This window comes from Gorilla gorilla, chromosome 1 (assembly GCF_029281585.2).
Source record: "Gorilla gorilla gorilla isolate KB3781 chromosome 1, NHGRI_mGorGor1-v2.1_pri, whole genome shotgun sequence".
NCBI lineage: Eukaryota > Metazoa > Chordata > Mammalia > Primates > Hominidae > Gorilla > Gorilla gorilla.
The window spans coordinates 192,827,413-192,971,591 of record NC_073224.2 but is presented as its reverse complement, the minus strand read 5'-3'; the positions used below and the strand labels follow the sequence as shown (position 1 = coordinate 192,971,591).

At 40.8% G+C, this 144,179-nt stretch overlaps 2 protein-coding genes and 1 pseudogene across 3 annotated transcripts; 2 read left to right on the top strand and 1 right to left on the bottom strand.

Annotated features, from left to right (window-relative positions):
- The first annotated feature begins 14,552 nt into the window (after positions 1-14,552).
- CYP4X1 (cytochrome P450 family 4 subfamily X member 1) lies at positions 14,553-41,772 on the top strand. 2 transcript variants are annotated; one of them, XM_019018040.4, is made up of 12 exons: positions 14,553-14,948; positions 20,956-21,097; positions 22,402-22,446; positions 24,205-24,332; positions 26,769-26,896; positions 26,980-27,134; positions 29,637-29,743; positions 30,319-30,509; positions 37,447-37,580; positions 39,582-39,646; positions 40,439-40,521; positions 41,017-41,772. In XM_019018040.4, the coding sequence occupies exons 1-12, from the start codon at positions 14,772-14,774 to the stop codon at positions 41,189-41,191; spliced, it is 1,530 nt and encodes a 509-aa protein (XP_018873585.3). In that variant the 5' UTR covers positions 14,553-14,771; the 3' UTR covers positions 41,192-41,772. The 2 variants fall into 2 exon arrangements, 1 of the variants encoding a protein (XP_018873585.3); XR_002004030.4 differs by having other exon boundaries at positions 14,599-14,948; positions 39,556-39,646; positions 41,017-41,147.
- Positions 41,773-58,296: 16,524 nt separating this feature from the next.
- CYP4Z1 (cytochrome P450 family 4 subfamily Z member 1) lies at positions 58,297-112,526 on the top strand. The gene is made up of 12 exons (XM_031015466.3): positions 58,297-58,733; positions 59,691-59,832; positions 72,845-72,889; positions 74,557-74,684; positions 76,842-76,966; positions 77,046-77,200; positions 86,794-86,897; positions 91,268-91,458; positions 98,277-98,410; positions 109,736-109,800; positions 110,857-110,939; positions 111,974-112,526. Exons 1-12 carry the CDS (start codon positions 58,557-58,559, stop codon positions 112,140-112,142), a joined length of 1,518 nt encoding a protein of 505 aa, XP_030871326.3. The 5' UTR covers positions 58,297-58,556; the 3' UTR covers positions 112,143-112,526.
- LOC101140682 (tubulin alpha-1C chain-like) lies at positions 67,279-68,626 on the bottom strand (annotated as a pseudogene).
- Positions 112,527-144,179: the final 31,653 nt, after the last annotated feature.

The following is a 144,179-nucleotide window of genomic DNA, read 5'->3' as shown; positions in this document are numbered from 1 at the left end:
TGGTACCATTCCTTCTGAAACTATTCCAATCAATAGAGAAAGAGGGAATCCTCCCTAACTCATTTTATGAGGCCAGCATCATCCTGATACCAAAGCCTGGCAGAGACACAACAAAAAAAGAGAATTTTAGACCAATATCCCTGATGAACATCGATGTAAAAATCCTCAATAAAATACTAGCAAACCGAATCCAGCAGCACATCAAAAAGCTTATCCACCGTGATCAAGTGGGCTTCAATCCTGGTATGCAAGGCTGGTTCAACATACGCAAATCAATAAATGTAATCCAGCATATAAACGGAACCAACAACAAAAACCACATGATTATCTCAATAAATGCAGAAAAGGCCTTTGACAAAATTCAACAACCTTCATGCTAAAAACTCTCAATAAATTAGGTATGGATGAGACATATCTCAAAATAATAAGAGCTATCTATGACAAACCCACAGCCAATATCATACTGAATGGGCAAAAACTGGAAGCACTCCCTTTGAAAACTGGCACGAGACAGGGATGCCCTCTCTCACCACTCCTATTCAACATAGTGTTGGAAGTTCTGGCCAGGGCAATCAGGCAGGAGAAGGAAATAAAGGGCATTCAATTAGGAAAAGAGAAAGTCAAATTGTCCCTGTTTGCAGATGACATGATTGTATATCTAGACAACCCCATTGTCTCAGCCCAAAATCTCCTTAAGCTGATAGGCAACTTCAGCAAAGTCTCAGGATACAAAATCAATGTGCAAAAATCACAAGCATTCTTATACACCAATAACAGACAAACAGAGAGCCAAATCATCAGTGATCTCCCATTCACAATTGCTTCAAAGAGAATGAAATACCTAGGAATCCAACTTACAAGGGATGTGAAGGACCTCTTCAAGGAGAAATACAAACCACTGCTCAATGAAATAAAAGAGGATACAAACAAATGGAATAACATTCCATGCTCACGGGTAGGAAGAATCAATATTGTGAAAATGGCTGTACTGCCCATGGTAATTTATAGATTCAATGCCATCCCCATCAAGCTACCAATGACTTTCTTCACAGAATTAGAAAAACTACTTTAAAGTTCATAGAGAACCAAAAAACAGCCCACATTGCCAAGACAACCCTAAGCCAAAAGAACAAAGCTGGAGGCATCATGCTATCTGACTTCAAGCTATACTACAAGGCTACAGTAACCAAAACAGCATGGTACTGGTACCAAAACAGAGATATAGACTAATGGAACAGAACAGAGCCCTCAGAAATAATACCACACATCTACAACCATCTGATCTTTGACAAACCTGACAAAAACAAGAAATGGGGAAAGGATTCCCTATTTAATAAATGGTGCTGGGAAAACTGGCTAGCCATATGTAGAAAGCTGAAACTGGATCTCTTCCTTACACTTTATACAAAAATTAATTCAAGATGGATTAAAGACTTAAATGTTAGACCTAAAACCATAAAAACCCTAGAAGAAAACCTAGGCAATACCGTTCAGGACATAGGCATGGGCAAGGACTTTATGACTAAAACACCAAAAGCAATGGCAACAAAAGCCAAAATTGACAAATGTGATCTAATTAAACTAAAGAGTTTCTGCACAGCAAAAGAAACTACCATCAGACTGAACAGGCCACCTACAGAATGGGAGAAAATTTTTACAATCTACCCATCTGGCAAATGGCTAATATCCAGAATCTACAAAGAACTTAAATAAATTTACAAGAAAAAATCAAACAACCCCATCAAAAAGTGGGCAAAGGATATGAACAGACACTTCTCAAAAGAAGACATTTATGCAGCCAAAAGACACATGAAAAGATGCTCATCATCACTGGCCATCGGATAAATGCAAATCAAAACCACAATGAGATACCATCTCACACCAGTTAGAATGGCGATCATTAAAAAGTCAGGAAACAACAGGTGCTGGAGAGGATGTGGAGAAATAGGAACACTTTTACACTGTTGGTGGGACTGTAAACTAGTTCAATCATTGTGGAAGACAGTGTGGCGATTCCTCAAGGATCTAGAACTAAAAATACCATTTGACCCAGCCATCCCATTACTGGGTATATACCCAAAGGATTATAAATCATGCTGCTATAAAGACACATGCACATGTATGCTTATTGTGGCACTATTCACAATAGCAAAGACTTGGAACCAACACAAATGTCCAACAATGATAGACTGGATTAAGAAAATGTGGCACATATACACCATTGAATACTAAGCAGCCATAAAAAAGATGAGTTCATGTCCTTTGTAGGGACATGGATGAAGCTGGAAACCAGTATTCTCAGCAAACTATCACAAGGACAGAAAACCAAACACTGTATGTTCTCGCTTATAGGTGGGAATTGAACAATGAGAACACTTGGACACAGGGTGGGGAACATCGCACACCAGGGCCTGTCGTGGGGTGAGGGGAGTGCGGAGGGATAGTATTAGGAGAAATACCTAAGGTAAATGACGAGTTAATGGGTGCAGCACACCAACATGGCACATGTATACGTATGTAACAAACCTGCACGTTGTGCACGTGTACACTAGAACTTAAAGTATAATAATAAAAAAAAATCTATCGATATTCAAAAAAAAAAAAAACCAGACTGAAAAAAAAAAAGGTCTGGCATAGATGTGAAGTAATACACATGCCAGTCCCTTTGCAACAGCTCCCAAGAGCCCACTGATCCAGGGACCAGGGTTTTTTAGCTTATTTGTCCTTATTTGTGAAATGAGGCTTATACTGCCCTGTATTTCACAGAGTGGTCTGGAGGACTGAAAGGTAAAAGATATGTAAAAGTGACATATTAGGTAAGCTCTTATAGTTTCCACTTCCTGGTACTTGGGAGTGAGTTTTTAAAAAATTACAAGTATAAGAGTCAGTTTGCCCAAAGTCCCATTGTCTCTAACAAAAAATAAAGTCCTTTACTTAGTCTTCCTAATTATTTCTATACATTTAAACATTTTTTTTCCTACGTTTTGTTGTTGTTGTTTTTCTGTATCAGCACATAAATAAATAGTTACCAGCTTTCAGCTTCACTCTAGGGGAAAGGTCACCATACCGTTTTCTCAATGGTAGGCTGTTGTGGCTGGTTCATTCCGAGTTTGTTGGTGGTGGTGTTTGCTTTTAAAGTGAAAGCAAGTTTATTGGGAAGGTAAAGGAATAAAGAATGGCTACTCAATAGGCAAAGCAGCCCCAAGAGCTGCTGGTTGCCATAAATTTTGGCAAACTTATGACTCACTATATATGTCTGCATAATGTCAAAAAGTGGTAGGGGAGAGGTCTTAGGATGCATTGGAGGCACAGTGTGATACAGAAGACAGACTTTGGGAGCCACATGTGACCAAGGTCAAGTTATTTCGTTTCTCAGGCTTCAACTTGCTCATTTGTAAAGTGGAAATAGTGAGGCCTACTTGGGACAACAGAGATAGCACATGTAAGATTCCTGGCACATAGTAAGAGTTCAGTGTTATTTGATATTATTATTATTCCAGATAAGAGTCTAACTTGGCAGAAGCTGATGTGTCAGTTACACCATAAGTTACATTACTTATGTGATGTTCAAACAATATTATTATTTTTGAAATACACCCAAGTTGGACAAATATGAGAATTGCTTAAGGCATTTTTGACTTACTATTGAGTAAGTTAATTGTTTAACTTATTATCCAAAATAGCAATTTATTTAATTTGATGTTAAGCAAATAAACTCTTTCATCAGATGGGGAAGATGAAGTTTAAATGACTTTAGTTGACCTCAATATACTCTTTTTTTTTTTTTTTTTTTTGAGATGGAGTCTTGCTCTGTCACCCAGGGTGGAATGCAGTGGCACGATCTCAGTTCACTGCAATCTATGCCTCCTGGGTTCAAGCAATTCTCCTGCCTCAGCCTCCCAAGTAGCTGGGATTACAGGTACCCACCACCATGTCTGGCTAATTTTTTTATTTTTAGTAGAGATAGGGTTTCGCCAAGTTGGCCAGGCTGGTCTCAAACTCCTGACCTCAGGTGATCTGCCCACCTCGGCCTCCGAAAGTGCTGGGATTACAGGTGTGAGCCACCCCACCTGGCCCTCAATGTACTTTTAAATTTAATAATTTTGAGTCGGCCCATTTATATTTAATAAGGAAAACAGATACTGGATATTGACATTGTAAAATTAAATAATATTAGTAGTATTCAAAACTGTCTATGACTGGAGATTTTTAATGGGATTTTATACAATTTGCATTTTGTGTTATACTGTGTTGTGGTTTAAAGTACTACAAAATGTGAAACTCTACATCTGCCCCAACCTTTTCTTCCTCCTACCTTCAAGGCCAGTGACTGCACTAGGAATCCCAACCTCACTTACTAGGAATTGGGGGTGAGGTTGGGGTAGGAAATAGAGAGAGGAGGACAAACCTTAACCTTCTTTCACTCTCAAATCCCTGAGATCCCCATCCAGAAACATTCCAACTCTCCTTTCACAGTCAAACTCTTCAAAGTGGTTGACACTTCTCCATACCTCCTTACTGCCCTCCTAATTGCTTCTCAACCCACTTTATTTTGATTTCTGTTTCTATCATTTCAACATCTCTTCCCAAGTTTACAACTGACTTCCATGATATGAATTCCAATAAACACATTTTAAACTTTGTTTTGTAACTCATCATTCATCTTTCATTTCAAGTGTCTCAGCCTCTTTCTTTGTATCTCACACTGGATGATCCTGGTTTCCTTCACACCTCTCTGCTTGCCTCTTTTCCATCTCCTCTGGAGGTTCTCACATCTCCACCAAACATTTTAAAAACTGGGTGGAGAAGTATGAGCCTTCAGAGGAGATGAAACAGAGTAACACTTTTGGATACATTTAAGATTTCACTGCCCTGTCCTTCAAAGGAACTGGAAACACCAGCACAGGTGGTATAGCCCACAGGTCACATGGAGAAAGGAAAAGTGACCTTGGAATTCTCAGTCTGGAGAGAAGGAGGTTAGGGGTAGCCTTTTTGTTTTTTGGTTTTTCTTTTGGACTTCATTTCCCTATCTGTAAGATAGGACTAGATCCAGATAACCCATATGGGTCTGTGCAGTTATAGCATGAATCCGTTTTACCATAACACTGCTTTCCATATCTATCTGTCCTCTCCACCAGATTGTGTGTTGGCCTACCTTTGATACAGTTTTGTATCCTGGTATTTCCCAGCATTGGCAGAGGGACAGTGCAGAACAGTGAGAGTAGGAACTGGTTCTATGCTTCCTTACTGAAACTTTCCATTGTCTTACCTCCAGGATGTTGACTGGAGAAAATGATGGAACCATGTGCTAGTGGCCTTTTGCGTGGAACTTACTATGTAAATTCTACTGGTTCCTAAGTCTTTTAACAGCTTGCTTGTCAATGCCCCCAGCAATAACCATAGCAGCTGTTCCGAATCCCTGCCCCTGCCATGGCAGAAGACGCCTCAGGATTCTCTAAAAAAAAACTCAGGTTATCCAGCATTAGAGATACAATCTGCCTGTTTCCTCCTCCCATTCTTTCTCTTATGCTTATGTGCTTGTCTTCCCAGTTTAACCCCTTCAAAACCAAAACTACTGTGTTAATTAGGGACAGAATGAAGTGATCACTTCCCAACCTTGATGCGTCCATAAAAATATCTAGGACTACTCAGGAGGCTGAGGTGGGAGGATCACTTGAGCCCAAGAGGTTGAGGCTTCAATAAACTCTGGAGCACCACTGTACTCCAGCCTGGGTGACACAACAAGACTGTCTAAAAAAATGGCTAGGACTGGCTATCTATGAAGTTTCTGTACCTCGCCCCTTCTGGCTCATCCATTCTATTCAATGCCCCATTCATCCCCTTCAGCCTCCCCGGCCATGTGTTTTCTCTCTTACTGCCCCTCTCTTAGAATCTTCTATCCTTCCTATTAGTGCCACCTCCGTGAGGAAAAACCAACAGGCTCCCTGTCTTGAGAATAACCATCATTTTACTTTACTCATCTTCTGTTTATCTACTTTCCCACCCTCTAGCTTCTACTTATTCTCTTAATAGAAAAAATTCTTGACCTGGGATATCTCCATTTCTTCATTGTCCACTTGCTTTGTAGGTCATTGCTCTACATTTCTCACCCTGCTGTTTCTTAAAACTCCCTGACCCCTGGTATGTCTCCTTAGTTCAAATGAAATAAATGTTGATAAAACATTTATTGTGTGCCCAGCTCAAAGACGGGCTCCAGGCAGAATTCAAGAAATTAAAAAAAAAAAGTTTAAACCATCATGGTGTTTTAAAGCCTAATTAGGAAGATAAGCTGAATATGCAAAGAGATACAGAAGGAAGCTGTACAGGATTTTTTTTAATTCTTTTTTTTTTTAATTTTTTTTTTTTTGAGATGGAGTCTTGCTCTGTTGCCCAGGCTGCAGTGCAGTGGCGCTATCTCGGCTCCCCACAAGCTCCACCTCCCAGGTTCACGCCATTCTCCTGTCTCAGCCTCCCAAGTAGCTGGGACTACAGGGGCCTGCCACCACACCCGGTTGATTTTTTGTATTTTTAGTAGAGACAGGGTTTCACCATGTCAGCCAGGATGGTCTCAATCTCTTGACCTCGTGATCTGCCTGCCTCAGCCTCCCAAAGTGCTGGAATTACAGGCGTGAGCCTCTGGCCACATAGTATGTGTATATATTTATGGGGTACATGAGATGTTTTGACACAAGGCATGCAATGCATAATAATCACATCAGATAAATTGGATTTATTATTTGTGTTACAAATAATCCAATTATACCCTTTTGTTATTTTTTAAAGTACAATTAAATTGTTATTGACTACAATCACCCTGTTATGCTATTAAATACTAGGTCTTATTCATTCTTCCTATTTTTTTGTTCCTCCACACCCCCAACTGGTAATTATCCTTCTATTCTCTATCTCCATGAGTTCCATTGTTTTGATTGTTGGATCCCACAAGTGAGAATATGTGATGTTTGTCTTTCTGTGCCTGATTTATTTCACTTAACATAATGACCTCCAGTTCTATCCATATTGTTGCAAATGACAGGATCTCATTCTTTTTTATGGCTGAATAGTACTCCATTGTGTATTTACACCACATTTTCTTTATCCATTCATCTGTTGATGGACACTTAGGTTGCTTCCAAATTCTGGCTATTGCAAACAGTGCTGCAACAAACATGGGAGTGCAGATATCTCTTTGATATACTGATTTCCTTTCTTTGTGGTATATATCCTGCAGTGGGATTGCTGGATCATATGGTAGCTCTATTTTTAGTTTTTTGAGGAATCTCCAAACCATTCTCCTAGAATTTCTGATTGTGGAATGAATGACAAATGAAAACAGGGATGAAATATCAAATGAGAGGCATAAAAACCAAGGCTTTAATTGTTCATAAAATAGATTCCTGTAGGCTGGTGGTTAAAGAAATATTTGAGAAACAAATTTTTTTTGAGGAACACTTTGACAAGAGCAAAAGACACATACGGCAGGGGGTGGAGATGGGGGTGGGATTGGGGAAGATAGATTCTTCTTGCCTTTTCTATCTCAGTGAAGAGAAACTATGAAAGGAAAATATGCTGGGCCCCCAAATCACTAAGCTAAAGGGAAAATTCAAGCTGTGAACTGTTTAGGGCAAACCTGCCTCCCATTCTATTCAATGTCGTCCCTCTGCTCAGTGAGATAAATGCGTATCTAATTGCCCCCTTTGGAGAGGCTAATCAGAAACTCAAAAGAATGCAACCATTTGTTTCTCACCTACCTGTGACCTAGAAGCCCCCTCCCTCTGGCAAGTTGTCCCACCTTTCCAGACTGAACCAATGTTCATTTTTAGATACGTTGATTGATGTCTCTCTCATGTCTCACTAAAATGTATAAAACCAAGCTGTGCTCTGACAACCTTGGGCACATGTCATCAGTGCCTCCTGAGGCTGTGTCATGGGTGCGCATCCTCAACCTTGGCAAAATAAACTTTCTAAATTAACTGAGAGCTGTCTCAAATTTTGGGGGTTCACATAACATAGGGATTGTCCTAGACTTTCCTACTATGCCTACATCCAGTCACCAACTCCCATCAAAAACACACCCCAATATCTCCCCCATTCATTCTTGCTTGCCTGTACCACTGTTCCTGGACCAAACTGAGGATCAGGCTGCTTATTCTTGTGACCCAACAATGAGATGAAGATGAACTGGGGAGGAAGAGAGTTTTTATTTCTGTAACTGGTTACAGGGAGAAGGCCTAGGAAATATCACCAGACAAACTCAAAATTACAAAGATTTTTCAGAGCTTATGTACCTTCTATAAAACTCTTGGTGGGCTTTTGTTACGTTCCAGCCTTTGTTTAAGAGTACTGGCTCTATCAGTTTTTAATATGTAACTTAACCATTCAGTCAGTACTGAAACAGTTGTTACAGAAGCCTATGTTAGTGAGACCTGACCTGCCACAATCTCCACTGTCAATTTCTGCATGATTTCTATCATGCTTGTATATTTAGTCATCATGAGAATTTTAGTGAGATGGGGTGTAGTGATCTTTCTGGCTACATCCTGATGAGAGGGAGTCACCATTATGGGGCACCGAATGCAGCGCTGGAGTGGAAGAGGTTGACCTGTTCCCAGTAGTATTCTCTGTTTCAGGGGCTTAGAGGCAACACCTGCTGAAACATAACAATATGTAACAGCAACACATATAAATAGGTTGCTGCTGTTTTCTTCTGAAGTTTAAGTTGTCTAGTCTTCAGTTTGCAGGGCTTTAATAAAGCATGGTTTAGGTTTCAGTGAGTTCCAATTAGGAAAAACGGGGAAAAAGGAAAAAAATTGAAAACATTATCTTGGAGACTTGTAGCCAGAAAAATCATAATTCAATCCAAACTGTAGAAAATACAAGCCGCTGACCATTGAAAACAGCACCATCCCAGTGGCTCCTGGCTGCCTCACCAAATGTGTTCCCAGACCAAACCGAGGGTCAGGCTGCTTATTCTTGCAGCCCAATAATGAGATGCAGATGAACTGGGGAGGAAGAGAGTTTTTATTTCTGTAACTGGTTACAGGAAGAAAGCCTGGGGAATATCACCAAACTCAAAATTTCAAAGTTTTTTCAGAGATTATATACCTTCTAAGCTATATGTCTATGTGTAAGTGTGCATTCATCTAAAGACATATGTGATTAACTTCTTTTAATCTATAACTAAGAGCTGAGTCCTGAAGACCTTCCTCTGGAGCCTCAGTAAATTTACTTAATCTAAATGGGCCCAGGTGCTGGGGTGATTACCCTTATCTTGTCTCCTGCTAAATCATGGAGGTTTGTGGAGTTCCTTCAGACCCCCAGTAAACTTGTTTGTGGAGGTCTGGGGAGTTTCTTCAGATTCCCAATAAAACTTGTTTAATCCTAAATGGGTCCTGATAAGAATTCCTTCATTATCTTTTCATGCTTCAAAGCCCAGGAAAGGCCTAGGCAAAACTCTTGCTGGACTTTTGTTACATTCCAGCCTTTGTATAAGGGCGCTGGCTCTATCAGTTTCTAATATTTAACTTAACCATTCAGCCAATGCTGAAACAGTTGTTATGGAGGCCTGTGTTAGTGAGACCTGGCCTGCCACACCACTGCAACACCCCAGTCCGGGCCACCATCATATCTTATCTGAATATTGCAATAGCGTCAGAACTGATCTCCCTAGTTCTAGTCTTACCACTACCTTCCCCATCCCAATTTATTCTCATAAATGTTAAGGTCTCAGGACCTAGAGTTAGACTGTCTGACACCATTTTTTACTCTCTGATGTCCTCGGACAAGTTGCATAATCTGTGTCTCAGTTTTCATACAGGTATGGAATAATGGTAACATCTACCTTGATTATTATGAGGAAGAAATAACTGAGTACATATAAATCACTTTAGAATTGTACTTGGCACTTAGTGAGGATACAAAAACTATTTAGCTGTCCTTATTATATTTCAAGTAGCTTTCAGAATAATCTACTACTTAACTATGTCATTTTCCACCTTAAATCCTTTCAGTGGATTCCCATGGCCTTAAGTAAAGCCTGAATTTCTTAACTGGGCCTACCAAGCTCTCCTGGTCTGACTTTCACCCTATAGGTGGTCTTAGCACCCATCCTTCTCTCTGAGACTTGAAGCTCTAGCCATGCTAAAGAGCTCCCACAATCCAGTTAGCTCAGGCCATTTTATGCTCTGTTCATGCACTTTTCCACCATGTAGAATGCCCTTTCCTACTTTGTCCACATAGAAGACACATTCTGACATTTTAAGACACAGCTCCACTACACCCTAAGCCATATGAAGGCAGGGCCATGTTGATTTTGTTCAAGGCCACATCTCCAGTGCTCAGGGCGATACATGGCACATGATCAGTTCTCAATAAATATTCACTCAGTAAGTGAATGAATGGATAAAAGCATCTCCTCAGCTACAAAAGTTTTTTCACATTTTCTCCTCACCTGCATCCCCCCTAGCCTGGACAGATTTCATTACTGGCTCCTTTGTCTGGCAAGGATATCAGCATCACTTTCCGTGATAGCTACCTTAAAAGTACTTAAGCGACCCTTGTCTCCCCAGTGCATTGAGCTCCCAGCATGTGCCCAGCACAGGGGCCTGGGACACAGTAAATGTTCAACCCATGTTTACTAACTGAGCACATGGCAAATCAGAGAGCAGTGAATCTCTGGAATCCCACATTGGTGGGCTGCAATGCTATCCTGGGATACAGCTCCACAAACTTCCAGACTTTTATCCCCATGGTTCCATGTTCTTAAAATTCATTTATTATTAAGTAATAATATACTTCCACATTTTAATGGATCAAAGATATAGATTGCCATACTGAATTATTATAATTTCGGTCAAAGGTTAGTTACCTTGCACTGCCCCGTTTGTAGACAAATGTATGGTGTTCTTTGGGCTGTGTGTAGGATTGAAGCAGCTCCTCATTGGCCTTCATTTCTTGTCTCTTGTGTCTGAGATGGAAGGAGCCATCAGATGAGCATTGGGAGAGGCACGGGCCTCCTTCTGGGAGTCTCATGGGGCTTATTTCCATCTAAAGGCACCACTATCCAGGTTGATGGGATTTTTTTTGGTATCTCCAATTCCCTGTACTGTAGCCAAGAAAATTCAATTCAGTAGATATTTGTGCAGGAATGCCAAAAAAAAAAAAAAAAAAAAAATGGAAGGAGGCACTGCTCTGTTTTTGGCCTCCAGAATCATATTTTTGAGTTGTAGCAAGTATCAAAAGCCAGTCTTTGGCCAGAATAAATAATTTTCTAAATTCCTTTCTCTCCCATTAGCCTGCCCTGTTGGAGTAGATTACAGAACTTTATTCTCCACCAGGGATAGCAAAAACACAAGCAATAACATAAGGATATTTTCTACCACATGAAATGGAGGTTGTGGGGAAAACCCACCTCTTGCAGCCTGGCGGACTGAGGCAAAAAGTGGCAGAGGTCAGGTGGTCAAGAGAGTATCTAATTATCCCCCTCTAGGCTAAAATCCTGGGATTGGGGTTTAGATAGAGTGAAGGGAAAGTTGAGAGCACAGGGGATTTTACCTTGCATCTTTTTTTGGAGAAACCAGAGTGAAAATGGCAGTGAAGCAGAGAAGGCCTGAACTTCAGGCCTCTTCAACACCTTCAAGCCTCTCTTAGGCTCCTAAATATAGTGCAAAAAGTTCCAGAGTTCCTTTGTTACCCATGAAATCACATGGAACGGTGCTGGACAGGGGCAACTGGCCCTGGAGCAGAGGAGTAACTGCATGGAACTGTCCAAGCCTCAGAGGGAGTCACACCACCAGCAAGAACCTGGGTGGGAGTAGGTGAGCCAAGGGGTTCCCAGGCTCTGACCCTGCCAAAAGAACTCACTAGAAGGTCACCAACCACACATACTATTCCTCAGTCTCACAAAGAACCCAGGGACCAGACCAGGCAAGATATCACAAAGCTGAAACCAGCTCTGGGGCAGAGCATGGATCTGAGGTCTTCAGCCCTACCACCATGCGATCATATGAGGGCCATCATACAACCATCATGATTTGGGGAAGGAATAGGGCATAGAGGAATCATATGAAAAGCTGAAATGCCATGAGTTACCCAGAAGAAGCTGTGTAAGCCAGAGGATTCTGAGACCCTGTCAAATAACAACATCTAGTTGAGGGTTGGAGTTAGGTAGGAGGTAGGGAAGTCTGGGAAAGAAGGAGCTGAAACACTTGCTGTGTGTGGCTTAATGGAACATGCAAGGGGCCAGGACGAACTTGGTCCAGATGAAGTCACCACCCCTGGGGCCTGTCTTTTTTTTTTTTTTTTTTTGAGACGGAGTCTCACTCTGTCACCAGGCTGGAGTGCAGTGGCGCGATCTCGGCTCACTGCAATCTTTGCCTCTCGGGTTCAAGCGATTCTCCTGCCTCAGCCTCCTGAGTAGCTGGGATTACAGGCGCGTGCCACCACGCCCAGCTAATTTTAGTACTGTTAGTAGAGACGGGGTTTCACCATCTTGGCCAGGATGGTCTTGATCCCTTGACCTCGTGATCCGCCTGCCTCGGCCTCCCAAATTGCTGGGATTACAGGTGTGAGCCACCGCGCCCGGCCCCCTGGAGCCTGTCTTAATCACTTACCGCTCCAGAGAGTGGAGCGTAGGCTTAAGGAATTGGGGGCGGAGGGGCGGGGAAGGTGGGGGAGGGACAGTGATAGGGAGAACAGGGAATTGTAGCAGAAATTGGGTTTATTGTTCAGAGCTGTCAATGAACACTTAACATATGCCTGTCTTAGCCTAAATCAATGAATAAATGAATGAATAAATAAATGAATGAAATGTGGGCAATGCCTATAAAGATTGCTGGGACAGGGAGGTGGGGGGAGACACCAGCTTGGGAAGTCAGGCCTGTTAGATCCTAGTTCACCACCTGATACGTTACAAATACTAAAACCATCACTTTCAAATTATTTTTACTACATTTTTCTGTTATCTGTACTCAAGTTTATTTATGTTTCTGGCATCTAGAGTCAGCCCTTTGTGGGGAAAAGCAAGAGAGACCAGATTGTTACTGTGTCTGTGTAGAAAGAAGTAGACATAGGAGACTCCATTTTGTTCTGTACTAAGAAAAATTCTTCTGCCTTGAGATTCTGTTAATCTATAACCTTACCCCCAACCCCGTGCTCTCTGAAACATGTGCTGTGTCAACTCAGAGTTAAATGGATTAAGGGCGGTGCAAGATGTGCTTTGTTAAACAGATGCTTGAAGGCAGCACGCTCCTTAAGAGTCATCACCACTCCCTAATCTCAAGTACCCAGGGACACAAAAACTGCGGAAGACCGCAGGGACCTCTGCCTAGGAAAGCCAGGTATTGTCCAAGGTTTCTCCCCATGTGATAGTCTGAAATATGGCCTCGTGGGAAGGGAAAGACCTGACCATCCCCCAGCCCGACACCCGTAAAGGGTCTGTGCTGAGGAGGATTAGTATAAGAGGAAGGCATGCCTCTTGCAGTTGAGACAAGAGGAAGGCATCTGTCTCCTGCCTGTCCCTGGGCAATGGAATGTCTCGGTATAAAACCCGATTGTATGCTCCATCTACTGAGATAGGGAAAAAACCGCCTTAGGGCTGGAGGTGGGACCTGCGGGCAGCAATACTGCATTGTAAAGCATTGAGATGTTTATGTGTATGCATATCTAAAAGCACAGCACTTAATCCTTTACATTGTCTATGATGCAAAGACCTTTGTTCACGTGTTTGTTGCTGACCCTCTCCCCACAATTGTCTTGTGACCCGGACACATCCCCCTCTTTGAGAAACACCCACGAATGATCAATAAATACTAAGGGAACTCAGAGGCTGGCGGGATCCTCCATATGCTGAACGCTGGCCCCCCGGGTCCCCTTATTTCTTTCTCTATACTTTGTCTCTGTGTCTTTTTCTTTCCTAAGTCTCTCGTTCCACCTTACGAGAAACACCCACAGGTGTGGAGGGGCAACCCACCCCTACATCCTTCATGGGCAAGAGACCCAAGCAGCCACACGAGGCTCTGAACCCAGAAGGGCATATGCTCGGTTTAATGCTCTGTCATCTTAGAATTGTTAATAAAGTTTTTATCCCACATTTTCATTTTGCACTGAGATTCATAAATTATGTAACAGGCCCTGACTGTACCTGTATAGTGGAATTACTATATGATGGTACGCTACTGTGCATATCTTCCCGGTTCAGTGTTCAGTGACCTTGTATCGGCAGCTTGAACTAGCTCATGGTACACGCTAGGAATCAGGGTGGGAATCAGTTGTAAACCATTTACCGGAACACCACTAGGCAGGCCACAGGATAAAGGAATAATGATGGTACACCTCCCCCTACCTCTACCACCTGGGAATTTTGGTAGAATGTCAGAATGGAAAAGAAAATCTCTTGCATAGCCATTTATAATTTGTGATAAGGAAGAAAAACAATGACCTCAGCTTTAGCATTATTTTACAATATAAATTCAGATCCCGTGACTGAAAACTGTTGGACTTAAAAGAGGACGCTCCAGGAGCGCAAAAGCAGTTGGGCCGAACGAAGCGTGCGCGCTTTGGTAACCGGCTAGAAATCCCGCACGCGCGCCTGCCTCCTCTCCCCAGGCCTGAGCTGCCCCTCCCACTGCCTTTCCTTCTTCCCGCGACTCAGAAGCTTCGCGAAGGCCCAGAGAGGCGGTGGGCTGCGCGACCCTACGCCAGCTCCGGGCGGGAGAAAGCCCACCCTCTCCCGCGCCCCAGGAAACCGCCGGCGTTCGGCGCTGCGCAGAGCCATGGAATTCTCCTGGCTGGAGACGCGCTGGGCGCGGCCCTTTTACCTGGCGTTTGTGTTCTGCCTGGCCCTGGGGCTGCTGCAGGCCATTAAGCTGTACCTGCGGAGGCAGCGGCTGCTGCGGGACCTGCGCCCCTTCCCAGCGCCCCCCACCCACTGGTTCCTTGGGCACCAGAAGGTAGATGGGAGGGAGGAGGGAGGAGGGAGGAGGAAGGGGCGGAGGAGGATGCGGCAGAGGAGCCCAGCCGGCAGAGAGACGCCGCTTTCTTCCATCACTGGGGACCCTCCGGCTTGCACTGGCCTTTCCAGCCCGGCCTGTGGCTCTCAGCATCATTTTTCCTTGCTCTGGAGAATTGCTTTCCCGCAGCCCCACAGGGAAAGGTCACTAAAGAGGAAGCTTTGGGGGCTGGGAGAGAGCTATTTAAAGAACCTGAATATGGAAAAAGAAAGCGAGCTGTAACTCAAGTCTGTCTCTCATTGCTTCACCAAGCCTTCCACATGTGTTGCTTTAAAAATAGCATGTTATTCTAAATAACTTATTAGTTGCAGAAAATATGCAGAATCTATCCCAATCGTTGGCACCCTTAGTCCATTTTAACAAGAGAAAATTTTCTTTTCCTAAGATTCTTGTGAAGTAAGGAGCAGCCCCAGCCAGCCACTCGAGAAATACTGATGGATGGAAATTTGTAAAGGGACACTGTTAGCTTCTGGTCTCTCCCGTTTTTTAAATCCACTCCCACCCCTAATTAAGGTTTTTATTCATTCAACCGACTCTGAGTGGCAATTGTGTGATAGGTACTAAGATTACAAAGAGAAGCTAAGTCCCTCCCCTGCACCACCCAAGTCAGGTGCAGACTTAGGCCACAGAGAGAAAATGAAAATTTAAGGCAATGGGTGCTTTACTAGAGGCCTAGAGACAAGGGAATATCTGTCGGAGGAAAGTATACATCTCCGCCTAGAGAAGAAAGGAAAGTCTGTGAAGGGCTGAGCAGAGTCTTAAAGGATGGTTGGGTGGTGTGGGGAAGGCATTCCAGCAGAGCTACTACACGATCCTTTGGTTTCCCCACTTTCTAGTCTTTCTTATATAAAGCAACCACTTTCAACTCTTTTATCGGTTTCTTCTGGTATTTAAATACTTACTTGTAAAATAGTATTACCATATTGCATCTATTAATTTAATAAGTTTAGACATCTGCTGTGGTTTAGATATGGTTTGTTCGTCCCCACCAAGCCTCATGTTGAAATTTGATTCCCAATGTTGGAGGTGGGATCTGATGGGAGATCTTTGGGTCATTGGGATGGATCCCTCATGAATGTCTTGGTGCAGCTGTCTCCTTCATAAGTTCTCACTCTCTTAGTCCCTCTTCAACCCCCAGAACTGATTGTTGAAAAGAGCCTGCCACCTCCTCCCCTCTCTCTTCCTGTCTCCCACCATGTGGTCTCTGCACACAGCTGCTCCTGTTCACTTCCACTATGAGTGGAAGCAGTCTGAGATCCTCCTCAGATGCAGATGCCAATGCCATGCTTCTTGTACAGCCTGCAGAATTGTAACCCAAATAATCCTCTTTGTGAATGACCCAGCCTCAGGTATTCCTTTACAGCAACACAAATGTACTAAGACAACATCCACCTATGAACTTCTTTATGACAGGCAATCACTTACACTTCATCTTCCACTGTCCCAGTAACTATATAGTATTGTATTTTTTAAAGAGAAAAACTTCTATTTGTATTATTTTTATTATGCAAATGTTATTTACTGCTGATCTAAATGGTCCTCTTTCATTTTATTTCTTTTCTCATAGAACTTTTCCCCACCCCCACAGTATTGTTAACTTCTTCCTTTTCTAATCTGCTTCATTTTTCAATATCTGTCACTGTTTTTTTCCAAATGCTCTAATAGATCTGTCAAACACATCTAAATAATATTTCCAAATATGCAAACATGCCAAATCTGTTCATTTTTCTGGAGATATTTTTGCCACAGACCTCTCGTCCTGTTCCAGTCTGGACTGGTTGTTCTTTAAGCTTGGTATGCAGATGTTGTTCTAGGACTCCCCATTGATGCTATCCTGTGTTATGTATCTCTACTGTCTCATGAATACTATGTCGTCTGTTGTTTCAATTGAATTGTTTTGGCATCCTTGTCAAAAATCAATTGACCATAAATGTCAAGGTCTATTGCTGAGTCTTCAATTCTAATCCATTGATCTATATGTCTATCCTAACTCATGGACACAGAGAGTAGAAGGATGGTTACCAAAGGCTGGGAAGGATAGAGGGGAGCTGGGGGAGGAGGTAGGGATGGTTAATGGGTACAAAAAAAAATAGAAAGAATGAATAACACCTACTATTTGATAGCACAGCAGGGTGGCTATAGTCAATAATAACTGTACATTTTTAAATAAAGAGTGTAATAGGATTGTTTGCAACTCAATGGATAAATGCTTGAGGGGATGGGTACCCCATTCTTCATGATGTGCCTATTTCACATTGCATGCCTGTATCAAAAACATCTCATTTACTCCATAAATATATACACCTACTATGTATCCACAAAAATTAAAAATTATAAATAAATAAATTATATATCTATCCTTATGCTAGTACCACACTGCCTTACTGTTGCTTTGTAGTAAGCTTTGAAATCAGGAAGTATGAGTCCCCCGCACTTTGTTATTTTCCAAGATTATTTTGGCTGTTTGGAATCCTTGAGTTTCTATACAAATTTTAGACGCAGCCTATCAATTTCTACAAGGAAACCAGCTAGGGTTCTGCTTGGGATTGCACTGAATCTGTAGATCAGTTTGGGGATTATTGCCATCTTAAGAATATTAGGTCTTCTGATCCATGAACACAGAAAGCCTTTCCGTTTAGTTAGGTCATCTTTAATTTTTTTTGTTTTTTTTTTTTTGTTTTTTGAGACAGAGTCCTGCTGTGTCGCCCAGTCTGGAGTGCAGTGACGCAATCTCGGCTCACTGCAACCTCCGCCTCTTGGATTCAAGCGATTCTCCTGCCTCAGCCTCCCAAGCAGCTGGGACTACAGGCACACGCCACCACACCAACTAATTTTTTGTATTTTCAGTAGAGACGGGGTTTCACCATATTGGCCAGGCGGGTCTCGAACTCCTGACCTCGTGATCCACCCGCCTCAGCCTCCCAAAGTGCTGGGATTACAGGCGTGAGCCACCACTCCCGGCTTTCTTTAATTTTTTTTAACGATGTTTTTGTATTTTTCAAAGTATACATTTTGCATTTCTTTTGTTAAATTTATTTCTGTTTTGTTCTTTTTAATTTCATTTCAGACTATTTATTGCATTCATAGTGTTTTAGAGTCCACATTCACTCTTGACTGTCACTAAGTTTTTTTTTTCTGTGTTTGAGAGGTTTCTATCAGAATTTTGCAGATCAGAGATGACGGACATGTCAAACTGTCTAATATTACCAACCCTCCCCATTTATCAGATCAGGATCCTTTTGGTGATTCACCATGCAGGAAGTCACAAGGAAATCTAGTATCTAAGGCTCAAAATGTGATACTGTTTTACATAGGCAGTAACATTTTATTGCTACATAATAACTACATATTTATGGAGTACCTGTGATATTTTGATATGTGCATACAATGTACAGTGATCAAATCAGGGTGTTTATGGTATTCATCACTTCTAACATTTATTATTTATTTGTGTTTGGAATATTTCAAGTCTCTTCAAGCTCTTCAGAAATATTCAATAAATTATTGTTAACAGTGCTATTGAACACTGGAACTTATTCCTTCTATCTAAAGACAGTAACACTTTAAGTATAGTCATAAGGTTACAGAAGGATAAAGTGTGTATAGGGAAAATTCCCTACAAGGTGAGAAATTTCATTCCTTACTCTTAGTAATACAGGTCTTCAAACATGCCAAGGATATTCCTCCCTTGGAGCTTTGAACATGCGCGTCTGTGGTTATATTGCTCTCCCTGCAAATTATTCCTAAAAGAGGCTTGCCCTGACCATTCAGACTAAAATAGCACCTCTAGTACTCTCTATCTCCAACCCCATTATTATTATCTTGGCCCTTATCACTCTCTGACACTGTACTGTATACTCTTTTGCTTGTTCGTTTATTATCCACCACTAACTACAGTAGAAAATCTGTGAGAGGTAGGGTCTTTGTTTGCCAGTATAAACCTAGTGCATGGTACAGTTCCTGGTGCATAATAGGTGCTCAATAAATCTTTTGTTGAATGCATAAATATGTTAGGTGCTGAGAAAATTTATTTATTCAAAGATCAATTTACTGCATAGAATAGGCCAGGTGGTTTGACATTTATTCAATAGCCAACATATGGGACCTAGGACGTACATATGCAAGTGTGTGTGTGTATGTGTGTGTGCATCTGCATGTGTACTTGGATGTACTGCAGAGAACATCTATGTAGCTAAGTAGTATAAAGCACTTGGGCTCCAGAGTTAAACTGGAGTTCGAATCCTCATTAGTGATTGCCAGCTGTACACACTTGGGCAGATCATTTAACCTAGTCTGTAGGGCTCAATTTCCTCATCTCTAAAGTAGGGATTGTAATTATATCTACTTCATAGGGTTCTTGATGTAAATATTAAATAACATAGAACATGGAAAGCATTTAGCAGCACCCAGTTCATAGCAGTGCTTGATAAATGTTAGCTGTTGCTATTTGGGGGCACTATGCATTTTCTAAACATTTCTGAACAATGTTTACTAAATATATGTAGTACCCGTTTTCAAGTGTATTTAGATGCTTCTCTGGGGATGAAGAAATATAAATTAAATATAGTACAGTATTCACATCAGTTTTCTGTCCTTTTTGTCTAGTCAGGAGTTACAAAAAGTATAATGAAATACTTTCATGTGGCTGGGGTGTTTATGAAAATTTTTTACCTAAACAAACAATTGTCATATTAGTTTATAATATTCATGAGGGCAAAGGCCTTGTCTTCCTTATATTTCTCTGTATCTCTACCACCTGGTACGTGTGATAGACAATAAATACTTGTGTGTTTATTGTTTGTAAATGAATAAATGAAAAAATATTCACATTGTTGAAAACCACTACTCTGGATAGTCAGTGGGTGCTTATCACTGGCTTGATTATGGCAACATTAGCAAAAAAGAGTGCAGTATTTTAGAAACTAGGTTTCAAGACTCAGCTTTTCAGTGGCCTTGAACTATCCAGAGAACACTCTATGGGTTAAAATTGCTGAATGATAACAGAGAAAAATGGGAGCCAGAGTTGTCCACCTCTCCAGAGGATGAGAGCAAACAATCCTGCAGCAGATACCGTGTGATTGGTCACACGAGGAAAAATCTGGCAGCCTTAAGATTACTTTTCAGCTGGGGACTCCCACCATCATGCTCAAGTGTGTAGATGGGCACACCAAAACACACACATGCAGGTGCCCTCCACTTTACACAAGAAGCAAATGTAAATGAATCTTGTTTTCAGTGATTTAGAGAAACAATTTAAGTGAGCCATTACTCATCTGCTTCTAAAAGCAAAAACTCCTTCTCTGGTAGTAGTATTTGCACTCTCATTTGTAAATGTTGGAAGCTGAAAATTTTGTATTTGAGTTTGCTTTAAGATTCACACATCTGTGTAAATGGACCTTCTGTTGTTGGGAGAATTTGGATTTTCTTTATGGATAGACTTGGCAATTTTTTAGAGAGAAGCATTTACTGCTAAGTCATGAGAAATAATCACTGGTGCATAATTAGAGAGAGGAACAGGAAGAAGAAATGATGAGCTGGATGTAGGGTCATGCCCCATTTAGTAACTGTTAGTTTCCCACTTAGGAAATACTTCTTTTTAGCTTCCAGATCCCACTCCAATCTGAGTGTGTGATGTTGGCAAGTGAGGCAGAGAGTGTGACTCGGCTCACCCTCTATTGGGACAAGAGTTCACAGTAAATGTCATTCAACAGTGACTTGGTCTGGGGGTACAGGATATATTAATATTGAGAAGATAAATACACTAACTTTGTTTAGAGAATTATCCCCCAAGCTTAGAAGTCCCAAAGAAAACATGTTACGTCACTTCCAGAAAAGTCTCAGGCTCCTCTGCTTGTGTGACCTTATCAGGTCCTGAACTCAGCTTGTGTCTATAAGAGGGGACAGGTCCAGCTTGGCTGGCTAATTACTTTTACTTTTTTCACTGCAGTTTATTCAGGATGATAACATGGAGAAGCTTGAGGAAATTATTGAAAAATACCCTCGTGCCTTCCCTTTCTGGATTGGGCCCTTTCAGGCATTTTTCTATATCTATGACCCAGACTATGCAAAGACACTTCTGAGCAGAACAGGTAAGAAGAGGGGGAAAGCTCTGGGACCTATACCTCCTAGAAGTGAAATGCATAAAACCCATAGGCAAGATTCCAAAGCAAAGATTGGTTTGGGGCCTTTAAGAGACACAGGAGCAAGTATGGAGAGGTGACAGGTTTCCTACCAATACTGAAGGGGATTCCCATATCCTCCCCAGTCCCTTGTCTTGTTCAGGTATGCATGGGCACGTTGAAGTCAGTATAACTTAAAGCCTAGCTGGCATTACCAGACTTGCCAGGCAAGGCTTCCCTTGGCCTCTGTGGGTTTTATAACTTCAGTGTCAGCAACACTTCCCACTCCTACCCCTGGTCTCGAGCATAAGTCTCAAGAGGGTGGGAAATCAGCAGTAACTCTACCTCTGCTGGTTCAGTATGCAAGCCTGAATGCTAGATCATTAATTTACCCATCAAACCTCTTGATAGTGATCCAAATTTTAGCTTTCCTCTCCACATATTTCTCAACTGTGTCCCCTTTTCAGGTATGAGTCATCTACTTCCCCACCCAATCCTTTTTTAAGGCTTTCATTGTGGATTATTTCATAGCATAATACTAAAATGTCCAGTTTTTGCCCTGTCAACTTTGTAAAATGAAGGTTTTTATATTCCAGTCTTCCCTGTGCATTGTATCCACCACTCCTAATAAAACCTAATGAAAGAAAGAGCCTTGCCCTGACTATCTCCATGTTTCCAGTCCGCCTGCTCTGATTTGTGTCATGAGACTTATGCTCAAGACCAGGGGTGGGAGTGGGAAGTGTTGCTGACACTGAAGTCATAAAACCCACAGAGGCCAAGGGAAGCCTTGCCTGGCAAGTCTGGTAATGCCAGCTAGTCATGTTCACCTGTTAAGGACAAGAACAGTAGAACACCTCCACTTTGGGGTTCACAAAAACACCAAGAGGCATCGACACCTCAATACATGGTGTCTACTGGCCTCTGCTCTGATCGTTAATTTGCCTTCTGTAAAGGATATGTGTTGTCCCAACTACAGTTATGGAAACTTTGCAACCTTCAGGCAAACTCTGTTCTTGTTGGAGGAAGTGTAAACAAGGGAATAATCAGGGTTTCTGTACTTGTCTGCCTCATAGGGCTTGCTGTTCTCTGAAACTGAGCCAAGACTAACACAAGTCTTTCCCCAGGCTGCCAAAGGCAGCAGGAAGTAAGCCCTGGGCTCTCTTTTGCTCACTTTTTGTGGTTGGTGCAGAAATGCAGAAAACCGTCACCAACTTGAACTGATAATGAATGCTCCCTCTAATGATGTCTTTTGTTTCCTCTGCTTGACTCTGCAGATCCCAAGTCCCAGTACCTGCAGAAATTCTCACCTCCACTTCTTGGTATGTATGTGCAAATGAGAGGTATAACCCACTCTCATTCAAAGTCCCCTTTCCATAGTAGAGCATGCCAAAGAAACTGAAATCTGAATTCAAAAGCACAAAGAGTGCAAGGTAGAGCTATACTGAACGTTATCTATGGGAAAGATTGAAGGGGAGCTCTAAGGTCAACACACCACCACTTCCCAGAAAGCTTCTTCATCCGTTTCTCTCCCACAAAGTCTTATTCTCAAGGCAGCAGATATGTGAATCTGTCCCCTCTCTCTTTAAAACTGCAGCCTTGGCCAGGCACAGTGATTCATGCATGTAATCCCAGCACTTTGGGAGGCCAAGGTGGGAGGATCACTTGAGGTCAAGATTTCAAGACCAGCTGGGCCAACATGGTGAAATCCCATCTCTACTAAAAATACAAAAATTAGCCAGGCGTGGTAGCATGTGCCTGTAGTCCCACTACTTGGGAGGCTGAGACATGAGAATCGCTTGAACCCAGGAGGTAGAGGTTGCAGTGAGCTCAGATTGTGCCACTGCACTCCAGACTAGGTGACAGAGCAAAACTCTCTCCGCAGCCCCCAACAACAACAAAAAAACTACCCAAACTGCAGTCTCACCATCCCTATTCTTGTTTTCTTTATCCTTCTCTCGTTTTCTTGGATGTTTTCCTTTCTTTTTGGAGTTCCTTTATTTCCACGTGCAAGTCAGTAAAATTTTGCTCTAGAGTTTGGCAATATTCTGTCAGCAGATAAACTAAGCTCTTTGATTACATAATTGGTATTTATGTTAAACAAGACATGAATGAAAGAAAAGAATATAGGCTTGTATTAGGAACCATTTAAATTTGAATCTTGCCCTCTCCTGCATTGACTAGTTAAATATGATCTTGGGGAAGTCATTTAATCTCTCCCTATCTCAGTTTCCTCATCTTTGACAATAAGGATGAGACTCACATTGCTGGGCTTTTATGAGGATTAAATGAAATACATATTTTTAGCACTACATGTAATGGCCACCATTGTATGAGTGACAGATCATGCATCATGAGCCTGGAATGTTGTAAGCATTCAATGAATGGTATCAATTATGTATTAATAAACTTTAAAGTCCTTTTAAAGCCAAATGCTAATGACCAGTCTGGCAATAGAAGATTGTGAAGCATTAGCCTTGGTAAGTATTTCCACATAGTATCATTCATAGACCTGGGCTCAAGGAGGAAATATCAGGGGACAGAGTGGACACTCTTGTCTATTTCCTTGTGAATTTATGTTCATCATATAGTTTATGGATTGGTTTGGAGTGGAAAGGAATTCACTTGCTCTGTTACTAGTGTGAGCTAGGGAGTAGGTTGGCTACCTTATATATTCACTTTCAGTTAACCTCCACAGCAACACAGGGAAAAAGGTATTTAGTATCATAGTTCATTATTGAGAAAACTAAACCTCAGGAAGGTTGAGTCACTTATTCAGTTACTACATAGGTAGTAACTGGTGATTTCAGGATTAGCGTGCTCATCTTATAAGGCTTTGAAATTTATTAGACTTTGAAACTGTTTCTCACAATATTAAATACATCCATCCCAGAGGTAAGCTTCTAAATTCACCTTCATCTATTAAATTGCATTGCATGTTAATACGAGTACTACTTTGATACTCCACTGTTTCATGACTGCCTGTGGGTCATGGTTACTCCACGCTGCCTGTGTTCCTCATCTGTCCTTCATCTCATCTAATTAAATGACATAAGGTTTTCTGCCTTTTATTTCTCAAGGAAAAGGACTAGCGGCTCTAGACGGACCCAAGTGGTTCCAGCATCGTCGCCTACTAACTCCTGGATTCCATTTTAACATCCTGAAAGCATACATTGAGGTGATGGCTCATTCTGTGAAAATGATGCTGGTAAGTAAAGGGGGAAAGTGCTCTGTGCATTGCAAAATGCTCCCAGCAATGGACAGTATTAGATATGTGTTTTGTGGGCCATGAAAATAAAAAATCAATTTCTAAAAATTTAACCAATGTACAAGTACTTATTGAACAATAGGTGTCTGTAAAAAATTTGTTATGTTCTTTGAGTGATAATATTAATAAAAAGATCTGGTCCTCTGTCTTAGATATATTTTGAGATTTTATGGCAGCAAACCAAGTACCAAATGGTGATAGTTAGATAGTAAGTGCTGCAGATGTGTTTCATGGAGGGCAGGTCTGTACAAACCTACCCCAAAGTCTGAGGAAACTGAGAGGCTGAAGAAAAAGGCTGACAGTTTCTTAAAAAGAAACATTCAATAGAGGCTTTCAAACAAAAACCATGGTTGTTTCACACAGTTGTGAGACAAGATGGTGGATCCCTGTGCCATTACCCTCCAGACCCAGGAATTATAGACCATGGGGAGGGGTATACATGCTTCAGAGGAAATTATTAATAGTAAGAACTTGCCCTAAGGGCAAGATTTATGGTAAGTACATGCTCTTACACAAGGAACAATAGATAAACTGGAAATCTCAGAGCATTCCTGGAACTAGAGTTAATTGGAAGTCAAGATGGCAGATTAGCTTCCAGTATGGAGTTGTGTTAACTTCCACAAGGTGACAGGTAAGGATGGCAGGAGCAGCTATAACAGCTTCAGATTCAGAGGAAACTCAAATTTGCCATGAAATATAAGCTGGACTTGAATATGTAGGTAATATGGATGAGAGTATTCGAGGCAGAGTGAGGGAGCATGAACAAAGGTTTGGAGATTGGCATGGACTTGCCCAGTGGCTATAAAGGACCAAGCAAAAGAGAATGTCTGTATTAAAGTTGCAGATGTGAATTTCCTCTTGTAGATAGTGGAGGATCATTAGGCCCTGACCTACACCTTTCTAAGGGGCCGAAGAACATTCCTGTGAGCGGTCTCTGATTTATAAACGATTCTATTCCAAAACTCTATTTGTACAATGGCTTTAATTTTTAAATCATATTTATTTTGAAATAAGACAAGTAATTCACTAATACACTTTCATCATAGACACCTCAAACACCACAAACAAAGACAAAGTTTTCCTCTCACTTCATGTGCAAACCCACCCTGTTCCCATACAAACCTCTGTTACCAGCTCAATGACTGGGTTCTCAGCCAAACTCACAGAAGCAGTTTGAACCCGAAGTCAGCCAGGATTGTGGTAAAAACATCAGTGTGAGTTCTCAAGGCAGAGACCCAGAGACTGTGCAGTGCAAGCTAGTGAGAGAGAAGAGCATCCTTTTGTGACTCTAGTGCTGTTCAGGTGCAGCACAGTTTCAGATCCTCCAGTGACTGCACTGGAGTTGCACTGGAGTTTTCTCTCTATTTCTCGGAGCGCTTCCTCCCCTCCTCATTTCTCAGCCACATATTTCTCCGGGATTTTTCTCACACTTCCTTCTTCTGCTGCATCATTCCAGAGTTTCTCAAGCTTGGAAGCCTCCCTCCTGTTCTCATTTCTTCTACATTCACCATTTGTTCTTAGTAAAACTTACATAATTGAGAAAAAGGCTCTTTGAATAAACAATTTGCACTTAGGGAAAAGTTTTTAAAATTCTCTTTGCCTTTGTGGTTGCCAAGTCTCTGAAATTTTAAAAGTTCAGGTTGACCGATAGGTCTTAAGCTAGGGGCTAGGTGCTTAAGACCTATCGGTCGACCTGAACTTTTAAAATTTCAATTTATTTTAATTTTTACACAAAGTATGCTTATTATACAAATACATTTTCAACCAGGGACCTTGTGACAGTTTTAAAATGTCAGGCAAAGCATTTCAAGCAGTATAAGTAGGTCTCTTTGTGGGGAAGTTAAGCCAGGTCAGGCTTTGCTGGGGGCAGCTCCCTGCAGCAGCTCCTCTCCACACTTGCTCTGTTTCTCACTTTTGAATCCAAATGTTTTTGAAAATGTTCTGAGTTTATTTTAAATGTGGCTATGGTGGTTGAAAGCAGTGGCAGGGCACCTAGCAAGTTTGGAATTGAAGTTGGAGGAAGCCCTGGGGTAAACCCCTTGTAATTATGGGTCTTGTGTCAATGATTGCTTTAATGGAACTCTGGTCTGTTTGAAAGCAGAGTTATGGTAATAATTGAAAAGCCACAGATCTTTAACTCAGCCATTTACCATATATGCATTTTTCTCCATGCTCCTTCTCACTCCGCTGGGTGTATTTTTCCCTTCCTCGTGCCCTGTGTAAGCACATGGCTTATTTACTCATGTGATCTTTGGTTCCTGCTGGGTCAGGGTTGTCTCCATTAGATCATAAAAACAGGGCCAGGCAGGAGCCTTCAAATGAAGGCAATTTGGTCATGGTGGTGGTGATGATGTTGGTCTTGACCTCCTGTGCCAGGATAAGTGGGAGAAGATTTGCAGCACTCAGGACACAAGCGTGGAGGTCTATGAGCACATCAACTCGATGTCTCTGGATATAATCATGAAATGCGCTTTCAGCAAGGAGACCAACTGCCAGACAAACAGGTCAGTGGTGGGAGAGCAAAAAAGATATTTCTTCACATTTTCTAAGTTGTTTATTAACACATTATCCCAACTTTCTCTTCTAGCACCCATGATCCTTATGCAAAAGCCATATTTGAACTCAGCAAAATCATATTTCACCGCTTGTACAGTTTGTTGTATCACAGTGACATAATTTTCAAACTCAGCCCTCAGGGCTACCGCTTCCAGAAGTTAAGCCGAGTGTTGAATCAGTACACAGGTATTTGTTGGGTTTGGGTTGCCCACGTCCCTACGCTGCCATGATTGTACTGTGTCTGTCTAGAGGGATAAACCTTAATATGACAAGAGAAAGAATCTTTGTTATTAATGGAGCTTTTATATAGACACTGCTCCAAAGAAATTTCACTTGAGTCCTTTATAAGACTTTGCTTCAACCATAGCAGTAAGTATTATCAGAATTTATATATATATATATATACTATTTTTATTATGGACAATTATTATTAATACAAATATAAGTAGGCATTTAAGAGTTCCAGACATACATGGAATATGGCTTTTTGCACAGCGATTGCAGTAATAATAATGACAAGCTAAAAACATTCATGCAACATAGGAATGGAGAGTGGAACAGAGTAAACATGGACATGCACCCGAAAGAATCTTGATTCAAAAACAGTTTTAGCAAGCATAAACACAAAAGTTGAAATAGATTAAGCTTTTTAAGCAATTCAACATTACTTGTCATGAATGCCATAATGGAGAATACTTATCAAGCAGTGAATTAATCCTTCATCAACTTCACCACTTACTAGCAGTTACTAGTAAGTTACTTACTGCTTTGTTTCAGTGTCATCTATAAAATGGAGATTAAAAAAGAACCTATCTCATAGATTTGTTGTTACGATGAGTGGGTTAATATATGTAAAGCATTTAGGACAGTGCCTGGCACTGAATAGATGTTAAATATAAAGTATAGTTATGTCAAATGTCTTTGCTTCCAGGAATTTTGCAAGACACACCAACATATGCACATTTACACATACATATATGCATACATGCACATAGATATTATAAAGAGGACACTCAGAGAAGCAGGTTATAAACAATTTAAGGCATAAATGGGCATTATAAATAGCAGCAGTTCCCAAGTCTTTCTGCATCATTGCACACACAGAAAATGTTAATGTTTTTGTGCTTATTTGGAGTAAACAGGAATGGATTTGGGGGAAGCTATACAGAACTTTGTAAAAAAAATCTTTACTTTTTAAATATTATACAATTATGATGAAAAAGCAAAATGCAAAGTGTTAGGGAAAGTATTAAATGTTAAATTTATTCAAAACTTAAAACCTTTTCAATTTTTTTTTTTTTTTTTTTTTTGAGATGGAGTCCCTCTTTATCACTCAGGCTGGAGCGCAGTGGTGCGATCTCAGCTCACTACAACCTCCACCTCCCAGGTTCAGGCAATTCTCCTACCTCAGCCTTCTGAGTAGCTGGGATTACAGGCATTGCCACCACACCTGGCTAATTTTTTTAAATTGTTTATTTTTATTTAGTCAAATATATCAATATTTTATTTTATTGCATCTGGATTTTTAGTAATCACAAAAAGCCATTCTCTATTCCAGGGTTTCTCAACCCTCAGCACTAATGGCTTCTTGGATTAGATAAGTCCTTGTTGTCAAGATGTGTGCATTGTAGGATGTTTAGCTACATCCCTGACATCTACCCGCTCGATGTAGTAGAGCTCTGATAGTTATAGCAACCATAAATAACTCCAGACATTATTGAATGTTCCTAGGGCCAAAGTTGCCCCCAGTTGAGAACCACTGCCCTGTACCCAGGTTGTAGAGAAAATTATTTATGTTTTCTTGTGGTACTTGTATAATTTCATTCTTTTCGTACTTAAATCAGAGATCTAAACTCCATTTAGAATTTATTCCTATATATGGTGTGAGGTATTGATCTAATTTTTCCAAATGTTTATCCAGTTGTCCCATCACCATTATTTAAAAGTTTATCTTTTCAAGTGATTTGAGATAACCATCACATTCTAAATGGATACATGTACTGGTATCTGTTTTGGATGAGAGTATATTTGGATGTTCTCGTGTATTCCATTGATCTATCTACCAATGTACTAGAATCACACTGTTTTAATTAAGGAGATTTTGTGGCTTTTTTCAACATGAATAGACCTTATTTTTAGAAAAGTTTTAGGTTTGCAGAAAAATTCAGCAGAAAGTACAGAGAGTTCTCATACTACCCATGTAACAAACCTGTACATGTACCCCTGTATCTAAAATAAAAGTTGAAATTTTTTAAATAGTAAATAAATATTACCTCTGTTCCATATTTTTGTTTTGTTTTTTTCTCTCAGCTCCTTCAATTATAAATATATTGGCATTTCTTTGCCTGTCTTCTATTTCATTCCATTTTATTTAATAACTTTTCTGCGAAGATAAAATATTAGACTGAGGAAGAAAAGAATAATTGGTCACTTGCATCTAAACTTGAAATCATCTTAATTTTATTGCCCACATACTGATGGAAACTATGTTTTTTATTTGTGTTGTTTATCTTTGGAGCTTTAATCAAAAGTCCCTTTGATGAGAAAATAAACCATCTGTGAAAATTAGATCTATTTAAACATCTGGAAATCAGGCAAGATTTGAAGCTATTCATTAACCATGGCTTGCTTTATAATTTATTTGACTTTGCTGTCACTTTGGTAATTGGAAACTATTTTTCTACCCAGATACAATAATCCAGGAAAGAAAGAAATCCCTCCAGGCTGGGATAAAGCAGGATAACACTCCGAAGAGGAAGTACCAGGATTTTCTGGATATTGTCCTTTCTGCCAAGGTAAATCTTCTAAATTTCTAAGCCTGCTCAAGTGACCAGTTAATTATGTAAGTAGGTGGGTAAGTGGGAATGGGATGGGGAGACAAGAATAAAACCGATTGACTAAATTTAACTGTACTTTGAATTGATGCGTAGCTTCATGCAATTGGAGACAAAGAGAGAATTCTGCAACTCTGTCGCTAGAGGAGGATTAGTAAAGACTAAACGAATGATTTGACAAGATTTGAGGATTGTCATATGGATACATGGATTTTAGGGCATCATGAAAAAATGGTCACATGGATAAATGTAAAAATTGTGATGATAAGGTCCTGGGAAATCTGGGAGTTTGAAGAGAATTTCTAGGGCCTGTTGATCAAGGGCCCCTTGTGCAAGGCCTGCTTTTCTTATCTAACCTTGGTTTTCCTTTATGCTTTAGGCAGAATATGGTTTATACCACATATTTGTTGAACTGAATTAAAATTTAAACCCCTATTTAAAACTCTGATTTTTCCTCTGAAATTATTATTGTGGTCGTATCTCCAAACATTTGTAAACTGGCATTTTATTTAAAATATTTGTATTGTACTTTCTAGGATGAAAGTGGTAGCAGCTTCTCAGATATTGATGTACACTCTGAAGTGAGCACGTTCTTGTTGGCAGGACACGACACCTTGGCAGCAAGCATCTCCTGGATCCTTTACTGCCTGGCTCTGAACCCTGAGCATCAAGAGAGATGCCGGGAGGAGGTCAGGGGCATCCTGGGGGATGGGTCTTCTATCACTTGGTAAGATCTGCACCCCTAAATTTTCCTCCTAGTTTTCCCCCTGAGATTTTGCTTTATTTTTTATGCTGGTACCTTAGTGACCCTAGTGCCTCAGGATATGTGCAGGTGAAACAGAAGAAATAGGCTACTTTTCTGTTCTTTCTAAAGAGAGCTCCAAATTATTCTCTTGTCTTTCAGGAAAAAAAAAAAGTTTATTTATCCATAAATTGTCCGTCATTGGTTTTCTAATCAATGGTGTGTGAAATGTCTTATTTCTTTATTTCACCTTGGCTCTGATGCATTGGAAATGAGGACTTGATCCCTGTGCTGGCACTTAGAACTTAAACAATAGGGTCCAAGTGGAGCTCCTCTTCTGAGAGAGCTGAATGATTAGCTGCATTATTTAAGGCTCATTTTAGACATCTCCCAGCCGCTTGTCACCAATTTTATTCCTCAGGATTGATTTTAGACTTCAGACATAATATTCGATGATATATACTATAGTTAAGTTTAGCAAATATGGACTGAGGACATTTTAAATACTGAGACCTTTTTTATGACTACAATTTATTGTGGGCCCTGTCTTCGATGAGCTAATGGTCTAATACAGGAGACAGGAGACAGACCTCCAAATTGCAGTGTAGCATAATGAGAGCAATGATAGAGATATGTGCTGGCTAACACGAAGACATAGAAGACAGGTATCTACCCTGGCATGGGAGCTCAAGGAGACTTCCTTGACATTTACGCTGACTGCAGGATAAGTAGGAGTTAGCCAGGTGGAAACTGTCATCTCTGTCTTGCTAGACTTTAAGCATATATTGCTGTTAATAAAGCCCAGGTTATGCTGTTTGCAAAGATAAAATGTGTTCCTGACATAATCTGGTCAAACGGACAGAAAGACAGAAATGCTGAGGACAACTCAGCAGCATAACCAGATAAAAAACACCATATTTCATTATGCAAAAGTCAACTCAATTGAAACATTTGTAAAACCAAATTTGACATTATAAAAGTATATTAGAGATCTCATTTTATAAGGAAATAGAAGCCCTTTCCTACCATAAACTAAAGAGTTAATCTATATAGCACAAAATACAATGTTGAGTAATCATTTTTAATTTATTTTTTACCTGACAAAAATTGTGCATATACATGTTATATACATATATATGTATGTGTGTATATATATATGATGTACAACATGATATTTTGATATATGTATACATTGTGGAATGACTAAATCTATCAATGGACATGTTCATTAACTCATACTTATCATTTTTTTGTGGTAAGGACATTTAAAATCTACCCTCTTAGCAATTTTCAAGTATACAAATTGTTATTAACTCCAATCACATATTGTACAATGCATCTCCTAAACTTATGCCTCCTGTCTGACTGAAATTTTGTATCCTTTGACTAACATCCCTGTAATCCCCCATTCTCCCACAGCCCCTGGTAACCACTGTTCTACTCTCTGCTTCTATGAGTTTAATGTTTTAGATTTCCACATGTGAGATCATGTGGGATTTGTCTTTCTGTGCCTGGCTTATTTCACTTAGCATAATGTCATCCAAATTCATCTCTGTTGTCATAAATGACAAGATATTTGTCTTTTCTATGGCTAATTGTTAGTCCATTGTTTATATATATACCACGTTTTCTTTATCCATTTATCCAGTGATGGACACTTAAGTTGATTTCTATATCTGGGCTATTGTGAATAATGCTGCAATGAACATGGGAATGTAGATGTCTCTTCAACACACTGATTTCATTTCGTTTGGTTGTATATCCAGAAGTGGAATTGCTGCATCATATGGTAGTTCTATTTTTAATTTTTTGAGGAAACTCCGTACCATTTTCCATATGGCTGTACTAATTTACATTCCAACCAAAAGTGTATAAGGGTTCTGTTTTCTCCACATCCTCACCAACATTTGTCTTTTTGGTAATAACCATTCTAATGAGCATGAGGTGATGTCTCATTATGGTTTTAATTTACGTTTCCCTGATGATTAGTGATGTTGAGCATTGTTTTAAATACCTGCTGGCCATTCATGTCTTCTTTGTAGGAATGTTATTTTAGGTTTTTCTCATTTTTAAGTCTAGTTATTTGTTTTCTTGCTTTTGAATTGTGTGAGTTCCTCATATATTTTGAATATTAACCCCTTATCAGATGTATCATTTGCAGACATGTTCTCCCATCCTTTAAGTTGTCTCTTCACTATGTTGATTGTTTCCTTTGTTGTGCAGAAGCTTTTTCGTTTGCTGCAAAACCATTTATCTATTTTTTCTTCTGTTGACTATACTTCCAGAGTTGTATCCAAAAAATCATTGCCAAGAATAATATCAAGAAGCTTTTCTCTATGTTTTTTTCTAGTAGTTTTATAGTTTCAGGTCATATGTTTAAATCTTTAATGCATTTTGAGTTGATTTTTGTATATGGAGTGAGATAAAGGTCCACTTTTATTCTTCTACTAGTGCATATCCAGTTTTCTCAACACCATTTATTGAAGATACTGTCCTTTCACCACTGTATGTTCTTGGAACCTTTGTAGATCAGTTGACAATAAATGTGTGGGTATATTTCTGAACTCTTTATCCTGTTTTATTAGTTTATATGTCTCTTTTTTTAGAAGCTCTATGCTGCTTTGGTGACTAGAGCTCTGTAGTCAATTTCAGATCAGGTAGTATGATGCCTCCAGCTTTGCTCTTTTTGCTCAAAATTGCTTTGGCTATTTGAGTTTTTTTATTCCATACAAATTTTAGGGCTTTTTTTTTCAATTACTGTGAATACTGCCATTGGAATTTTGATGGAGATTGCATTGAATCTTTGGGTAGTATGGATATTTTAACAGTATTAATGCTTCCAATTAATGAACACTGGGTATTTTTCAATTGTGTTTTCTTCCATTTCTTTCACCAGTGTTTTTTTCTTAATTTAATTGTTTTATTTCCATAGGGTTTGGGTAACAGGTGGTGTTTGGTTACGAGTAAGTTCTTTAGTGGTGATTTGTGAGATTTTGATGCACCCATCACCTAAGCAGTATACACTGTACCCAATTTGTAGTCTTGTATCCCTCACCTCCCTCCCACCATTTCCCCCAAGTCCCCAAAGTCCATTGTATCATTCTTATGCCTTTGCATCCTCATAGCTTAGCTCCCACTTATGAGTGAGAACATTTAATGTTTGGTTCTCCATTTCTGAGTTACTTCATTTAGAATATTGGTCTCCAATTCCATCCAGGTTGCTGTGAATGCCTTTATTTTGTTCCTTTTCATGGCTGAGTAGTATTCCATGGTATATACATCCCACAATTTCTTTATCCATTCTTGATTGATGGGCATTTGGACTGGTTCCATGTTTTTACAATTGCGAATTGTGCTGCTACAAACATGCAGTGCAAGTGTCTTTTTCATATAATGACTTCTCTTCCTCTGGGTAGATACCCTGTAGTGGGATTGCTGGATCAAATGGTAGTTCTACTTTTAGTTCTTTAAGGAATCGCCACACTGTTTTCCATAGTGGTTGTACTAGTTTACATTCCCACCAACAGTGTAGAAGTGTTCCCTGTTCACTGTATCCACACCAACATCTATTATTTGATTTTTTGATTATGGCCATTCTTGCAGGAGTAAGGTGGTATTGCACTGTGGTTTTGATTTGCATTTCCCTGATCATTAGTGATGTTGAGCATTTTTTCATATATTTGTTGGCCATTTGTACATCTTCTTTTGAGAATTGTCTATTCATGTCCTTTGTCCATTTTTTGATGGGATTATTTGTTTTCTTCTTGCTAATTTGAGTTCCCTGTAGATTCCGGATATTAGACCTTTGTTGGATGTATAGGTTATGAAGATTTTCTCCCACTCTTTGGGTTGTCTGTTTACTCTGCTGATTATTTCTTTTGCTGTGCAGAAACTTTTTAGTTTAATTAAGTCCCACCTATTTATCTTTTTGTTGTTGTTGTTTTTTGGGGTTGTTTTGTTTTGGCTTGGTTTTGCATCTGCTTTTGGGTTCTTGGTCATGAAGTCTTTGCCTAAGCCAATATCTAGAAGGGTTTTTCTGATGTTCTAGAATTTTTATGGTTCAGGTCTTAGATTTAAGTCCCTGATCCATCTTGAGTTGATTTTTGTATAAGGTGAGAGATGAGGATCCAGCTTCATGCTTCTACATGTGGCTTGCCAATTATCCCAGCACAATTTGTTGAATAGGGTTAATATTTAAAGCTTTATATATTTAGGTGTTCCTATTTTGGGTACATATTTATTTACAACTATCATATCCTCCTGATGGATTGACCCCTTTCTCATTATATAATGGTCTTCTTGTCTCTTTTTACAGTTTTTGTCTTAAAGCCTAATTTGTCTGATAAAAGTTCAGCTACCTTTGCTATCTTTTGGTTTCTATTTGCATGGACTATTTTTTTCCAACCCTTCACATTCACTCTATGTGTGTTCTTAAAAATGAAATGAGACGCTGTAGGGGCATATGCTTGGGTCTTGTTTTATTCATTCATTCAGCCACCCTTTTGATTAGAGAATTTAATTCATTTGTATTTAAGGTAATTATTGACAGACAAGGACTTACTACTGCCATTTTGTTCATTGTTTTCTGGTTGTTTTATAGATCTTTTGTTCCTTTCTTCCTCTCTTACTCTTTTCCTTTGTGATTAGGTGCTTTTCTCTAGTGGTGTACTTTGATTTTTACTTTTTATCTTTTGTTGCTCTACTATAGGTTTTTGCTTTGTGGTTACCATGAGGGTTACATAAAGCGTAGTTATAAAAGGCTATTTTAAACTGATAACAGCTTAACTTTCAACACTTAAAAAAACTATACACTTTTACTCTACCAACTGCCCTCCATTTTATGTCTTTGATGTCATAATTTACCTAGTTTTGGAGATGTGTCCCCTTATTGTGTATCCCTTAACAAATTATTGTAGCAACAGTTATTTTTAATAGTTTTGGCTTTTAACTTTATACTAGAGATAGAATTAATTAACATACCACCACTACATTATTAGGGTATTCTAAATTGACTATGTATTTACCTTTATCAGTGAGATTTTTGTTTTCAATTTTCATGTTGTTAATTAGTATTCTTTCATTTCAACTTGGAGAATTCACATTAGCATTTTTTGTAAGATGGGTCTAGTAGTGGTGAACACCCTCAACTTTTGTTTATCTGGAGATGTCTTTACCTCTGCTTCATTTTGAAATATAACTTTTGTTCCATGATTGAAATGGACAAAATTGTTTTTTTAATTATGCAAAGTGCCAGGGTAAGCAGAATTACTCTTTTTTTTTTTTTCTGAGACCGAGTTTCACTCTTGTTGCTCAGGCTGGAGTGCAGTGGCGCAATCTCTCAGCTTACCACAACCTCTGCCTCCCGGGTTCAAGCGATTCTTCTGCCTCAGCCTTCCTGAGTAGCTGGGATTACAGGCATGCGCCACCATGCTCGGCTAATTTTGCATTTTTATTAGAGACGGGGTTTCTCCATGTTGGTCAGGCTGGTCTTGAACACCCGACCTCAGATGATCCGCCCACATAGGCCTCCCAAAGTGCTGGGATTACAGGTGTGAGCCACTGCGCCTGGCCAGAATTAGTCTTATTTATCCTGAGCTTGAGGAAGAAAGAATTCAAAATTAAAATTTCACATTACCTAATGGCCAAAGCCTGCATTCAAAATAAGTAATCAGAAAAACATATAAAAACACAATAAGGTAAACAGACTAAATATATGCAGTCATTTTATGGAACCAATCTGACTAGATTGGATGCAGCCTAGGTAGGATGCAAATTAAAAAAAAAACTTTATTCTTCTTCCACTTATAAACTTTAAACCTGCTTTGTGGAGCAAGTTATTTTTATCTCTGGGGAAAGATCCTGAGTAAGTCTCATAGAGTTCTCATTCATTTAAATCACAAGAACAATCTTATGTCAGTAATTAAACTATCTGGCCCAGTGTAATACTGAAACTTTCAAATACTTATCCACTTGAGCTCTTCTTTCCATCCCAGCTTGGTACTTCTTTGGTCCTAGAAGCCAGCAGTGGGCAAGGGGTTTATCATCGACTTATTCTTACTGGCTAGCTCCCCAATACCCAGTAGCTGCTGTTTCTGGCCCCTCCAGGAATGGTTTTAGGAGGAAAGGGGATAAGGAGTAAAGGGCTGGTACTACTGTGATCATGCCAAAGGGCTTGGTGGATATTCCATGCTTCCCTTGCTCTCAAGAGGAAACTCCCTTTCTTGGAGACTCTCTCACTAGAACTTTCCAGTAGTGATTCAGGGGACAAGAGAATAATTGTCCTTAGGCAGAATCTTTTTCAAGCTGGTCCCAGAGCTTTCCCTCTTGCCAGTTAATTGGTTTAAGGACACAGTTGCACATCCTTGCCTTGCCTCTGCTGCTGTCCTCTGCCTTTCTGTCTGTTCTGAGTTATAGCCTTTCACATCAGTCCTGTACTCCCCAAACTCCAAGGAGCACAAGTCAGATCACCTAAGTGATCCTCTTGAAGCCTCTTGTTTAAGATGGGGGAAGCACCCTTCCTTTTCCATGGCACTCTGGCGTTCCAACAACACTTTAAATAATTTTTTCTCTCAAAATTCTTAAGCCTCTCCTCTTTAATCCTTCGCCATTTTTATGTATTATTACTTTATATGATGAGCTAAGAGTTACAAAACTGGTTTTTAGAAATCTCCTTAGCAAATGTTTTACTGGTAGTTTAGCAGCTCACTTTATAATAAGGATATATGATATATTTCTTTGGTTCCTCTGCCTCTGGGACCTCAGCTCATCCTGAGGCAGAGAGTCCCATTTTAACATTCTGTTACATAAACCAGTGGCAAAATGGCTTTAACCTGAGGGTAATAATTACCAGGAACAAACAGAAAACAGAAAAAAAGTAAACTGGTTATGATATCTGAGTCCCTTCCCTCCCTCATCTTCACAGGGACCAGCTGGGTGAGATGTCGTACACCACAATGTGCATCAAGGAGACGTGCCGATTGATTCCTGCAGTCCCGTCCATTTCCAGAGATCTCAGCAAGCCACTTACCTTCCCAGATGGATGCACATTGCCTGCAGGTCTTTACATTCTTTTCCTAAGCAGTTCTTAGAGGCTGTGGGATCCTGGAGACCACAGTGACAAAGATTAGTGAGTCTCTTAGCACTTGGAGAAGTCAAAAGATAATGCTAACATGTGACTTAGGTTTAATCACCTATGAGGAGCTCAGAGGATAATGCTTTGGTCAGACATGAATTTCAATGACTTTCCCAAAGGCACATAGCCAGTTGCAGCAAAGCTAAGCCCAGAATCCATGTCTCTGGAATCTCAGCCCAGGGTCTCTTCCATTGTGGGACATCATTTCTAAGATAATCTTTGTTTGGCTGAGTTTGAGACCGAGCTGAAACTTCATGGAAAATAGCACCAGTATCTTTATCTGAAAGACCAAGGGGGATCTTTGGCCTCATCATCATAATATCACCCTTATAAATATACAACATTTAATAGTTAATATAGAGCCTTCAGACCCATTATCTCATTTTTCCCCTTGGAATCCAATGTTAACAGACGCTTATACAATGATTTACAGTTCACTGAACACTTTTAAATACTTTCGATGTGGCCCAAAATCCAGAGGCAGCCCCATTGTGTAGATGACATTAACTGATGTGAGCAGAGCTAGAACTCATGCAGAGACCCTGAGTCTAGAGCATAGAGCTCTTTGGAACAACACAGGTTTCTGAGCAGGGCTTATAGGAAGCAGAGGGGTCATGTGAGACATATCTGATTCAATGTTCTATTAATTCATGTCTTAGGAAGCAAGCCAACAGGATTGCTTTTGGCAAACACCTACAGCCTGTTACTGTAACTTTGCTGACAGACCCAGAATTAATTTCTGGGAGCTAGAATTATTTCTGGAAACCAAATAACCCTCAAATTCTCTCTCCTTTGTTTTGTACTCTGTTTCTCCCCAAACCACATGGATATTTGCCAAAATTCTCCACTTTCCATATGTGAACAGCACCAGTGGAAATTTGTCATGGGATCTGCATGATAGAATCACAGTTCTGTGTGTGTGTGCGTGTGTGTGTGTGTGTGTGTGTGTGTGTGTGTGTGTGTTTTCCTCTCGAGACAGAGTCTTGCTATGTAGCCCATGCTGGAGTACAGTGGCGTAATCTCGGCTCACTGCAACCTCTGCCTCCCAGGTTTAAGCAGTTCTCCTGCTTCAGCCTCCCGATTAGCTGGGATTACAGGTGCACACCACGCCTGGCAAATTTTTGTATTTTTATTAGAGATGGCGTTTCACCATGTTGGCCAGGCTGGTCTCAAGCTCCTGATCTCAAGACCAGCCCTCCTCAGCCTCCCAAAGTGCTGGGACTACAGGTGTGAGCCACTGCGCCCAGCCAGTTCTGTGCTTTTATACCCAAATTTTCTCCAGGAGTGCTTAATAGTCCATTAATAGGTATTTAGGCCAGGCACAGTGGCTGACGCATATAATCCCATTATTTTGTGAGGCCAAGGTGGGAAGACTGCTTGAAGTTAGGAGTCTGAGACTAGCCTGGGCAACATAGGGAGACCCTGTCTTTACAAAAAAAAAAAAAAAAAAAGAGATAGCCAGGCATGGTGTTGCATGCTTGTATTCCTGCCTACTTGGGGGACTGAGGCAGGTGGATCACTTGAGCTCAGAAGTTCAAGGTTACTGTGAGCAATGTTCACGCCACTGCTCTCCAGCCTGATTGACAGGCCAGACCCTGACTCTAAACAAAAACAAAAAACAAATATTTAAGTAATTTCCAAGCATAGCAGAAAATATAAGCATGGTTTATCACTTTGATATGACACCAATAGCTACTTAAGATAGAATCATGAATTAAGTAAATTGTTGTGTGGAAAGCTAAGGTGCCAACCCAAGCCACATCTTCTTAGGTGCTCCTCACTGGTGTCATCAGCTACAGCAGGCAGAGCATTGCCAGGAGCTAGCTCTTCCCTTCAAGAACAAAAGTCTTGTTTAAGAGCAGTATAACAGTAGCCCACAACTTGCTCTTTCTCCTGCAGTCTCTTTGATTTCCCTCCTTTCTCAGGGATCACCGTGGTTCTTAGTATTTGGGGTCTTCACCACAACCCTGCTGTCTGGAAAAACCCAAAGGTACGATTCTCTCTTGTACATAAATACTTCCAAGAACTAATGCTGTGCAAGTCACTTTTTGGTAGCTAAGCACAGAAGTGGCTATATAATTAAGGGAAATGACACAAATTTAACAAAAATAAACATAAAAGCCAAAAGAAACGTAAAACTATTCTGTGTTCTTGAAACACTCCTGATGCGTATCAGTGATTTCTTTCATATAAGCCACTAAGGTTTAAGATCTATTACTTGTAACAGGAAGCTGGAGTATATGTCTCTGTAATAATTGGCCACATCATCATTTTGACTTGATTTCTAAGTGGATGCACAACCATTTCTAAGTGGATGTATCTCCATAGTGAAAATAATACCACTTGCCATAGTATTTTTGTTTGCCTCAGTATCAGACAAATCAGCTGTGAAGCTGCAAGGTCTGCAGGTCTGAAGGTACACTGCCCAGTGTAGTAGCCACGTGCCACATACGGCTACTGAGCACATGAAATGTGGCCAGTTGGAATTGAGTTGTGCTGTAAGTTTAAAATACATGCTGGATTTTGAAGACATAGTACCCTAAAAAAATGTGAAACATTTCCTTTTAGTAATTATTTATATTGATTACAGGTTGGAATGGTAATTTTTGGTTAAATAAACTCTATTAAGATTAACTTCACCTTTTAAAAATGTGACCACCAGAACATTTTAAATTACACATGTAGATCACATTATATTTCTATTGATCGGTGCTAGGTGGTAGGTGAAGAAATGTGTTCATGTTGTTTGGGGGATGGTGTTGGGGTTGTCCTCTCATTTCAGGTCTTCGACCCCTTAAGGTTCTCTCAGGAGAATTCTGATCAGAGACACCCCTATGCCTACTTACCATTCTCAGCTGGATCAAGGTGAGAACAATTTGAAGTTGCTGAAAGTACCCAAAGATGTTTACTTAAGAGTAGTTTATTCCTTTCAGCTCCTCGGCTCTATACATTCTTCCAGGGAACCGTAGATCTTGGTGCCTATTTGAGCCCCAAAGGATCAGTTAGTTTTACAAAGGACAATCCTATTCTCTGTCACATCCCTTTTGGCCATGCCTCAAAAGCAGTCCCACAATGTAAGCTACTGCTCATAGGCTCAATGCAGTCCACCTTCAAAGCAAGAGAAATAATTTCATGAGTAACTCCAACTGCCACCTTGTTATAGGGAAGGCATCATGTTGGAGCCTCCCAGCTCAAATTCTCACAGTGAACAATTTAAGTCTAAAGTTCAAAAGTTTCAATGGCATTTGGTGGAAAAATATCACTTTACTGTGTACTTCAGACTTCTTGTACTAGTATTTTACTATAGTCAGAAGAAACATCATTTTTTCAAGTATCACTTTCTTTCCCTCTTGTCTTCAGGAACTGCATTGGGCAGGAGTTTGCCATGATTGAGTTAAAGGTAACCATTGCCTTGATTCTGCTCCACTTCAGAGTGACTCCAGACCCCACCAGGCCTCTTACTTTCCCCAACCATTTTATCCTCAAGCCCAAGAATGGGATGTATTTGCACCTGAAGAAACTCTCTGAATGTTAGATCTCAGGGTACAATGATTAAACGTACTTTGTTTTTAAGTTAAATTTACAGCTAATGATCCAAGCAGATAGAAAGGGATCAATGTATGGTGGGAGGATTGGAGGTTGGTGGGATAGGGGTCTCTGTGAAGCTACACATGATCCAAAATCATTTCTAGGTACACAGTGTGTCAGCTAGATCTGTTTCTATATAACTTTGGGAGACTTTCAGATCTTTTCTGTTAAACTTTCACTACTATTAATGCTGTATACACCAATAGACTTTCATATATTTTCTTTTGTTTTTAAAATAGTTTTCAGAATTATGCAAGTAATAAGTGCATGTATGCTCACTGTCAAAAATTCCCAACACTAGAAAATCATGTAGAATAAAAATTTTAAATCTCACTTCACTTAGCCTACATTCCATGCCCTGACCAATCCTACTGCTTTTCCTAAAAACAGAATAATTTGGTGTGCATTCTTTCAGACTTTTTCCTATACATTTTATATGTAGAAATATAGCAATGTATTTGTATAGATGTGATCATTCCTATATTGTTATTGATTTTTTCACTTAATAAAAATTCGCCTTATTCCTTATCATGGCTTTATGGTATTCTGTAATATGAATGTACTATAATTTATTTAACTATTTTCCTTATTGGGCATTTAAGTTATTTCTAGTTTTAAAAACATGCTTGTCAATGGCAACAAAAGCCAAAATTGACAAATGGGATCTAATTAAACTAAGGAGCTTCTGCACAGCAAAAGAAACTACCATCAGAGTGAACAGGCAGCCTACAGAATGGGAGAAAATTTTTGCAACCTATTCATCTGACAAAGGGCTAATATCCAGAATCTACAATGAACTCAAACAAATTTACAAGAAAAAAACAACCCCATCAAAAATTGGGTGAAGGATATGAACAGACACTTCTCAAAAGAAGACATTTACACAGCCAAAAGACACATGAAAAAATGCCTATCGTCACTGGCCATCAGAGAAATGCAAATCAAAACCACAATGAGATACCATCTCACACCAGTTAGAATGGCGATCATTAAAAAGTCAGGAAACAACAGGTGCTGGAGAGGATGTGGAGAAATAGGAACACTTTTACACTGTTGGTGGCAGGAGAATCACTTGAACCTGGGAGGGGGAGGTTGCAGTGAGCCTAGATGGCGCCACTGCACTCCAGCCTGAGCGACAGAGCGAGACTCCATCTCAAAAAAAAAAAAAAAAAAGGACACCAAACTTCTCAATCTTAATGTTGTCATCTATGTGGTATCTTCCATAATCTCTCCCAGACAGAGTCATCTTTTGCTGATATGATCTCACAGTATTTTTTGTTTATACCATTATAATCTCATTAATTGCAGCAACACAAATGACAAAAGACAACTGATTTCTCCCCTTGGATGATCTAATTTGCTTTCACTCTTCCATCATCACTTATAACATGATGATTCTCAAATTCATCTACCTAAAATCTATATATAAAAAAATCCCTCCCTTGAATTCCAGATCCTTGGAGACAAACACCCACATCTAAAACCAAATTTGTTTAACACTGGACCGGTCGTCCTGTATGACTTTCCATTTTGTCACTATTTTGTCAGCTGGCATACCAATATCCACCCAGTTAAACAATATTTCCTTGTTTTTTTCTGGTACAAACCCAAATAAATTACAAACATCAATAAAAGTAAAATTCTAAAATAACTCACTTTCTCTATATATCTCCTTCTTGCTGGAAAAATGGGTTAGGTTAGTTCTTTTAAAAGCATGCATGATAAATTGTACTGAATACAATATTCAGGTCTGGACATACTAGGTATAATTTTCTGTGTCTCTGGGGTCTTACCTATTTGGGGTCAAAATAAACAAGTTCATTAAGCTTATTAATATTCAATTTCATTATCTTCTTTAACAATTATGTTCCCTGATAGTTTCATTGCCAATAATTTATTTGTCAGGTTGCCAGGTGCTTCTAAACTTCTCTGTATTTTTTCATATCCAATTTTACTTTAAATATTTTTATGAAAAGTCTGTTAAATTTCCTAATAATTATTATATTATTGTTTTTTCACTGACATTTTGTGAATTGAAAACCCTTAAAAATATGAAATCATTTTTTCCAAATATGTACCACAGACAATTTTGTTAAATAAATAAGACAGAAACAGGGCATTATCAAGAGATAAATATTCAATATACCTTATATTTCTGTCACACATTTTTATACCAACTGTGCCAAAAATTGTATATCATATAAATGATAACAAGTTCACAAAGGCATTCGTTTATCCCTTAACTCTCAAATTAGAAACTTTCATAGGTAGGAAGTAGGGGAAGCATATATTCCCTTTGAAAGGTGCAAGAAAATGTCATTGGCATTCACCATGGTACTCTTCAAGCTTAAAAAATGGGCTGCAAAACATTTACAAACATAGCCTATTTATTGGGTACCTTTATGTTTACATAAATATTGAAGATATCTCACATACCTCTTTCAATCAAATTATCTCACTGACATTTATTGACCACTTTCTATGGGGAAAAAAAATTGTGTTTGCCCTAGAAATCTTCTTTGGAACTCAGTTCTTGAATAAAAATGTTCCCCTAAATAAATAAACAAATAAATAAATAAATAAAAAATAAAATAAGAACTGCTTGTTGGCCATTTATGTTTATCTTTGTTTTGTTCTCTGTGATTTGTCTCTACACTGTTTATGCTTGTTTTTCTGTGGAATTGTCTAGTTCTTTTTTTTTTTAATTTTATTATTATACTTTAAGTTTTAGGGTGCATGTGCACAATGTGCAGGTTTGTTACATATGTATACATGTGCCATGTTGGTGTGCAGCACCCATTAACTCATCATTTAGCATTAGGTATATCTCCTAATGCTATCCCTCCCCCATCTCCCACCCCACAACAGTCCCCAGTGTGTGATGTTCCCCTTCCTGTGTCCATGTGTTCTCATTGTTCAATTCCCACCTATGAGTGAGAACATGCGATGTTTGGTTTTTTGTCCTTGTAATAGTTTGCCGAGAATGATGGTTTCCAGCTTCATCCATGTCCCTACAAAGGACATGAACTCATCATTTTTTATGGCTGCATAGTATTCCATGGTGTATATGTGCCACATTTTCTTAATCCAGTCTATCATTGTTGGACATTTGGGTTGGTTCCAAGTCTTTGCTATTGTGAATAGTGCCATAATAAACATACGTGTGCATGTGTCTTTATAGCAGCATGATTTATAATCCTTTGGGTATATACCCAGTAATGGGATGGCTGTGTCAAATGGTATTTCTAGTTCTAGATCCCTGAGGAATCGCCACACTGACTTCCACAATGGTTGAACTATTTCCCATTTACACTCCCACCAACAGTGTAAAAGTATTCCTATTTCTCCACATCCTCTCCAGCACCTGTTGTTTCCTGACTTTTTAATGATTGCCATTCTAACTGGTGTGAGATAGTATCTCATTGTGGTTTTGATTTGCATTTCTCTGATGGCCAGTGATGATGAGCATTTTTTCATGTGTTTTTTGGCTGCATAAATGTCTTCTTTTGAGAAGTCTCTCCTCATATCCTTCGCCCACTTTTTGATGGGGTTGTTTTTTTTTTCTTGTAAATTTGTTTGAGTTCATTGTAGATTCTGGATATTAGCCCTTTGTCAGATGAGTAGGTTGCAAAAACTTTCTCCCATTCTGTAGGTTGCCTGTTCACTCTGATGGTAGTTTCTTTCGCTGTGCAGAAGCTCTTTAGTTTAATTAGATCCCATTTGTCAATTTTGGCTTTTGTTGCCATTGCTTTTGGTGTTTTAGACATGAAGTCCTTGCCCATGCCTATGTCCTGAATGGTATTGCCTAGGTTTTCTTCTAGGGTTTTTATGGTTTTAGGTCTAACATGTAAGTCTTTAATCCATCTTGAATTAATTTTTGTATAAGGTGTAAGGAAGGGATCCAGTTTCAGCTTTCTACATATGGCTAGCCAGTTTTCCCAGCACCATTTATTAAATAGGGAATTGTTTCCCCATTTCTTGTTTTTGTCAGGTTTGTCAAAGATCAGATAGTTGTAGATATGCGGCATTATTTCTGAGGGCTCTGTTCTGTTCCATTGGTCTATATCTCTGTTTTGGTACCAGTACCATGCTGTTTTGGTTACTGTAGGCTTGTAGTATAGTTTGAAGTCAGGTAGCGTGATGCCTCCAGCTTTGTTCTTTTCGCTTAGGATTGACTTGGCGATGCGGGCTCTTTTTTGGTTCCATATGAACTTTAAAGTAGTTTTTTCCAATTCTGTGAAGAAAGTCATTGGTAGCTTGATGGGGATGGCATTGAATCAATAAATTACCTTGGGCAGTATGGCCATTTTCACGATATTGATTCTTCCTACCCATGAGCATGGAATGTTCTTCCATTTGTTTGTATCCTCTTTTATTTCATTGAGCAGTGGTTTGTAGTTCTCCTTGAAGAGGTCCTTCACATCCCTTGTAAGTTGGATTCCTAGGTATTTCATCCTCTTTGAAGCAATTGTGAATGGGAGATCACTGATGATTTGGCTCTCTGTTTGTCTGTTATTGGTGTATAAGAATGCTTGTGATTTTTGCACATTGATTTTGTATCCTGAGACTTTGCTGAAGTTGCCTATCAGCTTAAGGAGATTTTGGGCTGAGACAATGGGGTTTTCTAGATATACAATCATGTCATCTGCAAACAGGCAATTTGACTTTCTCTTTTCCTAATTGAATGCCCTTTATTTCCTTCTCCTGCCTGATTGCCCTGGCCAGAACTTCCAACACTATGTTGAATAGGAGTGGTGAGAAAGGGCATCCCTGTCTTGTGCCAGTTTTCAAAGGGAATGCTTCCAGTTTTTGTCCATTCTGTAGGATATGGGCTGTGGGTTTGTCATAGATAGCTCTTACTATTTTGAGATACAGCCCATCAATACCTAATTTATTGAGAGTTTTTAGCATGAAGGTTGTTGAATTTTGTCAAAGGCCTTTTCTGCATCTATTGAGATAATCATGTGGTTTTTGTCTTTGGTTCTGTTTATATGCTGGATTATGTTTATTGATTTTCGTATGTTGAACCAGCCTTTCATCCCAGGGATGAAGCCCACTTGATCATGGTGGATAAGCTTTTTGATGTGCTGCTGGATTTGGTTTGCCAGTATTTTACTGAGAATTTTTGTATCAATGTTCATCAAGGATATTGGTCTAAAATTCTCTTTTTTTTGTTGTGTCTCTGCCAGGCTTTGATATCAGGATGATGCTGGCCTCATAAAATGAGTTAGGGAGGATTCCCTCTTTTTCTGTCGATTGGAATGATTTCAGAAGGAATGATACCAGCTCCTCCTTGTACCTCTGGTAGAATTCGGCTGTGAATCCATCTGGTCCTGGACTTTTTTTGGTTGGTAAGCTATTAATTATTGCCTCAATTTCAGAGCCTGTTATTGGTCTATTCAGAGATTCAACTTCTTCCTGGTTTATTCTTGGGAGGGTGTATGTGTCGAGGAATTTATCCATTTCTTCTAGATTTTCTAGTTTATTTGTGTAGAGGTGTTTATAGTATTCTCTGATGGTAGTTTGTATTTCTGTGGGATCGGTGGTGATATCCCCTTTATCATTTTTTATTGTGTCTATTTGATTCTTCTCTCTTTTCTTCTTTATTAGTCTTGCTAGCGGTCTATCAATTTTGTTGATCTTTTCAAAAAGCCAGCTCCTGGATTCATTGATTTTTTGAAGGATTTTTTATGTCTCTATTTCCTTCAGTTCTGCTCTGATCTTAGTTATTTCTTGCCTTCTGCTAGCTTTTGAATGTGTTTGCTCTTGCTTCTCTAGTTCTTTTAATTGTGGTATTAGGGTGTCAATTTTAGATCTTTCCTGCTTTCTCTTGTGGGCGTTTATTGCTATAAATTTCCCTCTACACACTGCTTTGAATGTGTCCCATAGATTCTGGTATGTTGTGTCTTTGTTCTCGTTGGTTTCAAAAAACATCTTTATTTCTGCCTTCATTTCATTATGTACCAGGTAGTCATTCAGGAGCAGGTTGTTCAGTTTCCATGTAGTTGAGTGGTTTTGAGTGAGTTTCTTGGTCCTGAGTTCTAGTTTGATTGCACTGTGGTCTGAGAGACAGTTTGTTATAATTTCTGTTCTTTTACATTTGCTGAGGAGTGCTTTACTTCCAACTATGTGGTCAATTTTGGAATAGGTGTGGTGTGGTGCTGAATAGAATGTATATTCTATTGATTTGGGGTGGAGAGTTCTGTAGATGTCTATTAGGTCCGCTTGGTGCAGAACTGAGTTCAATTCCTGGATATCCTTGTTAACTTTCTGTCTCATTGATCTGTCTAATGTCGACAGTGGGGTGTTAAATTCTCCCATTATTATTGTGTGGGAGTCTAAGTCTCTTTGTAAGTCTCTAAGGACTTGCTTTATGAATCTGGGTGCTCCTGTATTGGGTGCATATATATTTCAGATAGTTAGCTCTTCTTGTTGAATTGATCCCTGTACCATTATGTAATTGCCTTCTTTGTCTCTTTTGATTTTTGTTGGTTTAAAGTCTGTTTTATCAGAGACTAGGATTGCAACCCCTGCCTTTTTTTGTTTTCCATTTGCTTGGTAGATCTTCCTCCATCCAATTATTTTGAGCCTATGTGTGTCTCTGCACATGAGATGGGTCTCCTGAATACAGCACAGTGATGGGTCTTGACTCTTTATCCAATTTGCCAGTCTGTGTCTTTTAATTGGAGCATTTAGCCCATTTACATTTAAGGTTAATATTTTTATGTGTGAATTTGATCCTGTCATTATGATGTTAGCTGTTTATTTTGCTCATTAGTTGATGCAGTTTCTTCCTAGCCTCGATGGTCTTTACAATTTGGCATGTTTTTGCAGTGGCTGGTACCGGTTGTTCCTTTCCATGTTTAGTGCTTCCTTCAGGAGCTCTTTTAGGGCAGGCCTGGTGGTGACAAAATCTCTCAGCATTTGCTTGTCTGTAAAGTATTTTATTTCTCCTTCACTTATGAAGCTTAGTTTGGCTGGATATGAAATTCTGGGTTGAAAATTCTTTTCTTTAAGAATGTTGAATATTGGGCCCCACTCTCTTCTGGCTTGTAGAGTTTCTGCCGAGGGATCAGCTGTTAGTCTGATATATATATATATGTGTGTGTGTGTGTGTGTGTGTGTGTATATATATATGTGTGTGTGTGTATATATATGTGTGTGTATATATATATATGTGTGTATATATATATATTCTGCTTCAATATTACTGTCTTCTCTTTTGGAGACTTCAACTACATGTATGTCAGATTATTTGATATTGTCCCACAGGATCCTAGGACTTGGTTAATGTTTTTTTTTTTAGCTTTTTTCATTTTGTTTTTTAGATTGCATATCTTCCAATTATATGTCTTTAAAGTCACTGAATTTTTCTTTTGCTCATCCAGTGAGTTTCTAAGTTTCAGATATTGGACTTTTCATTACTATACTTCTAAGTTCTAGACTTTTCATTTGATTTTTTCTTGTAGTTTCTATTTAACTGCTGAGATTTCCTGTCTATTCACTCATTAAGATGATATTTTCCTTTAAGTCTTTTTAAAAATCATTTGTAAATATTTATAATCACTGAAAATCTTTGTCTGCTTAGCCTTATGCTTGGACCAGCTCGGATTGGTTTATAGTAACAACTTTATTTTTCTTGACTATGGGTCATTTTTTCCTATTTCTTTGTATGGCTAGTGGGTTTTAATTGAATACTGGACATGGTGAATAATATAGAGACTTTGGATTCTAGTTTTCTGAAGAGTGTTAATTCTTATCTTAGAAGGCAGTTCAACTACTGGTTGATCACCATGAACTTGTGCAACTTTGGTTTTACATTTTGCTTGTGCAAATTCTTTTTTAAAAAAACTATTTATCAAAAAAAAACTTTACTTGGTTCTGAATCAAATTAACTTACTGGGTGAGATCACATATCTGTGCCATCAAAAGCTTTTCATCTCCTGAATCAGGGCATCATATTTTCTCTCTATGAAATAAATTAGGTCAAAGCGTTTCATTTCCTCCAAATATTTTGGCTTCTACTACAAAGTTGTTTTCACAGTTGAATAAAATTATGTGAATTTGCAGATAATTATTTTTATTATAATTATAATTTTTCACTTTTAAAATGGTGTCCTTGCTCCAATAAAGACCTTCAGGCTGAGGTAGTTTGCTGGTATGATTCCAGGCTCAGAAACATTTTCTAGTTCCCCTACACTCTGGCTAAGCTGAGTGTTGCACTTAGGACATCCTCGATCACCACCTCACTTTGTGAGTGTTTTTCAATTAGTTCTTAGAATTGTACTTTATAAATTTGAGGTGCTAAGTATCCCCTGCATGGCATGCTTTCCTGCTTTTACTGCTTATTCAGTGCCATCCCAAAGGACCTACGGGCAATCCTTGACCCTAACACAATCCTAATTCTGTTTCCAGAGCACTGGAATATGGACTCACATTTCTTCTCTCTCCTTTTCTTTCTCTCTTTCATACATCACACCTGTACACGCATGTATATTCCTGACTACTACCAATATTTTTGCCCTCTGCCGGAACCACATAAATGGTTCCAGTATGTAGTGCTCTTTCTTGTCCCTACTCTACTCAGACCTATGTAGAGTCCTTTCTGTAGTAATAGACTAGCACTCTTTACCTCCACAACCCTGGCAGGGACAGGCAGAGACAGGGGCTTATGAATATTACTTAACTATTTTTTGGTAGCAATATCATTATTTATCTTTCATGACAAGTAGATTCACTGTGGTGTTCTGGTTCTTTATTTTTGCACTTATTTATTTGAATACAGGTATACATCTTAATAGTATTGTATTTGCCCAACTTATAAAAGCCAGTGAAGGATAAAGGCTAATATAATACAATATAAATTAAATAATGAGAAATATTTACAAATTAATCTAAATTTTAAATAGAACAATTTGCAAGTATACATTTTTGAAACATTGCCTGAGATTCATAAGAACAAAGTAATCAAAGATACTAGCATATTTTGGCCAATAAATTTTATTAACAATTTTATACTTACATAATATTTTTATATGTCCCAATGCCTTCATAATTAATTCTGAGACATTTTTGCCTAAACCCTGAGGTTAACATTTTACATAAAGCAAAATAAGTTGCAGCTATAGAAGGTTACCATATAAATAGCCAGATAGTTAAATGAGAAACAAACAGTTCATTTTGTGTTCTGTGGTTGAATATATAATCAAGGTGAAATGAAACACAAAGTTACTTTCTTTGTATCCTGAAGTCACTTAGAGCCTATCCAAATTTGGAAGATAGTTTTATAAAATCTAAATGGGAGATCAGCCATTCATTTCCAGTTGGACCCATGTGAAAACAATAATTTGCAGTAGGCTGGCCAATAATTTCCTAACTCTGCCCATGTAATCTCCTGGAATTTGGCTATGTAAATATCATGTCTGGTTTTGGCATACCTGCTGTACTTCTCAATTTTCATGTCTAAACATCACTTGCTTGCATGTAGGAAAACCCAAAAGGCTTTCTCATACTGTGTATGAGAAGAACCTGATGAAAGAACATTTAATTTCCCTAATTTAGGTAGCAAAGAAAGCTGGGCTGTTTCCTGAGCATCCCCTGGATGGAGGCTGATGGTCCCCTATGGGGCACTTTGTTTTAAGCAAGCATTTATCTGATCATGCACCTCCAGCCTGACTGTGAGTTTTAGAAAATTCTGCTCCCACCCTTTTCTCCTGTCCCCAAGACTTTTACTTGCTCTTTATGTGAAGTCCAGGGCACTCTGCAAACATAAATATGATATCACTCTTTTCTCCTTGAAAATTTATTTCATGAATCAATATTAAGTATGGCCAAGTTATGCTTGCATCATGTATTGGGAAATATCCTAGTTTTGTCTTGTATTCATTTAATAGATTTATTTATCTGATAAGCAGAAATTCATTTACATTTTTAAATATTTGTTAGACAAATTCACTTCATTTGTATGATCCCTTTCCAATGTTTGCTCAAAACTTCTTGTAAAATACTTTTCATATACTTTTTAAAAAATTAATAGATTATTGAATGTAAATGGGCTAAATGTCCCACTTAAAAGGCAGAGTGGCAAGCTGGATAAAAGAGCAAGACCCAATGGTATGCTGTCTTCAAAACACCCATCTCAAACATAACGAGATAGGTTCAAAATAAAGGGATGGAGGAAAATCTACCGAGCAAATGGAAATTAAAATAAAAGCAGGGACTGCAATCCTAATTTCAGACAAAACAGACTTTAAACTAACAAAGATCAAAAAAGATAAAGAAGGGTGTTACATCAAGGTAAAGGGTTCTATTCAACAAGAAGACCTAGCTATCCTAAATATATATTCATCTAATACAGGAGCACCTGGATTCATAAAGCAAGTTCTTAGAGACTACAAAGAGACTTAGACTCACACACAATAATAGTGGCAGACTTCAACACTCCACTGTCAGTATTAGACAGATTATCAATGCAGAAAATTCACAAAAATATTCAGAACCTGAACTCAACAGGACTAAATAGATCTGATAGACCTCTACAGGACTCTCTATCCCAAAACAGCAGAATATATATTCTTCTCATTGCCACATGACACATACTTTTAAATCAGCCACATAAGAGAACATAAAACAATTCTCAGCAAATGCAAAAGAACCAAAATCATACCAAACACACTGTCAGAGCACAGTGCAATAAAAATAGAAGTCAAGATTAAAGCAATCATTCAAAACCATATAATTACATAGAAATTAAACAACATGCTCCTGAATGACTTCTGAGTAAACAATGAAGTTAAGGAAGAAATCAAGAAGTTCTTGGAAACTAATAAGAACAAAGGTAGAACATACCAGAATCTCTGGGACAGAGCTAACAGTGTTAAGAGGGAAGTTCATAGCATTAAATGCCCATATCAAAAAGGTAAAAAGATCTCAAATTACCAATCTAACACCACAACTGAAAGAATGACAGAAGGAAGAGCAAATCAACTCCAAAGCCAGCAGAAGACAAGAAATAACCAAAATCAGAGCTGAGCTGAAAGAAATCGAAACACAGAAAACTATTCAATGTTTGCTTTCTGAAAAACATAATAAGATATATAGGGCATTAGCCACACTAATAGAGAAGAAAAGAGAGAAGATCCAAATAGACACAATTAGAAATAACAAAGAGGATGCTACCACTGACCCCACAGAAATAAAAATAACCATCAGAAACTACGATGAACACCTCTATGCACACAAACTAGAAAATCTAGAAGAGCAGAATAAATTTCTGGACACATACACCTTCCCTAGACTGAACCAGGAAGAAATCAAATCCCTAAACCGACCAATAATGAGCTTCAAAACTGAATCAGTAGTAAATAGTCTACCATCCCAAAGAAGCCCAGAACCAGATTAATTCATAGCCATATTCTACCAGATGTACAAAGAAGAACTGGTAGCATTCCTACTGAAACTATTCCAAATAATTGAGGAGGAGGGACTCTGCTCTAGCTCATTCTATAAGACCAGCATCATCCTGATACCAAAACCTGGCAGAGACACAACAAAAAAAGAAAACTTCAGACCGATATTCTTGATGAACATTGATGCAAAAATCTTCAACAAAATACTTGCAAACCAATTTCAGCAGCACATCAAAAATCTAATCCATGATGCTCAAGTAGGCTTCATGCCTAGGGTGCAAGGTTTGTTCAACATACACAAATCAATAAATGCGGATCATCACATAAGCAGAACTAAGTATAAAAGTCACTTGATTATCTCAACAGATGCAGAAAAGGATTTTGATAAAATTGGACATCACTTCATGTTAAAAACTCTAAATAAACTATGTCTTGAGCAACATTCCTCAAAATAATAAGAGCCATCTATGACAAACCCATATTAGCATCATAATGAATGGGGAAAAGATGGAAGCATTCCCCTTGAAAACCAGCACAAGACAAGGATGCCCTCTCTCACCACTCCTATTCAACACAGTATTGGAAGTCCTGGCCAAAGCAATCAGGCAAGAGGAAGACATAGTTTGAAGATGACAGATAGCAGGCAGAACTAGCTTGCAGCTCCCACTTGGACAGAACAGTGTGTGAAGACTCACATCATGAACTTTTACTCCAAGAACCACTGCAGGAACATACTGGGAAAGCTAAGAGAATCTACAGACCTTTGAAGTAACTGGATTACTGCTGCAGGCTCCCTGAGAAGCCAAAAACTGTGATTCTGCTTCCTTTCTCAATGAGGAGGTTCCTGGTCTGGAGCAAGTTCTCAGCCCTGGTCACTGGCTGCCTGGAAATAGACTCATTGCAGCTGGGGAGGGCACAATAGGAGTGAGACTGGCCTTTAGGTCTCCAGGCTGTGTGGGAGCAGGGTGAGCCCTCTGACTACCGGCTTTCCCCCACTTCCCTGGTGACCTGTATGACTTACCAGAGACAGCCATAATACCCCTGGGAATATAGCTCCATTGGACTGGGAACTACACCCCCATCCCCCACAACAGCTGCAGCAAGCCCCGCCCAAGGAAAGGCTGAGCTTAAACATGCCTACCCTGACCCCACCTGGTGGTCTTTCTCTACCCACCCTGGTAGCCAAAGACAAAGGTCATAATCACTTGGGAGCACTATGGCCCTGCCCACCACCTGAGAAACCTGAATACATAACCAGGTGTCTCTACGGCAAGTTTGCATCCTTCCTATAGGACCACAGCTGATGCACTCTTGAAAGTTCCATTTCCTGGCTGGAGGCCAACCAACACAAAACCAGTGCACTAAACAAAAACAAAACCAAGGACCCTCACAGAGTCCACCTCACCCCTCTGCTACCTCCACTGGAGCAGGCACTGGTATCCATGGCTAAGAGACCTGAAGGTGGATCACATCATAAGACTCTTTACAGACACTACCCAGTAGCAGCCTAGAGCCTCATAGCTCTGCTGGGTGGCTAGACCAAGAAGAGCAAAAATAATCACTACAGTTTGTCTCTCAGGAAGCCCCACTCCTAGGGGAAGGGGGAGAACATCACATCAAGGGAGCACCCCTTGGGACAAAAGAATCTGAACAGCAGCCGTTGAATCCCAGACCTTCCCTCTGACATAGTCTATCAAAATAAGAAGGAACCAGAAAAAAACAATTCTGGTAATATGACAAAACAAGGTTTTTTCACACCCCCAAGAGATCATATCAGCTTACCAGCAAAGGATCCAAACTAAGACAAAATCTCTGAATTGCCAGAAAAAGTATTCAGAAGGTCGATTATTAAGCTAATCAAGGAGGCACCAGAGAAAGGTGAAGTCCAACTTAAAGAAATCAAAAACATGATACAGGATATGAAAGGAAAATTCTTCAGTGAAATAGATTGCACAAATAAAAAACAATCACAACTTCTGGAAACTGAACACACACTTAGAGAAAATGCAAAATACACTGGAACGTCTCAGCAATAAAATCAAACAAGCAGAAGCAAGGCCTTAACAGCTCAAAGACAAGTCTTTCAAATTAACCCTATCCATCAAAGACAAAGAAAAATAATTTTTAAAAATAAAGACTCCAAAAATTTGGGACTACGTTATATGTCCAAAACTAAGAATAATTGGTGTTCCCAAGGAAAAAGAGAAATCTAAAACTTGGAAAACATATTTGAGGGAATAATCAAGAAAAATTTCCCTGGCCTTGCTAGAGATCTAGACATCCAATAAAAGAAGCTCAAAGAACACCTGGGAAATCCATCACAAAAAGTTCATCACCTAGGCACATAGCCATCAGGTTATCTGAAGTCAAGATGAAGGAAAGAATCTTAAGAACTGTGAGGCAAAAGTGTCAGGTAACCTGTCAAGGAAAACCTATCAGATTAACAGCAGATTTCTCAGCAGAAACCCTGCAAGCTAGAAGGGATTTGGGTCCTTTTTTTTTTTTTTTTTTTGAGATACAGTCTCACTCTGTTGCCCACACTGGAGTGCAGTGGTGTGATCCCAGCTCACTGCAACCACTGCCTCCCGGGTTCAAGTGATTCTCCTGCCTCAGCCTCCTGAGTAGCTGGGACTACAGGGCACACCACCACGCCTGGCTAATTTTTCTATTTTTAGTTGAGATGGGGTTTCACCATGTTGGCCAGAATAGTCTCGATCTCCTGACCTCGTGATCCACCCACCTCAGCTTCCCAAAGTGCTGGGATTACAGACGTGAGCCACAGTGCCCAGCCTAGGGTCCTATTTTTAGCCTCCTTAAACAAAACAATGGTCAGCAAAGAATTTTGTATCCAGTGAAACTAACCTTCATCAGTGAAGGAAAGATAGTCTTTTCCAGACAAACAAATGCTGAGAGAATTCACTACTACCAAGCCAGCACTAAAAGAACTGCTCAAAGCTCTAAATCTTGAAACAAATTCTCAAAATACACAAAAATAGAACCTCCTTAAAGCATAAATCTCACAGGATCTACATAACAAAAACTCAATTAAAAAAAAAAAACAAGGTTATTCAGGCAACAAATAGCATGATGAGTAGACTAGTACCTCACATATCAATACTAATATTGAGTGTAAATGGCCCAAATGCTCTACTTAAAAGAAACAGAACAGCAGAATGGATAAGAAATTACCAGCCAAATTTCTGCTGTCTTCAGGAGACTCACCTAACACATAAAGACTGACATGAACTTAAGGTAAGTGGAAAAAGATATTCTATGCAAATGGACACCAAAAGTGAGCAGGAGTAGCTGTTCTTATACCAGACATAACAACTTTAAAGCAACAGCAGTTTAAAAAGACAAAAAGGGACATTATATAATGATAAAAGGATTAGTCCAACAGAAAAATACTGCAATTCTAAATATATATGCACCTAACACTGAAACGCCCAAATTTATAAAACAATTACTATGCGATAAACAACAACACAATAATAGTGGGGGACTTTAATACTCCATGGACAGCACTAGACCGGTCATCAAGACAGAAAATCAACACAGAAACAATGGACCTAAACTATACCCTACAACAAATGGACTTAACAGATATTAACGAACATTCTACCCAACAATTGCAGAATATACATTCTATTCATCTGTACATAGAACATTCTCCAAGATAAACCATATGATAGGCCACAAAACAAGTCTCAGTAAATTTAAGAAAATCAAAATTATATCAAGTACTCTCTCAAACCACAATGGAAAAAAAATTGGAAATCAACTCCAAAAGAAACCCTCAAAATCATGAAAATACATGGAAAATAAATAACCTACTCCTGAATAATTTTGGGGTCAACAATGAAATCAAGATGGAAATTTAAAAATTCTTTAAACTGAACAATAATAGTGACACAACCTATCAAAAACCCTAAGATACAGCAAAAGCAGTGCTAGGAGGAAAGTTTATAGCATTAAATGCCTATATCAAAAAGTCTGAAAGAGCAAAAATAGACAATCTAAGGTCACACCTCACAGAACTGGAGAAAGAACAATCAAAACTCAAACCCAGCAGAAGAAAAGAAATAACAAAGATCAGGGCAGAACTAAATGAAATTGAAACAAAAAAAATACAAAAAATAAATGAAATGAAAAACCTGGTTCTTTGAAGAGATAAATAAAATTGATGAACCATTACTGAGATTAACGAAGTAAACAAGAGAGAAGATCCAAATAAGCTCAATTAGAAATGAAACAGGAGCTATTACAAACAGATACCAGAGAAATACAAAAGATTATTCAAGACTTCCATGAATGCCTTTACATGCATAAACTAGAAAACCTAGAGGAGATGGATAAATTCCTGAAAATATACCACCCTCCTAGGTTAAACCAGGAAGATATAGAATCGCCGAACAGACCAATAACAAGCAGTGAGATTGAAATTGTAATTTTTTTTAATACCAACAAAAAAAAGTCCAGGACCAGATGGATTTACAGTTGAATTCTATCACACATTCAAAGAAGAAGTGGTATCAATTCTATAGACACTATTCCACAAGATAGAGAAAGAGAGCATCCTCCCTAAATCACTCTGTGAAGCCAGTATCATCCTAATACCGAAACCAGGGAATGACATAACAAAAAAAGAAAACTACAGACCAACATCTTTGATGAACATAGATGCAAAAATCCTCAATCAAATACTAGTGAACTGAATCCAACAGCATATCAAAAAGATAATCCACCATAATCAAGTGGGATGCAGGGATGATTTAACATACCCAAGTCAATAAATGTGATACACCACATAAACAGAATTAAAAACAAAACCACATGATCATCTCAATAGCTGCAGAAAAAGCATTTAACAAAATCCAGCATCCCTTTATGATTAAAACTCTCATCAACAAAATTGGCATACCTTAAGGTAATAAAAGCCACATACAATAAACCCACAGCCAACATTATACTGAAAGGGGAAAAGTAGAAAGCATTCTCCTTGAGAACTGGAACAAGAGAAGGATGCCCACTTTCACCACTTCTATTCAACATAGTGCTGGAAGTCCTAGCCAGAGCAGTCACACAAAAGGAAGAAATAAAGGGCATTCAAATTGGTAAAAAGGAGGTCAAACTGTCACTGTTTGCTGATGATATGATCGTATACCTAGAAAACCCTAAAGACTCATCCAAAAAGCTCCTACAGGATGCAAAATTAATATACACAAATAAGTAGCTCTGCTGTACACCAGCAGCAACCAAGCTGAGAATCAAATCAAGAACTCAACCCCTTTCAAAATAGAAAAAAAAAAAAAACTTAGGTATATACCTAAGATTTTGGGTGACGATAATGTGTCATTGTAGGTTCATTAAATGTAACAAGTGTTATACTCTGGTGGAGGATTTTGATAATCAGGGAAGCTGGAAGGGAGGGGTGATATATGGGAACTCCCTGAACTTTCTGCTTAATTTTTCTGTGAACCTGAAACTTCTCTAGAAAGATAAATTCTATCAGAAACATAAACAAAAAAGAACAGAGAATGAGAGTGGGGGAGATTTTTTACAAGAATGTATAAAGGTGCTACAAAGGATGACTAGATGGGAACTTTTAGATTCTGGAAGGGGACAGCAGTGCAGCAAAGCTTTCATATGGGTGTGAGCTGTCATGCACATGGCTCCTATCTGAAAATCTAGTTCTTCTAGAATCCAGGTCTGCTGGCCAACATCTCAGCAGTTTTCACCCTGCAGACTTAATTAGGCTTCCTCTTCCTTATGTCCCCTCCCTGAATATGGCATTTTGAAAGCCCAGTGTTGCCCAGGGGGCATCTCCTTTGTGTTTATGAGAGACCTGCATTCTCCCTGGCTCAGTTCTCTCAGGCTCTCCAGAGCTCAGGACCTCTGAGAAGAATGGAGCCCTCCTGGCTTCAGGAACTCATGGCTCACCCCTTCTTGCTGCTGATCCTCCTCTGCATGTCTCTGCTGCTGTTTCAGGTAATCAGGTTGTACCAGAGGAGGAGATGGATGATCAGAGCCCTGCACCTGTTTCCTGCACCCCCTGCCCACTGGTTCTATGGCCACAAGGAGGTAAGAGGAGAAAATTAGTTGGGGAGGTTAAGGGACAGAAAGATGAGGTATTAAAAAAAAAAAACAGCACAGACTGGTGGGGCATTATGTACTATGCAAAATGCTTTCACACCAATCTCATTGTGATTTTTACAAAAATTCTATCATATGGGGAGGAAAGATATTGTTATTCCTGTTTTACAGATAAGAAAACTGAAGCCTAAAATAGAAATGCAACTTTCCTATGCTACCCACCTCATAAATGACAGAAATGAAACTTGAACCCTGGTCTTCTGATTCAAGGCCAAGGTCTTTACTATTCTCAGGACTCTGGGTGTTCTAGAGAGAAATAGACCAATCCAATTGTTAACAGGAACTATACAAAGATGCTACAGCTTCTAATGAAGCTGGAAATAGGAAAACATTTAGCAAATTAGAAAGGAAAGTTGAAAGATGAGCAGCAACCAAAAGGAGTAAAAGGCATGTGAGACTTCGCTGCTTTGGAGGCAGATAAAGCATGAGTGGGTATATCCAGAGCAAAGATGAGGTAGGGAATCAGTGGTTACTAACGGTTTACCTTGTGCCAGGAATTTTATGTTTATAATTTCACTTAATTTTCATGGCAGCTTTGTAAAATATATTTGGTCTTCCTATTATACACGTGAGGAAATCATGGCCCTGATGACCTAGATAATGAATAAGTGTCAGATTGGGATTTGAACTTAAATCTCCAAAGTTGACGCTGGAGTGAGAAGATCAATCGCTCAGCAACAGGTCCTGAGCACTTGCCCTGGGCCAGGAAGATTCTGTGGAGGTGCTGGAGTCACATGGAGAAGAAAACTTGCCTTCAGCAGATGTGAACCTGTCTGATGGGGTGGTGTCCACAGACCCTCAACTTAGCACATGGTCCATCTGAGGGAAAGGGGTCCTCCTGGGGTGACAACCTTTACTAACCAGTCATGACTTATCTTATGACAGTTTTACCCTGTAAAGGAGTTTGAGGTGTATCATAAGCTGATGGAAAAATACCCATGTGCTGTTCCCTTGTGGGTTGGACCCTTTACGATGTTCTTCAGTGTCCATGACCCAGACTATGCGAAGATTCTCCTGAAAAGACAAGGTAAAAACCAAGAGGGGCTCGCAGTACAGAGCAGCAACAAAGAGGGTCTCAGGGTGTCTGTGGCACTAGGAAAGGACAGGTTGAAGCATTTTTAAGGGAAATCCATCATTTGATATGTTGAAGGGAAGATTCCATGTCCTCCTCGACATCATAGTCAGGACTCTATTGAGGGCTGTTGTAGAGGATTCTCTGATCCATTTCCAAGCAATCTTCTCTCCCTACATCGCAAATTTTTTCTGATGCTTCCATCACATTTACTTACCTCAGACCCCCAGGACTACCACTTACCACCACTGTGAACATACAGTGGGTTGGACATGCAGAGGCGGTTTGCTTACAATTGGCTTAACGCCAGTGCTGCACAGAGATGAGTGTTCCCCATAGATGCTTTGCCCACTAATGATGCCTGTCCTCTGGGAATGGCCAGTGCCAGGTGGAGGCTCTGGCAAGTGGACACCAGTTCTCCATCAGGTCCCTAGTGTGGGAATTCCGTGGAATTGCAGAGCTGCTTCTTGGCCGTGGCAAGATGTGTGTAGGATTCCCCCACTGGGCTTTCCTCAACTGCCTGTTGGCATATAAGGCTGGCCTTCGCCTCACTCTCCCAGCTACCTACATGAGTCACTCAGTTATAAAATGCCTCCGTACCACTCTTGGTGCTTCTGCAAAATTTCAAGCAGCCTGTGGCTCTCTCATTTCACAGGGCACTCTGCCAGAATCACCATCTCAGCTTTCTTCCTGGTAATGGTGCAAGAAATGTCTGGGTATCCAGTTTCAAACTTTACTCTGCTCCCCTTTATGCTCTGCTCTCACCTTTGGACCTTTGCCCAAAAGGGATGAAAGAGGAAAGTGATTGTTTCTCCTTTGGAGTTATTTTCTCTTCTTTATCTACAAATTCTCTCTTCAGTGTGTTCACTCCCTCGAGGAGGGAGCCTTCGTTTCTGGCTGTTTTTCTTTTTTTGTGGTTGGTTGTAAGGGCATCTGGGCAGGCCATACAGGGAAAGCCATCCTTCCTGTTCATATTTTCTTCGGTCCCCATTGTCTTCAACTCACAACCTTAGCTCCTTCCCAGAGAAGCCAAGAATTTCTCTCCCTCTCTTGCTTTTGTTCTCTTACTGTTTTGTTTTCTTTTCCTGTGGTTTGTATTCCCTGCTGGTGCCTAAAATTGTCTCCTCCTCAGAGAAAAGGATAATTTTATGCCTTGAAGTATGATAACTGTACAGTTACATGAGAAAAGAGCAGAATAATATACAGAGTATGGGATGTTAAGTTATTTATCTGCCACACATCAGTACTTCTTTTTGAGTCCCACTGCAGAAGCACAGTGGCCAAAAAAGGAGAGCTGAGAATCCTGCTCTTATTATTTCTGGCCAGACCCACCCAAATCATCTTATCCCCAGCTTTTTATTTTGAAAAGTTTCAACCCTACAAGAGAAATTTTGAACACCCATTGTACCCTTCTCTAGTGTCATTAATTGATATCATATTCCCATATGTGCTTTTCTTTTAGTTACATTCATTTTATTGTGGTAAAATATACATAACCTAAAAATTTACCATTTTAAATCACTTTTAAATATACAGTTTAATGGCATTAAATGCATTTACATTGTTGTGCAACTATCACCGCCATCCATCTTCAGAACTTTTTCATCTTCCCAAACTGAAACTCTGTACACATTAAACTCTAACTCCCCATTTTCCCCTCCCCCCAGCCTCAGGCAACAACCATTCTACTTTCTGTCTTTTTAAATTTCCCTATTCTAGGTACCTCCATAAGTAGAACCATACAATATTGTCCTTTTGTAACTGGCTTATTTCATGTAGCATAATGTCCTCAAGGTTCATCCATGTTGTAGCATTTATCAAAACGTCCTTTCTTTTTAAGGCTGAATTTCCATTGTATGTATGTACCATATTTTGTTTATCCATTCCTCTGACAATGGACACTTGGATAACTTCTATCAGTTGGCTTTTGTGAACAATGCTGTCATGAACATGCATGTACAAATATCTGTTTGGGTCCTTTCAATTATTTCAAGTTGATACCAAAAAGTGGAATTACTGAGTCACATGATAATTCTATATATAATTTTTTGAAGAACTGTGATAGCATTTTCCACAGTGGCTGCACCATTTCACATACCCACCAGCAATGCACAAGGGTTCCAATTTCTTCACATTCTCACCAACATTTGTTATTTTCTGGGGATTTAAAAAATAATAATAATAGCTACCCCAGCTGGGTGCAATGGCTCACACCTGTAATCCCAGCACTTTGGGAGGCCAAGGCAGGCAGATCACTTGAGCCCTGGAGTTTAAGACCTGAGCAACATGACAAAATCCCATCTCTATTTTAAAAAAAAATAGACCAGATGCAGTGGCTCAAGCTTATAATCCTAGCACTTTGGGAGGCCAAGTCAGGCAGATTACTTGAGGTCAGGAGTTCAAGACCAGCCTGGCCAACATGGCAAACCCCGTCTCTACTAAAAAAAATACAAAAATTAGCCAGGCGTGGTGACACACGCCTGTAGTCCCAACTACTTGGGAGGCTGAGGCAGGAGAATTGCTTGAACCTGAGAGGCGGAGGTTGCAATGAGCTGAGATAGTACCACTGCACTCCAGCCTGGGTGACAGAGCAAGACTTTGTCTCAAGAAAAAATAATAATAAAAAATACGTTGTATTATTTAAACTAATACTAATAATAGCTATCCTAATGGATGTGAAATGGTATCTTACGGTGGTTTTTATTTGCATTTCTCTAATGATTAATTATGTTGAACATCTTTTCATATGCTTACTGGCCACTTATATATCAACTTCGGGGAAATGTCTATTCAAGTTTGCCGCACCTTTTTCAATTGCTTCTTTGGTTTCTTTTGTTGTTGAGTTGCAGGAGTTCTTTATATCTTCTGGATATTAATCCTTATCAGATATATGATTTGTAAATATCTTCTCCCATTCTGTTGATGTCTTTTTTACTCTGTTGATAGTGTTCTTTGGTGACCAAAAGTTTTTTATTTTATCAAGTCCAGTTTATCTATTTTTTCTTTCACTGCCTGTGCTTTTGGCATCATATCCAAAAAATTATTGCCAACTCCTATGTCATGAAGTTTTCCTTATGTTTTCTTCTAAGAGTTTTATAGTTGTAGCTCTCACATTCAGTTCTTTGATTCATTTAGTGTTAATTTTTTATATGGTATAAAGTCTGCATTTGCTCATAGATGGATGGATGGATAGATAGATAGATAGATAGACAGAGCCAAACAACTTTTTATGCATAAGTTTTATCTGAGTTAATAGAGGTTAAAAAATAGGGATTTTCTATTTCTTCTCCATTTTTCAGCTTTCCCTATCTATAATGAGGAACTTTCCTCCTCTCCCCACCCCCATCTGCCTTTCTCTCACTGTCTCACTTTCTGTCCCTCTGTTTCTCTGTCTTTCTGCATATCAGTAAGGATTCATGGATTGTTAAGAAATCAGTGTATCGAATTTCATTATCATCATTATCTTTTTTGATGGCCAAATTGTCCCAGATATGGAGAAGGAGACAAAGCAAGAGAAGAGGCTGGTAGACATGGGCCCAGTCATTCAGAACTTTGTAGGCTGAGTAATGGTGAGCATCAAAGGAGAGAAGTACTGTGAATATCTGTGTGTTTTGAAACATCACTCACACAGCTGTATGATGAATGGCTGGAGGGAATCAAGGCTGGAGACAAGGAGTCCACCTTATCCTGCTGCACTGTCCAAAGGACAGATGATGGAGGCCTGGACAAAGGTAGAGGGGTGGAGGTGGAAATAATTGTATGAATTCAAGAGATACTAATGAATGTACCAATATTTTTGACATGGGGTTATCAAGCTGTCAAGCAGTCCCTAAGCTACTTAGCTGGTTCACTGCACATTCATAAATTCAGTCAGCAAAAAGCCAGCGGGCCTGAATGGATTTAGACTGTTTTTTTTTTTTGTCACAAACTTTTTTTTTATTATTATTATACTTTAAGTTTTAGGGTACATGTGCACATTGGGCAGGTTAGTTACATATGTATACATGTGCCATGCTGGTGTGCTGCACCCACTAACTCGTTATCTAGCATTAGGTATATATCCCAATGCTATCCCTCCCCCTCCCCCTACCCCACAACAGTCCCCAGAGTGTGATGTTCCCCTTCCTGTGTCCATGTGATCTCATTGTTCAGTTCCCACCTATGAGTGAGAATATGTGGTGTTTGGTTTTTTGTTCTTGCAATAGCTTACTGAGAATGATGATTTCCAATTTCATCCATGTCCCTACAAAGGACATGAACTCATCCTTTTTTATGGCTGCATAGTATTCCATGGTGTATATGTGCCACATTTTCTTAATCCAGTCTATCCTTGTTGGACATTTGGGTTGGTTCCAAGTCTTTGCTATTGTGAATAATGCCGCAATAAACATATTTATGCAGCCAAAAAACACATGAAAAAATGCTCATCATCACTGGCCATCAGAGAAATGCAAATCAAAACCACAATGAGATACCATCTCACACCAGTTAGAATGGCAATCATTAAAAAGTCAGGAAACTACAGGTGCTGGAGAGGATGTGGAGAAATAGGAACACTTTTACACTGTTGGTGGGACTGTAAACTAGTTCAACCATTGTGGAAGTCAGTGTGGTGATTCCTCAGGGATCTAGAACTAGAAATACCATTTGACCCAGCCATCCCATTACTGGGTATATACCCAAAGGACTACAAATCATGCTGCTATAAAGATTTAGACTGTTTATTACTCATGGCATAATAGGTATCATGAGCTTCACATTAACATCGGCTCCACTATCTCCCTAAGTCCTACAGGGGCAATGGAGAGCAACTCAGGTTAGTACTGTGCACACCAGGGTCTGTGTTACATTTGAGGAATTCAGACACGACAAGATCCTGACCATATATAGGGGCTATTGCCAAAAATGCTCTTCCTCACCCCTAGAAATAGTCATTGTCTTTTATGTGTGTGTGGCAAAATACACATAAGGTTTGCCATTTAACCGTTTTGAAGATCCAATTCAGGGACACTAAGTATATTCACAATGCTATCCACCTATCATCTCTGTCTAGTTCCAGAATTTTTCATCAGTCCAGACAGAAACCTCATACCCATTTTAAGCAGTTATTCCCCATTCCTCCCTTGCCCCAGTCACTGGCAACTACTAATCTGCATTTTTGTCTCTATGAATTTACTTATTCTGGATTTTTCATATAAATGGAATCACACAATATGTGACCCTTTGCATTTTGCTTTTTTCACTTAGCATAATGTTTTCAAGATTCATACATTTTGTAGCATTGTTTCTTTTCATGAATTATATTCTTCTGTATGAATATACCACATTTTGTTTATCCATTCATCTGTTAATAGACCTTTGAATTGTTTCAACTTTTGGCTATTATGCATAATGCTGATTTCATAAAAATGAAAAGCTTTTGTGTGTCAAGGGCCACTAAAAGCAACCTGTGCCTCCTGGGTTCAAGTGATTCTCCTGCCTCAGTCTCCCAGGTAGCTGGGACTACAGGCGTGCACTACCAAACCTGACTAATTTTGTATTTTTAGTAGAGATGGGGTTTCACCATGTTGACCAGGCTGGTCTCAAACTACTGACAAGTAATCCACCTGCCTCAGCCTCCCAAAGTGCTGAGATTACAGGCATGAGCCAACGCACAAGGCCAAGATCAATTTTATTTTAATTTACATTTCCCTAATGACTGAATATCATCTTATTGTTTGCCCATTGATGCTGAATATCATCTTATTTGTTTGCTGGCCCATTGTTTATCTTTGGAGATGTCTATTCAAGTCCTTTGCCCATGATTAATTGGGCTGTCTTTTTATTGTTCAGTTGTAATAGTTTTTAAATATATATAGTACACAAGTTTTTTTATCAGATATATGATTTGCAAACATTTTCTATTATTTTGTGGTTTGTCTTTTAACCCTTTTAGTGGCCCTTGATACACAAAAGCTTTTCATTTTTATGAAATCTAACTTATTTATTTTTCCTTTTGTGGCCTGTGCTTTTACTATCATTTTTAAGAAACCATTGCCCAGTCCAAATTCATGAAGACCCTCCCCTATTTTTTCTTCTAAGAGTTTTATAGTTTTGACTCTTATACATAGGTCTTCAGTCCTTTTTTTAGGTGAAAGAAGCCTAAAGTAGGGGCATTTGTTTATTTATTTATTTATCTTTTATTTTAGATTCAAGAGGTACATGTGCAGGCTTCTTACCTGGGTATACTGCATGATACCGTGAAGTTTGGGGTATAAATGATGCCATCACCCAGGTGCTGAGCACAGTACCCAACAATTAGTTTTTCAATCCTTGCCCCCTTTCCTTCCTCCCCAACCCCAGTAGTCCAGAGTGTCTATTGTTGCCATCTTTATGTCCATGAGTACTGAATGTTTAACTCCTACTTAAAAGTGAGATCATGAAGTATCTGGTTTTCTGTTCCTACATTAATTCACTTAGGATAATGTCCTGCACCTGCATCCATGTTGCTGCAATGACATGATTTCATTGTTTTTTTCCCCCTTTGGTACATTTTTGTATATAGAGTGAGATAAAGGTACACTTAATTATTGTGCCCATAGGTATTTAGTTTTCCCAGCACCATTTCTTGAAGAGACCATTCTCCCCATTGAATGGTATTTGCATCCTTGTTGAAAATGAATTGACAACAGATGTGTGGGTTTATTTTTGGACTCTGATATCTACACTTAATGCCAGTACCACTGACCACCACTGTGAACATTGACTCTATTGAGGGCTGTTGTAGAGGATTCTCTGATCCATTTCCAAGCAATCTTCTCTCCCTACATCGCAAATTTTTTCTGATCCTTCCATCACATTTACTTACCTCAAACCCCTAGGACTACCACTTAACTGTAAACATACCATGGGTTGGGGATGGAGAGGTGGTTTGCTTACAATTGGCTTAATGCCAGTGTTGCATTAAGGTGGGTGTTCACAATAGATGCTTTGCCCACTAACGATGCCTGTCCTCTGGGAATGGCCAGTGCCAGGTGGAGGCTCTGGCAAGTGGACACCAGTTCTCCATCTGGTCCCTAGTGTCGGAATTCCGTGGAATTGCAGACCTGCTTCTTGGCCGTGGCAAGATGTGTGTAGGATTCCCCCACTGGGCTTTCCTCAACTGCCTGTTGACATGTAAGGCTGGCCTTCGCCTCACTCTCCCAGCTACCTAGATGGCTCACTCAGTTATAAAATGCCTCCACACCTCTCTTCATGCTTCCAAAAAATTTCAAGCAGCCTGTGGCTCTCTCATGTCACATGGCACTCTGCCACAATCACCACCTTTGCATCCTTGTTGAAAATGAATTGACAACAGATGTATGGGTTTATTTTTGGACTCTGATATCTACACTTAATGGCAGTACCACATTGTTTTGGTGACTATAGCTTTGCAGTAAGTTTGAAATCAAGGTGTATGAGTTCTCCAGCTTTGGCAGGCTTATCATACATCAGGTCAAACTTGTGGTCCAGGCAAGCCCAGGCCTCAGCAACTGCTGTGGTGTTGCTCAGCATGCACACAGGTCTCTATACCTTGACCAGGTCTCCACCAGGTACCTCATTGGGGGGCTGGTAATACCAACCTTAAAGCCAATGGGATGCCAATCCGCAAACTGGATGGTAGGCTTGGTCTTGATGGTGGTGATGGCAGCATTGACATCTTTGGGGACCATGTCCCCATGGTACAACAGGCAGCAAGCCATGTATTTACCATGGCAAGAGTCACATTTCACTATCTGGTTGGCTGGCTAAAAGCAAGCACTGGTGATCTCTGCTACAGCAAGCTGTTTGTGATAGGCTTTCTCAGCAGAGATGATGGGGGAATATGTGGCCAGAGGGAAGTGGATGCAGAGACAGGGCACCATTTTGGTCTAGACTTCTGTCAGATTAACTTTCAGGGCTCCATCAAATCTGAGGGAAGCAATGATGGAGGACACAATCTGGCTAATAAGGCAGTTAAGGCTAGTATAGGTTGGGCATTCAATATTGAGGTTTCTCCACAGATGTCATAGATGGCCTCATTGTCTACCATGAAGGCACAATCAGAGTGCTACAGGGTGGTATGGGAGATGAAGATAGAGCTATACAACTATAGCTGTGGAAATATGGGGGGTTGGGTATGTGGAGAACTCCAACTTGGACTTCTTGCCATAATCAACAGAAAGAACATTCCACCAGCAGAGAAGTGAACCCAGAACAAGTACTCTCACCAAAGCAGTAAAAAACCAAGAAGTTCTGAAGACCTGTGCACTAGTCAACCAGCTTGCAAATTCAGTCCAAGATGAGGTCAATATAATCCCCTTGCCTATGCAATAGTGCCCTCAAGTATAGTTATAGGCAGCATCTTCCTTGCTTGTGATGAGCTGCCCAGGGTGGAAGAGCTGGCAGTAGGTGCCAGTGTGAACTTTGTCAATGACTCTGGGTTCAACATCTACAAACACTGCCCTAGTCACATGGTTGGCAGCACCTGTCTCACTGAAGAAGGTATTGAAGGAGTTATTTCCTCCCACAATAGTCTTGTCTCTTGGCCTTGCCATCAGGCTAGAGGCCATGTTCCAGGCAGTAGAGATCCTAGCAGGAACTGCCAATCTGGACATCAGCCTAGCCAACATGAAGATGCACTCACATATGACAGGGACTTGTAAGGTTCTGCAAGGCTGAAGGAGGTGAAGGGACAGCAACAAGGATCTCCCACTAACAGACCACCACGGAGTCCAAGGGAGTAGTCCATAGTGTCCTCTTATAATCCTTTTATTATCTGTAATAATAAGTTGATAGTAATGTTCCCACTTTCATTTCTGATTGTAGTAACTTGATTCTTCTCACTTTTCTTCATAGTTTATCTAATTAAAGTTTTGTCAATTTTGTTAATCTTCTCAAAGAAACAACTTTTTGTTTGTTAATTTTTTTCTATTGTTTTTCCTGTTTTTATTTTATTTACCTCAGCTCTAATCTGTATCATTTCCTTCCTTCAGTAGCTTTGGGTTTCATTTGCCCTTCTTTTTCCAGTTCATTAAAGTGTACAGTTAGGTTATTGATTTGAGGAATTTATTTTTTAATGAAGACATTTAAGCTATAAAAATCTCATTAAGCACTGTTTTTGATGAATCCCATAACATTGGGTATGTTGTTTTCATTTTCATTTGCCTCAAAATATTTTCTAATGTCTTTTATGATTTATTCCTTGTCCCTTTGGTTGTTTAAGAATGTCTTGTTTAATATTCATGTTTTGTGAATTTTCCCGTTTTACTTCTGATATTGATTTCTAGTTTTATTCTATGGAGAGGTATTTTTGTATGATTTCAATCTTTTTAAATTTATTGAGACTTTTCTTGTGACTTACCATATGATCTATGCTAAAGAATGACCCATGTGTACTTGAGAAGAACATGTAATCTGCTGTTGTTAGGTGGAGCTTTTAGAACATGTCTGTTTGGCATAATTATAGTGTTGTTCAAGTTCTCCATTTCCTTATTAATTTTTTGTATCATTGTTCTGTCCATTATTGAAAGGGAGGTAGTGAATTCTCCAATTATAATTTTAGAACTGTCTATTTCTCCCTTCAATGCTGTCAGCTTTTGCCTCATATACTGTGGAGTTCTATTGTTAGGTATATATTTATATATTATAACTTATATCTTCTTGATGGATTGACCCCTTAACAATATATAATGCCTTTCTTTGTGTCACAATATTTTAAGGTATAGTTAACTGATAATCACCCAGCTCTCTTTTCCTTACTGTTTGCATAGAATACCTTTTCTACCCTTTTACTTTTAACCTCTTTGTTTCTTCAGATCTAAAGTGAGTCTCTTGTAAGCAGCATATTAATGGATCCCATTTTTTTAGTCCATTCTGCCAGTCTCTGCCTTTTAATTGAAGTTTAATCCATTTACATTTAAAATAATTACTGATAAGGAAGGACTTATTTCTAACATTTCACTGTTTGTTTTTTATATGTCTTATTTTTTTTTTTAGAGACAGGGTCTTGCTCTGTCACCTAGGATAGGGTGCAGTGGTGTCATCATAGCTCACTGCAGGATTACTTGAGCTCCTGGGCTCAAGTAATCCTCCCACTTCAGCCTCCTGAGCAGTTGGAACTATAGGCCTGCACCACTATGCCTGGCTAATTTTTTCTTTTGTATAGACAAGGGTCTCACTATGTTGTCCAGGCTGGTCTCAAACTCCTGGCTTCAAACAATGCTTCCCCCTCAGTCTCCCAAAGTGCTGAGACTACAGGTGTGACCCACTGTGCTCAGCCTGTCATATATATTTTATGTTCCTCACTTCCTCCATTACTGCCTACTTTGGTGTTTAATTGATTTTTGGTTTTTGGTATGGTAACATTTTTATGTTACTCTTCTCATTTTCTTTTCTGTATATTTTCAGTTATTTTCATAGTGATTAACGTGGGATTAAAATTAATATCTTAAACCTATTGGAAATTTTCAACCATTATTTCTTCAACTTAGTTTTCTCTCTTTGCTCTTCTGGGACTCCAATTATGCATATGTTAGTATGCTTGATGGTGTCCCACAGGTCTCTTAGGACCATTCATTTTTTCATTCTGTTTTCTATTTCTGCCCCTCAGATTCAACAATCTCAATTGACCTATCTCCAACTTTGATAATTTTTTCCATGCCTGCTCAAATCAACTGTTGAAACCTTATGAACTTTTTATTTCAGTTACTATATACTCCAGTTCTAGAACTTTATTTGTTTCTGTTTACAACTTATATGTCTTTGTTAATATTCTCTATTTGTTCATACATGAGTATTTTGGTTTTGTTTCATCTTTGGCCATGGTTTATTGTAGGTCTTTGAGCATATTGAAGACAGTTGATTTAAAGTTGTCTAGTAAGTCTAACGTCTATGCTTCCTTAATAACATTTTCATTTCTTTTTCCTGTGCATAGGCCATACTTCCTTGTTTCTTTTACATGATTTGTAATTTTTTTGTTTAAAACTGAATATTTTAAATGTTATGTAAGAAAAAAAGGAATAAAAGAAAAAAAGGTAGGAAAGAAAATAAAAATACTCTCCAGGTCTTTCCTGGTTGGTTCTGTGTTGGGGCACACCTCTAATATTTAATCAGGGCATTTACAAGTTTGCCTTAGCTTTCTCTTTCTTCTTGCACTTTGTGTAAGGACTAGTCAAAGTTGAAAGCCTGTGGTCTTATCAGGTCTTTTCCAAGCATGCATCCTACCCTGGGTATGTGTAGGTTCCCTGTTATATGTGAGAACTTTTTAAAGCATTGATTCCAAAAAAAAATTCTCATTCCCAGCTTTTCCTTCTAGATTTTGGTGTGTTTATTATGCCTCAATTATTCTTTTTTGTCCCAGGAATCAGTGCTAGTTCTTTTGCTTCTCAATGTTTTTGAGGAACACTTCCCTGCCCTGAGAGAATTCTGAGTTAGGTAAAACATAGGAAAGCCCCTGTCCTTCACAAAACCCACACAGAAGTCAAAACAAACAAAATTCCTTGAGAACAACGACCACTCTGCTTTCTCTAGGATCCAGGAATCAGAACCCACTGAGAATGCAGGCTGTCATCTTCAAGATTGCCATGGTACTGGAGAGGGATGTGGGGCAAGGCTAAATTGCAATGCCACCAATCTTTTCTATCCTTTTTCAGTGGCCTTTCTTCTGATTAAGTGTGCACCTGGTTGCTGTAAACAATTAACTGTCTTCCAGAAATCTGCTAAAGTTGACTATAACAGTTTTTGCCAGATAATTTTTGTTTTTGCTTTGGGAAGGGATGGCCCTGGACAGTTCCTAATCCACCATTTTTGCTGATGTCACTCCTGGACATTATTTTTTAGGACCCTGGAATGTCTAGAGTAGAAAGGCTCATGCTTATTAGCCTTAAATGTAGACATACATACATTCTTTCCAAAATAGTTTTGGAAACATCCTTAACAATTCTATCAATCTCTTTTACCCATTTCTGAAGAAATGCCAGAATGATCTTCCAACAAGTAGATTAGGAGGATGAGAAAGTGGAATTAGTTAAGAAGGGGTCCCAACTTTTGGTAGGGAAAATAGGGAATACAGTTGTGCCTTTAAGTGGATAGAGGAAGAGGAGGCTATCTGGTAGTGAAGGGATAGATCAGGTTTGGATTTGCTGGGGTCCTGAGGTGTCTGTGTGGTACACAAAGGGAAATGTCTAGAGGGCAGTGGTTTTATATTGAAGTCTATGGACAGAGAGAGAGAGAGAGAATACACTAGGGACTGAGAGAGTGAATGCCATAAGATATCTTCTTACCCTTAGAACTCAAGGTATTTTATAGGTTCATTTCACCTGGACTTTTGCAGAAAGTGAATCTCATGTTAACAATCCTCTCTTTTCCTAGATGTTCATATGTTTTCTCCCCCATTTTTATTTCCCTGTCTTTATCCCACATAAAGATGTTGATGGAATGAATAAAGGACACTAATTCTTGTTTTCCCAAAACTGTAAAACCAAGGTTATGTCCCTTATCTTTTCTTCTGATTCATTTATATACATCTTTCTCAAACAAATCCAACAAGGGTAAAATCTACAATTTATCTCAAAGTCATGTTCCTGTGTCTAGCTGTACATGTCTATGTGAAAAGGAACTAGAGTTTTAAAATGTTGTCAGAGTTCCCCAACAAAAACAAATGTATTTTTTCAACTTACGTTGAAATAAAATTATACTCTGAAAATTATACAAAGGAAATTATGCTCTGTTTTCCACTGCTATTGACCTCGTAGCACCAAGTGCTGTGGAGAAAAAATAAACAAGTTCTCATTCTAATTCTGTGGCTTCCCTGGGACTCTCGGGACTGAAGAACTAGCCTCCAGCCACCTTGCACACTAGCTATTTGTGTTACCCACAAGGAATATGGAAACATACAAAAATTTCCTCTCATTTTAACTCGTGATTTTCACTTAATGCCATCTTTTGCCTCCTTTGTTCTGTTTTACAGATCCCAAAAGTGCTGTTAGCCACAAAATCCTTGAATCCTGGGTTGGTATGTGTATTAGTCCATTCTCATTCTGCTATAAAGACATACCTGAGACTGGGTAACTTATAATGAAAAGAGGTTTAACCAACTCATGGTTCTATTGGCTGTACAGGGTTCTGCTTCTTGGGAGGCTGCAGGAAACTTACAGTTGTGGTGGAAGGAAAAGGAAAAGCAGGCACACCTTCACGTGGCCACCAGGAGTAGGGGTGGAGTGTTACACACTTTTAAACAAGCAGATCTAGGGAGAATTCTATCACAAGAACAGTAAGGGGAAAATCCATCCCCATGACTCAGTCACCTTCCACCAGGCCTCTCCTCCAACACTGAGGATTACAATTTGACATAAGATTCAGGTGGAGGCACAGAGCCAAACCATATCAATATGTGTGTCTGATCCTTTCTCATCTGAGCCTGGTGGAGGTGGAGGTGGGGGGAGAAATTACTTTCTTGATAGACACGAAATGCTCCTATCTCCCTCACCTTACCACAACCTACACTCGCTTTTGCTTCAGAAACCTGAGCTCAATCTTGCCTTGTCCTTCATAGCTTCTCCTCTTATTCTACCTGTTTGGGACTGGTCCTTTATTTCTGGTGTAACTAGGGGTAGGGGTGGAGGAATAAGAAGGGGCCTGGGGGGTTGTATGCTCTCCTCCTCACACCAACTGATGTCACTATCCCAGGTAGTCCCCACTTGAGGATCATGGAAAGAGAAGGAGAGTCCCTCAGCCTGCTAACATGGACCTTACTGAGAATGGTGCCCTGGAAGAGGTTGCCATTGTGAAAGTTGCTTAAGATCATTCTCTCTCCTTTTCCCTCCACACTTCACCTCCCTTTTCTGGGCAACCTGCCTGTGCAGCTAAGCAAGTTCACACCAGAAGATTCAGGATCTGGGTAGTAGCCCCAGATCCCTGGATCAAATGTGCATGGGCACCTTCTCTCCCTCTCCTTAGATTTTCCACCTTACAGAGAATTTAAAATATTATTCACCACAAATTTCATTATCAGTTTTCCACAATCTAATTGCCCCTGGAAAATCTTGCTCTTGAGGATCCCTTTGAAAGAATCCACTCTCATAAACTAAGTCTTTTATGAACTCAGTGGAGATCTCAAACCCACTTGTCCAGCAGGAATGATAAAGAAAAGCCCCTTTAGTCCTCCATCATTGATCCTCAGCCTGAAGAGAAGCACAAAAGTGATGGAAAGAAAGCAGCACCTCTGCTTCAGTCTGGAACTTTGTGCCAGTCTAAGGCAGTATTTCTCAAAGTGTGGACCTGAACTAGCTGGGACCCTTGTCATAACTCAAAAGTCCTTGATTCTACTTCAACACCTAGGAATTATTGGCTCTGAAGGATTAAGCCAAGGAATCTGCCTCTAGCAAGCACCTCGGGTAATTCTCACCCACCCTAAATTTGAACTCTTATCAAGAGGCTGATGAATCTGACCATCAAATAGGATAGGATGGACCTTTTTTTGAGTTCATTGTATAAACAAATTTTCTGATTTGGACTTAATTCCCAAAGGGTTAGGTCTACTTCTGCTCATTCACTCTTTCAAAGCTCTGTCCACTCTAGCTTTTCTCCAGTGTCATAGATAGGGAATTGCTCACTGCGTGCCTAGTCTTTCTTCACTTACCTGGCCTCTGATAGAAACAGTTGCCCCTCTCATTTCATAAGGTCAAGGACTTGTGACCCTGGATGGTTCTAAATGGAAAAAGCACCGCCAGATTGTGAAACCTGGCTTCAACATCAGCATTCTGAAAATATTCATCACCATGATGTCTGAGAGTGTTCGGATGATGCTGGTAAGAGGAGAAGAGAGCATTCCTATCTGGCCTCTGAAGTGAGGTGCTGCCAGCCATATGGTGTGGGAGACTCTGAGTTCCCTCAGAACCAAGTTCACAGCAGTTTATATGGGGTTATTTGATGTTTAGACCATGACCATCATCATCAGGGCAAGGACCCTGTCTTGTATACCCAACACTTCTCACAGGGATGGACTCAGGGTAGGTGCTCAATGAGAAGTAGCTGAATGAATGAGTGAGTGAGTCCAGTAGACTCACTACATTTGGAGAACACAAGGCAGAAAAGCAAAGACACCCATAGGAGTAGCCATGCCAACATAGAGAAATGTATCATGTTCAGGAGGTCGAGTCAAGAAAGACTTCCTAAGAAAGGTGACAGGAGCTGAGTCTTGGAGAATGGGGAGGATTTCTAGAGATGGGGACTCAGAGAAAAGACAGCCTTGTGGTCAAGGAGAAAAGGGAGCTTTAGCTTTGGCTGAGGCAGAAGAGGGTGCAGAGATTTCACAAGACAATCTAAAACCCATAGAGAAGACACAGTTGTATGTCTCCACACCTGTCCTCTTGGAGTTTGGATGGCAAAGACATGCGAGGTGGTTTTGAGTACACCTAAGGTCTGTTTCAGGGGTCCTGAATGAGGTGATTGCGACAACTCAAAGACTAAGTTTCTAAGATCCCAGGCATGGAGTAAAGCAATTCTATACACAGGATCTCAATCCTAGTCACAAAGACTTCTTAATGATACAGGGGCTCAGAGACATGGGTTCCCCTAAACACGTCAGCTTGGATTCATACTGGCCCCATATTTTCCAGTGTGCCATGTTGTTATCCTTTATGACCCTCGTCACCATGCCCACGTCCCACTCCAAAATAAAAATCAAAGCAAAACATATAAATATAGTGACTGCAAATACTTTTTAAGCACTTACTATGCATCAGGCTTATTATATCCTTTTATACTACTACAGTCTTACAATTTTGCTGTATTATCTCCATTTTGCTAGTAAGGATATTGAGATGCAGAGATTAAGCAGTTTGTTCAAGGTCACAAGGCAGGCCAGGTGCAGTGGCTCATGCCTGTAATCCCAGCACTTTGGGAGGCCAAGGTGGGTGGATGCTTGAGCCCAGGAGTTCAAGACCAGCCTGGCCAACATGGCCAAACCCCATCTCTACTAAAAATACAAGATCGTAAGGCAGATTAGAGGAAGAATTGAGTTCAAACTCAAGCCTCCTTGAGTTGGAAGAGCGCACCCTGAACTGATGCACCTCTCTTCGAGTCTAAAGCTCCTTCCTGATGATGCCCCCTTCAGCCTGCTCCAACCACTGCCTCTCCTTGCAATGCCCTTACCCACATCCAAACAGACACCACCCCCATTATCACCTACCTCTTGCTCTTTCTCTACTCTTCTTGGCTCCATGATAGTTGCAATCTTTCAGAACATCTGATTTTAGTAACGTGTTTGGAAAAAAGCTTTCAAATTGAATTAATTAATTAATTCACATTACAGAGTTAATAACAGCTTAACAGTGTATAAATATTTATATTGAAATGGAGAACTTCGTCTCAATAAACATTTGGCTTTTGACAAAGTGAAATTTTCTGGGATATTGGCAGGTATGTCCAAGGGGGTAAATACATCTGAATTCTAATATATAGTTGAGGGTTTTCTGTCTTGACTCTTAACTGCAAACTCTTTGAGAATAAGAACTATCTCTAATTCCTCTCTAAATTCTCAATGGATCTGGGAAAAAACTTATCAAGTACTAAATATTTTTAGGGATCTTTTCCTAGAATCAAAAACCTCTGTTTATTTATGCTTTCTACAGATGTTTTTGAATTCTTATTTATTTTTTATTCCATGTTTTGTCAGCTTAGTTTTTCCATGATAAAAGTCATATAAATTGTACTAATGAAACTTGAAAAGAGGGAAAAATAGCTATTTCCCCACCCTTACAAAGTCACAAATAGCATCTAAGGCACAGTATCATTTTCAGTACTGACAAGGTGTTTTATTTTATATGGTTGTCATAATAAGGCAAATTCATTTTGTACACTTTATATTTTCAAACCCCAGCAAGCTCTAAAAGGGACATAAAATAACTTAGAAATTGGGGAAAGATGGACATGTGTATGATCATGATATTCATCTCCTGCCCCAGAACAAATGGGAGGAACACATTGCCCAAAACTCATGTCTGGAGCTCTTTCAACATGTCTCCCTGATGACCCTGGACAGCATCATGAAGTGTGCCTTCAGCCACCAGGGCAGCATCCAGTTGGACAGGTGAGTGACAAAAGGAAGGTAATTGTTTGCCAATAACTGTGTCACCCACTAACATGTTGTTCCATCTTCCCTATTCCAGTACCCTGGACTCATACCTGAAAGCAGTGTTCAACCTTAGCAAAATCTCCAACCAGCGCATGAACAATTTTCTACATCACAACGACCTGGTTTTCAAATTCAGCTCTCAAGGCCAAATCTTTTCTAAATTTAACCAAGAACTTCATCAGTTCACAGGTTAGTCCTGGGATTTACATGGCCAGAGTCCACTATGAGACATCTCATTGTCTGAGACATAGACTCTGGTTATGGCTGCTTCTACTATGGACATATGGCATGGTCATCATTCAGAAATGCGAATTTGTACCTCTTAAATGAATGTGCTACATAAATGCTATGTAGAGGGTATTATATTATTGACTATATATAGCTGCATTTTAATGTTTGGAGTTAGAACTAATACAATAAGCCAAACATCTGTCTATTTTGCTTCATTTCTTATGGAGCAGCTTCAGATGTGAAGAAAAGTAAAAGTGAAAGGAAGTACATTTCTGTTGGAAGACAGAGCAGGACATCTGAGCAAGTACTGAACATGAGTGGGTACTGCCTACTATGCACAGTTCATCAAACAACACAGCACACCACTGAGTATTCCTTTTGCATGGGTTTTTGGGGACTTAGGACATAGATAACTTTGAGGGACCATAAATCTACCTATGACAATAGCCATTTACAATTGGAATATATTTCTGATTTATCATTTTATCTTGATAAAATTGGCCTCTTTTTCTCTAATAATGCTTCTAGTCTTAAGATCTACTCTATCTGATACTAGTATGATAACCTCTGCTTTCCTTTGGTTAGTATTTTGATAGTATATTATTCCATACTCTTTTTTTTCCATTTCTGTGCCCTTATATTTGCGGTTTATGTCTTTTTTTCTTTTTCTTTTCCTTTTTTTTATTATTATACTTTAAGTTCTAGGATACATGTGCACAACGTGCAGGTTTGTTACATATGTATACATGTGCCATATTGATGTGTTGCACCCATTAACTTGTCATTTACCTTAGGTATATCTCCTAATGCTATCCCACCCCCCTCTCCCACCCCACAACAGTCCCCAGTGTGTGATGTTCCCCTTCCTGTGTCCAAGTTCACTGTTCAATTCCCACCTATGAGTGAGAACATGCGGTGTCTGGTTTTTTGTCCTTGTGATAGTTTGCTGAGAATGATGGCTTCCAGCTTCATCCATGTCCCTACAAAGGACATGAACTCATCCTTTTTATGGCTGCATAGTATTCCATGGTGTATATGTGCCACATTTTCTTAATCCAGTCTATCATTGTTGGACATTTGGCTTGGTTCCAAGTCTTTGCTATTGTGAAAAGTGCTGCAATAAACATACGTGTGCACGTATCTTTACAGCAGCATGATTTATAATCCTTTGGGTATATGCCCAGTAATGGGATGGCTGGGTCAAATGGTATTTCTACTTCTAGATCCTTGAGGAATCGCCACACTGTCTTCCACAATGGATGAACTAGTTTACAGTCCCACCAACAGTGTAAAAGTGTTCCTATTTCTCCACATCCTCTCCAGCACCTGTTGTTTCCTGACTTTTTAATGATTGCCATTCTAACTGGTGTGAGATGGTATCTCATTGTGCTTTTGATTTGCATTTCTCTGATGGCCAGTGATGATGAGCATCTTTTCATGTGTCTGTTGGCTGCATAAATGTCTTCTTTTGAGAAGTGTCTGTCCACATCCTTTGCCCACTTTTTGATGGGGTTGTTTGTTTTTTTCTTGTAAATTTGTTTGAGTTCTTTGTAGATTCTGGATATTAGCCCTTTGTCAGATGAGGAGATTGCAAAAATTTTCTCCCATTCTGTAGGTTGCCTGTTCACTCTGATGGTAGTTTCTTTTGCTGTGCAGAAGCTCTTTAGTTTAATAAGATCCCATTTGTCAATTTTGGCTTTTGTTGCCATTGCTTTTGGTGTTTTAGACATGAAGTCCTTGCCCATGCCTATGTCCTGAATGGTATTGCCTAGGTTTTCTTCTAGGGTTTTTATGGTTTTATGTCTAGCATTTAAGTCTTTAATCCATCTTGAATTAATTTTTGTATAAGGCGTAAGGAAGGGATCCAGTTTCAGCTTTCTACATATGGCTAGCCAGTTTTCCCAGCACCATTTATTAAATAGGGAATCCTTTCCCCATTGCTTGTTTTTCTCAGGTTTGTCAAAGATCAGATGGGTGTACATGTGTGGTATTATTTCTGAGGGCTTTGTCCTGTTCCATTGGTCTATATCTCTGTTTTGGTACCAGTACCATGCTGTTTTGGTTACCGTAGCCTTGTAGTATAGTTTGAAGTCAGGTAGCGTGATGCTTCCAGCTTTGTTCTTTTGGCTTAGGATTGACTTGGCAATGCGGGCTGTTTTTTGGTTCCATATGAACTTTAAAGTAGTTTTTTCCAATTCTGTGAAGAAAGTCATTGGTAGCTTGATGGGGATGGCATTGAATCTATAAATTACCTTGAGCAGTATGGCCATTTTCATGATATTGATTCTTCCTACCCATGAGCATGGAATGTTCTTCCATTTGTTTGTGTCCTCTTTTATTTCATTGAGCAGTGGTTTATAGTTCCCCTTTAAGAGGTCCTTCACATCCCTTGTAAGTTGGATTCCTAGGTATTTTATTCTCTTTGAAGCAATTGTGAATGGGAGTTCACTCATGATTTTCTCTCTGTTTGTCTGTTATTGGTGTATAAGAATGCTTGTGATTTTTGCACATTGATTTTTTATCCTGAGACTTTGCTGAAGTTGCTTATCAGCTTAAGGAGATTTTGGGCTGAGACAATGGGGTTTTCTAAATATACAATAACGTCATCTGCAAACAGGGACAATGTGACATCCTCTTTCCCTAATTGAATGCCCTTTATTTCTTTCTCCTGCCTGATTGCCCTGGCCAGAACTTCCAACACTACATTGAATAGGAGTGGTGAGAGAGGGCATCCCTGTCTTGTACCAGTTTTCAAATGGAATGCTTCCAGGTTTTGCCCATTCAGTATGATATTGGCTGTGGGTTTGTCATAAATATCTCTTATTATTTTGAGATACATCCCATCAATACCTAATTTATTGAGAGTTTTTAGCATGAAGGGCTGTTGAATTTTGTCAAAAGCCTTTTCTGCATCTATTGTGAAAATCATGTGGTTTTTGTCTTTGGTTCTGTTTATATGCTGGATTACGTTGATTGATTTGCATATGTTGAACCAGGCTTGCATCCCAGGGATGAAGCCCACTTGATCATGGTGGATAAGCTTTTTGATGTGCTGCTGGATTCAGTTTGCCAGTATTTTATTAAGGATTTTTGCATCGATGTTCATCAGGGATATTGGTCTAAAATTCTCTTTTTTTGTTGTGTCTCTGCCAGGCTTTGGTATCAGGATGATGCTGGCCTCATAAAATGAGTTAGGGAGGATTCCCTCTCTTTCTATCGATTGGAATAGTTTCAGAAGGAATGGTACCAGCTCCTCCTTGTCCCTCTGGTAGAATTTGGCTGTGAATCCATCTGGCCCTGTACTTTTTTTGGTTGGTAGGCTATTAATTATTGCCTCAATTTCAGAGCCTGTTATTGGTCTATTCAGAGATTCAACTTCTTCCTGGTTTAGTCTTGGGAGGATGTATGCATCCAGTAATTTATCCATTTCTTCTAGATTCACTAGTTTATTTGCTTAGAGGTGTTTATAGTATTCTCTGATGGTAGTTTGTATTTCTGTGGGATTGGTGGTGACATCCCTTTATCAATTTTTATTCATCTATTTGATTCTTCAAATATGTCTATTTGATTCTCCAGTTTTTTTTGTTTTTTGTTTTTGTTTTGTTTTGAGACAGGGTCTCACCTTATCACCCAGGCTGCAGTGTGGTGGCACTATCTCAGCTCACTGCAGACTCAACCTCCTGGGTTCAAGTGATCCTCCTGCCTCAGCCCCCCAAGCAGCTGGGACTACAGGTGTGTGCCACCACACCTGGCTAAATTTTGTATTTTTTTTTACTAGAGGCAGGGTTTCACCAGTTTGTGCAGGCTGGTTTCAAACTCCTGAGCTCAAGCAATTTGCCTGCGTCAGCCTCCCAAAGTGCTAGGATTACAGGCGTGAGCCACTGTGCTCAGCCAAGGTTTATTTCTCATATGCAGCATTTATTTAGATTTTGTTTATGTAGTCTGAAAATCTTTGTGCTTTGGTTAGAGCATTTAAACCACTTATATTTAATGTAATCACTAGAATATTTGGATTTCAACATGCCGTGTAACTATTTGTTTTCTATTTAACCGATTTTTATCACTTCTTTTATTAATTGCTGGATCATTTTATATTATTATTTTTTCTGTTTTAGATCATAAGTTTAGTTTTCATGGGTATGCTAGAAATTACAACGTGTAGTCTTTATTTATTAGAATCTAACATATGTAATTACATTAAATACTTCCCTGAAAGTGCAAGGATCTTACACCATTTGAACCTCTATTTACTACTTCTCATATTTTTAAATATTGTTGTGATGGGTTTTTTAATAATTTTTTTTTAACTTCTGAGGTATATGTGCAGGATGTGCGGGATACGGATAATAATTAGGCAAAATATTACAGCAATTAGAATTTTACAACCAGAATTCCACATTGTGGAAGTTATTCTCTAATGACAAGTCAAGGGGGAAATGTATGCTTTTCTTAAGAAAAATGTTACTTTTATGTTAATGTTTCTGGTAATGCACAGCGACACCTCATGGAGGCAAACCAATATTGCAATCCATTGGTGTAACAGGTATCAAACTGTTATGGCCTATAGTTATCCCCATTAACAGTGATACTCTTAATACTCATATTTTAACCCTATATTTTAAACCTTCTTGTAAAATTTATCTCTTTTCACCTAGAAGCAATCAAACTCCAAACAGTGCTGCAGGCAGAACCACACATGAACAAGCTATTTTTTTGAGAACCCTTAGATCAACCTCAGGAGGAGGCCCAAATGCTGTTCTCCCACACAACGCCCCTTTTCAGCAGGCAGTAGCCAGAAAGAATTGTCGTCCAATGCCCCTTCACAGCAGTTAGGTTTGCTTAGAGAATAAGTTCAGGCTTAGACCATTTTTATAACTTGCAATATGATTGGGAGAAATATGATATTGGATGCTAAAACAACTTTAGTGTTAATCTCACAATTCCTTTCCTTTAATTATTAATTTTTTCTGACTTTCATAGACCCTCTTACAACATACTTAAACTTTCTGACATGTCCTAAACATTCTTCCTTTAAACAACCAGTCATCTTTTTTAGGACAAGTATTTACCACACAAAATCCTTTCTTTTATAAAATCTTCTTCTTTATAACCTTCTCTTCATAGCTTAAAGTGGATTATATTACGAACCTTCAGTAAAAAGTCCTATTAAACTTAATGATAGTAAAATTTTCATACTTGTTTCTTATCCGTAACTATTACTCCTGCCATAAGCAAAACAACCTTGACTAAATCTTTCCTGCAATTATTAATCCTGTTATAAGGATAATAATTAGGCAAGATATTACAGCAATTAGAATTTTACAACCAGAGTTCCACATTGTGGGTGCTACAGTTTATAGTTCTTTTGCAAATAGTAGCATGACTATAACAATTCCCACAAGAGTGGCATAGTAAATAATTTCCTTTGAAAAGTTTACATAACATTTCCCTTTGGGCAGTTACAAAGTTACAAATGCGATTCTATGAATAATTAAAATCTCCCTGCAAATATGCGTTAAAAAGAAGTTTTAGTATCTGGTGATGATCTTTGAGAGGAAAGGTTAGAAATAGTGAAAAGTATCTGGTGAGGTAGGAGAGGGACTGAGTAAGATAAGTAGCCATCACTCAGTTACTTATCTTTTATGATTTTCAGCTTAAGATCCTCTGTTTCTTCACATTGATATGGAGACATTCCTCTGAGCTGTCAGGGGTTGCTCCCTCAGCTCTTCAGGCTTTGACTTGAGTGTGATGTATCCAGGAGTTGATTCCTGTAACTTTTACTGCTGAGGGGGTTGAAAGAAGAACAGTGTAGGGCCTTTTCCAGCTTGACTTAGGGAAGGAGAAAGAGCTGAGAGTTTTCACCAATACCAAATTTCCTGGGTTAAATAAAGGTGTTTCTATTTCTTGGGATTGGGTTCTTGCTAGTTGTGGTATTGTCTATTGGAAGTGAGCTAGAGAGTTTACATGCTTAACCAATTTAGAGGTTTCCTGCCTGAAACAATCTCTGAGCACATTGATAAGTTTTTGTCCTTTCCCAAGTGAAAAGCTTGGCAAAGGATTTTAAGGACTTTCCATTGGCTGGAGGCTGGCAAATAGAGTTTGCCATCCTGACTGTAACCATCCTGAGAACTGAAAAGTATGCCCTTGAGAAGTGGCCTATTTTATTTCTGCAGGGGAATACTGGGGTTTAATTTCTCTTATGAAGCCTTCCTAAATTAGAAGGGGCTTGAAGCATGTTGATGCCCTGAGGCTTCCTTGCCTTTGATTTAGCTGCCTGATCAGCTAACCTATTTTCTTCGGCTATCTTATTTGTTCCCTTTTGATGTCCCCTACAATGCATCCCTCCTATTGCTCATGGAAGAAAAACTGAGGATAATAACCTGCTAATTTTGTGATGACATTTCATAGGAGGTCCATTGGCAGTTTTCCTTTTAAATGGCAGCATGAGCATGGAGAGCTAAGAGAGCATACTTGGAGTAGGTATAAATGTTAGCTACCTTTCCTTGCTTAATTCAAGTGCTCTTGTAAGAGCTATTAGCTCAGTCAATTAAGTGCTTGTGCCTGGGGAGAGACATTATTTAGAGTGACTACTACTTATCCTGCCTTATGTACTTCTTGCTTTACTGGCTGTTTGTTAACTAAGAGCTCCCCCTACAGGACAGTGATAATGCCACATCATGTGGAGTGTAAACAGTTAAATTATTTCCTAGGGTTAATCTGGAGGCTTTTTTTTCGCTAGTAGAGCTATTATGACGCTGGTTTGGAAACACGTGTAAACAATAAGTTCTAACTGCAACTAAGGTTGAGAAAAACGTTGGATTAGAGTTTTTCCTGATATGCCCCTTCCGTCGTGCTATGGGAAGAGGGGAGGCCTGGAATTAAAGGGGAGAAAGGAGACTGGCTCTAATGTTCAGAAGGAGGTCTGCTTTCCTTCCTTTAATTTCCAGAATCACCCAGGGCTCCCGTGCTGTAATAGCAGTTTGAGCCACTGGAGTCGGCATTTGAGTCCCAGGACCCATCAGTCCTGCTGGACCATCTGTGAGAGTGGTCCTGAACCCAGTGACCTCCACCTCTGGGGGCACTTCCATCTCCAGTGATCTCTGCCACAGGCTGGACAGGGTCACGCTGGCTTTGTCTTGCTGCCTGGGCACTCCTTCTTAAAATGCCACACCGATCGAAACTAGCGGGTGCAACTTGGGGATCCTGGACTTTGCAAGCCTGCAAAGTTGCTGCTACCGTCTCTCTCCTTCTCCTGAGCTTTTTCTCTTTCTTTTGGGCCTCCCCCTGGTCCCTATTATAAAAGACCAAAGTGGCCACCTTCAGGAGGTTCTCTAAGGTGCTATCTGGTCCTATAGCTTGCTTCTGTACTTTCCTTCTAATATTGGGGTTCTAGTACAGCCTCTCTCAGACTTTCTGTAAAGGCTACGGAATTCTTATCTGGCTTCTGGTCTATTATAGACAGTTTAGAGTAATTGAGGGGGTTGGTCCTGGTTTTCCATAGGCCTTCTAAAATGCATATTAAAAAGTACTTCCTTTTCCATTTATCTTCTGAGTTATTGGGGTTGCAATTAGGGGTCTTTACCAGAATTGCCTCTCTCCCAATTGGGAATGGTGTTTTTGCTATTTCTTCACTTTCCCTATCTTCTTTCTTCCCTTTTGGTGTATTATAGGAGATATATTGCTCATCTCCAACATTTTCTGTTGCTTGCAGAGCTGCCTGCTTTTTAGCTGCGGTGAGGGTCTGGTTTAGGAGCAGCATAACATCCCTCCATGGCAGGTGAAATACCTGAGTTAAATTTTGGAAAGCCTCTAAATACCTATCAGGGTCATTAGAAAACTGGCCTAAGTCTCCATTTATTTGCCTAGGGTCCTATAATGAGAAGGGAACTTGAAGGGGCCCCAAATAAGGGGAATCCTCAGATGGTTTCCCTGGAGGTTACTTCTCTAATTTGGGGGAACTATTCTTTTTTGGGCCTGCCTGACATGATTGTTAAAAGAGTTGGGTTGATCTTACAGTGTTTGCAAGGGTTTAGTAAAAATGCCATGCACTTGTGCAAAAGAAAATGAGTTGCTTTTCTTTTTGAAGTCCTGAGGTTAAAGAAGTTCCAGTGTTTCAGAGTGCACTCCAGAGGGGTGCAAGCTGAAGATAATCTGTTACCCATCTAGAAAAAGATGTGAGAGTTCTTTTAGTCTCCTTCCTTTCCATATGACCCAGGGTGAAGGACAAGACAGGGGAGCATCCTTCTGGCTGTTTTCTCTCCCTGGTTCTTGGGTCCCAGCACCCTGTGAAATATGCCACCTATGGTCAAAGGCATGGTCCTCCAAGCTATGGAACCAGATGAACTAAGTGATGCTTTACCCACACAACCTTAGCTTATCCACCTTGTGTCATTCCTCTTTTCACTTCCTAAACCTGTGTAATCTGCCCGGCTCCCCAAAGAATGAGAGACTGTGTCATTTTTGGGCAAGCCTCCTTTAATGGAGGCAATGTGCCAAATTGCCTGCTATTATGGCCCATGCTAAAGCATTTACCTTAGAAAAATGGTTCCGGTTAACTTCCAAACTTAGAATCCCCTTACTAAGTACCATTTTAATAGGAAACAGATTGGATGTCTTAAAAGAACATAGGAACTGAGGGGCTATTTTCATGCTGGTGGGACAATATCGAGACTAAAATTTGGCTACGGAAGACATTTTACTCCTAACTGCTAAAGGCAGAACTTTCCTGTTCACAGAAGTAGCTTAGAGCCTAGTTTCCAGTAGAAAAGTCACAAAAAGGAAACGTTGGAAAGCTGCAACGTACTGCAGAGAACCAACAATGTGTGTTATGGAGAGAATTTCTATTTCCACTAGTCATTTATCAGTTCCAGGAGCCTTTTGGCAGAGTCTTCAGGGTTTTCCAGGCATAGAACTTTGTCACCTACAAAGAGAGAAAGTTTGATTTCTTATTTTCCTATTTGGATGCTTTTTATTTCTTTCTCTTGCCTGATTGCTGGGGCTAGCATTCCCAGTACTATGTTAAATAGGAGTGGTGAGAGTAGGCTTCCTTGTCTTGTTCCAGTTCTCAAGGGAATATTTTCAGTATTCCTCCACCACTCAATTTGAGCACCAGTCTCTACCATGAGATATGACATCTCATCTTTTTCTTTAAAACCAAAGCCTAGGTTGTACAAATTAAGCTCAGCGATTGGTAACAGTACCCTACATCACAAACAAATTTTACAACCTTTGAATTAAATTTATGTACCAAGCACCTCTAAGCATATATGTCAAACACCTCCAACCTTTACAACAACCCTGTGTGATACATTTGAACATCCTTATTTGAAGGAAGAGAAATTGTGGCTAAAAGGTGAAGTACCTGTAGGTCAGGGATGGGACCATTTTTTTAAAAAGACAGCTAGTGGTACTGTCCCTTACCAACTCAGGAACATTGGGTGGGGGGCAGCCAGGGGCTACCAATAAAGCACCAGCTTCTCAGAACTACATTTGGCTTTAATTGACTTTCCAGTAACCTTGATAATAAAAAAGATCATAATTTTTCCATCTAGAGAAAGTAATCCAGGACCGGAAGGAGTCTCTTAAGGATAAGCTAAAACAAGATACTACTCAGAAAAGGCGCTGGGATTTTCTGGACATACTTTTGAGTGCCAAAGTAAGTCTTCTAAACTTCTGAACACATTCGACTCAATGATTAAATAATAAAGAAATAGGCCGGGCACAGTGACTAGCACCTGTAATCCAGCATTTTGGGAGGCCAAGGTGGGCAGATCACTTGAGGTCAGGAGTTTGAGACAAGCCTGGCCAACAGGTCTCCACAAAAAACACAAAAATTAGCTGGGCATGGTGGTGCATGCTTGTAGTCCCATCTACTTGGGAGGCTGAGGTGGGAGAGTCGTTTGAACCCAGGAGGTGGTAGAGCATGACTCTGTCTCAAAAAATAAATAAATAAGTAAAATTAAAATAACAAATAAATAAATTAGAAAAACTTACTTATATGATAACTGATACATATTGAACTTCCCTTGTGAAGATTTTCCTGCTTGCCCTCCCAGGGCTTTCCTTCATGCCTCCAGTGTCACATTTTAATTATCTGGGCACTTGTCTGTCTTTTTCCAAGCCCACAAGCTGCTGAAACCTTCTTCCTCAACGTGTGGTCTATAGACCAGCAGCATTGGTAAAACCTGGGAGCTTGTTAGAAATGCAGAATCTCAGGCCCCACCTCAGACCTAGTGGGTTAGAATCTTCATTTCAGCATATCCCTCGGTGTTTCATTTGCAATTAAAGTTTGAAAAACCCCATCCTAGAAGACTAGGATCATATTTTATTCCTATTTCCCTAGTGATTAGCACAGTGCTTGGTGACTGTCTCATGAGGTGTCCACGTGATGTTCATGAGAAAAGTGAAGGACTTGGCAATCGACAGTCACTCAATATATGACAACTATTGTTGCACACCAGGCTAGCAATCCTGTAAGGATAAAATTAGATTATATGTGTAAAGATACTGACATGTGGTGAGAAAAACAATATTTTTATTTTATTTTGTAGTTATTATATATTTTAATACATATTTATTCATAATTTTTGCTTATGTGCCAAGCATCTTCAACCTTTATTATAACAACCTGTGGGGTATTTATAAATATCTTTATGTAAGGAAGAGAAATTGTGGCTCAAAAAGTGAAGTCAACTGCTCAAGATGACACACCTAAAACTAACAAAGCCAGGATTTAAGACAATTCTGGTTTGGTCCAAATCTCATGCCATTTCCGTTGTACCAAATGGCACCATGTGAACATAATTTTCCATCATCATCTCCAAGTGTTCAATAAATATTTGCTGAATTTAATTGTGCTGAATTATTTGAGGGAACAAAAATAAACAAATACTCTGTGAGGGAACAAAAATAAATAAATACTCTGTGAACTCAACTTTCATTGTGTTGGCTACCTTGATCATGTGAAACACGACTCTTCCTAAACCAGGACTACTAAGAACAGGGCACTGCAAAATGAGGTGGATTTGGAAGTGAAATAGAATTGCCAGGAACTAATGACTTGTTAAAAAAAAAATTAATTTTCTGCTGAGCACGGTGGCTCATACCTGTAATCCAGCGACTCAGAAGACAGAGGCAGGAGGATCACTTAAGGCCAGGAGTCTGAGGCAAGCCTGGGCAACATAACAAGACCCCATCTCTATAAAAAATTTAAAAATTATCCAGGTGTGGCAGCACTGCCTGTAGCCCTAGCTACTCTGGAGGCTGAGGTGGGAGGATCACTTGAACAGGAATTCAAAGCTAATCATGCCACTGCACTCCAGTCTGTGTGACAGAGCAAGATATCGACTCTAAAAATAATAGTAAAAAATAAAATAACATTTGCTGATTAGAAAAATAGTACACACTGTTTTTATTTTGAGTTAATACCTTTTTTCTTTTTGATTTCCAACTCTTAAGTTCAGGGGTACATGTGGAGGATGTGCAGGTTTGTTACATAGGTAAACATGTGCCATAGTGGTTTGCTGCACAGATCATCCCATCATCTAGATATTATGCCCAACATTCATTTGCTCTTCTTTTTTTTTTTTTTTTTTTTTTAATGGAGCCTCACTCTGTCGCCCAGGCTGGAGTGCAGTGGCGTGATCTTGGCTCACTGCAAACTCCGCCTCCCAGGTTCAAAGGATTCTCCTGCCTCAGCCTCCCAAGTTGCAGGGACTACAGGCATTGCCACCATGCCTGGCTAATATTTTTGTATTTTTAATAGAGACGGGGTTTCACCATATTGGCCAGGCTGGTCTCAAACTCCTGACCTCAAATGATCTGCCCGCCTCAGCCTCCCAAAATGCTGGGATTACAGGCGTGAGCCACTGTGCCTGGCCTCATTAGCTATTCTTGATGCTCTCCCTCCTCCCAGCCCCCACCCTCCAACAGGCCCCAGGTGTATTGTTCCCGCACCACGTGTCCATGTGTTCTCATCATTCAGCTCCCACTTATAAGTGAGAACATGTGGTATTTGGTTTTCTGTTCCTGTGTTAGTTTTCTGAGGATAATGGCTTCTAGCTCCATCCATGTCCCTGCAAACGACATGATCTCATTCCTTTTTATGTCTGCATAGTATTCCATGGTGTATATGTACCACATTTTCTTTATCCCATCTATTATTGATGGGCATTTAAGTTGATTCCATGTCTTTGCTATTGTGAATAGTACTGCCGTGAACATACGTGTGCATGTATCTTTATAATAGAATGATTTGTATTCCTTTGGGTATATACCCAGTAATGGGATCGTTGGGTCAAATGCTATTGCTTTTGACGTCTTTGTCATGAAGTCTTTGCCCATGCCTATGTCCTGAATGGTATTGCCTAGATTTTTGTCTGGGGTTTTTATAGTTTTGGGTTTTACATTTAAGTCTTTAATCCATCTTGAGGTGATTTTTGCACATAATGTAAAGAAGTTTCAATTTTTTCCATATGACTAGCCAGTTCTCCCAGCATGGTTTATTAAATAGGGAATCCTTTTTCCATTGCTTGTTATTGTTGACTTGGCTGAAGATCAGATGATTTTAGGTGTGCAGTCTTATTTCTGGGTTCCCTATTCTGTTCCATTGGTCTCTGTGTCGGTTCTTGTACCAGTACCATGCTTTTTTAGTTACTGTAGTCTTGTGGTATAATTTGGAGAGGCCTCCAGCTTTGGTTTGTTTGTTTGTTTTCTTAGGATTGTCTTGGCTATTCAGGCTCTTTTTGAGTTCCATATGATTTTTTTTTTTTTGAGACTGACTCTGTCACCCAGGCTGGAGTGCAGTGGTGTGCTCCTGGCTCACTGCAACCTCCACCTCCCAGGTTCAAGTGATTCTCATGTCTCAGTCTCCCGAGTAGCTGGGATTACAGATGCCAACCATCATGCCCAGCTAATTTTTGTATTTTCAGTGGAGATGGGGGTTTCACCATGTTGGCCAGGCTGGTCTTGAACCCCTGAACTCAAGTGATCCTCCCAACTCGGCCTTCCAAAGTGCTGGGATTACAGGCGTGAGCCGCTGCACCCAGCCCCATATGAATTTTAAAAGTTTTTTCTAATTCTATGAAGAATCTCAATAGTAGTTTAATGGGAACAGCACTGAATCTATAAATTGCTTTGGGCAATATGGCCATTTTCATGATATTGATTCTTCCTATCCATGAGCATGGAATGCTTTCCCACTTGTTTGTGTCATCCCAGATTTCTCTGAGCAGTGGTTTGTAGTTCTTCTCGAAAAGGTCCTTCACTTCCCCTGTTAGATGTATTCCTACATATTTTATTCTTTTGTGGCAGTTGTGAATGGGAGTTCATTCATGATTTGGCTCTTGGATTACCTGTTGTTGGTGGAAAAATAGTACATATTAATTGTTAAACAAAATTAAATAGACACTAAAGAAAATTAAAACTGCCTGCAATCCCATTTGGTAATACTACTATTTTCCTTCAATATTTTGTCTATTCAACTTGTATATTTTTAAATTACTATTAACTCACATATTCATATGTAATACATTCCTAATACTGCTCTTTTCACCTAATAATAAATCATGAGCTTTCCCTTTATCATTAAGAAGTTATTCAAAGACATAATTTTAGTTACTACATAGCGTCCCATTTTATGGATGGTCCATAATTTATTTTACCTTTCCCTATTTTTGGCCACTTACGGTCTTTCCTTCTTTTGACTATGGTATTAAACATTCTTGTACATAATAAACATTTTCTTAGAGTTTATTCATTTAAGTAAAATTAATAAATCATAAAATATGAACGTCCATAGGACTCTCGATTTATTCTGCCCAGTTGAATTCTGTTGAGTCATTTCTTTTTACATTGCCTGGTGTTCTGTTAAGGTTTGAAAAAAGTAAAATAGAAAAATATATGCCAAATTAGTTGTATTAACTTTGAATTTTACAACATTAATCTTTTTGTATTATCATTGCTACAATTGAAAAAGATAACAATCCATAGCCAGCTTTGGATAAAGATCATCACTGTATTTTTTAGAGCGAAAACACCAAAGACTTCTCTGAAGCAGATCTCCAGGCTGAAGTGAAAACGTTCATGTTTGCAGGACATGACACCACATCCAGTGCTATCTCCTGGATCCTTTACTGCTTGGCAAAGTACCCTGAGCATCAGCAGAGATGCCGAGATGAAATCAGGGAACTCCTAGGGGATGGGTCTTCTATTACCTGGTAAGATCTGTATTCCTATTTCATCCTGAATTTTCTCCTTATACATTTGATTATTTCTCTCTTCCGGTATCAGTGAGTTATTGTGCATTGAGATAGTCTGTATGCATTTAGAAGGGTAAGGGTGCAGGCTAGAGTCCTATGTTATTTAAAGATTATCACTGGTTTTTATATAGAAAAACACTGTGTCAATCAGACAGTATTCAGTACACCTTATTTTATTACTTTCCTCACTTCAGGCAATAGTACAACTGCAGAAAGAATAGTCTGCCTACCCTTTTTATGTCACGGAAGGCAGGAATATAACAAACCCCTCTTTCTCCAAGATGTAAATGGACTTCTTAGGACTCCAGCTTTTACCACCTTAGATTGCCCAAGTAAGATGTTCAATCACTTGACATGAAAGAGAATTCACACCCTTCTTCCTTATCACCATCTCTGAACCTTAAACACTGCCACCCCACAATGATGATTAACCTTGAGCTGCTGGGCATTTCATGGTGTTAATAAAACCAAACTGATCATGTTTTAAAAACTTTTAAAATGGTGAAACATAGAACACATTCAAAAAGTACAGGGAACAGATGTACAGCTTAAAATGTTGTCTAACAAACAGCCATATAGTTGCAACCCTGGTTTAAAAGAAAAATTGCTCATTACCAGCACTGCTAAAAACCTCGTGCCTGCCTTCCCATCACAAACCCCTTCTCTTTCTCCAAGATGTAAATGTTTTCCTAACTTTAATAACATTCGTTCTTTGTTTTTGTTTATAGTTTGTTGCCTAAGCATGCAACTTTAAATACTAGAGTCTAGTTTATCTTCTGTTTGAAGTACATATTAATAAAATCATACATTCTTTTGTTTGGCTTCTTTTGCACAGGATTCACTCATTTTTTAGAGGAGCTTCTTTTCGGTCATTTTCATTCCTCTATGGAATTCCGTTATGTATAAATCATGAGTCCTACATCCATTCTAGTGCTGATGAACATTTAGGCTATTCTCAGGTTTTGTTTTGGTTTTGCTATTACAATAGCGCCCTCTTGTCCGTGATTTCACTTTCCATGATTTCACTATCCACAGTCAACAGCGGTCCAAAAATATTAAATGAAAAATGCCATAAACAACAATTTATGAGTTTTAAATTGATGCCATTCTGAGTAGCATGATGAAATCTCCTGCCATCTCACTCTGTCCCGTCCAGGATGTGAAACATTTCTTAGTCCAGCGTATCCACACTGTATATGCTACCTGCCAGTTGGTCACGGTTGGTGTTGGTTATCAAATCAGTTGTCATGGTATCACAGTGCTTGTGTTCAAGTAACTCTTATTTTACTTAATAACGGCCTCAAAGCACAAAAAGCATCTATGCTGGTGTATTGTTATAAACTGTTCTATTTTATTATTAGTTATTGTTATTAATCTCTTACTGTGCCTAATTTATACATTAAACTTTATCATAAGAATTTATGTATATGAAAAAACAGTATATACAAAGTTCAGTACTATCCATGGTTTCAGGCATCCACTGGGGGTTTTGGAACGTATTCCTCACAGATAAGTGGAGACTACTGTATAAATAATGCTTTTAAGAACAACCATCCAGTCCTGGAATTTCCTTTGTTGGAAGACTTTTTGTTACTGATTCAATCTCACTACTCATACTGGTCTGTTCAGGTTTTCTACTTCTTCCCAGTTCAGTCTGGGTAGGTTGAACGTTTCCAGGAATTTATCCATTTCTTCTAGGTTTTCTAGTTTGTTAGTGTACAGTTGTTCATAATAGTCTCTGGTGACCTTTTGTATTTCTGTGGTATCAGTTGAATGTCTTCTTTTTCATTTCTGGTTTTATTTGGATCTTCTCTCTTTTTCCCTTCATTAGTCTAACAGTGGTTTATTGATTTTACTTATCTTTCAAAAACCAACTTTCATTTTATTGATCCTTGCATTGTTCTTTTAACCTCTATTTCATTTAGTTCTGCTCTGATCTTTGTTATTTCTTTCCTTCTACTAATTTGGGGTTTGGCTTGTTCCTGTTTTTCTACTTCCTAGAGGTGCCTCATTAGATTGCTTATTTGAAATCTTTCTAGGTTTTTGCTGTAGGCACTTATTACTATAATTTCCATCTTAGCACTGCTTTTACTGTGTGTCATAGGTTTTGGTATGTTGTGTTTGTTTCAACTTTCATTTGTTTCAATAAATTTTTTTATTTCCTCTTTAATTTCTTTCTTGACCCAATTGTTGTTCAGGAGAATGTTGTTTAATTTCCATGTATTTGTACAGTTTCTAGAGTTCCTCTTATTATTGATTTCTAATTTTAGTCCTTTGTGGTCTAAGAAGACAATTCATATGATTTTAATTTTTTAAAAATGTGTTGAGACTTTTGTGTCCTAACATACAGTCTATACTGGAAAATATTCCATGTGCTGATAAGAACAATGTATTCTTCACCTGTTGGACAAAATATTCTGTAAATGTCTGGGAGGTACATTTAGTCCAACGTGCAATTTAAATCCAATGTTTCTTTATAAATTAATAAATTTATAAAGAAATTTGTCTAGATGACTCGAATAAAGCTGAGAGTAGGGGGCTGACGTCTCCAACGATTATTGTATGAAAGTGTATCTCTTTAGATCTAACAATATTTGCTTTATATATCTGGGTCCTCCAATGTTGGATGCATACATGTTTAGACTGTTATAGCCTCTGGCTAAACTGATCCCTTTATCATTATATAATAACTTTCTATGTCTTTTTTACTATTTTTTACTTTTTCTCTGATATAAACATAGCTCCTCCTACTCATTTTTGGTTTCTGTTTGCATGGAATATCTTTTTCCATTGCTTTACTCTCAGTCTATATGTGTCTTTACAGGTGAGATGAGCTTCTTGTATACAGCATATAGTTGGGTCATGTTTTTCAATCCATTCAGCCAATGTATACCTTTTAAGTGGAAATTTTAATTCCATTACATTCAAGGTTATTACTGATATGTGATGGCATATTCCTGTCATTTTATTAATTGATTTCTGGTTGTTTTGTATATCCTTTGTTCTTTTCTTTCTCCCATCATTTAGCATTGTGGTTAGGTTGTATTCTGTAGTGGTGACATTTGAGCTTTTTCTCTGTCTTGTTTGTGTGTTAGTTCTACCAGTGGTTTTTATATTTTCAAGTATTTTCATTATGGCAGTTATCATTCTGTTACTTCTGGGTGTAGGACTCCCTTGAGCATTTCTCATAGGTTAAGGCCAGTGGTGATGAATTCCCTCAGCTTCTGCTTGTTTCTACTTCATTTATGAAAGATAACTTTGCTGGGAATAGTATCCTTGACTAACCATTGTTTTCTTTCAGCACTTCAAATGTATCATCCCATTCTCTCCTGGCCTGAAAGGCTTCTGCTGAGAAATCTACTGTTAGCCTAATGGAGGTTTCTTTATAAGTGACTAGTGACTAGACACTGTTCTCTTGTTGTTTTTAGCATTTTCTCTTCATCTTTGACTTTTGACAGTTTGACTGTAATATGCTGTAGAGAAGACCTTTTGAATTGTATCTATTTGGGGATTTTTAAGCCTCCAGTATGTGGACATGTAAATCTCTTATTAGACTTATGAAGTTGTTGTCTATTATTTTATTAAATGGGTTTTCTAACCCTTTTGTTTCCTCTTCACCTTCTGGGACACCAAAAATTTGAATATTTGATCATTTGATGGTGTCTTATATGTCACATAGGCTCTGCTCATTCTTTTTTCTTCTTTTTTTAAAAAATTGTATAACTGGGTTATTTCAAAAGACCTGTCATCAAGGTCTGAGATTCTTTCTTCTGCTTGATCTACTCTAATTGTTGAAGCTTTCAAATGTATTTTGTATTTCATTCAATAAATTTTTCAGTTCCAGAATCTCTGTTCAGTTCCTTTTTTTTTTTTAAGAGAGAGAGTCTCACTCTGTTACCCAGGCTGGAGTGCAGTGGCATGATCATAGCTCACTGCAGCCTCAAACTCCTGGGCTCAAGCAATCTTCCTGTTTCAGCCTTCCAAGTAGCTGGGATTACAGGCATGTGCCACCATGCCTGGCTAATTTTTTTTTTTAATAGAGATAGGATCTCACAATGTTGTCCAAGCTGGTCTTGAACTCCTGGCCTCAAGCCATCTTACTGCCTCAGCCTCTCAAAGTGCTGAGGTTACAGGTGTGAGCCATCTTTTTCTATGATATCTATCTCTTTGGTGGATTTCTCACTCATATCCTGAATTTCTTGTCTGACTTCTTTGTAGTGTTTTTCTGCATTCTCTTGTATCTCACCTTCTTCTTTTTTTTTTCTTTTTTTTCTTTCTTTTTTTTTTTTTTAGACAGAGTTTTGCTCTTGTTGCCCATGCTGGAGTGCAATGGCACGATCTTGGCTCACTGCATTCTCCACCTCCCGGGTTCAAGCAATTCTCCTGCCTCAGACATTTGAGTAGCTGGGATTACAGGCACATGCCACCACAACCAGCTAATTTTTTTTATTTTTAGTAGAGACAGGGTTTCACCATGTTGGCCAGGCTGGCCTCAAACTCTTGACCTCAGGTTATCCTCCTGCCTCTGCCTCCCAAAGTGCTGGGATTACAGACATGAGGCACCACACCCAGCCTCACCATGCTTCTTTAGTGTCAATATTTTGAATTCTTTTCCCAGGATTTTGTAAATTTCTTTTTGATTGGGATCTGTTGCTGGAAAATTATTGTGTTGTTTTGGAGGTGTCATATTTCCTTGCTTTTCATGTTTCCTGTGTTCTTACATTGGTATTGTGCATCTTGTGTAACAGTTGCTTTTTCCAATTTTTTGAATTTGCTTTCATAGGGGAGGACTTTTCCTGAAAATGTATGCATAGTGTTCATTGGGTAGGATGCTTTGGCTTTGATTCTGGGCATGTGCAGTAGTGTAATCGCTGTATGATTTCTTCAACTATAAACAGCATCATTTTTGTCTGTGATTTACTCAGTGGCTTAGCATGCGGTTGTTAGTGGAAGCTGTGGTGAAGTTTTGTTGGAGAATGGGATACATGGGCCAGTCTTCGGGTCCCAGCAGTGGCTACAGTAGGCTGAGCATGCCCGTTCTTGGGCACCAAGGTGATGTATACTAGCACCAGTGTTAGCTGCTCCAGGCAGACCAATTCTTTCCAGGTGGCTTGCCTGGGTTCTGGAAATGGCAGTGGTGGGCCAGGTAGGTGGGTGAGTTCTTGAGCACTTGGGCATCAGGCATGTCGGACAACCTGCTTGATACTAAGCAGTCCACGCTGGTATTGGTGGTGGCGGTGATGGGCTGAGCAGGCCAGTCCCCAGCCCGCAGTTGACACATGTGGGTGGATACCAGCTGTGGTGGTAGCAGCAGATTGAGTGAGCCCAACCTCAGACCCCAGGAGAAGTGCTCAGGTGCCAATGATAGACTGGGCAGGGCAGTCTCTAGGGCCCTAGACAGCATGCTCAGGTACTGGGAGGAGTGGAGCCAGCCTGAGCAGATCTGCCCTCAGACCCCCCAGTAGTGTATGCAGGTGCTGGCTATGGTAGGCAGGGACAGGGTGATCCCCAGGCTGGTAGAAGAATGCTCAGATGAGAATGGCAGCAGCTGAGCTATGGCCCTGCTACTGGAGAGGGAGGGGCTGGGGCTGCTTTTTTTTTTGAGACGGAGTTTTGCTCTTGTTGCCCAGACTGGAATGCAATGGCACGATCTAGGCTCACCACAAGGGAGGCGCTGCTTTCATTTGGAGCAGCCATAAGCAAAAGGCTTTTGTGGGATGCGCCTTGGCCCTTGCAGCTAGTTACAGGCAGTGGAATTTGTCCTCAGGGTGCATGAAAATGTGTGCCCACCCCTCTGCTGGGGGTAACAGGGTCACTGGCAGTGGCTCCCACCTTGGCACCAGCAGCAGGAGCCACAGCAGCTGTGGTGGGGAATGTCACTGGGGCTTCAGGGATGTGGAGATGTAGAGGCTGTTGAACCCCAAGGCAAGACACAGTCTGATGGAGGCTGCACTCTCCAAATGATGCCACACTGCAGCTGCTGAGGACTCAGGGGATTGTGGGACCTAGTGTGAGCTTTCTCTCTGGAGTAATGTCTTCATGCAATCTCCAGGCAGCTCCTTATGTTAGTCTCAGGGCCTGCAAAGGTTAGTGGGCTCTTCCATAGCTAGTATTGTAGGAGTCCATGGTGGGAACGTGGATCACTGGAGGGCTCTCACTTATTCTTTTCCCAAATTAAACAGCTTCTCCAGACTCCCAGTTGATGCCCGCCAAACAGGCTGCCTCACTTCCCTCTCCTTCCTTGCTTTTGGTGCTTTCCATCACTTCTCTGTTGAATTCCAGCGTTCTCCCTTAGACGGTCTATTTGAAGTGTAATTATCTACTTGCTATGTTGGTTCCTGTCTGTGGAAGAGGCGAGTACCAGATGCCGCTAGTCAGCCATCTTAGAGCCACATCCCTATTTTATATTTTTTTACAATTCTAAAGAGGCAGAAATACTTATTCATTCATAGAAGAGGCACTCTGGATATAAATACAGGCCACATCTCTACCAAATTTTCACAGATGTGTGATACTGGTCACAGGAGCCCTGGAATAAGTATGTCTCAGGATAAGAGCCCTATATCTGTGGGGGGGAAAATCACTTACAGTTACATGTGAAAAGTGGTAAGTGTTAACATTTAGCTTTTCCTAAGACATACTTGATACATCTGAAGTCCTCCTTTGGGTAAAGAACAAAATCATTCTCAGTTACAAAAATGGAGAAAAGCTGGGCTTTCAGTGCAATGCCTAAGTGACTACTCCTCCTTTTCCTTTCCTCCTGTGCTTCTACCCAGGGAACACCTGAGCCAGATGCCTTACACCACGATGTGCATCAAGGAATGCCTCCGCCTCTACGCACCGGTAGTAAACATATCCCGGTTACTCGACAAACCCATTACCTTTCCAGATGGACGCTCCTTACCTGCAGGTCTTAAAACTTTTTTTTTTTAACAATGCAGCTGTGCTGGATTGAAATGTCTTAACACACTCATGTCTTTAACAGTTATTTATCCTTAGACTCTGTGGAACCTAGGGCCATTCTTATTTCCCAGAGAGGGAGAAAGAGGAGAGAGCTCTCAGGACTATCCAAACAGGCACAGGATTATCAAGGTGCAAAGATACAGAATCCTGCCATATGGACTGAGGAGTGGGTGAGGGGGCCTTCATGAAGCATCACGGCTTTAACGCTGAACCTTAAAGGACTAGATTTATATCAGCAAAGATGAGAGAGGCAGTATTGTGGGCAGAGAGAAGAGCAGACAGAAAGCAGCAGGCAGCCTGCCTTCTCCCTTCCCTCACGCACACCGGCAGGGCATGTCACTGGAGCAATTGCTGTAATCCACCAGACCCCAGGATTCACAGAGGGAAATTGTGGGACTATACCTGGAGCCATGATGTAGCCAGATCATAGAGTTTTCTGAAGGCCAACCTTTGTGTTCAGTCTTTCTCAATCAAGCAGCAGACAGATTTAAGACGTCTAAGCTGGGTGGCATGATTATAGTTATTTTTTAGAAAGATTAATACATTGGTGGGATGCAAGATGGACTGAAAGGCAACATTAGAGACATAAAGGAATGAGCCAGAATTTATCTTTGACCTATGTCGAGATGTGTTTCTACAACTTCCTCCAATCTAACCGTCTTTCAAATATTGGATTTGATTGGGCATTTGTAGTAGTCTAATTAAATGTAGCAATATTTAATTGCTACTGTGCTACCATAGTTGCCCAATAGCAATTAAATATTGGTTTCCTACAAAATCAACTTTACTATTGTAACAACAAAAACAAAAACTATTTAGTACTTACTAGGGACTAAGCATTGTTCCATATGTTTTGCATGTATTAATTCATTTTATCCACCCATCCTCCTGCTCCCCCAGTTCTGCTGTGGAAATACTAGTGTTATGCACATTTTAGACAAACAGGAACAAAAAGGTAAAACTTCATCTCTGGTAAATGGTGGAACTAGGACTTGAACCCAAGTAGTGGGACTCTAGAGTGTGCTCGTAACTACTACACTAAAGCAACAACTTAAGCTTTCTCTGGGATCTCTCCAGAGAAAGATCTTTGCTATCATGGGGATCTTTGCAATCATCTAGTATCTAAAGAAGTTCCCTCTTTTTAATTCAGTGTTATTTTTCACATGGTATTTATTGTAATATTTATTACCTACATAATGTTGCATCCATACACATAATATTCCGCCCACCTAGTTGCTCCAACAAAACAGCTCAGAGTCAACTTTTACTACCTTTTCCCTTAACCTTGCATTTCAATAATACCTAAATCCTGTCAATAAGCTCTGGTTTTTTTCAACATCAATAAAATGATGATTTATTGCTGCCTTCCAACACAAGAAAATTATTTTCTCTACTTCCATTCTAGATCACCTAAGCCCTGTAATCCACAGAGTCTTAAAATCCCACAACCCATACAAAAGCTACATGTTGAAAATGTGAGAATCAGCATGCCTTTTAATTTTTCCCATTTCAGGTCCTTTCTGTTTCATGTTCCTTTCACTTTCCTGGTCTTGTGGCTTTTGCGGCTGCTGCGGGTAACTTTCTGGGCTTCAGACAATTCTGTTGAGATCCGCATGGATGTTGGTGGAAGAGCTGGCTCCACCCGGCTGACTCAGTTTTAGGCGACTTATACGTCATCTCTGGTCTCCTGCAGTCTCTGCCCTTTCCTCCAAGTGCCTTCAAGGGCTGCACCTTAATCTCCCTCAAGCTACAATGAGGGGACAGGAAGTGCACAAGCAGAGTTGCTTTCACCTCACTTTACATTCCTTTCCGCCACACCTTCTTGCCCTCCAGAGCTTTCAGGCCTTCACTGCACCTCACGTGCTCATCTGTCTCATTTCCTGTTACCCTGCTTTCCTTCCTGCCCCCTCTCATACACACAGGCACTCCACAACTTCACTTTCTTCACCCCAAGCTTGGATGCCTGGATTCATCACTCCAACTTCCCCCTTGGCAATGCCGTCAACTTCCTTGAATATTTTCCCTTTCTCTACTGTCACTCATCAGTAATTTAACCAGCATTAAATTCTTCTATGCACTTTCTCTGCCCTGCTAATGGGCCCTTGAATGCAGCTATAGCACAACAAAGCATGTGCAAATGGATGCCTCATATCCGCCAGACCCACCTCTTCCCCTGTACTACCCAGAAATCCTGTTTATTTCTAAAAAGAAACATGTTTATGATGCCTGCTTTCTCTCCCACACCTCACAATATCACTTACACATTGTCATCACTCTCTACCTGTGCCTGTGCCATGGCCCCATTCACTCTTGGCAAAAGACCTACTACATTATGTGTGCCCTTTCTCTTCATTTGCTGGCCCAACAAGTGCATATTAAATGTCTGCTCTAGGCACTTTGCTTTGTTCTGAGCATACTATGAAGTGCAAAATGACCAAAAGAAAGCACGTCATCTACCTCCTTCCCCTAAACCTGTTCCTCCTCCTGGATTGCTACATTAATGAATGGCACCACTGTCTGTGAGTAATTTTAAGTGAGAAAGATAGAAGTCATCCTCACACCTCCACCATCTTCCTTACCCAGAGAGTATCCAAGTCCTAGAATATCAGCTATTTCCTTCTCAACAACCTTGCTTCCATGGTCTCAGTTATTGCCTTTGTCAATCTTCAACTGCCAGAGTCCCCTAATTTTTATATTTCCATACTTAGCTATCTACAAACCAATCTACTTATAAAAGATAAATCATAAGTCTAGGTAAATTCTAAGTTCCAACTCAAGAAAGCCACTTGGGTGATTCTGTTGCCACTTGTCCCTCCTAAGATCCTACTTATACACATACACTGAAATGCAAAAAGAAATAATCCCATAAAAGTGAAAAGAATGGAAGAAAGGTATTTAACAAACAAAAAGAGAGAGAAAGATTTTAATGAATTTATGAAATTTAAAAAGAAGGTAGGATTGGGCTGCCAAATTAAACAAGAAGAGAAATTCCCAGTTTTAAAAGGCAATGAGAGGGTGGCTGCAGAAAGACTTGCAGAGAGTAGAGGGTGGCTCTACTTTTTTTTTTTTTTTTTTTTTTTTTATTGATCATTCTTGGGTGTTTCTCGCAGAGGGGGATTTGGCAGGGTCATAGGACAGTAGTAGAGGGAAGGTCAGCAGACAAACAAGTGAACAAAGGTCTCTGGTTTTCCTAGGCAGAGTGTTTGTGTCCCTGGGTACTTGAGATTAGGGAGTGGTGATGACTCTTAACGAGCATGCTGCCTTCAAGCATCTGTTTAACAAAGCACATCTTGCACCGCCCTTAATCCATTTAACCCTGAGTGGACACAGCACATGTTTCAGAGAGCACAGGGTTGGGGGTAAGGTCATAGATCAACAGGATCCCAAGGCAGAAGAATTTTTCTTAGTACAGAACAAAATGAAAAGTCTCCCATATCTACTTCTTTCTACACAGACACAGCAACCTTCTGATTTCTCAATCTTTTCCCCACCTTGCCCCCTTTTCTATTCCACAAAACCACCATTGTCATCATGGCCTGTTCTCAATGAGCTGTTGGGTACACCTCCTAGACGGGGTGGTGGCCGGGCAGAGGGGCTCCTCACTTCCCAGTGGGGGCGGCCGGGCAGAGGCGCCCCTCACCTCCCGGATGGGGCGGCTGGCCGGGTGGGGGGCTGACCCCCCCACCTCCCTCCCAGAGGAGGCGGCTGGCCGGGCGGCGGGCTGACCCCCCACCTCCCTCCCGGATGGGGCAGCTGGCCAGGCGGGGGGCTGACCCCCCCACCTCCCTCCCGGATGGGGCGGCTGGCCGGGCGGGGGTGCTGAGCCCCCCACCTCCCTCCCGGTCAGGGCGGCTGGCTGGGCGGGTGGCTGACCCCCCACCTCCCTCCCGGACGGGGCGGCTGGCTGGGCAGGGTCTGACCCCCCCACCTCCCTCCTGGACGGGGCGGCTGGCCAGGCAGAGGGGCTCCTCACTTCCCAGTAGGGGCAGCTGGGCAGAGGCGCCCCTCACCTCCCGGACAGGGCGGCTGGCCAGGCGGGGGGCTGACCCCCCCACCTCCCTCCTGAATGGGGCGGCTGGCCTGGCAGAGGCTGACCCCCACCTCCCTCCCAGACGGGGTGGCTGCCGGGTGGAGACACTCCTCACTTCCCAGACGGGGTGGCAGCCGGGCGGAGGGTCTCCTCACTTCTCAGACGGGGCGGCTGCCGGGCGGAGGGGCTCCTCACTTCTAAGATGGGGCAGTTGCCAGGCAGAGGGTCTCCTCACTTCTCAGACGGGGCGGCCGGGCAGAGACGCTCTTCACCTCCCAGACGGGGTCGCGGCCGGGCAGAGGCGCTCCTCATTTCTCAGACGGGGCGGCTGGGCAGAGACGCTCTTCACCTCCCAGATGGGGTCGCGGCCGGGCAGAGGCGCTCCCCACATCTCAGACGATGGGCGGCGGGGCAGAGGCGCTTCCCACATCTCAGACAATGGGCGGCCGGGCAGAGACGCTCCTCACTTCCCAGATGGGATGGCGGCCGGGAAGAGGCACTCCTCACTTCCCAGGTGGGATGGCGGCCGGGCAGAGACGCTCCTCACTTTCCAGACTGGGCAGCCAGGCAGAGGGGCTCCTCACATCCCAGACGATGGGCGGCCAGGCAGAGACACTCCTCACTTCCCAGATGGGGTGGCAGCCGGGCAGAGGCTGCAATCTCCGCACTTTGGGGGGCCAAGGCAGGCAGCTGGGAGGTGGAGGTTGTAGCGAGCCGAGATCACGCCACTGCACTCCAGCCTGGGCGCCATTGAGCACTGAGTTAACGAGACTCCGTCTGCAATCCCAGCACCTTGGGAGGCGGAGGCTGGCGGATCACTCGCGGTTAGGAGCTGGAGACCAGCCCGGCCAACACAGCGAAACCCCGTCTCCACCAAAAAAATTCGAAAACCAGTCAGGCATGGTGGTGCACGCCTGCAATCGCAGGCACTCGGCAGGCTGAGGCAGGAGAATCAGGCAGGGAGGTTGCAGTGAGCCGAGATGGCAGCAGCACAGTCCAGCTTTGGCTCAGCATGAGAGGGAGACCGTGGAAAGGGGAGAGGGAGAGGGAGCCCGTGGAAAGGGGAGAGGGAGAGGGAGAGGGAGAGCTACTTTTTAATCCCATAGAAAAGGTTTAGAAATTGTGGTCTTAATAAGCTTAATAAGGCTGAGCTACTTCAGGAAAAGTGTATATTAATCACCTAAAAGAAATAGTCAATCCTAAAAATTATATTTTATCTTTTAAAAGTTAACTTTTAATTTAGAGCCTAGGGTACAATTAAAGACTCTTTATTCTGGCAGAGAAAAGGGGATGTCCACTCCGCTGACAGATTGTGACTCAAATGATACACAGATTCCTGGGAGAGCAGTCATTTTTTCTAGACAATGCAGATCCCTTTTCACTAATCTTATTAAGAGATATTTTGAGCCTTGCTCAGAATTACCTAGATTTGTGGAACAAAGAAATTGGAGTTAGGAAGACAGATTTAGAGAGAGGATGAAGATAAAATCAGATCAGTTGGAGGCAGTCATTAATCTGCTTTTCATAAGTTTTTTTCCAGGGAATCTTCACTGACATTGAGTTAGAGTCATTGAGGTGTTTTCAGATTTTCTATATGGCCAAAAAAAAAAAAAGATGACAAACCACCAAAAGTTAAGAATTCTATTTCCTTTTTGCCCTAAGGCTCCATGGAGATTTAAGACCTCAATAAAATAGGAAATTTTCCAAATTATGTCTTTTTCTGACGTATTCTTGGTTTAAAAATATAATTTTGTTAGATAATGTGCATGCTTTTTTATTATAATGAATATACTCATAAGGTGTCAGTTTGATTCTCTGGATTAATAAAAGCCATGCCAAAAAAAACAACATATTCCCTCAATAGCCAATAATAGACCTATCAATGGCCTAGTGTGTGCCATGAATCTGATGGTCCAGTAAGCCTCAGTGGAGAGGGACATGGCCCAAAAAAATGGGTGTTCTATGAAATCCCCTAAATAATTCACAATCACTAAATAGAACAAAACACAATGGATTTTGTGCCACTCATGGGAGAGATCCATGGCAATCAACTAGACACTCTGGCTGTAAGCTAGAGCAAGCAGAAACTCCTAAGAAAGACAATAACAGACTTAGGAAATCAAAAATATCTCATCTGAGGACACTGGCATGTGCCTGTAATCCCAGCTACTCAGGAGGCTGAGGCGGGAGGATCACTTTAGCCCAGGAGTTTGAGGCTACAGCAAACTATAATCACACCACTTCCCTCCAGCCTAGGCAACATAGTGAGACCTTGTCTCAAAAAAATTTTTTCATTGACCATGATTTGAGACTCACCCAAAGGAGCTAATAATTGATGAGCCTGTGAATCATACTTCTTAGGTATTAGCTACTACTGAACTTCAATGGGCAGTCTGTTCTGATGATCTTGGTGAGACTTCCAGAAACCGTTTAAAAGAGAACAAGGCTTCTGGAACCAAAAATTGAAAAATGAAAGAATGTGTACTGCCAGGATATAAACCTAATCCAACCATAGAGGTTAGACCCTATGATTGAGGCTTGGGAGAGTTAAATAACATTGGGTTTTTGAAGCTCTAAACTTCAAAATCTCTGACCCATGTTAAGAAAGCAAATTTCTTGAATGTCCTTGATTAGCTAGCAATATGTGGATTAATCACTTAGGAAGAATTCGTTAACGGTGACCTGGCCATTTGTTTTTTGAAAGTGATCTTTGCTGTGTGGATGCAGCACTGTTATGGTGTCCCAGTTGCCATTCTAACCCAAATTAGGTCTTTACCTCAGTCAGTAAGCTAGCTGGCCATATCAGGATTGGTGAAGTTCAAAAATTAGTCTTCATAATGTTAAAAGCCACAATTCATCATGAACATAAGACAGCTATCGATACCTACCTATGTATCAAGTTACACATCCGCAATTTTTTTTTTTTTTTGATGGAGTCTCACTCTGTCACCCAGGCTGGAGTGCAATGGTGCAATCTCTGCTCCCTGCAAACTCTGCCTCCCAGATTCAAGCGATTCTCCTGCCTCCACCTCCCAAGTAGCTGGGACTACAGGCGCATGTCACCACGCCTGGCTAATTTTTTGTATTTTTAGTGGAGACGGGGTTTCACCGTGTTAGCCACGATGGTCTCAATCTCCTGACCTTGTGATCCACCCACCTGGGCCTTTCAAAGTGCTGGGACTACAGGGGTGAGCCACTGCGCCCAGCCCTGCAATTTTTTAAAGCAAACTATAGGAAATGAAAAGGAAAACAGTCAAAGGCACCCTACTAACAGATTTTAACTGCCTTTCAAAGACCTACGCAAACCAAACAAATAAAGTATACATACGATCTAAACAATGTAATTAATAAGATAGACTTTATGAGTACAATATTAAACTTTTTCCCCACTAATAGAGGACAGACTTTCCTTTTAAGTACACCAGCAACATTGCTTAAAATTGACTGTATACTAGACCACAATTAAAAAACTTAATTACTAAAAGAGAAACATTACAAAATAGTATTCTTTAAATGAAGACAATAAAAATGGAAATAGTTAACAAAAATTTTTCAAAAAGTTTCATTCATCTGGAGTTTTCTTTTTAATCCATTAAAAACTGTTGGGTTAAAGCAAAATTACAAAATAAAATCATGACCATGAAAACTCTACATATGAGAATTAATGGTCTGCCACTAAAGCAGCATTCAGAAAAGAAGTTATAATATTAAATACTAAATATTTTTATTAATAAAAGAATTAAATTAAACATTGATGTCAAAAACAACTGGAAATAAATCAGTTGGGAAAAGAATAAAAGAGTAAACTAAAAGGAAACAGGTGAATTAACAAAGGCGAAAGCAAAAGGTAATGGTATGGAAAGCAGAATGGTTGCAAAACTAGTCAAAAAATACAATAGCCAATGGGGGAGGGGCTGGTCAACAAAGAGACACACCACTAACTAATATTACACAAGTCTATGCACAGAGACTTGAAAAACCAGGAAAAAAACTAGATAATTTTATAATACATAATTTACTAAAACTGATACTGATAGAGATAAATAGTCTAAGCATGCCAATTTTCACAGGACTAGAGAAAAATTGTAGAGCCCCTGAAAAGGAACCAGACCTATGCAGTTTTTCACAAATTTTTTCAAACCTTTAAAGACCATATAATCCCAGTAATACTTAAAGTTGTCCAGAGCATAGAAAAATAAAAACTTAGAAAGTTATTTAAGGAAGTATCACATTGATAACAAACCTACTAAAAATTGCACAAAAATATATTTAGATAAAAATCACTTATGTATATAAATACAAAAATTTTAAATAAAATATTAGTACACATAATCCAATAGCTCATTGAAATAAATGTATTGGCTGGGCAGGTGGCTCATGCCTGTAATCCGAACACTTTGTGAGGTCAAGGTGGGAGGATCACTTGAGTCTGGGCAACACAACAAGACCCTATCTCTACAGAAAGATAAAATAAAATAAAACAGTGCATCATGGCCAAGTAAGTAGGTCATATTCCAAAACTGCAAAGATTGTTCAATATTAGGAATCCATTAATATAATTTATTATAATTATAGATTTCAGGAGAAACCCATATCATCTCCACCCTGATCAATGGATATTCCATAACATGATAAAATATTACTTCAGTGCCATATTGGCACTATATCCCATAAGGCTCTATGGCTCCAAAGTATAATACAATCTCCCAAGTAGCTGACTAGGAAAGGAAAAAAAAAAAAAAGACAATACTGTCACTCTCTGCTTAAACTTCTCGGTGATCCATAATGGTTTCAACCTAAAATCCTTAGCATGACCTCTTTCCCATTTTAAGGTACAAGCCCAGCCAACCTCCACAGGCTGATCTATGGACACTTTGCTCCCTGAATCCTGTTATACAACCTCCCAGTCACCCAAATTTCTCATGCTTTCTCAAGTATTAAAGCTTGGCTTCATGCTTTTTATCTGCCTCAAATTCCTTTCTGAACATTCTTCTCTTTACCTGGTTTTCCCCTACCGATTTCATTATACTCAGCTCAGCATGCCTCGCCTGGGCCTTTTCTCTTGCATACATCCAAACGCTCTATACATGAGGTTCCCCTCTCAATTCCCCAAGCATCCCAGGCTTCCTTCTGACTTATTACCGTGTGTTGCAATTGCCTGTCTCTTCCAATGGACTGTGAGCTCCTTGAAGGCTAGAGTAGATCTCACTGATCTTCACAGCACCCATTTAAGTGTCATCATAACAGATGCTTCTTAAATGGTTAACGAAATTATGATTGTAGAATTCTTTCCTTGGTTATCAGATCTATGAATAGGTGTGAAAGAATCTTTGCTCATATTTTATTGAGGATCACAAGCATTCTTATACACCAATAACAGGCAAACAGAGAGCCAAATCATGAGCGAACTCCCATTCACAATTGCTTCAAGGAGAATAAAATACCTAGGAATCCAACTTACAAGGGATGTGAAGGACCTCTTCAAGAAGAAATACAAACCACTGCTCAATGAAATAAAAGAGGATACAAACAAATGGAATAACATTCCATGCTCATGGGTAGGAAGAATCAATATCGTGAAAATGGCCATACTGCCTAAGGTAATTTATAGATTCAATGCCATCCCCATCAAGCTACCAATGACTTTCTTCACAGAATTGGAAAAAACTACTTTAAAGTTCATATGGCACCAAAAAAGAGCCCACATCGCCAAGTCAATCCTAAGCCAAAAGAACAAAGCTGGAGGCATCATGCTACCTGACTTCAAACTATACTACAAGACTACAGTAACCAAAACAGCATGGTACTGGTACCAAAACAGAGATATAGACCAATGGAACAGAACAGAGCCCTCAGAAATAATGCTGCATATCTACAACTATCTGATCTTTGACAACCTGACAAAAACAAGAAATGGGGAAACAATTCCCTTTTTAATAAATGGTGCTGGGAAAGCTGGCTAGCCATATGTAGAAAGCTGAAGCTGGATCCCTTCCTTACACCTTATACAAAAATTAATTCAAGATGGATTAAAGACTTAAATGTTAGACCTAAAACCATAAAAACCCTAGAAGAAAACCTAGTCAATACCATTCAGGACATAGGCATGGGCAAGGACTTCATGTCTAAAACGCCAAAAGCAATGGCAACAAAAGCCGAAATTGACAAATGGGATCTAATTAAACTAAAGAGCTTCTGCACAGCAAAAGAAACTACCATCAGAGTGAACAGGCAACCTACAGAATGGGAGAAAATTTTTGCAATCTCCTCATCTGACAAAGGGCTAACATCGAGAATCTACAATGAACTCAAACAAATTTACAAGAAAAAAACAAACAACCCCATCAACAAGAAGGTGATGGATATGAACAGACACTTCTCAAAAGAAGACATTTATGCAGCCAAAAGACACATGAAAAAATGCTCATCATCACTGGCCATCAGAGAAATGCAAATCAAAACCACAATGAGATACCATCTCACACCAGTTAGAATGGCGATCATTAAAAAGTCAGGAAACAACAGGTGCTGGAGAGGATGTGGAGAAATAAGGACACTTTTACACTGTTGGTGGGACTGTAAACTAGTTCAACCATTGTGGAAGCCAGTGTGGCGATTTCTCAGGGATCTAGAACTAGAAATACCATTTGACCCAGCCATCCCACTACTAGGTATATACCCAAAGGATTATAAATTGTGCTGCTATAAAGACACATGCACACGTATGTTTATTGTGGCACTATTCACAATAGCAAAGACTTGGAACCAACCCAAATGTCCAACAATGATAGACTGGATTAAGAAAATGTGGCTCATATACACCATGGAATACTATGCAGCCATAAAAAAGGATGAGATCATGTCCTTTGTAGGGACATGGATGAAGCTGGAAACCATCATTCTCAGCAAACTATCGCAAGGACAAAAAACCAAACACCGCATGTTCTCACTCATAGGTGGGAATTGAACAGTGAGAACACATTGACACAGGAAGGGGAACATCACACACCAGAGCCTGTTGTGGGGTGGGGGATGGGGGAGGGATAGCATTAGGAGATATACCTAATGTTAAATGATGAGTTAATGGGTGCAGCACGCCAACATGGCACATGTATACATATGTAACAGACCTTCATATGTACCCTAAAACTTAAAGTATAATTTTTTTAAAAAGTAAAAGAGAAAAAAAAAAGACAGAATCTTCGCTCATGCACTTACCTGCTTTTTCTTCTGTTTACTCAGGAATAACTGTGTTTATCAATATTTGGGCTCTTCACCACAACCCCTATTTCTGGGAAAACCCTCAGGTATGATTATCCCAACTGCACCCAGTGGCATCTAAGATAGCACCAAGAGGGAAGAGAAGCATCTTCACAGTCGAGGGGGCAGTTAGGATAACCATCCGTCATTTAGAAAAGAACAAAACAGAACAAAATCCCTATGCTTTTAAGAGAAAAACACATTTGCATTTATAATCATCACCAGTGTTCCATGACGATGCCTTGTCAAGAGAAGCATATCATCCCCTGGGAAGTAGAGGGGTGTGATTAGTCAACTGACACTGCACTGTTTAACCACCTTGCTCTCTGCTTTCGTTCATGTCTGTAGTCAATCTAGTCACAGACTTGTGAAGTGTATTGCAAATCTCTTGTTACTGGTCATAATTAAAGTAGCAAGATTATGAACTCTTTGCTTTTTTTAAGATTTGAGCATATTTGAAGCTAGTCTCTAGGAATATCACTGTCCTTCACACTCAGTGCTAACCTGGGAGTGAAAGGGAGAGGGGGCCTGGGAGAGAACAAGCACACTCCTGGGCTGCAAACCAGTGCTCAGACCAACCCCACAGCCCAGGAGATACTAATCGGCAGCCTCTCACAGAGACGCTCGGGTAGAAGCTGAACAACTTCAGCTTGTGACTTCAGCTTGTGAATTGCCACCCCTTTTTTCTTTGCCCAAGTCACTGGCTCAGTCCATTTGGAAACCAAGACAAATAGAAAAGATAATAATTTGATTCTTTGCCCATTTTTATATGATAGAGGCACGGGTTTACTGTGAAGGGAAAATAATGAAGTCAGTATTTGCTCAAGTCGGATTGTCTGGATGATTTGCTGCTGCTTCTTACTATCGGGGCCTGTTTAATCTATCACTAGGTTATATAGCCTCTGCTTTCTTGGGATATATTTTCAGTGGTAGGCTTTTGGGGAACATCAAGCAGGACTTGTAGTCTCCAGACATTGTAAGTTCCTAAAATTAGCTTTGGAATTCTGTTAACAATATCTCTGGATTTTGTTTTTGTTTTTGTTTTTGTTTTTTGCGAGGGTGGGCTGGAGGGAGTAGGACTGGGATCTTCACTCTCATTACAGGTCTTTAACCCCTTGAGATTCTCCAGGGAAAATTCTGAAAAAATGCATCCCTATGCCTTCATACCATTCTCAGCTGGATTAAGGTAAAGACTCAAGCTGGTGAACTTGATGGAAATGTGTAATAGTGCTTACCTGACAAGTGCTTCTTCCCTTCAGGCCCTCAGTTAGCTGGCACTGCTGTTGCTCCCCATTATTTTACCTGGCTTGTCTTCTCTTGTGACCAGTGCATTCAGATGGTACCCTTTTAAGCCCACAAAGGGACTGGTTAATGTTACAAAGAACAACTCTGGTCCTTGGCATATGGGTGTGAATTGATGAAGGCCATCCTCATGACAGGCCCAAAGACTACACTTAAACTTGCAATGGACAAGCGTTGGGAATGCCACCTTGTTATACGAACAAGGCAACATTGGCACCTCCCAGCTCTTGTTCCTACAGAGAGCAATGTTGTTCTAAAGTCCAAGTTTCCCTTTGGTTTGGTATGAGAGACACCCGATTTACCAAATGACAACACAATCCACTGAGTATGCCAGGTTATTGTTCTTATGCCTAAGGCTTCAACTGCATGGCCTCTAAATAATAGTAAGAAGTAGCTTTTCCTTATCATGATATAAGGAAGGTTTTCAAGTTACGTGGACCCTGCAGAATCAAATGTTGATAGAACTCACTACCACTTATTTGTAAGATGGGCCCCAAAATAATAGAGCCACAGTTTGCAGGTCTTGACATTAATGGACTTTCTGATCAGGGCTTACTTAACTTAAAATAAAACATTTGCTGGATTCTGCCACATTGGGATTTGTTTAAAACATGGATCTTGGCTGGGTGCGGTGGCTCTTACCTGTAATCCTAGCACTTTTGGAGGCCAAGGTAGGCGGATTACTTGAGATCAGGAGTTTGAGACCAGCCTGGCCAACATGGTAAAACCCTGTCTCTACCAAAAATACAAAAATATTAGCTGGGCATCATGGTGAGCACCTGTAATCCAGCATGAATGACAGAAAAAAAAATGGATCTTGTTTCCCTACAAAAGTTGTCATATATAAAAAGATTGGCGTATGTTGTTAATAATATATAAATTCATTAGATGCCATTTTTTCTTTCTTGGTATCCCCAGGAACTGCATTGGGCAGCATTTTGCCATAATTGAGTGTAAAGTGGCAGTGGCATTAACTCTGCTCCGCTTCGAGCTGGCTCCAGACCACTCAAGGCCTCCCCAGCCTGTTCGTCAAGTTGTCCTCAAGTCCAAGAATGGAATCCATGTGTTTGCAAAAAAAGTTTGCTAATTTTAAATCCTTTCATATAAGAATTAATGAGACAATTTTCCTACCAAAGGAAGAACGAAAGGATAAATATAATACAAAATATATCTATATGGTTGTTTGACAAATTATATAACTTAGGATACTTCTGACTGGTTTTGACATCCATTAACAGTAATTTTAATTTCTTTGCTGTATCTGGTGAAACCCACAAAAACACCTGAAAAAATTCAAGCTGACTTCCACTGTGAAGGGAAATTATTGGTTTGTGTAACTAGTGGTAGAGTGGCTTTCAAGCATAGTTTGATCAAAACTCCATTCAATATCTGCATTACTTTTATCTCTGCAAATATCTGCATGATAGCTTTATTCTCAGTTATCTTTCCCCATAATAAAAAATATCTGCCACCTTCTGAGTCCCATAGTCTGTCATTATACCCTGTAGGGAATGGATAAATTGATGACAATGTATTAGAAAGTCTAGACACTTAAGAGGAATTCCGAATACAGAAAAGTCTGATATATGAATTCCCATTTGGAATATTTAGAGGATACCACGCAGTACGGAACTCTTGCTCAACATGGAGTAACATAACTACGGAATGTTTCAGCAGAGACGGGGTCCAGATAGAACAACCTAATCCCCCATGCTGGTGTGTGCTATAATAGAGATACAGAAATTCCCATATATCTGCAGTGGAAAACACAGAATCGTTAAGAGAGCCAAGAAGCATCACAAGAGAGCCAAGAGAAATCATTAATCCAGGAGTGAGTGACTGAAATTAAACTATACTAAAGTCCATGCATCTTTTGAGGTTGTAGGGTGGGCGGTGGGGGAGTGGTTAAAATACCAAATAACTTTAGACTTTGTCAAGCGTGAAAAATAAAATTCTCAAACATAGTAACTAAAGAATAGAAATAAAATGTATAAATTTGAAATCTGTAGAGGAAAATACAGAATAAGAAAAAATAGGATATAAAGAGCCAAAAAAAAAAAGGGCAATACATACTCCCAAAAAGAAGGGGGAAAAGAAGCATAGAAAAGGAACCACAAAGTAAAATAGTAGAAACATATGCAAATACATCAATAATTAATGAGTAGAAGATAATCAATGGATAGAAGAACTCACAAGTTAAGATGCAGAGGTTGTCAGATTGGATTTTTTTTAATTCCAGACATTACTAAAACGTAAGACCATGAAATTATTGAAAGTAAAAAGGTGGTAAATATATGCCAGAAAAATACTAATGGAATCAGAGTAACTATATTAGTATTAGATAAAATAGATGAAATAAAAACAAAACATTATCAGTGATAGTCACTATGTGTGATTCACTATATAAACAGAATTAAAAACAAAAACCATATAATCATCTCAGTAGATGCAGAAAACGCTTTTGATAAAATCTAACATCTCTTCATGATAAAAAACCCTCAACAAAGTAGACATTGAAGAAATGTACCTCGAATTAATAAGAGCCATCTATGACAAACCCACGGCCAACATCATACTGAATGGGCAAAAGTGAGAAGCATTCCCCTTGAGAACTGGAACAAGACAAGATGCCCACTATAACCACTCTTATTCAACATAGCACTGGAAGTCCTAGCCAGAACAATCAGGCAACAGAAACAAATAAAAGGCATCAAAACAGGAAAAGAGGTCAAACTATCTCTCTTCATGGATGATATGATTCTATACCTTAAAAACCCTAAAGACTCTGCCAAAAGACCCTTGGAACTGATAAATGACTTCAGTAAAGTTTTGGGATACCAAATCAATGGCCAAAAATCAGTAGCATTGCTATATAGAAATACATCCAAGCTGAGATCCAAATCAAGAACACAGTCCCTATACCATAGCTACAAAAAGAATAAAATACCTAGGAATATATCTAACCAATTAGCTGAAAGGTCTCTACAAGGCGAACTACAAAATGCTGCTGAAAGAAATCAGAGATAACACAAACAAATGGGAAAATATTTCATGCTCATGAATTGGTAGCATCAAAATTGTTAAAATGACCATACTTCCCAAAGCAATCTACAGATTCAGTGCTATTCCTATCAAGCCAGCAATGTCCTTTTTCACAGAACTAGGAAAAAAAAGAGCCTGAATAATCAAAGCAATCCTAAGCAAAAAGAACAAAGCCAGAGGCATCACATTACCCACTTCAAACTACACTACAAGTCTACAGTAGCCAAAATAGCATGGTACTGGTACAAAATAAACACATATACCAATGGAACAGAATAGAAAGGCCAGAAATAAAGCCATACACCTGCAACCTTCTGGTCTTCAACAAGCTAGACAAAATAAGCAATGGGGAAAAAGACTCTGTATCCATTAAATTGTGCTGGGATAACTGTCTATCTATATGCTGAAGAATGAAACTGGACCCTTTAATACAAAAATTAACTCAAGAGGGATTAAAGACTTAAATGTAAGACCTCAAACTATAACAATTCTAGAAGAAAACCTAGGAAATAACCTTCTCCATTTCAGCCCTGGCAAAGAATTTATGGCTAAGTCCCCAAAAGCAATTGTGACAAAAACAAAAATTGATAAGTAGGACCTAAGCAAACTAAAGAGCTTCTGCGCAGCAAGAGAATCTATCAAGAGAGTAAACAGACAACCTGCAGAATGGGAGAAAATATTTGCAAACCATGCATCCAACAGAGGTCTAATATCCAGAATCTATAAGGAGTTTAAACAAATCAACAAGCAAAAAGCAAAGAACTCCACGAAAAAGTGGGCATGCATGTCTTCTTTTCTAAAGAAGAAAGAAGACATACATGTGGCCAACAAGCATATAAAAAAAAAGCTCAATACACTGATCATCAGAGAAATGCAATTCAAAACCACAATAAGATACCATCTCACACCAGTCAGAATGGCTTTTGTTAAAAAGTCAAAAAATAACAGATGTTGGTGAGGCTGTGGAGAAAAAGGGACACTTCTACACTGTTGGTAGGAATGTAAATTAGTTCAGCCACTGTGGAGAGCAGTTTGGAGATTTCTCAAAGAACTAAGAGCTGAACTACCATTGGACCCAGCTATCCTATTACTGGGTATATACCCAAAGGAAAATAAATCGCTCTACCAAAAGGACACATGCACCCAATGTTCATCATCATGCTATTCACAATACCAAAGCATGGCATCAATGCAGATGCCCGTCAATGGTGGATTGGACAAAGAAAATGTGGCACATATACCCAATGGAATACTATGCAGCCATAAAAAAAGAACAAAATCATGTCCTTTGCAGCAACATGGATCTAGCTGGAGGCCATTATTCTAAGCTAAGTAACACATAAACAGAAAACCAAATATGACAGGTTCTTACTTATAAGTGGGAGCTAAATATTAGACATATGGACACATGGACATAAAAATGAGAAATAGACACTGGGGACTATTAGAAGGGATAGAGAGAGAGTGACACAAGGGCTGAAAAACTACCTATTGGCTACTATGTTCACTACGTGGGTGACAGGTTCTATCATACCACAAACCTGAGCATCACACAATATACCCAAGTAACAAACATGTACTACACTACAAGGCTACAGTAGCCAAAACAGCATGGTACTGGTACAAAAGTAGACGCGTAGACCAATGGAACACGTGCCTGGAAATAAATGCATACACCTACAACCTTCTTTAATTTGACACCAAATAAAAGTGGACCCACAGGAAGAAATAAAGACTATCAGATGCATACATACACGCATATAAACATGTGTGTATGTATATATACATATACATAGAATATCTTTTAAATCTTATTTTCTTAATTTCATTAAACAATATATGACTTTAAAGAAAAAATCAAACTGTATTGTTGGGCTTATTATATATGTTTATATATAATATAATATGTAATATATATTATATAAATATGTATATTTATATATAATATAATATATTATGTATATTTATATATAATATAATATATTATGTATATTTATATATAATATAATATATTATGTATATTTATATATAATATAATATATTATGTATATTTATATATAATATAATATATTATGTATATTTATATATAATATAATATATTATGTATATTTATATATAATATAATATATTATGTATATTTATATATAATATAATATATTATGTGTATTTATATATAATATATTATATTATGTGTATTTATATATAATATAATATATTATGTATATTTATATATAATATAATATATTATGTATATTTATATATAATATAATATATTATGTATATTTATATATAATATAATATATTATGTATATTTATATATAATATATATTATGTATATTTATATATAATATATATTATGTATATTTATATATAATATATATTATGTATATTTATATATAATATATATTATGTATATTTATATATAATATATATTATGTATATTTATATATAATATGATATATTATATTGTGTATATTTATATATAATATGATATATTATATTGTGTATATTTATATATAATATGATATATTATATTGTGTATATTTATATATAATATAATATATTATATTATATATAAAATATCACCAATAATAGTAAGGATATGAAAAAGGGGAAATGGAAATATACTTTTGCAAGGTTGCTATATTTTACCTGAAATAATTTAACATAAACTTAAAGAAGGTTTAAAACCAGTTAAACTGCATATTGTAATCCCTAAAGCAACCACTAAAAAGTAATCCAAAGAGAGAGAACTAATAAATCAGCTGACACATTAAAACGAAATATTGAATAATACTTGATTAATATAAATAATGGCATGAAAGGATAAATAGGGAAATATATAATTACCAGATGAGACGAACAGAAAAAAATAGCAAAATGGCAGACCTGAATTCAACCACATCAATAATTACATTAAAGATTACTAGACTAACCACTCCAATCAAAGAAAGAGACTGATGAACTGGATTTTTTAAAAAGCAGGGACTGACAGCCTGTGTGTTATACTGAAGAGATGAACTTCAAATAGAAAGACAAAAATAGCTTTAAAATAAAAACAATAGAGAAAGCTATGTTATGCAAACAGTGAGCAAAAGAAATATGGAGTAGCTATACTATTATCAGACAAAATTACTACCGATAAAGAATATTATCAGAGACAAGGAGGAACACTTCATGCTAACAGAGGATCAATGCATCAGGTAGATTATGTGCTTCATAACAGAGCTTCAAATTACATGCAGCAAAACTTTCAGAAATAAGGAAATAAATACACAAATTCAAAATCATAGATGGAGAATTTAGCACGTCTTTAGAAATCGATATACAACTAACAAAAATATAGTAAGAATACTGAATATCTGAATAACACTACCAATCACCTTAGTCTAATTGACGTTTATAGAACATTAAACACAACTGTAGAATACACATTCTTCTATTTTTTTTATTATTTTATTTTATTTTATTATGATACTTTAAGTTTTAGGGTACATGTGCACAATGTGCAGGTTAGATACATATGTATACAAGTGCTATGCGGGTGTGCTGCACCCATTAACTCATCATTTAGCATTAGGTATATCTCCTAAAGCTATCCTTCCCCCCTCCCCCTACCCCACAACAGGCCCTGGTGTGTGATGTTCCCCTTCCTGTGTCCATGTGTTCTCATTGTTCAATTCCCACCTATGAGTGAGAACATGCAGTGTTTGGTTTTTTGTTCTTGCGATAGTTTACTGAGAATGATGATTTCCAATTTCATCCATGTCCCTACAAAGGACATAAACTCATCATTTTTTATGGCTGTATAGTATTCCATGGTGTATATGAGCCACATTTTCTTAATCCAGTCTATCATTGTTGGACATTTGGGTTGGTTCCAAGTCTTTGCTATTGTGAATAGTGCCGCAATAAATATACGTGTGCATGTGTCTTTATAGCAGCATGATTTATAGTCCTTTGGGTATACACCCAGTAATGGGATGGCTGGGTCAAATGGTATTTCTAGTTCTAGATCCCTGAGGAATCACCACACTGACTTCCACAATGGTTGAACTAGTTTACAGTCCCACCAACAGTGTAAAAGTGTTCCTGTTTCTCCACATCCTCTCCAGCACCTTTGTTTCCTGACTTTTTAATGATTGCCATTCTAACTGGTGTGAGATGGTATCTCATTGTGGTTTTGACTTACATTTCTCCGATAGCCAGTGATAGTAAACATTTTTTCGTGTGTTTTTTGGCTGCATAAATGTCTTCTTTTGAGAAGTGTCTGTTCATGTCCTGTGCCCACTTTTTGATGGAGTTGTTTGTTTTTTTCTTGTAAATTTGTTTGAGTTCATTGTAGATTCTGGCTGTTAGCCCTTTGTCAGATGAGTAGGTTGGGAAAATTTTCTCCCATTTTGTAGGTTGCCTGTTCACTCTGATGGTAGTTTCTTTTGCTGTGCAGAAGCTCTTTAGTTTAATTAGACCCCATTGGTCAATTTTGGCTTTTGTTGCCATTGCTTTTGGTGTTTTAGACATAAAGTCTTTGCCCATGCCTATGTCCTGAATGGTAATGCCTAGGTTTTCTTCTAGGGTTTTTATGGTTTTAGGTCTAATGTTTAAATCTTTAATCCATCTTGAATTAATTTTTGTATAAAGTGTAAGGAAGGGATCCAGTTTCACTTTCTACATATGACTAGCCAGTTTTCCCAGCACCATTTATTAAATAGGGAATCCTTTCCCCATTGCTTGTTTTTCTCAGGTTTGTCAAAGATCAGATAGTTATAGATATGCAGCGTTATTTCTGAGGGCTCCATTCTGTTCCATTGATCTGTATCTCTGTTTTGGTACCAGTACCATGCTGTTTTGGTTACTGTAGGCTTGTAGTATAGTTTGAAGTCAGGTAGCATGATGCCTCCAGCTTCGTTCTTTTGGCTTAGGACTGGCTTGGTGATGCGGACTCTTTTTTGGTGCCATATGAACTTTAAAGTAGTTTTTTCCAATTCTGTGAAGAAAGTCATTGGTAGCTTGATGGGGATGGCATTGAATCTATAAATTACCTTGGGCAGTATGGCCATTTTCATGATATTAAGTCTTCCTACCCATGAGCATGGAATGTTCTTCCATTTGTTTGTATCCTCTTTTATTTCATTGAGCAGTGGTTTGTATTTCTCCTTGAAGAGGTCCTTCACATCCCTTGTAAGATGGATTCCTAGGTATTTTATTCTCTTTGAAGGAATTGTGAATGGGAGTTCACTCATGATTTGGCTCTCTGTTTGTCTGTTATTGGTGTATAAGAATGCTTGTGATTTTTGCACATTGATTTTGTATCCTGAGACTTTGCTGAAGTTGCTTATCAGCTTAAGGAGATTTTGGGCTGAGACGATGGGGTTTTCTAGATATACAATCATGTCATCTGGAAACAGACACAATTTGATTTCCTCTTTTCCTAATTGAATACGTTTTATTTCCTTCTCCTGCCTAATTGCCCTGGCCAGAACTTCCCTCTCGCACCACTCCTACACATTCTTTTCAAATGCACATGGAACATTGGTCAAAATACGCTGATCTTTAAAAAAATACAGATTTCAAAGGGTTGAAATTTTTAACTGTTACCTGAGAAGCCCAGAAACAAATTAAAAAGCAATAAAAACAAGATATCTGGAAGAGCTTAAAATATGTGAAAATTTTATTTATTTTTGGATACATAATTGATGTTTGTTAATTGATATTGAGATAATTGGCTAACATCACTTGAGGAAAAATAAGTTTCATTTCCCACCTATTTGTATGTAGATAAATAAGCAAATAAATTCCAGGGGAAATGGTTTTAAACTTACGTTTTTATGTATTGAACACCCTGGTACACATTTGCTTTTTTTTTTTCATTTTTAATTCTACTGGAAGTTTTAGGGTACACGTGTACAACGTGCAGGTATGTTACATATGTATACCTGTGCCATGTTGGTGTGCTGCCTCTCTCACCACTCCTATTCAACATATTGTTGGAAGTTCTGGCCAGGGCAATCAGGCAGGAGAGAGAAATAAAGGGTATTCAATTAGGAAAAGAGGAAGTCAAATTGTCCCTGTTTGCAGATGACATGATTGTATACCAAGAAAACCCCATCATCTCAGCCCAAAATCTCCTTAAGCTGATAGGCAACTTCAGCAAAGTCTCAGGATACAAAATCAATGTGCAAAAATCACAAGCATTCTTATACACCAATAACAGACAAACAGCCAAATCGTGAGTGAACTCCTATTCACAATTGCCTCAAAGAGAATCAAATAGCTAGGAATCCATCTTACAAGGGATGTGAAGGACCTCTTTAAGGAGAACTACAAACCACTGCTCAATGAAATAAAAGAGGATACAAACAAATGGAAGAACATTCCATGCTCATGGGTAGGAAGAATCAGTATCATGAAAATGGCCATACTGCCCAAGGTAATTTATAAATTCAATGACATCCCCATAAAGCTACCCACGACTTTCTTCACAGAATTGGAAAAAACTATTTTAAAGTTCATATGGAACCAAAAAACAGCCCACATTGCCAAGTCATTCCTAAGCCAAAACAACAAACCTGGCTGCATCACGCTACCTGACTTCAAAATATACTACAATGCTACAGTAACCAAAACAGCATTGTACTGGTAACAAAACAGAGATATAGGCCAATGGAACAGAACACAGCCCTCAGAAATAATGCTGCATATGTACAACTATCCGATGTTTGACAAACCTGACAAAAACAACAAATGGGGAAAGGATTCCCTATTTAATAAATGGTGCTGGGAAAACTGGCTAACCACATGTAGAAAGCTGAATCTGGATCCCTTCCTTACATCTTATACAAAAATTAATTCAAGATGGAATAAAGACTTAAATGATAGACCTAAAACCACAAAAACCCTAGAAGAAAACCTAGGCAATACCATTCAGGACATAGGCATGGGCAAGGACTTCATGTCTAAAACACCAAAAGCAATGGCAACAAAAGCCAAAATTGACAAATGGGATCTTATTAAACTAAAGAGCTTCTGCACAGCAAAAGAAATTTCCATCAGACTGAACAGGCAACCTACAAAATGGGAGAAAATTTTTGCAATCTACTCATCTGACAAAGTGCTAATATCCAGAATCTACAAAGAACTGAAACAAATTTACAAGAAAAAACAAACAACTCCATCAAAAAGTGGGCGAGGATATGAACAGACACTTCTCACAAGAAGACATTTATGCAGCCAAAAGACACATGAAAAAATGCTCATCATCACTGGCCATTAGAGAAATGCAAATCAAAACCACAATGAGATACCATCTCACACTAGTTAGAATGGCAATCATTAAAAAGTCAGGAAACAACAGGTGCTGGAGAGGATGTGGACAAATAGGAACACTTTTACACTGTTGGTGGGACTGTAAACTAGTTCAACCATTGTGGAAGTCAGTGTGGTGATTCTTCAGGGATCTAGAACTAGAAATACCATTTGACCCAGCCATCCCATTACTGGGTATATACCCAGAGGATTATAAATCATGCTGCTATAAAGACACATACACACATATGTTTATTGCGGCACTATTCACAATAGCAAAGACTTGGAACCAACCCAAATGTCCAACAATGATAGACTGGATTAAGAAAATGTGGCACATATACACCATGGAATACTATGCAGCCATAAAAAAGGATGAGTTCATGTCCTTTGCGGGTACATAGATGAAGCTGAAAACCATCATTCTCAGCAAACTATCGCAAGGACAAAAAACCAAACACAGCATGTTATCACTCATAGGTGGGAACTGAACAATGAGAACACATGGACACAGGAAGGGGAACATCACACACCAGCGCCTGTTGTGGGGTGGCGGGAGCGGGTAGGGATAGCATTAGGAGATGTACCTAATGTTAAAAGACGAGTTAATGGGGGCAGCACACCAACATGGCACATGTAAACATATGTAACAAACCTGCACTTTGTGCCCATGTACCCTAAAACTTAAAGTATAATTTAAAAAAACCCACAAATCAAATCCCTGAGCTGATCTACCCACAGGAGTAACTGCTTCAAGACGCCACCAAGGGGCATCTTGGTATTCCTTCCTCTGCCTTGGCTTGCCTAAACACCGAATCAGGAAATATCCAGCAACAAATATATCAGTTTCATTTTTACAATGTGGCATTCAAAACTGAACTGAGTCTCTTCAGGATGGTGATATAACCAGTTCAAAGTTTTGCTTTTTCCAGCTGTCACTCATTGATTCAATCAGTAGGTATTTCTTGGGCATCATCAACAGACACAGTCATCTGCATCATGCGATGGAAGCAAAGGACATAGCAGCTGAGTTACCACCTTTCAGGAGTTTTTGTGGAGGTATCTGAGTAGTAAATAAATGGGACAGGCCAGGCTCAGTGTCTCAAGCTGGTAATCCCAGCAATTTGGGAGGCCAAGGTGGGCAGATCGCCTGAGGTCAGGAGTTTGAGACCAGCCTGGCCAACATGGTGAAACCCTGTTACTACTAAAAATACAGAAATTAGCCAGGCATGGTGGTGGGTGCCTGTAATCCCAGCTACTCAGGAGGCTGAGGCAGGAGAATCACTCTAACCTAGGAGGCTGAAGTTTCAGTGGGCTGAGATCATGTCACTGCACTCCAGCCAGGTCGAGAGAGCAAGGCTCTGTCTCAATAAATAAATGAATAAATAAATAAGTGGGATAGATGTATACTTTTTAATAAGTCTTGACAATCACAAGCACACTTTTCTAAGAGTTACATTCATACTCTATATACGGCTCTATGTTCTACTTTTATCACTTTCCCATATGCTTTACTCATATCACTAAACATTCTCCATAAACATCGCTTTCAATGACTATGCTACACCTAGCCGCATGATTGCCATTCAGTTTCTCACAGGAGCTGCCGTGGATAGTGAGACTTGCATTTATGCCAATATGGGGAGTTCATAATCTGACACATCTTCCTGCAATTTGAAAATAATGAATCAAACATAGCAAACATGAAATGCCCCCTGGAAAGTTTAGGGGCTGCCATCTGGACTGGAGGCTCAACTTAATCATGACCTCATTTAAATGAATGGTTAACAGCAAAGTCTCTGGAGCCTGACTGCCTGGGTTACAATCCTGGCTGTATCTCTTACCAACTGGGGGATTCTGGACAGGGAACTACCCTGTTTGTGCCTTAGCTTTCCCAACTATAATATGAAGATTTTTTTAAAAATCTCTTTTGTAGAGTTTTTGTGAAGAAAGCATGTAAAGTTTTGGCTTCATGGCCAGAACATAACAAGTGCTCAATAAATGTTGGCCATTACTGAAAGGAGCCGGGCACATTCCTCAGCCCCGGGCTCAAAACAAACAAGCCCAGTACAAACACATCCCATCCTCCCATCCCACCACATATCGCCATATATCTCTCAAACTTCCTGAGCCCAGTACAAACACCACCAGGAAAGTCTCCGATAAAGGGACAGCCATTCAAAGTTTTACTGAAAGAGCGGGAACCAAAAGAATTCCTTTGTTCCCCTGTAACTTTCAGGCTATAAAAAGCAAACACTCGCATTGTTCAAGGCCCTCTTGTATGCTGTAGAATGGAAGGACCAGGTTCGAACTTGTAGTAAAGATCCTTGCTGCTTGGCTTTGACTCTGGACTCTGGTGGTCTTCTTTAAGGAACTAACGGTCTGGGCATAACATCTGGGGGCTCGTCCGGGATTCCCCAAGCCCACCAGACCCCTGGTCAACGGATCTGCTAGGATCGATCTACTGATAGGTGAGCTGGCTCGTCTCCGTTTGTCTGTCTGTGTCTGTTCTGAATCTGAATCTGTGACTCGCGAGGTCTGAAACTGGAGCTGGCACAGTCCTGGCGGACGCGCTATAGGACGGCCAGCGGAGACTGGTGGGAGACGTCCCCTGGCTCTCATCTGATCTAAATTGCAATCTGAACTGCCCCAGTTTGGCGGGCAGCAGCTGTCTCTGATCTGGGCTGCCCCAGTGCGATCGCGGTCCAGGCAGCTAACTCTGACCCGGGCTTCTGGTGCGCGCTTGCGATCTGAACTGCCCCGGTTTGGCAGGCAGCAGCTGTCTCTGATCTGGGCTGCCCCAGCGTGACCGCGATCCAGGCAGCTAACTCTGACCCAGGCTTCCGGTGCACGCTTGCAATCTGAACTGCCCCGGTTTGGCAGGCAGCAGCTGTCTCTGATCTGGGCTGCCCCAGCATGACCGCGATCCAGGCAGTTAACTCTGACCCGGGCTTCCGGTGCGTGCTTGCGATCTGAACTGCCCCTGTTTGGCGGGCAGCAGCTGTCTCTGATCTGGGCTGCCCCAGCGCGACCGCAATCCAGGCAGCTAACTCTGACCAGGGCTGCCAAAGTGCGCCTGCGATTAGATATCATTAATAAGTCAGATCAGATTTCCTTTACAAGGATTCAAACCCACATTCCTTTACAGGAAGAGACTACAGATTGTTACAGGATAGGTAATACCCGGAGCGCTCCTCTATCTCCCCTTACGAGTAATTTCGGGGAAGTTGGAGCAAGGGGCCATGATCTTGGTATAGAGATCAGGAAAGGAGAGCTAATTACTCTGTGTCACTCTGAGTGGCCTGCCTTTGATGTGAGGTGGCCGCCCGAAGGGACCTTCCGACTTGCTGTCATCACTAGGGTAAAGTCCAAGATTTTCCTACCTGGGCGTGCGGGCCACTTAGATCAAATCCCATATATCCTCATATGGTAGGACCTTGTTGAGAACCCGCCTCCTTGGCTGTCCCCTTTCCAATTAGCCTCTGAACCCTGTAAGGCACGGGTTGCTCAACCACTGAAATCCAAGCAACCAACTGCCCCCCCCCATCCTGTTCTACCTGACAGCGGGGACCCACTGTTCACAGAACCCCCTCCGTACCCCTCCGGGCCCCAGGCCCCAGCCCCCCTGGCTGAGCTGTGGGAGGGAGCAGGCGGACGGGAGGCGGCTGGCACACACGGGCCCGCTGAAAGGGAAAGTAACTTTGAAAGGCTGGCGGGGCGGACGCGAGGGCGCACTTTACGGACTAGCCCCCCTCAGCCACCTGACTCCATGGTGGCTTTACCCCTTTGGGAAATAGGACCCCCAGATGACACAGGAATCCCCAGGCTCCATTACTGGCCATTCTCCACCAGTGATCTGTATAACTGGAAGACTCAGAGTGCTCGGTTTTCAGACAACCCCAAAGATTTACTGGCTTTACTGGATAGTGTCATGTTCACCCACCAGCCCACTTAGGATGATTGTCAGCAGCTCCTCCGAATCTTGTTCACCACGGAGGAGTGAGAGAGAATACAGATAGAAGCTAGAAAGCTGGTCCCGGGGGACGACGGTCAACCGACTGCCAACCCCGATCTCATAAATGCAACCTTTCCTCTGACCAGGCTGGCGTGGGACTACAACACGGCAGAAGGTAGGGGACGGCTACACCTTTATCGCCAGACTCTAATGGCAGGTCTCCGGGCAGCTGCTTGAAAGCCCACTAATTTGGCTAAAGTATATTCTATTCTGTAGGGAAAGACAGAGAGCCCAGCTACCTACTTAGAAAGATTAATGGAAGCTTTTAGACAGTACACCCCCATAGATCCAGAGGCTCCAGGAAGTCAGGCAGCTGTTGTAATGTCTTTCATAAATCAGGCAGCCCCAGATATTAAGAGAAAACTCCAGAAATTAGAAGACTTGGAGGGGAAGCGGATTCAGGACCTCCTTCAGATAGCCCAGCGGGTTTACAATAACAGAGATACTCCAGAGGAAAAGCAATTTAAGGCCACTGAAAAAATGACCAAGGTCCTGGCAGCAGTGGTACAGAAAGAGCATCTACAGCCAGAGTACACCCAACCTAGGCGGCCTCCCCGGCATGATAATCTGAGCAAAGACCAATGTGCCTACTGTAAGGGGGCTGGCCACTAAGTAAGAGACTGCCCCAAAAGGAAACCACGAGGACAAGGACCCAGACCCCCTAGGTCTACACCCGTACTAGTCACTCAAGACGAAGACTAAGGAAGACGGGGTTCAGACCCCCTCCCCGAACCTAGGGTAACATATCTAAGGTACCTGCTTAAAGGAGGGCAGCGCTGGCTAACAGACGCCCAGAAACAAACTGTTCTGCAGATCCCCAGGCCACAATCCACCCGACAAGTGAGAGAATTCCTGGGGTCGGCAGGATTTTGCAGACTATGGATACCTGGGTTCGCAGAACTGGCTAAACCCTTGTATCAGGCAACACGGGGGCAACAGCCATTTAATTGGACAGACGAAGCCGAGTTGGCCTTCCAACAGATTAAAACCGCCCTACTCTCCGCGCCTGCACTAGGACTACCTGATGTTACCAAGCCCTTCCACTTATACGTGGATGAGAATAAAGGTGTCGCAAGGCGGTAATAACTCAGAACTTAGGCCCCTGGCGGAGGACAGTTGCCTACCTGTCAAAGAAGTTAGACCCAGTGGCTGCCGGGTGGCCCCCTTGTCTCCGAATGATTGCAGCCACGGCTCTGATGGTGCAAGATGCTGATAAACTTGTCATGGGACAAGAATTGCGGGTCGTTACTCCACATGCCACAGAAGGTGTATTCAAACAGCCACCTAATCGATGGATGAGTAATGCCTGGCTCACCCACTACCAAGGACTACTACTAAATCCTCTCAGGATAATTTTCCTGCCCCCAACGACCTTAAACCCTGCCTCACTGCTGCCCAACCCGGACCTGGATGCCCCACTCCATGACTGCACCAAGATACTAGCTCAGGTGCACGGAGTTCGAGAAGACCTGCAGGACCGCCCACTTCCTGACGCTGACATCGTCTGGTTCACTGATGGGAGCAGCTTCATGCATCAAGGCCAGAGGTACGCTGGAGCGGCAGTAACTTCAGAGACTGAGGTAATCTGGGCGGAACCCCTGCCCCCGGGGACATCGGCCCAGAAGGCTGAACTGATAGCGCTCACCCAAGCTCTTACCTTAGGGGCGGGGAAAAAGCTGACAGTATATACAGACAGCCGATATGCTTTTGCAACGGCGCATATACATGGGGCCATTTACAGGGAGCGAAGGTTACTGACGGCTGAAGGAAAAGAGATAAAAACAAGCAAGAGATCCTAGCCCTGCTAACAGCCCTATGGAGGCCAGAAAAATTAGCCATTGTACATTGCCCAAGGCATCAGAAACTAACTACTCCAACTGCTCAAGGCAACTTTCTGGCAGACCAAACTGCAAGGAATGTGGCGAAGGCTCCCAGCCAACTCCTTGCACTCCAGCTCCCTGACCCGGGCCCCCGGGACTTGCCATATTTCCCTGAATATTCAGAACAAGATCTCCAGTGGATTGACAAACTTCCCCTGAAACAAATCCAGAATAGGTGGTGGACTGATACTAATGACCAAACCATCCTACCAGAAAAATTAGGACAACAGGTGTTAGAACACATCCACTGAACCACCCACCTGGGGGCCCGGCAGATGATAGACCTGATCAGACGCTCCAAGCTCAAAATCAGACATATAGCTGAGACGGCCAGCAGTATCGTGACAAGTTGCAAAGTCTGCCAGCTTAACAACGCATACCCTCAATCTCAAGCTGCAACAGGAACAAGGCTCAGAGGAACCAGGCCCGGTATCTACTAGGAAGTAGATTTTACTGAAATAAAGCCAGGAAAGTACAGGTACTGGTACTTACTTGTCTTTGTAGATACTTTTTCAGGGTGGACTGAAGCATTCCCAACCAAAAGAGAAACTGCTCAAGTCGTAGCAAAGAAAATTCTGTCAGATATCCTTCCCAGGTATGGCTTCCCCATCCAGATAAGGTCAGATAATAGGCCCGCTTTCGTCGCTAAGGTAAGTCAGGACTTGGCTTCCATCCTTGAGGCAAATTGGAAACTACATTGCACTTACAGGCCCCAGAGTTCAGGACAGGTAGAAAGGATGAATCGGACCTTAAAAGAGACCTTAACTAAATTGACTATAGAGACTGGTGCTAATTAGGTAGTCCTTCTCCCCTATGCTCTGTTCTGGGCCCTTAATACCCCTTACAAACTGGGCCTTACCCCTTATGAAATCATGTATGGCAGACCTCCACCCCTGGTTCCTAGCTTAAAAGATGACCTGCTTAAGTCTGAAACAGAAAATGTCTCTGAATTCTTATTTTCCCTACAAGCCTTACAGAAAATTCACCAAGAAATCTGGCCCAAGCTGAAGGAGCTATATGAGACCAGTCCCCCACCAACACCCCATCCATACCAGCCAGGAGGCTAGGTCCTGGTTAAGCGACACCAACAAGAGACTCTAGAGTCCAGGTGGAAAGGACCACTCCAAGTACTCCTGACCACACCCACCGCCCTGAAGGTAGAAGGCATTGCGTCGTGGATCCACTACACCCACATCAAGCCAGTGGACCCAACCTCCGACCTTCTGGGGCCAATCACGGCGGCGGCTGAAGCACCGGACACGTGGACTGTGGACAGAGCTAAGAACAACCCCTTAAAACTCACCCTGCGCCGGCAGCATAGCTCACTGCAAACATGCAGTTAGGTAGTCTAACTCTAACATTAGTCGCCCTAGTGGCCGCTGAGGAAAACATAAAGCCAGCTCCTAATCCCTTTGTCTGGAGATTCTGGCTTTATGAAAACCAAACCCACCCTGGGCAACCTCATAAGCCCAGGAAATTAGTGGCCAGTGCAGATTGTCCCTCCTCAGGGTGCAATAGCCCAATTTTACTAAATTTTACCGATTTCCCAGTAGCCAAACCAGTGGCACCAATAATATGCTTCTGGTATGATCAGACTGAATACAATTGTAAGCACTATTGGTGGCACCAAAGTGCCGGCTGCCCTTATAACTATTGTAACATCCATAAATACCAATGGTGAGGTGGAAAAGAACAGATAGATCCCAGATGGCCCTTCCATCGCAGACGAGATAGAGACCTTTCATATACATGGATAGTTAGAGACCCCTGGAACTCCCGCTGGACCACGCCTCAACACGGGGCTGTATACTACTCCTCCGCCTCCACATGGCCTAGCAGTCACCTCTATCTGTGGCGGGGTCTAGTGCAGGTACGGCCCCCAGTCCATGGAAATATCCAGTGACAAGAAAACCGCCTGACACAAGATTTATGTCCTTTTTCCTGGTTAAAATTATTGCAAGAAGGGTTAGAACTTGCCAACCTTACAGGACTTCACAGCCTGTCTGGCTACTCTCTGTGTGCCACTCTAAGGCATCCACCGCTAACCGCTGTCCCCCTGCCATGGGGATCCTCCACCTCTGCCCAAGCTAACAACCACTGAAACCTCTCATATGCCCCTATCCCTAACGTGCCACTATACCTAAACCCCAGTCAAGAAAAGTTTCCCTACTGTTTCTCAGGAACTAATTCCATCCTCTGCAACATCACTGCAACGCCCCCTAACATCACCTTAAAGGCTCCGTCAGGCATATTCTTCTGGTGTAATGGAACATTATCTAAAAACCTATCAAGCCCCTCTGTTACCAACCTACTGTGTCTTCCTGTCACATTAGTTCCCCGGTTAACTCTACTTACTGCCAGCGAGTTCCTAAGGTATACCGGTAACTGGACTAGTGCTGTTATTCACCCAGACCCTAGACCGAGACCTGCACGAGCCATATTTCTCCCCCTCATTGCAGGAATCTCCCTCACCGCATCCTTCATGGCGGCCGGACTGGCTGGGGGAGCCCTAGGTCACACCCTCATAGAAAGTAACAAGCTGTACCAACAATTTGCCGTTGCTATGGAGGAGTCAGCTGAGTCCCTTGCCTCCCTCCAGCGGCAGCTCACGTCCCTAGCACAGGTAACCTTGCAGAACCGGAGGGCCTTAGACCTACTCACTGCTGAAAAAGGGGGAACGTGTATGTTTCTAAAGGAAGACTGTTGTTTCTACATAAATGAATCGGGGCTCATGGAAGACCGGGTCCAACAGTTACGCAAGTTAAGCACAGAAGTAAGAACACGGCAGTTTGCTTCAGCTGCAGACCAATGGTGGAACTCATCTATGTTTTCTCTGTTAGCCCCCTTCCTTGGACCCCTGCTGAGTCTACTATTTCTGCTTACCGTAGGACCTTGTGTTGTTAACAGAATTTTGCGGTTCATTAAAGAAAGGTTTAACACTGTACAACTCATGGTCCTCAGAGCCCAATACCAACCTGTAAATGCTGAAACAGAATCAGACTTATAAGACCCAAGATTGGCTCTAAAAAAATACCTGAAAAGAAAGGGGGGGGAATGAAAGGAGCCAGGCACATTCCTCAGCCCCGGGCTCAAAACAAACAAGCCCAGTACAAACACATCCCATCCTCCCATCCCACCACATATCACCATATATCTCTCAAACTTCCTGAGCCCAGTACAAATACCACCAGGAAAGTCTCCGATAAAGGGACAGCTGTTCAAAGTTTTACTGAAAGAGCGAGAACCAAAAGAATTCCTTTGTTCCCCTGTAACTTTCAGGCTATAAAAAGCAAACACTCGCATTGTTCAAGGCCCTCTTGTATGCTGTAGAATGGAAGGACCAGGTTCGAACTTGTAGTAAAGATCCTTGCTGCTTGGCTTTGACTCTGGACTCTGGTGGTCTTCTTTAAGGAACTAACGGTCTGGGCATAACATTACCACATTATGAGCCCAACTCTAAAGAAATTGAGAATCTAGGGAGGGGAAAAAAAAAGCACAGTGAGAATTCAAAGCCAAAATCTCTGACTTCAGAGCTACTGTTGCCCATGCTATGGGAGAAAAACAGGTGCTGATCCAAGTAGGGAAAGAGTCAGGGCCCAAGGGTCCCCAGTCAGGGTTAGGGAGGCAGTGATGGATGGTGGAAAGTAGCCACAGAACTAGGGGAGGTTGGGTGGAATGAAGTGTAAATAGTTACATGTCCCTACTCTTTGGTTTGGATAGGAGCCCAGGATTTGAGGCAGAAAGGAAAGAACTCTGACTCTCTGGGTTCTCGAATGTGTCACCTGCCATGAGTGGGGCAAAGGAGGAAGGTGTTGGGCATAAGAGTTTAGATGGATTAGGGAGCAGGAGGAAATGGGGCCCCTGGGAGAGCTGACTTCCATGGAATCCTTTTGGAAATCTACTGATTTATGTTCTGAATTGATGACCTTTGGTATGACCTTGTGGAGATAATTATGAAAAAAGTGAGAGGAGTGGTAATTTGAAGAGGAGCTGGTCCCATTTCTGCTCTTTCATGTATGATCTCCATGAATCTGCCAGTGCTTTTTCCTTTTTCTAGTATTTACCAACTGGTAAATTCCTCTTCGTCCTTAAAGACCTCTTTACTTATTTATTTTCTCTGTCTCTGAATGGCCCAAGCCCACGATTTATTCCTTCAGTACACCCTCTATAATGTTTTAACACAATAATTTATTTTCCTTCCTTTAGCTACTAAATGGTGAGGTTAAAAAAACCTTTGTTTTTGAATAAATAAATGAGTGAATAAGTGAATAATTCTATGAGATATTCAGAGAAGTGCCTGTAATCGCAGCACTTTGGGAGGCCGAGGTGGGTGGATCATGAGGTCAGGAGATCAAGATATTCAGAGAAATTATTGTAATCCCCCCAATTTTAGTTTTCTAGGGCTATTGTGAAAAAAAAAAAAACCCAGAAAGTTGGTGGATGTAGCAGTCCTGCACCTGTTTTCCCACCTTTCTTGACCACAAAGAAAGGGGTCCAGGCTGCTGGATTCTAGTGGTCCTTTACCAGTGTGCCCAACATTGCCTTTGCACTCAGGGGTGAGTCCCAGAGCTGAGCTGGGTTCCCGAGTACCTCCTATTAACCCAGGTGCCCCATCAAGATGCATTCCTACAAGCAACAGTTCTCTCTTATGCAAATTCATTTCAGAGAGGGTGTGGGTAACCTATTGAGTCAGAATTGAGACAGAGTTTTTTGATTCTGTAAGTACTTTAAGGCTTGGCTGAGTGCAAACAGCTCGCACGTTTGAGCAGACCAGTTATTAGGCAATTTTCTTAACTCTGCATCTACAGGAGTTTCCCTCAGTTATTGAATACCCACTGTGTTTTTTTCTCAATCACCTGGGAGGAACCATCTATTGTCTTGTCCTGAAGGGAGTTCCTCCTAGATCTGGTTGGACCTTTGTATGGTAATTAAGATTTAAATCCCCTGTTAGGAAATCTGCTGGGGTAAGGGAATTTTCAATGGTTAATGTTAAATTATCTTTTTCTAACAGAATAGCCCCATACTTTAAGATTTTTGAGTTAGTAACCTACCCTTTTTGCTTTTTTGACTTAGGATAGTTCTGAACTGGTGAGGTGGGCTCACAGTGAGGTTTCCTCTAAAGGCTAATTTTCTACTTCTGTTAGCAAAGCAGTCGCTGCAACAGATTGAATGCATTTGGGCCATCCGCAGGTTCCTGGGTTAAGGATTTTTGATAGGAAGGCTACTGGTTGTCAGTGGCCTCAGTGCTTTTTGGCTATGCCCTTGTTTACACAGACAACAAAGTGGTATTGGAGAGTTACACGGTCATGGAGAAAACCTTCATTTATCAATTATAGGTTTTAAATTTACCCTGGCTTTCAAACAAACAGGGTACACTGTTTTTTCTTTACTATTTCCATCTTTCTCTTTCTTTCTTTCTTTCTTTCTTTCTCCTTTCTGTCTTTGTAGATGCATTTTGGAAACACAGTGGAAGGATGTTCGCTCATTGCACACATTTGCCACTGTAGGAATATGCACCTCCCTTTTATTTACTCAATTTGCTTTCATCCTGATCTATTATGTTGTTGTAGACCCTGTTCCAGTTGTTAAAGTACTAGGTTATCAGTTCTAAGGCCCTGGCAAGGGCGGTGGGGAACGGGTCCCACATAACTGCCCATGTGGAGAGCTGTATGCCTAAATTGGGAGGGACAACAGGGATAAGACTTCCTGGGTTCATAGCCCAGGGGCCTAGGGATGCAGTGTAGAGCTTCCTTAGATCCCTTTGGATATACAACCTGCTCTAATACTTGGGAGAGGAAGTTAAAGCCTGAAGCATTAGTATCTAGGAGGCAGGGATCAGAGGAAGTTGATTCAGAAGTAAGGAGAATCTTGGGGCTACACTTTCAAGAAAGTCGTGGTCAGGATCCAGGAGGTATAGGTCAGAATGAACGGTAGTGGCGCACGCATGGGAAACTGTTGAGTAGAGACTTCTGGCTGTGCCATGAAGTCAACCAGCTAATGCCAGGAGTTTGGGATGACAGCTTTCTGCCTCTAGCCCACCCTCAGCTTCCCCAGGAAAATTGAAAGCAGAAGCTGGTTCCAGGCAGACCAAAGCTCCCAACCCAGAAAAGGTTGGGGGTTGTTAGAAAGCCCTTTCCCAGACAGCCTCACACCTGAGTCTTAAGTCCGGCAGCCATACTAATCATTTTTAACCGCCCGACAGGCACCTGGTATTTTCCTCCAATTCTAAGGAAGGATAGGACAGAACAGCAAGAGAAAGTGGTCCAATATTACTCACCGCTTTGGAGGTCCCTTCATTGTCGCCAAAATGTTACTGGAGAGGTCCTTGTTCTTAGAGCTCCCAAGATGGTGGTGGGCCGCTTCCAAGATGGCGGCAAGCCTCTTTTTCTCTGACTTCGGGTTCTTGGCCTCACAGATTTCAAGGAATGGACTCTTGGGCCATGCGGTGAGTGTTACAGCTCTATCAGAAGCCATGGGCCATGCAAGAGAACTGCGGAACCCAGCGACCAGTGTTTAGCTCGATTAGGATGAACCTGGGCCCTTAACAGTGCAGGAACAATGGCAAGCCTCTAGCCCGATCAAGAGTGGCAATGGGCACCTCACTGGATCAGGAGTGCCGTGGACACCCTGCCAGATCTGGAGGGGTGGAAGTCAGTGGTGGGTCCGTGACCATGGCAAACAGCAGTGTTTGGATGGTGATTGAAAGCTCAGCTCAAGCCATCACAAACATAGACCAGAAGAGTGTGCAGTTGCAAGATTTAATAGAGTGAAAACAGAGCTCCCATAAAGTGGGAGGGGACCCAAAGGGGGTTGCCAGATTTTTTCAGTAGGTAATATTATGTCATCTGCAAACAAGGACAATTTGACTTCTTCCTTTCTAATTTAGCTGTCCCTTATTTCTCCTTTGCCTAATTGCTCTAGCAAGTGCTTCCAATACTATGTTGAATATGAATGGTGAGATAGAGCATCCTTGTCTTGTTGTGGTTCTTAAAAGAAAAACTTTCAGCTTTTCCCCCAATCAGTTTGTTAGCCACAGGTTTTTCGTAAATGGTCTCTTCGTGTTTAAAACATTTTCACTGAGGACCTACATGTGCAGGGCTCTGTTCCAGACATCTCAGAGAGCAGAGACCAAAATCGTTCTGCCCTTTCATTCTATGGGAAGTACAGATAATAGACAGATAATTCAATAAAATAATCACAGACAGCAGTGAGTGCTGAGAATAAACAGTGCTATGAGAGACACTAAAGGGAAGGACCTGCTTAAATAGGTGATCTGGGAAGGCCTCTTGTCATAGACAAGACTTAAGGTGAAACTCAAAGGGTGGTGAGACTCTGGCTGTGTGAAGCACAAGGGAGGAACATTCAGTGTGGGAGGAACAACAAGCACAAAGGCTCTGGGGTGGGAAAGATCATGGTGTATTTTAGGGGCTGCCCCATGGTGAGACAGTCCACCTGGGAAGAGGTTGAAGAGATCACACGGATGGTGACATGTGCCCTATATCAGGGTATGATAAGAATGAGGAAAGATAATGGCTAAAAACACTTTGCTCCCTGCCCAGCACCTAGCAAGTATTATCCTAAGGATACTCAGATATTAGCAAAACTGAAGTTAGGAATTTGAAATGATGATCCTGACACTCACACTCACATGCTTTGTAATCTGAAAGTCACTTAACATCTCTGGGCCTTGGTTCACCTGTCTGTAAAATAAGGTTAATATTAATGACACCTAGTAAATTAAGGAGTAGCTGTTATCGTGCTTAGCAAACATTAAGCACTCAGCAAATACAGAAGAGACATTTTGAGGCTTAATGGCATGCTGGCACTGTGCAAACTACTGAGGTAAGAAAACCTCCCTTTCTCAGAATCACCTCTGCCTCTCATTCCAGGTAGGAAGTGATGATACTGAAGGTCCTCAGCTAAAACTAAACATATTTCTGTACAAGAAATGTAAAGTTACATCAGCATCAAACTCACCTTTATCAAAACCCAGAAATCAAGTCCCTGGGCTGATCTACCCACAGGAGTTACTGCTTCAAGATGCCACCAAGGGACATCTTGGTGTTCCCTCCTCTGCCTTGGCTTGCCTAAACACTGAATCAGGAAATATTCAGCAAAAAAATATCAGTTTCATTTTTACAATATGGCATTCAAAACTGAACAGAGTCTCTTCCGGATGGTGATATAACCAGTTCAAAGTTTTGCTTTTTCCAGCTGTCACTCATTGATTCAATGAGTAGGTATTTCTTGGGCATCATCAACAGACACAGTCATCTGCTTCATGCAATGGGAAGCAAAGGACACAGCAGCTGATTTACCACCTTTCAGGAGTTTTCGTGGAGGTATCTGAGTAGTAAATAAATGGGATAGGCCAGGCTCAGTGTCTCACACCTGTAATCCCAGCACTTTGGGAGGCCAAGGTGGGTGGATCACCTGAGGTTAGGAGTTTGAGAACAGCCTGGCCAACATGATGAAACCCTGTCACTACTGAAAGTACAAAAATTAGCCAGACATGGTGGTGGGTGCCTGTAATCCCAGCTACTCAGGAGGCTGAGGCAGGAGAATCACTCTAACCTAGGAGGCTGAGGTTTCAGGGAGCTGAGATCGTGCCACTGCACTCCAGTTGGGGTGACAGAGCAAGGCTCTGTCTCAATAAATAAATAAATAAACACATAAATAAATAAGTGGGATAGATATATACTTGTTAATAAGTCTTGACAATCACAAGCACACTTTTCTAAGAGTTACATTCATACTCTACAGACGGCTCTATATTCTGCTTTTATCACTTTCCCATATGCTTTACTCATATCATTAAACATTCTCCATAAACATCGCTTTCAATGACTGTGCTACACCTAGCCCCATGGTTGCCATTCACTTTCTCATAGGAGCTGCCCTGGATAGTGAGACTTGCATTTATGCCAATATGGGGAGTTCATAATCTGACACATCTTCTTGCTATTTGAAAATACCGAATAAAACATAGCAAACATGAAATGCCCCCTGGAAAGTTTAGGGGGTGCCATCTGGACTGGAGGCTCAACTTAATCATGACCTCATTTAAATGAATGGTTAACAGGAAAGTCTCTGGAGCCTGACTGCCTGGGTTACAATCCTGGCTGTACCTCTTACCAACTGGGGGATTCTGGACAGGGAACTACCCTGATTGCGCCTTAGCTTTCCCACCTATAATATGAATATTTTTTCAAAAATCTCTTTTGCAGAGTTTTTGCGAAGAAAGCATGTAAAGTTTTGGCTGCATGGCCAGAACATAACAAATGCTCACTAAATGTTGGCCATTACCACATTATGAGCCCAACTCTAAAGAAATTGAGAATCTAGGGAGGGGAAAAAAAAAGCACAATGAGAATTCAAAGCTAAAATCTCTGACTTCAGAGCTACTGTTGCTCATGCTATGGGAGAAAAACAGGTGCTGCGCCAAGTAGGGAAAGAGTCAGGGTCCAAGGGTCCCTAGTGGGAGTCAGGGAGGGAGTGATGGATGGTGGAAAGTAGTCACAGAACTAGGGGAGGTTGGGTGGATTGAAGTGTAAATAGTTACATGTCCCTACTCTTTGGTTTGGATAGGAGCCCAGGATTTGAGGCAGAAAGAAAAGAACTCTGACTCTCTGGGTTCTGGAATGAGTCACCTGCCATGAGTGGGGCTAAGGAGGAAGGTGTTGGGCATAAGAGTTTAGATGGATTAGGGAGCAGGAGGAAATCAGGCCCCCGGGAGAGCTGACTTCCATGGAATTCTTTCTGAAATCTACTTTGATTTATGTTCTGAATTGATGACCTTTGGTATGACCTTGTGGAGATAATTATGAAAAAAGTGAGAGGAGTGGTAATTTGAAGAGGAGCTGGTCCCATTTCTGCTCTTTCATGTATGATCTCCATGAATCTGCCAGTGCTTTTTCCTTTCTCTAGTATTTACCAACTGGTAAACTCCTCTTCGTCCTTAAAGACCTCTTTACTTATTTATTTTCTCTGTCTCTGAATGGCCCAAGCCCATGATTTATTGCTTCAGTACACCCTCTATAATGTTTTAACACAATAATTTATTTTTCTTCCTTTAGCTACTAAAAGGTGAGGTTAAAAAACCTTTGTTTTTGAACAAATAAATGAGTGAATAAGTGTATAATTCTATGAGATATTCAGAGAAGTGCCTGTAATCGCAGCACTTTGGGAGGCCGAGGTGGGTGGATCACGAGGTCAGGAGATCAAGATATTGAGAGAAGTGATTGTTATCCCACCCATTTTAGTTTTCTAGGGCTATTGTGAAAAAAAAAAATACCAGAAAGTTGGTGGATGTAGCAGTCCTGCACCTGTTTTCCCACCTTTCTTGACCACAAAGAAAGGGGTCCAGGCTGCTGGATTCTAGTGGTCCTTTACCAGTGTGCCCGATATTGCCTTTGCACTCAGAGGTGAGTTCTAGAGCTGGGCTGGGTTCCTGAGTATTTGCTAATAACCCAGTTGCCCTATCAAGATGCATTCCTACAAGCAACAGTTCTCTCTTATGCAAATTCATTTGAGAGAGGGTGTGGGTAACCTATTGAGTCAGGACTGAGACAGAGTTTTTTGATTCTGTAAGTATTTTAAGGCTTGGCTGAGTGAAAACAGCTCGCACATTTGAGCAGACCAGTAATTAGGTGATTTTCTTAACTGTTTCTAAGGAGAGTTTCCCTCAATTATTGAATACCCATTGTGTTTTTTTCTCAGTCACCTGGGAGGAACCATCTATTGTCCTGTCCTGAAGGGAGTTCCTCCTAGGTCTGGTCAGACCTTTGTATGGTAATTTAGATTTAAATCCCCTATCAGGAAATGTGCTGGGTGAAGGGAATTTTCAGTTGTTAATGTTAAATTATCTTTTTCTAACAGAATAGCCCCATACTTTGAGATTTTTGAGTTAGCAACCTACCCTTTTTGCTTTTTTAACTTAGGATAGTTCTGAACTGGTGAGGTGGGCTCACAATGAGGTTTCCTCTAAAGGCTAATTTTCTAATTTCTTCTGTTAGCAAAGCAGTTGCTGCAACAGATTGAATGCATTTAGGCCATCTGTAGGTTCCTGGTTTAAGGATTTTTGATAGGAAGGCTACTGGTTGTCAGTGGCCTCAGTGCTTTTGGGCTACGCCCTTGTTTACACAGACAACAAAGTGGTATTGGAGTGTTATAGGGTCACAGAGAAAACTTTCAATTATCAATTATAGGTTTTAAATTTACCCTGGCTTTTAAAGAAATAGGATATACTGTTTTTTCTTTACTACTTCTATCTTTCTCTTTCTCTCTTTCTTTCTCCTTTCTGTCTTTGTAGATGCATTTTGGAAACACAGTGGAAGGATGTTCGCTCGTTGCCCCCATTTGCCACTATATGAATATGCGCCTCCCTTTTATTTACTCAATTTGTTTTCATCCTGATCTATTATGTTGTTGTAGACCCTGTCCCAGTTGTTAAAATACTAGGTTATCAGTTATAAGACCATGGTAAGGGTTGTGGGGAACGGGTCCCACATAACTGCCCATGTGGAGAGCTGTATGCCTAAATTGGGAGGGACACTGAAAGGAGCCGGGCACATTCCTCAGCCCCGGGCTCAAAACAAACAAGCCCAGTACAAACACATCCCATCCTCCCATCCCACCACATATCGCCATATATCTCTCAAACTTCCTGAGCCCAGTACAAACACCACCAGGAAAGTCTCTGATAAGGGGACAGCTGTTCAAAGTTTTACTGAAAGAGCGGGAACCAAAAGAATTCCTTTGTTCCCCTGTAACTTTCAGGCTATAAAAAGCAAACACTCGCATTGTTCAGGGCCCTCTTGTATGCTGTGGAATGGAGGGACCAGGTTCGAACTTGTAGTAAAGATCCTTGCCGCTTGGCTTTGACTCTGGACTCTGGTGGTCTTCTTTGGGGAACTAACAGTCTGGGCATAACATCTGGGGGCTCGTCCGGGATTCCCCAAGCCCACCAGACCCCTGGTCAACGGATCTGCTAGGATCGATCTACTGATAGGTGAGCTGGCTCGTCTCCATTTGTCTGTCTGTGTCTGTTATGAATCTGAATCTGTGACTCGCGAGGTCTGAAACTGGAGCTGGCACAGTCCTGGCGGACGCACTATAGGACGGCCAGCAGAGACCAGTGGGAGACGTCCCCTGGCTCTCATCTGATCTAAATTGCAATCTGAACTGCCCCGGTTTGGTGGGCAGCAGCTGTCTCTGATCTGGGCTGCCCCAGCGCGATCGCGATCCAGGCAGCTAACTCTGACCCGGGCTTCCAGTGCGCGCTTGCCATCTGAACTGCCCCGGTTTGGCGGGCAGCAGCCGTCTCTGATCTGGGCTGCCCCAGCGTGATCGTGATCCAGGCAGCTAACTCTGACCTGGGCTTCCGGTGTGCACTTGCAATCTGAACTGCCCCGGTTTGGCGGGCAGCAGCTATCTCTGATCTGGGCTGCCCCAGCGCGTTCATGATCCAGGCAGCTAACTCTGACCCAGGCTTCTGGTGCGCGCTTGCAATCTGAACTGCCCCGGTTTGGCGGGCAGCAGCTGTCTCTGATCTGGGCTGCCCCAGCGCGATCGCGATCCAGGCAGCTAACTCTGACCCGGGCTTCCGGTGCGTGCTTGCGATCTGAACTGCCCCGGTTTGGCGGGCAGCAGCTGTCTCTGATCTGGGCTGCCCCAGCGCGATCGCGATCCAGGCAGCTAACTCTGACCCAGGCTTCCGGTGCGCGCTTGCGATCTGAACTGCCCCGGTTTGGTGGGCAGCAGCTGTCTCTGATCTGCGCTGCCCCAGCGCGACCGTGATCCAGGCAGCTAACTCTGACCCGGGCTTCCGGTGCGTGCTTGCGATCTGAACTGCCCCGGTTTGGCGGGCAGCAGCTGTCTCTGATCTGGGCTGCCCCAGCGCGACTGCGATCCAGGCAGCTAACTCTGACCAGGGCTGCCAAAGTGCGCCTGCGATTAGATATCATTAATAAGTCAGATCAGATTTCCTTTACAGGGATTCAAACCCACATTCCTTTACAGAAAGGGACTACAAATTATTACAGGATGGGTAATACCCAGAGCACTCCTCTATCTCTCCTTACGAGTAATTTCAAAGAAGTTAGAGCAAGGGGCCATGATCTTGGTATAGAAATCAGGAAAGGAAAGCTAACTACTCTGTGTCGCTCCGAATGGCCTGCCTTTGATGTGGGGTGGCTGCCCGAAGGGACCTTCCGACTTGCTGTCATCACTAGGGTAAAGTCCAAGATTTTCCTACCTGGGCATGCGGGCCACTTAGATCAAATCCCATATATCCTCATATGGCAGGACCTTGTTGAGAACCCGCCTCCTTGGCTGTCCCCTTTCCAATTAGCCTCTGAACCCTGTAAGGCACGGGTTGCTCAACCACTGAAATCCAAGCAACCAACTGCCCCCCCCATCCTGTTCTACCTGACAGCGGGGACCCACTGTTCACAGAACCCCCTCCGTACCCCTCCGGGCCCCAGGCCCCAGCCCCCCTGGCTGAGCTGTGGGAGGAAGCAGGCGGACGGGAGGCGGCCGGCACACATGGGCCTGCTGAAAGGGAAAGTAACTTTGAAGGGCCAGCGGGGCGGACGCGAGGGTGCACTTCGCGGACTAGCCCCCCTCAGCCGCCTGACTCCACGGTGGCTTTACCCCTTCGGGAAATAGGACCCCCAGATGACACAGGAATCCCCAGGCTCCAGTACTGGCCATTCTCCACCAGTGATCTGTATAACTGTAAGACTCAGAGTGCTCGGTTTTCAGACAACCCCAAAGATTTACTGGCTTTACTGGATAGTGTCATGTTCACCCACCAGCCCACCTGGGATGATTGTCAGCAGCTCCTCCGAATCTTGTTCACCATGGAAGAGCGAGAGAGAATACAGATAGAAGCTAGAAAGCTGGTCCCAGGGGATGACAGTCAACCGACTGCCAACCCCAATCTCATAAACGCAACCTTTCCTCTGACCAGGCCGGCGTGGGACTACAACACGGCAGAAGGTAGGGGACGGCTACACCTTTATCGCCAGACTCTAATGGCAGGTCTCCGGGCAGCTGCTCGAAAGCCCACTAATTTGGCTAAAGTATATTCTATTCTGCAGGGAAAGACAGAGAGCCCAGCTACCTACTTAGAAAGATTAATGGAAGCTTTTAGACAGTACACCCCCATAGATCCAGAGGCTCCAGAAAGTCAGGCAGCTGTTGTAATGTCTTTTGTAAATCAGGCAGCCCCAGATATTAAGAGAAAACTCCAGAAATTAGAAGACTTGGAGGGAAAGCGGATTCAGGACCTCCTTCAGATAGCCCAGCGGGTTTACAATAACAGAGATACTCCAGAGGAAAAGCAACTTAAGGCCACTGAAAAAATGACCAAGGTCCTGGCAGCAGTGGTACAGAAAGAGCATCTACAGCCAGAGTACACCCAACCTAGGTGGCCCCCCCGGCATGATAACCTGAGCAAAGACCAATGTGCCTACTGTAAGGGGGCTGGCCACTAAGTAAGAGACTGCCCCAAAAAGAAACCATGAGGACAGGGACCCGGACCCCCTAGGTCTACACCCGTACTAGTCACTCAAGATGAAGACTAGGGAAGACGGGGTTCAGACCCCCTCCCCAAACCTAGGGTAACTTTGCAAGTGGAGGGGTCCCCAGTCCCGTTCTTGGTCGATACGGGAGCACAGCACTCGGTCTTAGTTAAAACTAATGGGAAATTATCCTCCAAATCCTCGTGGGTACAAGGGGCCACAGGAGTTAAGAAATACCCATGGACAACACAAAGAACAGTAAACCTCAGGGCCAAGAATGTAACCCATTCTTTCCTGGTCATCCCTGAGAGCCCCTGTCCCCTATTGCGGAGAGACCTGCTAACTAAAATGGGAGCACAGATCCATTTCCTCCCTGAGGGGCCCGTCGTGACCAACTCCCACAATCGACCCGTGTCCGTCCTGACTATAAACCTAGAAGATGAGTACCGGCTCCACCAGGAGAAAGCAGCCCCTGACCAGGACATAGCAACCTGGCTCCAGCAATATCCAGAAACGTGGGCGGAAACGGGGGGCTTAGGTCTAGCAAAACACCGTCCTGCCTTATTTATTGAACTTAAGCCTGGGACAGACCCCGTGCGGGTACGCCAATATGCGATGCCCCTAGAGGCCAAGAAAGGGATTGCCCCGCATATCCGCCGGCTCCTTGACCAAGGGGTCCTTCGCCCATGTCACTCACCCTGGAATACTCCATTGTTGCCGGTACGAAAACCTAATAGTGGAGAATACAGACCTGTACAAGACTTAAGAGAAATCAACAAGAGGGTTGTGGACATACATCCAACTGTGCCTAACCTGTATACCCTCCTAAGTATCTTAAACCCTAAACATCAATGGTACACTGTTTTAGATTTGAAAGATGCTTTCTTCAGTTTGCCTTTAGCCCCTCAGAGCCAAAAGCTCTTCGCCTTCGAGTGGAATTACCCTGATAGGGGCATAAGTGGCCAACTGACATGGACCAGGCTACCGCAGGGATTCAAAAACTCTCCTAACCTGTTCAATGAGGCCCTCCATGAAGACCTGGGTGAGTACCGACGTAAACACCCTGAAATAATTTTACTACAGTATGTTGATGACCTCCTAATTGCTGCTGAGACCCAAGAAGCTTGCATCCAAGGGACCAAGGGTCTCTTACAAGCTCTGGGGAATCTAGGCTACCGAGCCTCGGCAAAGAAAGCTCAAATCTGTAAGCCAGAGGTAACATATCTAGGGTACCTGCTTAAGGGAGGGCAGCGCTGGCTAACAGACGCCCGGAAACAAACTGTTCTGCAGATCCCCAGGCCACAATCCACCCGACAAGTGAGAGAATTCCTGGGGTCGGCAGGATTTTGCAGACTATGGATACCTGGGTTCGCAGAACTGGCTAAACCCTTGTATCAGGCAACACGGGGGCAACAGCCATTTAATTGGACAGACGAAGCCGAGTTGGCCTTCCAACAGATTAAAACCGCCCTACTCTCCGCGCCTGCACTAGGACTACCTGATGTTACCAAGCCCTTCCACTTATACGTGGATGAGAATAAAGGTGTCGCCAAGGCGGTAATAACTCAGAACTTAGGCCCCTGGCGGAGGACAGTTGCCTACCTGTCAAAGAAGTTAGACCCAGTGGCTGCCGGGTGGCCCCCTTGTCTCTGAATGATTGCGGCCATGGCTCTGATGGTGCAAGATGCTGATAAACTTGTCATGGGGCAAGAATTGCGGGTCATTACTCCACATGCCATAGAAGGTGTATTCAAACAGCCACCTAACCAATGGACGAGTAACGCCCAGCTCACCCACTACCAAGGACTACTACTAAATCCTCTCAGGATAATTTTCCTGCCCCCAACGACCTTAAACCCTGCCTCTCTGCTGCCCAACCCGGACCTGGATGCCCCACTCCACGACTGCACCAAGATACTAGCTCAGGTGCACGGAGTTCGAGAAGACTTGCAGGACCGCCCACTTCCTGACGCCGCCCTCGTCTGGTTCACTGATGGGAGCAGCTTCATGCATCAAGGCCAGAGGTACGCTGGAGTGGCAGTAACTTCAGAGACTGAGGTAATCTGGGTGGAACCCCTGCCCCCGGGGACATCGGCCCAGAAGGCCGAACTGATAGCGCTCACCCAAGCTCTTACCTTAGGGGCGGGGAAAAAGCTGACAGTATATACAGACAGCCGATATGCTTTTGCAACGGCGCATATACATGGGGCCATTTACAGGGAGCGAGGGTTACTGACGGCTAAAGGAAAAGAGATAAAAAACAAGCAAGAGATCCTAGCCCTGCTAACAGCCCTATGGAGGCCAGAAAAATTAGCCATTGTACATTGCCCAGGGCATCAGAAACTAACTACTCCAAC

Coding starts and splice junctions, on each gene's coding strand:
- CYP4X1 (XM_019018040.4), top strand. CDS start 14,772: ATGGAATTCTCCTGGCTGGAGACGCGCTGGGCGCGGCCCTTTTACCTG. Junction 21,098..22,401: donor GACACTTCTGAGCAGAACAG/GTAAGAAGAGGG, acceptor TTGACTCTGCAG/ATCCCAAGTCCCAGTACCTG. Junction 40,522..41,016: donor CCATTCTCAGCTGGATCAAG/GTGAGAACAATT, acceptor TCTTGTCTTCAG/GAACTGCATTGGGCAGGAGT.
- CYP4Z1 (XM_031015466.3), top strand. CDS start 58,557: ATGGAGCCCTCCTGGCTTCAGGAACTCATGGCTCACCCCTTCTTGCTG. Junction 72,890..74,556: donor AATCCTTGAATCCTGGGTTG/GTATGTGTATTA, acceptor TCATTTCATAAG/GTCAAGGACTTGTGACCCTG. Junction 91,459..98,276: donor GATGGGTCTTCTATTACCTG/GTAAGATCTGTA, acceptor GCTTCTACCCAG/GGAACACCTGAGCCAGATGC.